Genomic DNA, 144179 nt, shown 5'->3' on the forward strand with positions numbered 1-144179 from the left:
CCAGGTGCCCGTGACGATTATTTTAGTCAAATTCCGTATAATTGTGGTGCTTTGCAATAAATATGTAAATATATATCTTTTGATAGGAAGAAAAAAAGAAAATGACTTCCTTATATTCGTTCACTTAGGTGTGTTATTTGGTAGTTCTCCAACATTAGTTTTTTTTCTTTAATTTCAAGCAGTAATTATTAGGATTTTTTTATACTCTCATTAGTTCGTGATATATTTTCCAAAACCTTGTCTGTAACAGTGATTTCCATCTACTAATTATCATTATGCTGCTCTTTATACTTACAGTTTGCTTTGCCACGTGTAAGAAACATTTATCTAGATCATTTTGATACACAATTAAGGGAAGAGCAAATTGAGCTTGATTGAAGACATATTGTAGGAATTGATTTTTAAGTCTCTCAGATCTTTGGGTCATTTTTTCCCCCTTCACTGTGATGGGTGTGGTTATAAAGACTTCTGCATTACAGGAGTAGAATTTAGTGATTCATCACTTACATGTAACACCCAGTGTTCATCACACATAGGCATTTTGTTTCCATATATATTTTCATTGTAACTTTTTTTTTTTTCATCTTCTCTCCCTGTTTAAAAAGAATTTTAGGATGTAAGCAGCTTGAATTCCACTACTGTTGCTAGGAGAGAAGAAGGCATACTGAGACACAACATTTCTCTTTTTTGGAATTTAAAGTTTGAGTACAAAAGCTGAATATGAAACAACATGTCTTCACTGTAATCTCTTTGGTAGGATGAAATTTATATCTTCAGTATGACTTCAGTATGTCACTGAGCAAACCCTGAGCCTTATTTCTATATTCCTTTAGCTGGAAAAAAAGTAAAAACCAAAACCCAAAAAACTTGTTAAGGGGAGAAAGATTTCTGAACTAGTTACTCTTTTTTTTTTTTTTAAAGATTTTATTTATTTGACAGAGAGAGACACAGCGAGAGAGGGAACACAAGCAAGGGGAGTGGCAGAGGGAGAAGCAGGCTTCCCGCGGAGCAGGGAGCCTGATGTGGGGCTCCTTCCCAGGACCCTGGGATCATGACCTGAGCCGAAGGCAGCCGCTTAACTGACTGAGCCACCCAGGTGCCCCTGAACCTAGTTAGTTACTCTTCTAAGTTATTCATTAGGATCTTACTGATGTTAACATTCTGCTAACATTTTGTGATGCTAACATTCTAAAGGCAAAAGATTTTGCTGAATCCAAAAGAAAAACTATTAAGACTTCAAAGATCTTTTTGTTTGGACTTTTAAAAATTGTGATTAATCGAATGAATAGAAATCGCCTATTTCTACTTAATTTCTTCGTGTATTCAGCCACTGCAGACTAAGAGTGTCTGTGGTTCGTGCATATGTGTCTAGATCTAGGAGTTTATGAAAATTATTACCTAAATGATTTAATATTTCTGTTGTTTTTGTTACTTTTATTTACTTCAAGTATATAATGTATTTGCATGTGGGCACACATATTTATGTAAATTTGCATTTTACTATATATTTGGAAAGACAAAAAATAAATCATAATTAAAAATACTAAGTATATGCAAATTATAAAGTCAATGTGTACTGGATGATGAGATGATTTTATTCAGGCTGTTGAAGTAGAACTTTAATGACGAATATCTCAAATAAAAGGAAGGAGGCTTGCAAGTTTATAGAGCTAGCTACAAGGGACTCATTCATGATTCTCAGAGGAGTTTTAGGAAGGAATGGATGATAGTGTTACCTATCTGATTTCCAGTCTTCATATTTATCTTTTGTAAATACATAAATGCCATCTTTATTGTGTGAAACACTGAATATATCTAAAATCAACTAGTTTTTATACAAATACTGCATTCTTTTCTCTTAAGCATAGGCTCCTAGAAATTTTTGTAATTTATTCTAAAGAATTATACAAATTTATATCCGATATGTAAAATATTAGTATAAAAACACAATGTCTTTTAAAGCCTTTTCAGTACTAATCAGATGAATGAAACACAAAGACATTAAAATAGTAAATGATGCACACTACTACAGTAAACATATTTTTTAGGCCATATAAGAAATGTGAAGGTCAAAAATCATTTCAAGCAGTAAGATCTACACATTCAGTTAATAGAGTGTGATGTTGAGCAGTATGAGAATCACTGCTTTTATAAGACAGAAAAGATTGAAAAATCAAAATGTCTACCCATAAGCCTTTATCAATTTATACATCTAACTCAGCATTAAGGAAATATTTAATAATTTTACATTCATATATATAGTATGGGATGGGTTTTTCTCTTTGCCTCTCTATTTCTGTACACCATTTCTGAATATATATTAGACGAATGACAATAGATGGTAGAAATTATTGGCTAATATATTTTAAAGGATGAAAGACTAGAAAATATAGATTTATGATGTATCTTGAAAATAGCAATTTACTAGACGATTGGAAATTTATGGGAACATTCATTGAAAAAAAATTCATTAAATTGCTTAACTACATTAAGTATTTAATAGGTGTAAGGCAGTGTGCACGAGTTTTCATTATAGGATTCCAATTTCTTGAACTCACTGCCATGAAGCCTGAGATGGCATGCAAAGGAATATTGATAAGTGCTGAAATAAAACATAAAATTAAGAGTCATTGGGTAAAGATAAAATATATCTGTGTATGGCTATTTAAAGGTTTTTATTAAAAGAGAAATTTTAAAGATGTTTATTTATATGCATGGAACTAAAAATATATAAATGCATTTATGTGATACAGTCTGAATACTAATAAATAACAAGTAAAACTTGAAAAATATATGAACTTGAAATAAATTATGCTTCTAAGCTCTAGGAAACATTATTACTTTATTTTTAATTTCTTCCCGATTTTGTACATTCTTACCTTGACAGTTACAAGCCCCATCCAACTAGAGTTAATTTCAGAATAATAAATACAATACTTTTTTACTTCAAGTTTTGGTAAATTTTAAGATCAAATTTACACATATGTTTACTTCAGTGAAATACTTTTGATTTTTCTCTCTAGATTTTTTTTGTTTATTCATTTAATTATTCAACTACCTTTAACTTAATGCCTACAATTTTTAAGCACTGTACTTAGAATGCAGTTATGAATGAAACCAGTATAGATGCCCTGGCAATATGAAGCTTCCAATCTCATAGGAAAGTTACATATTATACAAAAAAAAAAAAAAAAAGTAAAGGTGATTATTGTAAAGGATGCCTTTTGGTATTCTGTGGGAGTATTTAATAGAAGAATCCAAATTAGTCTTTGCCCTGAGGCAGGCACACTTATAAGGGAACAATAGGATTAGGTAATATCTTTTCAGGCACAGGAAAACTGGTCCAAGTTTGAATTAATCATGGCTATTAAAGGAACTGAATGAAGGTGGGTCAGTATAGCTAATGTATTGAATTTGTCAGCATTCTCCAGAGAAATAGTACCAATAGGATACACACGGTTTGGGTGGCAGTGAAGTCCCCCAGTCTGCCATCTGCATGCTAGAAAATAAGGAAAGCCAGTAGTAAAATTCAATCTGAGTCTGAAGGCCTGAGAGCCCATGGTGTATGTGCCAGAGTATGAAGGCCCAAGAATCAGGAGCTCTGATGTCCAAGGGCAGGAAAAGATGGCCATCCCTTTTCAAGAAGAAAAAGAAATTTCTCCTTTTTGTTCTCTACTGGCCCTCTAATGGATTGAATGAGGAGACATTCACTCAGTCTACCAAATCAAATGCTAATTGTTTCCAGAAACACCCTCACAGACACATCCATAAATACAGTTTTACCAGATACCTGAGTCTCCCTGACTTGGCCAGTCACCATGTTGGCACATAAAACTTCCCATCACAGCCAAGGAGATAGAACTGTAAAAGGAATCAAGAGAGGCAGCCAGAAAGTAAACCTGGCAAAGCATTGTTGGCTGGATTTTGGATCTGTTCAAATATCAACAGGAAGTCACTGAATTGTTTTATACATTAGAACCAGACTTATATTTGATAAAGGTGATCATAGCTGAAGGATAAATCATCAAGAACAAGAGTTGATGTGAAAGATCAATTAAGAGAATATGACAGTAATCCACAGGAAAAATGATGGTCACTACACAGTGAGGAACAATATAGTGGATGGGTTTCAGTGAGTTATATGGAATAGAAAATACTGGATTTGTAAAATTGATAGGAAAGGAGAGAAAGAATCAAGAATAATTCCAAGTTTGGGATTAAGGGAATTGGGTAAACCATGATATAATTTCCTGATTTAGGCAGCACAGAAAGAATACTATGTTTGGAGGGGAAAATGGTGTTAAATAGGAAATGCCTATGAGACATTAAAGGTGGATTTTTTCTTTAAAAGATTTTATTTATTTATTTGAGAGAGAGAACGAGAGAGAGAGAGAGCATGAGAGGGGAGAGGGTCAGAGAGAGAAGCAGACTCCCCGCCGAGCAGGAAGCCCGATGTGGGACTCGATCTTGGAACTCCAGAATCATGACCTGAGCCGAAGGCAGTCGCTTAACCAACTGAGCCACCCAGGCACCCTTAAAGGTGGATGTTAATGAGAGTTACATGTCCAGGCCCTGGATCGATATTAGCTGGAGATATAAATATGATGGCTTTGGGCGCGTGGGTGGCTCAGTTGGTTAAGCGACTGCCTTCGCCTCAGGTCATGATCCTGGAGTCCCTGGATCAAGTCCCGCATCGGGCTCCCTGCTCGGCAGGGAGTCTGCTTCTCCCTCTGACCCTCCCCCCTCTCATGTGCTCTCTCTCATTCTCTCTCAAATAAATAAATAAAATCTTTAAAAAATAAAAATAAATAAATAAATAAAAATTAAAAAAATAAATATGATGGCTTTTTCATATAGATTATAATTGAGTCAATGAGAGTAGATTCAGATTGAAAAGAAAAAAATAAATAAAAGAGCAAGTATAAATTCCAGAAAGCCTCTAATAAGGAATATATTGATAGGAGGAGCTGACAAAATACTAAGAAGGAATGGCTAAAGAAATAATAGGAAAAATTGAAATGGCATTTTATGGTATTACAAAATCCAAGAGAAAGAATATTTCTAGAGAGATGCAGGCCTAGTCCTATAGGGTGCTGGTGTGAGGGCACAGCAGATTACAATTAATGTATATCCACTGCCTTACTGATATGGAGTTGTTAATAGTATTTGAGGGAAATTGTGGAAGAGTTTTCCATGTAGCCTCTCTTGGTATGAGGTTAGGAAGAGCTTGCTGATGAGCATTTAGAAATAGCATGTGTAAGAAACTTACAGGACAGTTTCTTCTTTAAGCCCCATAGAGGAACTGTCTACTTAAATCTGGGAAGCAGTTATCAGATACTAATACCACATTCATTTTTCTTTCATTATATATATATATATATATATATATATATATATATATATATATGAAGTATAATATATATGGTATAGTATATATGATGGTAAAGATTTCTCTGATATTTTAGAATTGTCCTGTCTGTGCCTTCAAAAAGCATGTTTTTTTGCTTATTTTTCAGAGAGTTACTTAGTATATTTACCAGTACTGTTTTATATTCAGTTTGATAGAATCATATAAAGACATCCCTTTATAAAAAATTTTGAATGCTTTATTTTTTTAATAAGAGTTTTAGGTTTACAAAAAAATCAAGAGGAGGGTGCAGAGATTTCCCATATACTCCCTGCCCACACATGCATAGCCTCCCGCCTTATCAATATCACTCACTAGTATGGTACATTTATCACAATTGGTGAACCTACAGTGATACATCATTATCACCCTGAATTTAAAGTTTACCTAAAGGTTCACTCTTGTACATTCTATGAATTTGGACAATGTATGATGACATATATTCATCATTATCTTATCATATATAGTATTTTCAATGCCCTGAAAATCCCCTATGCTCTGCCTATTTATTTCTACCCCCACACTTCTGACAACCCATTGCTGATCTTTTTATTGCCTCCATAGTTGTGTGTTTTCCAGAATGTCGTATCATTAGAATCATAAAGTATGTAGCCTTCTCAGATTTGCTTCTTTCACTTAGTAATATGCATTTAAGATTTCTCCATGTCTTTTCATGGCTTGATAACTGATTTCTTTTAACTCTGAACAGTATTTTATTTTCTGCATGGTAACACAGTTCATTAATCCATTTATCTACTGAAGGGTATCTTGGCTGCTTCCACGTTTTGGCATTATGGATAAAGCTGCTTTACACATCAATTTTGATAAACATCAGTATGTTTTATAGGCATCAGGTTTTTGTGTAGACATAAGTTTCCAACTCCTTTGGATAAATACCAAGGAGCATTATTGCTGGATAACATGGTAAGAGTATGTTTAGTTTTGTCAAAACCATCAGATTGTTTTACAAAATGGATGTACCATTTTTCATTTCCACCAGCAGTATATGAGAATTCTTATTTCTTCTCATCCTTGCCAGCATTTGGCAGTCAATGTTCTGGATTTTAGCCATTCTAACAGGTGTGTAGTGGCATCTCATTGTTTTAATTTTCATTTCCCTGGTAACATGATGTTGAGCATCTTCTCTTATGCTTATTTGCCATCTTTGAATCTTCTTTGGCAAAATATCTCTTAAGATCTTTGTCCCAATTATTAATCAGGTTGTTGTTTTCCTGTTATTGAGTTTTAAGAAGTATTTGTATGTATTTTTTTAATAAATACAGAAATCAGATGACTTTTGCAAATATTTTCTCCCAGGTTGTAGCTTGTCTTTGAATTCTGTTGATGTTGTCTTTCACAGAGCAGAAGTTTTTAATTTTTTTTTATTCTTATGTTAATCACCATACATTACATCATTAGTTTTAGATGTAGTGTTCCATGATTCATTGTTTGTGCATAACACCCAGTGCTCCATGCAGAATGTGCCCTCCTCAATACCCACCACCAGGCTAACCCATCCTCCCAAGAAGTTTTTAATTTTAATGATGTCTAGCTTATCAATTATTTCTTTCATGGATCATGGTTTTGGTATTGTATCTAAAAAGGTTTTACCATATCCAAGGATATCTAGATTTTCTCTTATGGTATCTTCTAGGCGTTTTATAATTTCACATTATATATAGTAAGGTCTGTGATCCATTTTGAGTTAATTTTTGCAAATGGTATATGATCTGTGTCTAGATTCATGTTTTTTCATGCAGATGTCCAGTCATTCCAGTACCATTTATAGAAAAGACTATCTTTGCACTTTGTGTTGGCTTTGCTCCTTTGTCAAAGATCAGCTGACTATATTTATGTGGGCCTGTATCTGGGCTGCTATACTGTTCCATTTATCTATTTGTATATTTTTTTGCTAATACCACACTGTCTTGATTACTAGGGTTATAGTAAGTCTTGAAGTCCGGTAGCATCAGTCCTCCAACTTTGTTCTTCAGTATTGTGTTGGCTGTTAAGAATCTTTATCTCTCCACTTAAACTTTAGAATTAATTTGTCCATATCCATAAAGTAACTTGCTGGGATTTTTATTTAGATTGCATACAATCCATAGATCAAGTGGGGAAGAATTGACATCTTTACAATATTCAGTCTTCCTATCCATGGCCTGGAATATTTTTCCGTTTAATTCTTTTTTATTTTGTTCATCAGACTTTTGCAGTTTTCTTCATATAGTTCTTACGCATATTTTTAGACTTATATCTAAATATTTCATTTTTGGGGTGTGTTAGTGTAAATAGTATTGTGTTTTTCTTTTCAAATCCACTTGTTCATTGTTGATATATAGGAAATCAATTGATCTTGCTATAATCATTTATTAGTTCCTGAAGGTATTTTTGTTGATTCATTTGGATTTTCTGTGTAGACAATCATGTCATCTGAGAACAAAGACAGTGTTATGGCTTTTTTCCCACTCTGTATACATTTGTTTTCTTTTCTTTTTTATTGCATTAGCAAGGACTTCCAGTATGACATTGAAAAGCAGTGGTGAGAGGGGACATCCTTGCTTTGTACCAGATCTTAGTAGGAAAGCTTCAAGTTTTTTACCATTATGAATGATGTTAGCTGTAGGTTTTTTACAGATAGTTTTTATCAAGTTGAGAAAGGTTCCCCTCTATTACTAGTTATCTGAGTTTTTATTATAAATGGGTGATGGATTTTGTCAAATGTTTTTTCTGTGTTTATTGATATTATTGTGTGACTTTTTTTGTTCTTTGATGTGATGTATTACATTAATTGATTTTTGAATGTTGAGCCCATATCACATACCTAGAATAAATCCTACCTGATTGTATATAATTTTTAAATACTTTTTTGGATTCAATTCACTAATATTTTGTTGAGGATTTTTGCATATATGTTCATGAGATATATTGGTCTGTATTTTTCTTTTCTTGTAATTTGTCTGTTTTTGTATTGGGTAATAGTGACCTTGAAGAATGAGTTAGGAAGTATTCCCTTTACTTCTGTCCTCTGAAAGGGATGATTATAGAGGATTAGTAAAATTTCTTCCTACAGTGTTTGGTAGAATTAGCCAGTGAATCCAATTGTACAAAATTTTCACAGTATAATTTTCAGTTCCAGGTCAAAGGTAGAATGGGGAAAAAATCACTAAAATAAATTTCCAGTTCAGAGATTCAGTAGCTTTTGGATGTCAGGAATCTCTAATATTTATAAAAAGGAAAACACTGGCAATATGTATAAACAGTCATGTAAAGCAGTCATTGTATACCTTTTGTCTATCTCTAGCCATTTCTCAACTTTGAACACCTATTCTAGGAATAAACTAGTGAATGAATACATTCAACATCATCCTCTTTTTAACTGAATATTACATAAACTGTGAAGAAAGTGAACGTGCCCCCATTTAAATCACTCTACCAGAGTCTAGAAGCATAAAGCAGGTTAAGAAGGATGGTCAAAGTAGCTGAATAAACAAATTACTTAAACCACCCTTGGTATTTGCATTTCCCTGATATAAACTCTAGTCAGTAACCCGATGGGAATTGATTGATAGCCAGTATTAAATTGTGAATTACTCATCTGTAAATTGGGTATTCATTTCATCAGTAAATTTGTATACTAATTTATCTAAATTCACAATCACAAATGCCTATCTAGAATTCTTTCTTCTGTGTAAGAGACTGTAATTAGAAGTATAACATATGATCACATAATTCAAACATCTAAGAGTTATAACCATTTTTTTTATTTTCCTCATAACCATCTACTACAAATTTCTATAAATTTTCCTTCTTTAACATATCCACTGTCACTATTTTTTTCTTTAGTCCTTTTTTGATAGGCTTTCATCTTTCACCTGAATGATTGCAATCATTGCATTAAATACTCCTATTTCCAATATCATATTCACCAAGACACTCTAAAATATCAATTTATTATATTACTACTATAAATTGTTATGATGCCTCTTTTGTACAAAGTGCCAGAAGACAAATGGTTACTTTCTACTGTTCCATAAAGATCCTTAGTCTGCTTATAAAATTTATCCGTTCTTTGTACAAATAGGCATTTGGTTGGTTTCTAGGTCTGCTATTACAAACACTTTTAACATGAATAGCTTTAAATTTTTTTGGTGTGTGATTATGAACGTCTCTTGAATTTACATAAATATGAGATAAGTGGGTCAGAGACTGTACATATTCAACTTTTCAAGATAATGCTCAATTTTTCAAGATACTGCCTATTTTTTTCCCAATGTTTCTAGAAATTTCTACTTTCAAATATCAGTATATTACAATCTCCCATTGTCTTTTATTTGCCAGTTTTTGGTACTATGAAACTGTAAATTTCACCAACATAGTGAATGCAAAATTGTATTTATTATAATAATATTTTGCATTTCCTCTATGACAGTTAAGGTTGGACATTTAAAAATTTTTTTTTAAAGATTTTATTTATTTATTTGAGAGAGAGAGATCATGAGCAGGGGTGAGGGGAGGGCACAGAGGGAGAAGGAGAAGCAGACTCCCCACTGAGCAGGGAGCCCAAAACTGGGCTTGATCCTAGGACTCTGAGATCATGACCTGATCTGAAGGCAGACTTTTAACTGACTGAGCCACCCAGGTGCCTCTGTTTTTTAAATGGTAATTTCTACCTGTATTTAATTCATATTTTAAAATCTGGGTCTTGCTAGGGTTTCAAAATTCCTATGATTAAAGTAATTGTCATAGTTTAATCTCACACTGTTTGTTTAGATTCCAAAACAGTTAAACAAAATGAATTCATGTCTACTCTGTGTAATTAATTTCTAAACCATTAGGGATAAGACAAAAGTTATGTAATGTTTTTATGTTAGCATTTCATGATTTTTTCTTTATGGGTTTGTATACATATGCAGTGGTATATTTGACTATTAAAATTAGGATTTTAAAGGGCTTCCAAGGATATAATTATGCATTCAATGTGTTAAGTACCCTTGTTTATGTTAGTGGTTTTAGTAGCTTTGTTCTTTCAAGTTCAAGAATCATTTTTAAAAAGTCATTGAGGGGCGCCTGGGTGGCTCAGTTGGTTAAGCAACTGCCTTTGGCTCAGGTCATGATCCCAGGGTCCTGGGATCAGCCCCGAGTCTGGCTCCCTGCTCAGCAGGGAACCTGCTTCTCCCTCCCCCTCTGCCTGCTGCTGCCCCTGCTTGTGCTCTCTCTCTCTTTGTCAAATAAATAAATAAAAAATATTTGAAAAAATAAAAAGTCATTGATTTGCTAATCAGAACACAAAAGTGGAGGTTTTTCAGGAATAAATTTTAAAATAATTAAAATTATTTTACTCCACCCTACATAAGTGCTATGATTTCTAAAGAAATCAAGGAAATGGACCACAGGTTCAGTCATCACCCAAGTATCTGGAAAGATTACTGCTACTGATAAAATAGTCTAGCAAATACAGAGAAGAAGATCTAAAGGCTGTAGTCTAGACCTGCAACATGTTATCAAGAATATGCAGAATAAAAGGCACAGAAATGTGGGAATATTGAAAGAGTTACTACTTTTATGTTGTTCAAAGTGGTTTTCTCAACTAAGGCAACATTTTATATGCTGGTCATATATGATGCATATTTCCCTTATGAAGTCTGTGAAACACTGTCTAAACTTGAACAGATTTAGGGCACCTGAGTGGCTCAGTCGGTTAAGTGTCTGCCTTCAGCTCAGGTCATGATCCCAGGGTTCTGGGATCAAGTCCCGCATTCAGCTCCCTGCTCATAGGGGAGCCTGCTTCTCTCCTCTCTCTGCCCCAACCCCCACTCGTGCATGTGAGCGTGTGCGTGCCCTCTCTTTCAAAAATAAATAAATAAAAATACTTAAAAAAAACTTGAACAAATTTATGGATATACACTGCTTCAGTGTTTGTAATGCTATCAAATCTTACCATTTCCTTTAGTTATCTGCACCCACATTAAAAGGCAAAAATCACACTGATGTACACTGATGTGAAATTACATTGTAATACTGCATAATAAAATGCCTCCTTCTAGATTTTAAACTTCATGACATCAGAACTGGTGTCTGCTTGTTTACTATTCTGTTTTCAGTGTTTTTCTTAGTAACTGCCACATATTGAAAAACTTAACATGCATATGTTGAAAGAATAAAAACAAAAATTATACCTATAACAATATCAGATTACATTTGTATATGATAAGAATAAAAATGGAAACATTTTAAAAATAGAACATCTTTATCAAAAGCAACTATAGTGTAAATATTGTCTGATTTTCTTGTTTTATAGTGAACAAAATGGCTTTATTAATGGCATAAGTAATTGTGAAGGAAAATGTGAATAAATACATATTTGCCAGTGGGAAGAGAATATTCTTTAAATATCAACCATATCTGGAAATAATTGGTTTGATTTAGTTTTAAATTATTCATTTTGTAACGCAGGATGTAAGCATGCCTCAATAGGCATATCTCAGAGAGAAAGATGAATCTATTTTAGTTTACATCTGGGCTTTACTTTTGTTCTTCAAATTAAGTCCTTCCAAGAAAAACTAAATAAGAAAGTCTCTTAGGGTTAATGGAATAACCCAAAACACAAACTCAAAGCAATTGCATCTTCAAAGCTATTGTTTGCTGAAAACCTGTACTCGTTGCCATGGAAATTATCCTTATAAAATCCATATGCAGAGATAAAATAGTAAGAACAATTTAACTACAAATAGTGTAGAATAACATATAGAAGAAAATTGAAAATTGAATTATGACAAAAATTTAACCAAAGAAGATGTTTTTATGTTAATAATGTATTTTTTGTCAGTTTGCAGTGATCGTATTATTTTTGCACTAGAAAGAGTTCAAAAAAGTGAATTAAGTTTAGAATGATTTTGTAAATTCATTGATGTCTTCCAAAGTTAGAATCTTATAGGAGAAAATGTTCATCACATGATTTATATTTACAGTTTGTTCTAGAGAAATAGATGAAGTATTTTTGGTTAATAGTCAAGTTGATTTTCAGAAAGTAAAATATGTATGTAAATTTCAATAGAGTATAATTTATACTATTAGGAAATGCTGTATACCATAAATTATTTAATTTCACAGAATTTAACTTACCCCCTGACCCCCACCAAGAAAAAAAAAATAATGCTTTCAATAAAACCCAAGGCTAAAAGAATAAAAATAAAGTTTGCTAAAGGGAAACATAGGTTTACCCATACCAGTGATCCTTAAACTTTAGCATGCAAAGTAATGACATGGGGGTTGGTTAAAACACTGATTTCTGGTCTACATCCTCAGAGCTTCTAACCCTTTGGAGTGGGGTTCAGAAATTTGAATTTATAACGAGTTTCCAGGTGGTACTTCTACTGCTGGTCCAGGGGCCACACTTAGAGAATCACTGATCTAGATCCTTCCCTGAGGAATGTATACATATATGTCCCATCTTGCTTATGCATTCATTCATCTATGGACACTTGAGTTGCTTCCATGCTGTAGCTATTGTGAATAATGCTGCTGTGAACATGGGAGAATAAATATCTCTTCAATACCTGCCTTTTAATTCTTTTGGGTATATATACCAAAGTGGAATTGCTATGTCATATGGTAATTCTGTTTTGAATTTTTTGATAAATTGCCGTATTATTTTTCCACAATGGCTATACCATTTCACATTCCCACCAGCAGTGCACAAGGGTTTCAATTTATCCACCTCTTTGCCAATACTTCTTCTCTATTTTCTTGATAGGAATAATACTAATGGATGTGAGGTGGTATGTTACTTTAGTTTTGATTTTCATTTCCCTAATTATTAGTGTTGTTGAAAATCTTTTCATGTGGTCATTGACCATTTGTATACCTTCTTTGGAAACATGTCTCTTCAAGTCTTTTGATCATGTTTTAATTGGGTTGTTGTTGTTTTTGAGTTTTATGAGTTCCTTATATTCTGGATATTAATCCTTTATGAAATATAAGATTTGAAAGTATTTTCTCCCATTCTGTGGATTACCTTTTTACTCTGTGGATAGTGTCTTTTGATGCACAAATTTTTAAAATTTTTATGAAGCTCATTTTTGTTCATAGTGAAGTGCATTTAGTATCCTATCCAATAAATCATCATCAAATCCAGTGCCATGAGGCTTTTGTCCTATGTTTCTTCTAAAAGTTCAGGTCTTTATAGGTCTTGTATTTAGGTCTTTGACCCATTTTGAGTTAATTTTTTATTTGAGTTAATTTTTTATATGGTAATATAAAGTATTTCCTATTTCATAAAATACAGATAACTAAAATTCATGCCAAGTGAATTATTTTCTTTTAAGGATATATTCTTTAATTTTTTTTTTTCTGAATCTACACTATTCACATAAAAAATAGAGTCCAGTCAGTATTATCTCTTATTACCCCTGTGTGATAATGAAAATAGAGAAAGGGTTAAGAGGTATTTCTCCCTGTAATACTGTGTTAGAATTGCATGTAGGCTAGGAAGGGATTGTAAGTCATTTTAAAGTCTCCTTCAATATTGAGAGTCACCCATTTAGAATATTGACCTGATTGAAGGTCACTGTTAAAACAATGGTTATTGAGCCAGCAACTGCCAGAAATAATAGGATTTCAATAAATAAGTACATTAACTTAGGAGAGGAAAACTAATTTGGAGTACACAGATTTGTTTAAAAGAGTAGAGATGTTTAGGAGAAGAGCACTAGATATACAGACTGGACCAATGGGAGGGTGTCCAAATGGATTAAAACATTTAAAAGAACTAAAAATGTGCCCTATGTTTCATAGCTAGTTGTCACTACCATTTTGAAGAACATGTAAGTTTAATGGGTATTAAAGAATAAGGAATTTAATTGGTATTAAGAATAAGGAATAACCTTAGCAGATTTTATCTTACTCATGATGAGTAAAAATACATGCAGCAAATTGTCACATAAGGAAATAGAAGATTGTCAAATAATAAAAAAAGAAAGCTTAGGAAGAATTTGGTGAAGGGTCCAGAAAGACTGGTTTTTCTAAACTTTGTTCAAACTTCTGCTTAAAACATTTAATTGGTGGGCGCCTGGGTGGCTCAGTTGGTTAAGCGACTGCCTTCGGCTCAGGTCATGATCCTGGAGTCCCTGGATCGAGTCCCGCATCGGGCTCCCTGCTCGGCAGGGAGTCTGCTTCTCCCTCTGACCCTCCTCCCTCTCATGCTCTCTGTATCTCATTCTCTCTGTCTCAAATAAATAAATAAAATCTTAAAAAAAAAAAACATTTAATTGGTTCCCATTGCTCTTCAGGTAAAGATCAAGATTTTTTTTTAATTTAATTTAATTTTATTATGTTAGTCACAATATAGTACATCATTAATTTTTTTTTGTTTTGTTTTGGGTTTTTTTTCCATTTTTTTTATTCTTATGTTAATCCCCATACATTACATCATTAGTTTTAGATGAAGTGTTCCATGATTCATTGTTTGTGCATAACACCCAGTGCTCCATGCAGAATGTGCCCTCCTCAATACCCACCACCAGGCTAACCCATCCTCCCACCCCCCTCCCCTCTAGAACCCTCAGTTTGTTTTTCAGAGTCCATTGTCTCTCATGGTTCGTCTACCCCTCCGATTTCCCCCGCTTCATTCTTCCCCTCCCGCTACCTTCTTCTTCTTTTTTTTTTCTTAACATAAATTGCATTATTTGTTTCAGAGGTACAGATCTGAGATTCAACAGTCTTGCACAATTCACAGCGCTTACCAGAGCACATACCCTCCCCAGTGTCTATCACCCAGTCACCCCATCCTTCCCACCCCACCCCCCACTCCAGCAACCCTCAGTTTGTTTCCTGAGATTAAGGAATCAGTGAGGTCATATGATACATGTCTTTCTCTGTTTGACTTATTTCACTCAACATAATACCCTCCAGTTCCATCCACGTCGTTCATCATTAGTTTTTGATGTAGTGTTCCATGATTCATTGTTTTCTTATAGCGCCCAGTGCTCCATGCAGTTCATAGCAGCAATGTCCACAATAGCTAAACTGTGGAAAGAGCCAAAATGCCCTTCAACAGACGAATGGATACAGAAGATGTGGTCCATATATACAATGGAATATTACTCAGCCATCAGAAAGGATGAATACCCAACTTTTACATCAACATGGATGGGACTGGAGGAGATGATGCTAAGTGAAATAAGTCAAGTAGAGAAAGTCAATTATCATATGGTTTCACTTATTTGTTGAACATAAGGAATTGAATGGAGGACATTAGGAGAAGGAAGGCGGGACGCCTGGGTGGCTCAGTTGGTTAAGCGTCTGCCTTCGGCTCAGGTCATGATTCCAGGGTCCTGGGTTTAAGCCCTGCATCGGGCTCCCTGCTCATTGGAGAGCCTGCTTCTCCCCCCCCCCCCCCCCGCCTGCTACTCCCCTGCTTGTGTTCTCTCTCTCTTTCTGCCAAATAAATAAATAGAATCTTAAAAAAAATTTTAAAAAAAGAGAGAAGAAAGGGAAAAATGAAGAGGGGAAAATCGGAGGGGGAAACGAACCATGAGAGACTATGGAATCTGAGAAACAAACTGAAGATCCAGATTTTTAATACAGACCTATCCCCTACTTGGCTAGACTATCTACTTCTAGAATATTGTTTCTCATTAGTTTCACTTGTTTTCCAAGTTTTATTCATGTGATCTTTTTATTTTTTTACTGTTCCAAACCCATTCCTGCATAAGGCATTTGTACAAAGTATGTGAAAAGCAACCTCATATGAATATCTCCCTTAACTAACTTGGCTGATTTTCAGTTCCAGTGCCATTTCATCAAATAAAAGCCTTGCTTTATTTATCAGATTGCATTAATTTACATCATAGTATCTCACATTTGTCTGATTCTCCTCTTCAGCAGTTATCAGAGTAGGAAGTTATGTATTCATATGATTATTGAATTAATGCCTTCTTCCATTATACTTCAGGTTTTGTGAGAGTAGGAACTGTGTCTGATTTTCTCAGTGTATCTCCACCTCTTAATGTGCTAAATTGTACATGTTAGAGTTTTGTAAATAATTGCTGAGTCAACAAGTGAATCTCAAAAATATTTATGGTAAAAAAAAAAGATTTCATCTTCCTTATAGCCCCCTCATTTATTCTAATGCCCCTTTCCAATAATATTCACAAAAAGAGACATATTTTGTGGTTGCACTTTAGAATGTTACTCAAATTAAATCATAGATGAATGATATTCCTGTGAGTTGCACAACATGATGTAACTGAGTGAGCAGTGTGTAAACTACCAAGAATATTAAATGATAGTTTGTATTGACATAAAACGGTGTAAATGAAAGGAAAGCTGGGTTAATTACATATTTTCAGAGAATAGGAATTCTAACACACCAAAACAAATTCCACATAAGATATTAATATTTAACAGCTAACTCTTCTGTTTCTAATGCAATGTTTGGGGGGGGGGAAGAAAATGGATCTCCTAGACTAACTCATCATTAGGTTTGTAGTTTTTAAAACATGATGCAAATTATATAAAGCATCTGAAATACTTACATGATTATATTATGCTTCTTTGGATTAACTTAAAATCAGTTCTCTAGTTATTGGTACAAAAGCCAGTAAGAACTACTGAGAAGATTCAAATAGGAAACAGTCATTTGCCAAATCCTCTGATACCAAGAGTCACAAACATAATTATGTGCCTGGTTTTCATCTCTCATCTAACCCCCAGTGAACATTTACTTTGAAGGAACCAGTAATAAATGCAAAGAAAGGAGAGAATCCATAGGGTGAGAATAAAAGATCAACATCTGGCTCTAAGACTTCTCATATGCGTATATCCAAGCAATTACACAGACTGAGCAACTGAGAATTGAGTTTACAATCTCATTGCAAATTTTTAAAGAACTCCATACTTCAGTCCTTTCATTTTTGTGTGACTTAATCTATGTTCATGTTTGAACCTGTCCTCTGAATTCTTCAGAGCTGATTTATTTTTCTAATGTCATATGTGCCTCAGGCAGCATCCAGCTATCAGGTCTCTGCACACCTAGGAGCTAATTGGTGGAACTGCTTTCCATAAAATATTCATAACAGGAACTATTTTTAAAGTTAATTTCAAAACTATTTCTCTTTTCATTTTTATCTCAAATATTGCCACTGAAATTTTATGTGATATCTCTACTTACAGACAAACCCAAAGGTATTGCGAGTTATGAGCTTTCCGTAGAGAAAAGATGGTGTGACTTCACAGTCAGTGGCTCACTGTTCTGTATTGCAGCTTGGCTTTATTGAAAGTCGACAGGACCACTAATCACAGAAAACACTATAAGAACTTATACATTCATTTTCTTGAAAGCACTTTGATGTTTTCAAGTAAAATGTTTTATTTTCTGTAAGCCCTTTGCTCTTGAAAAAAGAAAAAGAAAACAATTTAATACTGTATACAAAAAAACTAACATTTATTTTTTCATTTTGTTTTATTTGTATTTCTAAGTAATTATATAATTTTATATTTCTAGAAAATTATTCCACAAATATAACATGGAATTTCAAGGACCCTGAATTCACTTACTAATAATTTCTTTCATTTGAGGAAGTATAGGAAGCTCATACCTACTTCCTAGTTCTGACAGAATTTACATAACATTTAAATGCTCAATTATTTCATCAACAGAATTAGAAAAATAATACTAACATCATAGTATGAATAGGATGATTAAATTGGGTAATATATTTAAAATTCCTTCAAAAATTAAATTTTTGATAAATACTACCAGTTCTATCTTTAGTTGTTGTTTGTTTTTAATGGATGTAATGATTTTGTGTGGGTCTGTACCAGAATGACTTTACTGCAAGAAAGAATCGTATTATGAAAGATCTGTTCAAATGTTAGTGTTCACTGCTATCTATAAAAGTAAAAATGATTAATGATACTTAATATACATGCATTCCATACATTTGGTGTCCTAAATATCACTGAAAGACTTCTGGGGTAGGAAAATTATAAAGCGTGCTGTCTTAATGAAAGTAGAATTCTATTTTCTTTCTTTTTTTTTTTTTTTAAGATTTTATTTATTTATTTGACAGAGAGAGACACAGTAAAAGAGGGAACACAAGCAGGGGGAGTGGGAGAGGGAGAAGCAGGCTTCCTGCTGAGCAGGGAGCCCAATGCAGGGCTCGATCCCAGGACCCTGGGATCATGACCTGAGCTGAAGGCAGACGCTTAACAACTGAGCCACCCAGGCACCCCTAGAATTCTATTTTCAAAGAAAGTAAGCAGGGAGAATAAATATTAAGTATGGTGAAAAATAACTTGTAAAGCTGAATATTAATATTGTTCCTAATAGGCAGCTATTTAAGTATTGAAAGTTGATGTTTTATAATAATAATATCAACTAATAATGTTTCCTGGATGCTTTCATGCTATTATTTCTTGCATCTTATATAAAGGAACATATGGACCATAAGTAGATTTACCGAATTATGCTGTCTCTGAAGAGATTATGGAACACAAATTAAATATACCAACTCTCCATAAAACTGATTCAACTGAACTAAAGATCCTTAACTTGTGGGATTATTGATAGACTAATAATTAGAATTACCAATTTGGCTTTAGATATATAAATTTCACAATTCGAATGGGCATGCTACTGATAATAATATTGTGTTTATATCCTGTCACTTTAACAATGTTGCAGTGTAGATGATTTCTTATATATGATGTTGATGCATGTTAAAATTTGAGATTTATTGCTTTAAATGTGCAATATATTTATGTATTTTATATTTACTCATTTAACTTTTTATAGATCTTAATTCTTCTTATACCTCCTTCAGTCCATGTGAAATCATTTTTATTCAGCCTGAAGAACTTCTTGTACTATTTTGGAAGTGTTGCTCTACTGGTGACTAATTCTTTTAGTTGTGTGTGTGTGTGTGTGTGTGTGTGTGCGTGTGTATGAGAGAGAGAGGGAGAGAGAGAGAGTGGGGGGAGAGAGAGAAGAAGAGAATGAATATCTTTACTTTGCCTTTAATTTAGAGTGATATTTTAGCTGGGTATAAAATTCTATTGAAGGTTTGATAAGAGGGTGGGTGATAAGAGGGTGAGGTTAAATCCAGTTCCTAAATTAAATCCTTTAGATGAGAAAGCAATCAGTGATAGCATGCTCAGTTTAGAAGTTTAAACAATTTCTGATTTGGATCATTTTATTCCTATAAATATGATTTTTAATCATTGAGACTATCTTAATCCAGTATGTTTTTCTAAATTAATATGGAGAAGAGTTTGAGGATATCCAAAATCTATAAAATAAAGACAACTGGAGTACTTACTAAACCAAGTGAAGGGAATAAAAATAAAACCAAGGAATTCAGAAATTCATTTCATTGATGGAAGAAAAACTGACTCTTCAAGAACTAGAATAACTAATATTCATTCATGTCATCATTGCAAAATATTGCAAAACAAAGTATTAAAGCACATTAAGTTTGCTAAAATAAAATCAAATTGACATTATATCCATTTGAAATGCAAAATAAAAGTATAGAGTAAAGCAAACTCTGAAGAAATTATAGGAGAAAAAAATTGACTATGACATTAGCATTCTATACCATGAAGTTATTATTTACTGCAAGAGCAACTGGAATTATAGCCATTCAGTTGACCAAATTGACATTACGTAATTATGATTTTGCCCTTACCTTGAGATTCTATTCTGTCCTCATACACTGACTGATTCTTGAAGCAGAATTTTTCACCTAGAATATCCCTTGTAACAACACATGGTGATGGACATGGAAATGCACTGCCCAGATCTTCATTTAAAGAACTTATTACCCCAGCTGTCAATAGACAGCCTTTAGCTTTGAGCTCCACCAGGATATATTTTGTCTGCAGAGACTCATATATAAAGGTTATGTTAACCTGAGCAGCTCACATCCAATGACTAATTGAGGTGGGAACACAAAGGCCTTGCTATTTGGCCCAATGTGGGACTTCTCCAATGAGCTATATACACTCCAGATCTCCTCTGTATGACTGATCAAGGCTTTGTTGAGCCTGCATCAGAGTTCAGCTTTTTCCTTTGCCCAACACTGTTTCTTCGCCATAAATATTCTGTATGCCAAATTCCCATTTTAGTATTTACTTCTGAAAATCATAACTTGTGGGACATAGGACCCACTGTGACATTAAAGAAACCAGAATACGAAAAGGAAGGGACCTTGTCACCATGCATGCTTGGTATTATAATTTTCCACATATTCTACTTACATGAAAAGGAAATGAGGCTGTATTTTATCTACTTTATCATTAAACTTGGTTATGAATTTCTTGAAGAACAAACAACCTATGTTGGTCTAGTATGACCATATAAAATGAAATACGCAACATTATTAGATACTGGTAATTGAAATATTCAACCTGTTATTCAGATGCGTAGTAAAGAAAGATATTTGAATACTAAATAAGTGAAAAGAGTAAGAAAAGCAGAATCTAAGTACATTTGCTTTTAATACACATTGAATCAAGAGATATAATTTTTTGTTTGAGGAAGAATAAAAACAAATTCTAGCACTGGTTATGAGAACTTACATTTTTAACTAACCCGTGGAAAGTGGCTAGAGCTTGAGGAACACAGCACTGGAGACGTCACTGACCTGGGACCTGGAGCAGTTCAGAAGTGGTGAATAATAGTTCTTCAAGTCTACAATAAAAAATGGCCTCCAATAAAACTACATTGCAAAAATGGGAAAGAAACAATGGAAAGAGTAAAAAATAGAAGAGGGAGAATTTGTAGTGGAAACAGTACTAGACTGACATGTAGTGAATGGGAAGGTGGAGTATTTCCTGAAGTGGAAGGGATTTACAGATGATGGCAATACTTGGGAACCTGGAGAAAATTTAGACTGTCCAGAGTTAATTGAAACATTTCTTTTCTTTCCTTTTTTTTTTTTAAGATTTATTTATTTGAGAGAGAGAGCATAGACAGGAGGGGCAGACGGAAAACGAGAAAGAATTTCAAGCAGACTCCATACTGAGCTTGGAGCCCATGGAGGGGCTCAATCTCACCACCCTGAGACCAGGACCTGAGCTAAAACCAAGAGTCAAATGTTCAGCCTACTACTGTACCACCCAGGCGACCCGAAGCATTTCCTAATTCTCAAAAAACTGGTAAAGAAAAATATGGTGCAAAAAGACAATCTTTATCTGATAGTGAATCTGATGATAGCAAATCAAAGAAGAAAAGATGCTGCTGATAAACCAAGAGGCTTTGTTAGAGGTCTTGATCCTAAATGAGTAATTGGCACCCCAGGTAACAGTGGAGAATTAATGTGTCTCATGAAAATGAAAAGATTCAGATCTTTTCTGAAGCAGATCTTTTCAGAGGCAGACTTGGTGCTGGCAAAAGAGGCAAATATGAAGTGTCCTCAAATTGTAATTGCCTTTTATGAAGAGAGACTAACTTGGCATTCTTGTACAGAAGTGAAGCTCAATAGTTGTTTGCATTGCTTTTCATATGTATTTATATTTATATATAAATATACATATTTATATATTGTAAATCTGGGTCTTACTTTTTTACTTATTAGTGTGAAGAAATATTCTAATGAAAATCATGTTTGGTATGTTCATTTTGAAGTAGTATTGGGGGAGTTTTGCGGTCTTTTGCATATATAACACTGGTTACTTTGAACAAATAAAAACTTTTAGTTGCTTCCCTTTATCAGAAAAGAATATTTGAGACCATGGTGTATTACTCTCCTGCATTGGAGAACACCTTTTCTAAATGTTTGGGGAAATCTTCATAGTTGTTACCCAATCAGAATTTGTGTTTAACTCCTATATGCCTAAGGACTATTTTGTGTTTTTTGTTTATTTGGATTTTTGTGTGTGTGTGTGTATACATAAAAATGCATACATCAATGGTTTTCTTTTCTATTCTTTTCTTTTCTTTTCTTTTCTTTTCTTTTCTTTTCTTTTCTTTCCTTTCCTTTTTATTTTTATTTTTTTAACATTCACCAAAACAAAAACTGCCTTTTATAACCATGGATAAATCCATGATTCTGGGATGCCATCATTTTCAGCAATTTAAGAAATAAATCACGTAAAGTTAAATTGAAATTTTTCCTGAAGCCTTAACTTTTCAAATTTTGTAGTTAATTGGACAATTTAAATTGGACAGTTTAAAAGCAACCATATCAGAATCCATATCCATATCTATAGTCATTTATTTTTTTTAAAGATTTTATTTTATTTTAGAGAGAGAATGAGAGTGCAAGCAGAGAGAGGGGCAGAGGAAGAGGGAGAGATTCACAAGCCAACTCTGTGCTGAGTGCCGAGCCCCATATGGGGCTCAGTGCCATGACCCTGAGATCATGACCTGAGCTGAAACTGAGTCAGATGCTTAACCGACTGAACCACCCAGGTGCCCCCCTATCTTCAGTCATTTAAATCCAAGTTTATTTGCAAGATCCCTGAAAGGAAAATTTTATCACTACCAACAACCTCCCCACCTAAATGAGAAAACTAGACAAGTCCTGGTGTGTTTTAATTAGGTAAGCAAAACTTAGTTAAGTCGACATTTAAAGGTTCCTTCTAGTGAACCATTCCTTTACAAGAAGTTGAAATCCCGGTGCTATATTGACTAAAAGGTCATGATCATGGGATACCTAAGACTTCATACAGGTGAACCTAATCATAATCAGATGGTTAGAGATGTTCACAATTTTGGACCTGCTGGAATAAATGGGTGAACAAACTTCTGTAATCTTTTGTATGTTTTTTCTTTACCTCAACTCATTCCTTACATGTAGGCTCAATCTTGTCAGTATTTGAGTTACTGGTTCAGCAGAAACCAGGAAAAACATTAACTTTGTAGTAATCAGAAAGTTATCCAACTGCATATTGTTTTCTTTATTGTAAATACTGGTGGTCAATAAGTTTTATTCCTTTAAAAAAAACAAAAATTAAAACAAAAATTACTAACCCATGGCGAATTACTGATGCTCTTCCTCAGCCCTCAAGATTATTATTCCCCATCTGTCTCCCTCTCAATAAGTAGTACCTATAATCATCCTAATTTAACTTATTCTAATTCTCTACGAAATGTTTATAAATACTTGATATTGTCTTATTTAGTTATTAATGCACTTGTTACAGAACATACACTCAGAACCTTTATATCATCTGCATCACTCTGTCTTCACATATTGGGGGAAAAAAAAAAAAGACATTCCTTAGCACCCAGTGCATCCTTCAGCACACTAAAGACAAAGAGATTCAAACATAGGCCAACAGAAAACTAAAGAGGAAGCACAAATGACAATACACATATTAAAAGATGCTCAATTTTATTGGTTATTAGGAAAATTACTTAATTATAAATATTAAGCCATGGAAACAGCAAGTACTAACAAAAGCATGCATCAGTGGGAATTGTTGTAGTCTGGTGATGTGAATATAAATTGACACATCTTGGGCACCTGGGTGGCTCAGTCGTTAAGCGTCTGCCTTCAGCTCAGGTCATGATCCCAGGGTCCTGGGATCGAGCCCCGCATCGGGCTCCCTGCTCGGCGGGAAGCCTGCTTCTCCCTCTCCCACTCCCCCTGCTTGTGTTCCCTCTCTCGCTGTGTCTCTCTCTGTCAAAATAAATAAATAAAATCTTTTAAAAAAAATAAATTGACACATCTCATTGGGAAGCAGTTGGCATTATCTTGTACATTGAGCCTGTGCTTATTCCATGATCCCAAGATCAACCTTTTTTGGCCTATAGACTAAATAAATCCTTGTATATTTGCTACAGGAGACATGTAAAATCATGCCATGGAAATAATATATTTAATTACAGTAGTGGAAGGAACTCAGATGCTCATCAGTCAACAAAACTATGGACACTTTATGAATATTCGTACCATTACCTAACAGCAATGAAAATAGATGACAATTATATGCATAAGCAAGGATAATTCTGACAAACATAACATAGAGTGAAAAAAATGAAAACCACAGAAGAATACACACTGTATTATTCAATTAATATACACTGTTCAAAAAAGTACTAAATTATACAAGGTATGTTTAGGGATATATCCATTTGTGATGAACTATAAATGAAATTTAGGAAGAGATAAAGAGAACATTAAGGACAGTGGTTATTTCAAGTATTAAAAAGCGATAATGCAATAGAGAGAGAGGCCACAGAGGGCCCTACATTTATTAGCTATGTATGCTTCTTAAGCTGGGTGGATTGTTCATAAGAAGACATTTTATAATTCTCTTAATATACATAATTTAAAAATAAAATCAGTTTATGTTCTATATACATACAGAGAGGTTTAATTCACACAAAAAGAAATACAAATGGCAACAAACATGTGAAAATATTAAAGATTGTGAATAAATATTCTTCCTTGAGGCATTTTGATTTATTTAGCGAAAAAAAAAATCTTAAAATAATTTATAAATTTGGGGTCCAAATTTTTGTATCTACACTGTAAGCTTGCAGAAATAAATATTTCTGAAACCATGCTTATGAGAAATGGAAAGCAACCTACGTTCATGTAATAAAATGTTATTCCAGGGGCGCCTGGGTGGCTCAGTCATTAAGCGTCTGCCTTCGGCTCAGGTCATGATCCCAGGGTCCTGGGATCGAGCCCTGCATCAGGCTCTCTGCTCGGCGGGAATCCTGCTTCTCCCTCTCCCACTCCCCCTGCTTGTGTTCCCTCTCTAGCTCTCTCTCTCTCCATCAAATAAATAAATAAAATCTTTAAAAAAAATTAAAAAAATAAAATGTTATTCCATCATTGATAGAAAATAGAATTCATCTTTATATTATATTATTAAAACTAAAAACTAGACTGCAGAGCAACCTCTAATAATGATACATATTTATAGTGAAACACTGAGACAAAACTCTGAACTTATTATTAGTAAACATTCTAATGAGGAAAAAAAAACAGAGATGACAGAATAGACAAAGATCAGAATAAAACATAGAGTTGAGAAAGAATTTAAGCTAATAAAAAAGAACAGTGCTGGGGCACCTGGGTGACTCAGTCGGTTAATCGTCTGCCTTCGGCTCAGGTCATGATCCCAGGGTCCTGGGATCGAGCCCCACGTCCGGCTCCCTGCTCAGCAGGGAGTCTGCTTCTCCCTCTGCCCCTCACCCCACTCATGTTCTCTCTCTCTCTCTTTCTCTCACTCTCTCTGTCTCTTTCTCAAATAAATAAACAAATGACATCTTAAAAAAAAAAAAAGTGCTGTTCTCAGAAAGCTTCATAATGTAGGTCATCTCTGCATATCCTCTTGGTGATTTTGTGGTGTCATCAGTCTTGACCTTTCAACTGGTTTTGGGTGCTGTGGGGCGATCACAACAGAATTAGTGAATACCTTATTTTCATCCTTATAAAGGAAGACTGGAATGCAGTTTACATTCATATGTCAAAGAGAAAGTATACTTACAGCCTTGATTATACCTGTCAACTCTCCATCCTACCACCACAATATTGACTGAAGGGAACTTTTTGGACATTACAAAGAGCATCATATTAATCTACTGTTTTGGTGACATCATATTAATCATACCAGAAAAACAAGATTGGCCAGTATACTGGAGGTTTTAGTAGGATACATACTATCCAGAAGTTATTGTATAACCCTATGTAATAACTGGAAATTTGGAGTCTTATGATCTGGAGCATTCTTGGATATCTAACCCAGGGTAAGGGGTATATTATTGCTTCTTGCAATTTCCACCACATAGAAGGAAATACAATGCTAGATGGGGCTTTTTGGGGTCTTGATTGTGTGTTTCACACTTAGTAATATGACTTTGATACCTTTAGCATGTGACACAGTAGGCAACTAGCTTTGAGTGAGCCAAGAATACCGTTAAACACTATGTACTGGAGTATCTTTCATGGGCAAAATTGCTCTTCGGAGCTTGTAGTGAGCTCCAACACAAATTTCACAACATAGAACCCTAGATTTCTAAAGAGAGGACAAGATATTTGTAACAGGAAATTGTAGATCATTTGAAAAAACATGTAGCGTCTGACCATGGGACTTCACGTGACCATATTTTTTTTTAATTTTATTTTATTATGTTATGTTAATCACCATACATTACATCACTGGTTTTAGATGTAGTGTTCCATGATTCATTGTTTGCGTATAACACCCAGTGCTCCATTCAATATGTGCCCTCTTTAATACCCATCACCAGGCTAACCCATCCCCCCAAACCCCTCCCCTCTGGAACCCTCAGTTTGTTTCTCAGAGTCCATAGTCTCTCATGGTTCGTTTCCCCCTCCGATTTACCCCCCTTCATTTTTCCTTTCCTACTATTTTTTTTTTAAACATATAATGTATTATTTGTTTCAGAGGTACAGGTCTGTGTTTCAACAGTCTTACACAATTCACAGTGCTCACCATAGCACATACGCTCTCCAGTGTCCATCACCCAGCCACCCCATCCCTCCCACCCCCCACCACTCAAGCAAACCTCAGGTTGTTTCCTGAGATTAAGAATTCCTCATATAGTGACCATATTCTTAATGAGTTAGGTTATGTTATACCTATGAGAGCATAAGGTTGAATAGTCCCAGAAGCAATACATCATGAGATATGAAGTATGAAGTGATATATCCAAAATAAACTGCATGAACAAGTGCCCAGATTTCTACATCATCCGTCAGTGCTTCACTTGTGCTTCTCCCTAAGTTTTTATGCATGGTTACATGAGGGGTAATTTAAGACCAACTTATGTAAGAGAAAAAGTGCCAAATTGGATTCACAGAAGGGTCAACTGTATATGTGGGTCCAAGCTGAAGACACACTTCTGTACTACAGCCCCACACCCCAAGGTCTTTGAAAGGAACATTCTTTCTATGACCAGCACTTCAAGAAATTCATCCAGTCATACACTGTATGAAAAAAGAAATGGCCCAAAGTACAACTCTTCTTAGTGCCAAATAGTTTGGCTAGTTAGCCACAGAGTTGGAAGAGAAAAAATGTGAAGTTTGGGGATAAGAAGATTTGAGGAAGAAGCATGGAGATGCAGATACATAAACATTTTGGACCCAAATTGTAAAAATCTTTATACTACATATTTGTGTCACCAAGAGAGAGTTCCCATTTTCTGTTTTCCTAAAATAACTTTAATATTATAAATATCCTTCTAAAGGCTGTTTCAACTGCATTCCATAAATTATATATTTATTTTATTTTCATTCATTTACATATATTTGTTTTTGACTTCCCTTGAGAAATCTCATTTGACACCAGGTATATTTAAAAGTGGGTGGTTTAATTTTCATATATTTGGGAATTTTCCAGCTATCTTTCTCTTACTGATTTCTACATTAATGCCATTATGGTCTGAGAAGATAGTTTGTAAGATTTCTATTCTTTTAAAATTTATGGTTTGTTTTATGGATCAAAATACTGTCTCTTTTAGAGAAATACACTTGTGCGCTTGAAAAGTGTATGTGCTCTGCTTTTGTTGGGTACAGTGTTCTATAAATGTTTATTAGATCTAGTTGGTTGATAGTCTTCTACATTTTTATTAATTTACTGTATATTGTTCTATGTATTATTGAGAGAGGTATGGATTTTTTTAGCTGTAATTGTGGATGTGTTTTAGTTTGTCAGTTTTTATCCTGTATATTTTGAAGCTTTATTGTTAGTAACATACACATTTCGGATGTTGTGTCTTAGAATTATTAACCCATTTATTTATATAATGAAATGGGATATTACATAATGTACTATTTTATTCTTAATACTGTGCCTGTTCAGAAGTCCTTTAGTCTGATGTTAATATAACTACTCCAGTTTTCTTGTGGTTGTTGATTGCTTGGTCTGGTTTAATCCATCTTTTTATTTAACCTGTGTCTTTATATTTAAAGTGGATTTACTGTACACAGCATACTCATGTATTGCTTTTACATTCTATTTGACTGGCTCTGTCCTTTCATTGGTGAATTTAGATCCTTTATATTTAAAGTGATTATAAATTTATATTAAAATCTACTCTTTGTACATATTTTTTATTCTATTTTTTGTTTGTTTCTTTTTTCTTCCTCTTCCGTCTTCTCTTAAGGATGTTTTATGATTTTTAAATCTTCTCTATTGAGTTCTTATTTTTATCTTTCTTAAGAAATGTTTTTAGTGATTGCAAGGGTTTAAAATAGACATCTTTAAGTTACCAAGGTCCAAATTCAAATAATATTGTCCCATTTTACGTAGAGAGTAGTAACTTTACATTATATTTCTAATTACTCCCCTCATTCTTCATTCTATTCTCATTGTCTCTAATTTTGGATAGACATATTTACAGTACATACACTGTTGTCATGTATATATGTAATACATTGCTCCTATGTTTGCTTTAAGCAGTTTCTTTTAGGGCAGTTAAAATAAGAAAATTTAACTTAATTTTACCTTTTAAGTTTATTTTCAGCACCATTCACTCCTTTTTTTTGTAGACCTGTTTCAGTCTGGTATCATATTCTCTCTACCAGAAGAGTTTTCTTTAACATTAATTGTTGTGGTAGGTCTGTGGGCATGGATTCTTTAGGTGTTTGAGAATTTCTTTATTTTTTCTTCATTTTTGTAATAAAATGTCACAGGGTATATTATTGTAAGTGGACTTTTTTTAAAAGAACTTTTAAGAGGTCATACCTTTGTTTTCTGGCTTGCATGACTTCTGCCAAAAATATCTGTAATAAGTTTTATCTTCATTTCTCTCTATTGTAACATTTTTTTTTACCTTAATGCCTTCATTTCTTTTTGTTTGTTTGTTTTTCTTTTTTTTTTGTTTTTAAGAATTTTCAACAGAACATGTCTCAGTCTAAGCCTATTGTTTGTTTGCTTCTTTGTGGTTATCCTTCTTGGTGTTTTTTTGAGCTTCTTGTGTCTGTTTTCATGTCTGACATTTATCTGGAGTTCAGCTGAGCTGGAGACAGAGCTGACTTTCCAGGTGTTAGAGTAACTGATTAAAGCAACAAGACAAAATGGAAATAGCAACTAAGCCTTTAATCACTAACTCTGATAGTATACCCTGTTCCCTTTTCCCCAGTGGAATAGTATGCCAGTTGAGGGTCAGGCGGATCAGCCCAGACACGGGGCTCTTCTCACTGTTGAGGGAGCTCTGAAAAAAAATGAATCCTGCAGTTCTCTGGACCCAGGCAGCAGCGGGAAGAATAGGGGAATGAGCCCCAAGTGGAAAAAAGTACTGAGTACTGAGTTGTAGTGGAGAGAAATACCAAGTTTCTTTGATAAGACCCTTAAGTAGAGGTGCCTTGGCTAGGAACATAGATAAACATAAAAGCATGGACAGCCAGAGAGGCTGAGTGAGTCCTGACTTAAGTAGTGCATTGGTTGTGCATCAAGTCTGGTGTGGGGAGAGCAGCTTTACCCTGTGAGAACTGCCAGGTAAAGTCTTTGTAAGGTCAGGCCTGAAAAGTCACATACATTTAGACAGAAGCTGGACTCAACATGAATTTTTGAAAATTTACAGCCATTATTTTTCCAAATATTTCTTCTCCCCCTTTACATCTATCTGTTCCTGAAGTTGCAATTATACATATGCTAGAACACTTGATAGAGTTCCACGGCTGTTTGATGTCCTGCTTTTTTTCCCTATCCTGACATTTTTATTTGTGTTTCACAGCTTGGGTGATTCCTATTGAGTAATCATTAATTTCACTGATTTTTTCTTGGCTGTGTTGATTATGCTGATGCACAGGTTGAAGGCTTTCTTTATTTCCATTATGTGTTTTTTAATTTCTACAATTTTCCTTTGATTCTCTAATTTCCATCTCTCTACTGAAATTACCCATGTGATCATGTATGTTATCCTCCTATTTCATTAGAGCTTTGAATTTATTAATCATGGTTATCTTAAATTCTTTTTTTTAATATTATTTATTTATATGACAGAGAGAAAGAAAGCGAGAGAGAGCACAAGTGGAGTGAGGGAGAGGGAGAAGCAGACTCCCCACTGAGCAAGGAGCCCAATGCAGGACTTGATCCCAGGACTCTGGGATCATGACCCGAGCCGAAGGCATATGCCCAACCGACTGAGCCACCCAGGCACCCCTCTTAAATTCTTTATTAGTCAAATCTAGCATTTATCTTACGTCTGAATCTGGTTATCATGATTACTCTTTCTCTTGAAAGTATTTTCGTTTTGTTTTGTTTTGTCCCTTTTTCATTTGTCTTTTGAGTGTCTTAAAATTTTTTTGTTGTTGAAAACCAGACATGTTATGTAAGAGCAGTCGACACTGGGGTAATGGATTTATGCCTCAGAATAGTCACAAGTTTCCTTCTGCTAGGCTTTTAATTCAGGAGATTTTATTAATTTTAATAACTCCAGTTTAGGAGTTGGGCTGCATGTGAGATTTATGCTTCCATGGTGTCCTTCAATGCAACATGATCTTCTGATCTACATAGACCTTGTATTTAGGGTGTTTGGTGGCTTGACAGAGCAAAATTTGCTTGATTTTGCATTTTAGTTTTCCCTTTCTGCTGTGACTCTGAGACAGTATTTTTATATGTTGTTCTGTCCTCTTAGCAGCATGCCGTTGTCATTGTAATTAACCACCTGGCTTGGTGGTGTTGTGGGGGGAAGTGGTGTCTGCTCTTCAGTATAAGATTCTTTTTTTTTTTTTTAAAGATTTTTTATTTATTTATTCATGAGAGACAGAGAGAGAGGCAGAGGGAGAAGCAGGCTCCCAAGGAGCAGAGAGCCCGATGCGGGACTCGATCCCAGGACCCTGGGATCATGACCCGAGCCGAAGGCAGACGCCTAACCATCTGAGCCACCCAGGCGCCCTCAGTATAAGATTCTTGTCTCAGGCATGCACCATGTCCCTGGCTACTGGGGATATGGCTTTCTTGGATCTCCTTTTCCTTCCCTGCCTGGAGTTTTGGGCTCAGTGTTTGATTTTACCTCTCCCCAGCAGGGAGTTTTATCCCTCCCTCTTCCTTGCTGTCCCTCAGCTGAAATAAGTGTTCACCAACTAAAGCCAGCAGCATTAGTGTTTCTTGCACATACTGTGTTTTATGTGCAGCTAGAGGGGAAGGATCAGTAGGAGTTACTTGTCCCTGCTGTATGGCTTCCATTCCTCACCCCCCGCCCCCCCGTCTGCACCATAGTCACCATAGTCAGCACAGCTCACAGCTCCCATTGATCTTTTTGGCGAACCGCAGGCAGGTTTTGTGGAGAAATAATGCAGACCGAGGGTATAAACTCTCCCCAACTTCTGCAGCCCCCAAGCGTTTCATAGTTTCAGCAGCTTCTTACTGGTGTGTGATTGCATCTAGTTGGGTAAGTTTTAGCAGCTTCTCCTCTCCTGTAGGCAGTGTCTCTCCTTAGATTTTGGGTCAGTTTACTGATTTCTGATGAGTTCAAAAAAGTCATGAATTTGAAGTTAGTTCAACATCCTTTTCATTGTAAGAGTGATCGTTCTTTCCAGCTTTTTACATTCTGGAGAGAAAACTAGAAGACAATGGTTAATTTTAGGTCAATAAATATTTATCTTGTTCCAGTGGGTGTATAGTATATTAGATATACTACAGAATGAATTTGAATTAAGGTACTGGAAGCATTCACTAAGATATTTAATAAATGGTCATCACTTTCTTTTGGGAAAGAGCAATTCTTGAAGTGTCATTTCCATGACCAAAAATAATTGACAATTAAATAATTGAGAATTTAGAAAACATCAGTGGTTTTCTGTCAACAATTAAATGGGTTATATCTGCATTCTGGGGCCGTTATGAAGTAATTTGTGATATGTTATTTGATTCAGGATGTGATCAATGTTAATTACTTAGAGATAGCAATGTAAATTTGATCAATAATATTCTAATTTTGAGATTTCCCTTCCTTTAATGGGTATAACTCTGATTGTCATTAGTAAATGAAACCTTGTTATATAAATTGCAGTATAATGATAATTAACTCAAAAAGGTTCAACTGTATTGAAAGATAATGATATTTTACTCAAAAAAGATTCGAATGCATTAACCCCAACATTCAAATAATATTAACCCATGTCAAGTGGAAATAGGTGTCAGAATTTCTTTCTAAAGCTCTGTACAGATCAGAGCATCATTCCATCTTGGAAGCTATCTTCCTTATTCTCAGTTATTTTAACATATTTTACCTAATTTCAAAGGACTCCTATAAAAATAATGAACACATATACTTCCATTCTCTTAATAATAAATATTCTGTATCACACATCTCAATTTACAGCACTGCTTTTGTGTTGAGTATAAATCTATAACTGATTTATTCTTTTGCAGAAGTTAAGCCTCTGTTAACTTCAACCTGAAATATTAAATAATGTGACTAGATAGGTGAATAATGCATCATTTCTGAGATCAAGGAACTAATTAATAGGAGAAACGGGGGATAAAATAGGATTCAGTGGATTAATGCCATAATGGAGGCATGGCCAATATAATTTAGATATGCCTAAAAGGGATTATTTAGCTCTGCCCTAAAATGGCCAGAGAAGGACAAGGTGGAGAGGTAAAAGAGTAAGATTGCATAATATCCACAGTTTTTATAGGAAATGTCAAATGATAAGGGAGGTCCTTGACTTAGGGGACATAAATTGATACTAGTGTTTGGGAAAATATAGACCACTGCTTTAAACAAATTGCAATCCAGTCACATGAAATGTTCAAGGAGGTGTTCCATGTGCAACACAACAAAACATTGCTAAGAAGTGAGTTATGTTCGGGGCGCCTGGGTGGCTCAGTTGGTTAAGCGACTGCCTTCGGCTCAGGTCATGATCCTGGAGTCCCGGGATCGAGTCCCGCATCGGGCTCCCTGCTCAGCAGGGAGTCTGCTTCTCCCTCTGACCCTCCCCCCCTCATGTGCTCTCTGTCTCTCTCATTCTCTCTGTCTCAAATAAATAAATAAAATCTTTAAAAATAAAAAAAAAGTGAGTTATGTTCTTAACATCAATAATGGGGTTAGTCATGGAATTGCTTTATTTTTCACAAATATATTCATCATGCTAAAATATATATATTGTTATGTAATTATTGAATGGTGAGAAGTACTTGGTTAATACTGCTGTGGATGCAGAATAATGAACCCAACAAAATTGTCTATGTCCTAATCTCCAGAAACTATGAATACATTAAGCTATGTGGCAAAGGAGAATTAAGGTAGCAGATTAAAGTGAGGTTCTAATAAAATGACTTTAAAATAAGGAGATTATCTTGGATTATCCAGGTAGGACCAATCAGTGTAAATGCAAGTGTGCTTAGGGAGAAAGAGTGAGAAGAATCAGAATAAGACAAGGAGTGTGATGATGGAGATAAGTTTAAAGCGATACAATTTTGCTGGCTTTAAAGGTGGAGGATGAGGTCATGAGCAGATCCTCCCCTAGAACCTCCAGAAAGGAACACAGCCCCACAGACACCTTGATTTTAGCACAGTGATATGCATCTCAGATTTCTGAACTACATAATTGTAAGATAATAAATTTGTATTGTTTTAAGCCACTGAGTTTGTGGTTATTAGTTTTTTAATACAAAATGTATACAACTAATTTTGAAAACTAATATGATCATTTAACACATTTAAGGAATAAACTAACATAATCCCATTTAATAACAGATTCTCCTGAGGGGAGATAATGTCATAGAAATATTCTCTTAGTATGGGAAGATCCCATGGGAATGGAAGGCAACAAAAGCAACATAACCAAGAGGGAAATTGGTTGACTAACACAATAGAATTATCTAATGCCCATACTCTTTGATAGTAGTTAATTAATCATGGAATTCTTGGGATGGATTTTAATAAATATCTCTTAACTTGATCTCCAAAAAACAAGTCATTCAGTTCTTGTACTTGGATTATTTCACACCTCAGAACCCAATGAAGTGAAGGCTAATGCTCTTAAGGAGATGCTCTGCAATATTTATTATGAATCTTTAATTTAGCTGTCCTCAAAGAGATCTGTGCCCAATTATTGGAGTAACTGTGCACTGGAAAAAGAAAACTACCCAGACCTTGTGGGAATTATTCAGCAGCAGCTCTGAGTTACAATTTCCTTATGAAAACAGTATTTTACATTGACTTGCCTTCATAGTGTCAATTTTAAGGATTAGGAGGTACAGTTTTAATTCACATCTGCTTGACTATATCTCCTACATCATCTGTTATTTTTTCCTATTTCCCAGCATATTGTTGGAATATATATCCTCAGAATTGAGAGAAACCACATTTTCCTCTTGAGTAAATGTTATTAGGGTAAGAAATATCAAATGGAACTTTCTGGAGTTCGATTACCAAAGTAATGAGTGAAAAGAAATGCCATATTCCTCAGGATATTTTAGATATTAACCTCATCATGAAAGCCTTAAAAAATATAGGAGTGATCTCACCTTAACCCTCTAGTTGGACACTGCTACAGACAGATGGGTTCAGTAGGAAAGCAATGGATTACCACGTACTGAACCAAATATAATTTCTTACTGAAATAAATAAATACATCTCTTAGCACTTTTTGTATACTTATTGTTATGCTGGGTGCTGCTCATCTCCATATAGGAAAAAAGAAACACAAAAATCAGCTCTGTCACTTGGCTCTAAAGTTTCAGAGGATCCAATCCAGTGCTTGGAATAACTATAGTAGATTTATGTAATTCCTGGAATTTGTGCCAGCCCCCCTTGGGAGATTTGCTGCCGTGGTGCCTAGGAGTTTTTAAGCATTGCAGTGCTTTCTTCAGGAAGTAAAATTCTATTTTGAGAAGAGGCTCCAGTTATGTTGCTTGACACTTACAGGGACTAAATGCCTGCCCATAAGACACTAGTTGACAATGAAACCTATGCTGCCCTTCATTAACTTATCCTTAGCCACGTATTAAACATGCTCATCAAAATGTTACTGTCTAATAGAAGTGATCTCTGTCAGTGCATGTTTAGCACATGCTGAAGGCCAGTGTTAAGTTGCATGTCATCCACCTTACTAGTACACTTCTGCTACTGCACTAACATCCTTCTCTCAAACTGCATGTATGGCCTCATGGATATGTCTTTATTATTAGTTCCCTGAGAAGAATGGACACAAATTCTTGATGCCTCTGAGTCGTTGGCTGTTGCTGGCCAGAATCAGAATGCTTGAGCATAATAGTGCCAGTAAGGGGAAACACGGAAAGACAGTAATTCATCCAGCATTCTGCCCCAAACAACTGCATTGAAATCTACGTCTAGAAATAGGTATGCAGAAAATTAGGGCTTGTGGGTTTGGGGAGAGGAGAACAGGTTTTCTAAGTCAATTCTAAAGTAATTTTCTTAGATGAAGGAGTTATAGCATTCTCAGACAAGACAGGAGGATCTGCTCTTATTTTCAAGGCATGGTCAGTGGGGCTTGTTTTTAATGCTGTATTTTTGAATCTATATTACAGGTTTTTGGTTCCCTTTCTTTTTTACTCTGTCCCTAAACTTTTATATAAGAGACCTGTAGAAAATGAAAATTTAGTGATACTTTAATTCAGTGATTAGCATAAAACAGCTTTGGGCTTGGCTGTCAACTACTTCAGCCCTGCAGACACTAGAAATAAAAATTATTTTACCACATGTTTAGAAATCCTTGTCTGTTAGTCCATGCTTTGAACAAAAAAATTGAGATTCGAACTTGCCACGTTATTTTAGAGGGCTGTTAAGAGTCTTAGAAACAGCCACTTGATCACATGACAAGATATATAATTGATCAAAGAAGAAAATAAAAAATTAACATGTTTCACAAAACACAAAATATGAATGCCAATAAGCACGGGAAAATACTTATTTTCATTAGGAATCAGGAAAATCCAAATTAAAACTACAAAAATATTTTAAAAGTCTGACAAGACTAAATGTTGGAAGAATAGGGAGTGTGGTACCCAGTCTCCAAGATGGCCCCCAAAAAGCCATCTTGGTATTTCTTGGTATTATTTCCCTTTTGTAATGTTCTCCAAATTGATCCAAGGCTGACCTATGTGACCAATTTAATATAGCAGAAGTAATTCATGTCTTTTGAGACTAGGTTTTAAAGATCATTAAAGTTTCCACTTTGCTGATTGTTCATTCTGGCCACCATGCCATTCCCAGGACGTTCAAAAGGCCCACATGGAACTGAGGCACCAGGCTAGCATCCAGCACCAGTTAACTTGCCATGTGACTAAACTGCTTTTGAAATGAATCTTCTCACCCCTGGCAATCTTATGAGATTCCAGTTCCAGATGACATTTGATTGTGACCTAATGAGAGGCTCTGAGCCCAACTGTCCAGCTACTTAATACTTGACCCATAGAAACTGTGGGAGTTAATAAATTACTATTGTGATTTTAATTCATCAAATTTCAGAGAAATTTATATGCAACAGGCAATAACTAATAGGTAGAGCAATGACAACTTCCATATATCTGCTTTGAAAGGGTAAATTGGTACAGGTACTTTGGGAAAAAACTGATGAGTATTATCTAATAAAACTGAAAATATGCATACCACATTGTTTAGCAAATCCACTTATTCTTATATATACACCAGTGTCATGTCACAAATACATTTATAGCAGCCTTGTTCATAATAGCAAAACTGGACATAACCCAAATGTCTAATAACAATAGACAAATTCATAAGTAAATCGGAGTATAATCATAGAATAATATATGGCAGTGAAAATAACAAAATGCAACTGAGATGAAATTTCCAGAGCTAAGAGAGATTCAAAATAGTGTAATACAATATGATTTGATTTTATATAAATTTCAGGAATAGGGAAAGTTGACCATATTGTTTGGGAAGGCATACATGAGTAGCAAAGATATAAAGGAAAGCAGAAATTGATTACGAAGGCATAATAATAGATACTCGACTATTCTTCAAGGAATTCTTAAAAGAAGAGGGAAGAGTTTTTCATTGAGAAGATGCATGGTGAGAGTGAGGGCTGCCTTTCTGGGGTCCTGACAGTGTTCTGGCTGCTAGCTTTGTTTACATGGTTACATAGGTGTTTGCTTTATAATTATTTATTAAACAAGACATATATGATGTATGTACTCTTCTGTATTTTATTTCACAATATAAGTGTATTTAATAAACACCGTGTAATACTCAGTATGTAGTAGATATTCTAAAAGTTACAAATATTAACCATTAATTTTTTATCAACACTATAAAAGTAAGTATTTTTATTAGCCCCATTTTACAGATTACGAAGTTCAGACACAGAGAACTTAGGTAAATGTTCAAAGTCATACCATTGGTAAGTAACAGAGTGAGAATTCAGACTCAGGCAATTTGGCTCCAGAGCTTTGTGCTTAGGAACTAACTGGCTTTGTTTCGTTGGTTGGTTGGTTGTCTTAAGTTTAATTGTTTCATTGGTTAGTTTTTGTTGATTCCTTTGATTTGGTTTAAATAGACAAGAGAGGAGAAGGATATTTTTCTCTTTGTGTGAGAACTTAACTGTGTCTTTTACTCCTTCTGTGTTTCTGTGGCATAATGAAGGGTTTGAACTAAATAAATAATTTCAAAACAAGCCCAGGTTGTGGGAAGACTGGTAGAAAGACAAAGAAAGATGTAAATGGATGGTGTACACAATTTGAAGAGCAGCGCCACTTTCATCTCTTTTGTATATGGTTCTTCTGTGTAAAATAATGCATATATAGAGTATGTTAAAGCTTTAATATATTAGAAAATGGAGGCATTCCTTAGAGTTCCTCCTAACTCTGACACATAGTGACGGAGATCTCCATTTTGCCATTGCCCAGAGATCGTCCCTAAACATTCATCCACATTGTTTTTATCTGGTAGCATCTTCAGGCTCTGATAACTCCTGATACAATTGGTAATTTAATCCCAATAAAGCACATCTAGACGCTGACCTTGTCCCTAATATTTAAGGGCATGTATTTTTAGAGGGAAAGATCCTCGTTTACCAGAGTGATCTTTGTGCTAAGATATGACAAGGCATAGAATGTCTATATATCTCAAGGAAAGTTTCAGAGCTTTTGAAAGCCACAAGAACTAATAGCAGATACGAGAATATAAATATAAATAGAGATGTCTTTATTTTGGAGAAACAGACTTTTTTGTTTAGAAATAACATTTTAATTCATGGACAGTTCAGGAGTAAGTAAAATTATGACTTGTTAGAACAACTCACAGCTGAATACTAACCAAGTGTGCTGAGTGATTCATGTTTCATATAAATTTAATTATAAAATAAATAAGAGAGAGAAACTGTGAATTGTGTAAGACTGTTGAATCACAGACCTGTACATCTGAAACAAATAATGCATTATATGTTAAAAAAAAGAAGATAGTAGGAAGGGAGAAATGAAGGGGGGGAAACCAGAGGGGGAGACGAACCATGAGAGACTGGACTCTGAGAAACAAACTGAGGGTTCTAGAGGGGAGGGGTGGGGGGATGAGTTAGCCTGGTGATGGGTATTAAAGAGGGCACATATTGAATGGAGCACTGGGTGTTATACGCAAACAATGAATCCTGGAAAACTACATCAAAAACTAATGATGTAATGTATGGTGATTAACATAACATAATAAAATAAAAAAAATAAGAAATATTCAATTTCTATCACTAAGAAACAACAAGTGAATGAAAGGGGATTCAAGTGGAAATCTCTGACAGCCTCAGGGGGGGAAAAAAAAAACCATTTCATGGTACAAATGGAAAAATGATATATGAATAAAGTCACTTTTGTGATTCAGAAATGTAGAGAGATATAGAATCAAGAGAAGTTCTGAGGATTCATAGTCATAAAAACAACAAAAAAATAACATTGCAACTTTCATAAACCTTTCTTATTGGCAAATTTAAACAGTTTTTTTTCTTCTGTTGAAATTGTTCTAATCCAACAAGAGACAAGACTGGGAGGCTCAAGGGAAGGAAAGTAGCAAATGAAAATTTTTATATGAGATAAGGAAATAAAGGACTGATTTAGTTCTTGTGACAGCATGTCTGTTTTCAGCATAAATGAGAGCTATTCGTATTTTAGTAGAGGCTATTCATATAGAAAAAAATTCCTAAGAACTCATATAGCAGAAAAGTGCCTTTCAATCTCTTTTTATTGTAAATAGATATACTGCAAAGTTTGTATTTGTGTAGCGACCCCCCGACCTTTCTAGCCAGACACAGAAATTTGTCAGGAGAACAAAAGTATGTTTCTAGTTGGCTTCAACAAAGCTGTGGGGAAACTTTATCCATAATATGCCTTTCTAATAAATATGCTGGACAAATGATTTTTAGAAGAAGGGAATTATTGACAGTTGCCTGCCCCACAGTTCATACAGATATGGGCATATCTTGTCTTCCATTGATATAATTGGAGATTATTTATGTCTATAAATTTATAAGCTCTAGATAGTAATGATGAATTACTTTTGGACTGGAGTATATATTATTTGAAATCAATAGCAGTTTTCTCAATGATAATAGACATTTCCATTAAATTCATTGACTTGCACTTTCTGAAATATTTCTTCAAGGAAGGGGTGACTGATAATATTGTTATTATGTAAGTCTGTGTGAAGTTATTGTGAATTTATAAAACTGGTGAGTCTATAAATCACTGTATAGTGGGGTTACTCTGGATAAATTAAATCTGCAAACTACTAAGAGAAAATAGATCTTCGTATTAGAATTCTTATAAATGGAGTGCAGTAGATTTCTGAGTTTCACAAATAAAAATAACTAAGAGGTTTATACCTTACACTTAATCAGTTGCTTTAAACATTTTAATGTATGTATAAAAGATATCATTGATTTTTCTATTTTGAATCAAGCAGCTTTTACTTTAACAGAATAAATCTCTGTCTTAGGTAAAAGAAGTACATGCATGGATACTAAATTCAAAGAATTGATTATAGAATTCATTAACTGATTTAAAATATTTATTTTACAGATGTTTATTTTGCACCTATTTAGTTTGGGCACTTGGCATAACATGGTAAACAGAGCATTTGAAAATATTAATCATTGCTCATACCACTATCTTTATATTCATTCTTCGGAGCTTTAAGAGTCTTAGATGTTTCCTTATGGGCCATAGACTGGGGAAATGAAATAGTATAGATTGTTGTGTACAACTTTATCATAAACCGTGGTAGATGAATATAATAAGTGTGTTTTTCAGGGGCGCCTGGGTGGCTTGGTCTGTTAAGTGTCTGACTCTTGATTTTGGCTCAGGTTATGATCTCAGGGTCGTGAGTTTGAGCCCTGCATAGGGCTCTACGCTTAGTGGGGATTCTGCTTGAAGATTCTCTCCCTCCCTTTCCCTCCGCACATCCCCACTGTGTATGCTCTCTCTCTCTCTCTCTCTAAAATAAATAAATAAATCTTTTTTAAAAATGTGTTTTTCAGGTGTAGAAAATCATCAGCTGATTAATGACAGTCTTAGGAAAGTAAAACAAATCTTTAATAATAATAATATATTAATTATTATTAAATACTAATATATTATTAATAATATTAGTATATTAACAACATTAATATGTTATTATTATTAAGCTTTGTATCTTTGAAGTCTGTGCTCTTCAGAGCACCAGTGTGATCCTCTCTTTCCACTGGAATCATAAGGGTGGTATGAAAGAAATCAGAGTTTATTCCAGGAGTCAAAACTTGAGAATTAATTTACCAGAAAAACCCTGAAAGCCTGTATAAAAGCACTGGTAGAATTTCTTTGTATTTTGTTGTTAGTTTTTTTACTTAACAAAAACACATCACTTGTTCATTCATTCATCTGTTTATGCAAAAGCATAATTGATAATTCACTATATACCCAGTATCTTACTAGGTACTAGGGTAATATCCTATGTCTAATACTCTTCATGCTACTACAAAGTTTATGAACTAGTGAGAGAAACCAACATTTCACACGTAATTATATAACTGCCGGTTGCTACAGGTGGTCATAAATTGAGTGATAAGGGAGGGCTTGTCCCCAGTAGTAATATTTACAGTCACAGTTGAAGGACACATAAGGTAGTAGGCAGGGAAAGAAGGAAGTCATGAAAGAGGGAAGAGTTCTAGACTGAAAAAGTATCTTAGGCAATTTTCCTGAGTGGGATAAAAATACCATGTATGAAGAATGGAAAAGTGACTCAGCTGTCTGGGAGGAGAGAGTGAAAGCAGTAAATATATGCATGGTCTTAGAGAAATATTAAGGATTTTTCTCTTTTCTCTAAATAACGAGAAGCCAACAAAGGCTTTGAAATAATAACTTGACATGTTCCAGTTTGCATTTAATAAGAACATTGGAATTCCTTTATTACAAATGGAGAGGAGGTAAAAATGAATCTAAAAGACAAGAATGATTTGTGCCACCCCCATCAACTCTGAATTCATCCCTACTCCTCTCCTCCTCGATCACCCCATACTAGCCACACTGATCTCCAGAGGTTTCTTCCAGCTTTCTTAGCATTCCCCAACTTAGGGCCTGTGCACTGGATTTTCTCCTTCCCTAAAATACTTAGAATATCCGCATGTCTTGATCCTTCAACTCTTTTTGGTTTGTTACCCTATCAGAGTGGCTTTTTCTTACCTCAAAATTAACACCGCCACACTCCATCAACCTGGTATTTACTTATCTTCATTAATCTGCTTTATCGTTCATTGTAGTACTTCTCACCATCATGCATGCTACTTACTTATCTTTTATTCTACAAAGTACTGAGCTTCATCAGGCAGGACCTTCATCAGCTCTATCCCATTGCTACACTCCTAGAACTAAGGGATTATACCTGGTAAATAGCAGGTGTTCAATAAATAATTTCTCAGTGAATGAATGAATGAATACTAGAGTCTCTTTTAGGCGCTGGGAAGCCAGTGATAAACAAGACAGTCATTACCATCAAGACCTTTTATATTTTATTACATGGAGACTTGATGCTCAAATAACTACATAGACATATATTAGGATATAACCAGATTTTCTCCACCACAGGCCCTTATTTCTGCACTGCTTAAATGATTAATTTCAATAGTCTAATTCAGTCATTTATATTTTTATATGCTTCAAATTCAGAAGGCACAATTGTGATGATTCTGGCTCTTGTAGTAAATGCTGTTGAGTGGTAAAAACATTCATGTAAACAATTTTAATAGTATATAATAAAGAGTAAAAGAAACATGTAGGGCGCCTGGGTGGCTCAGTCGTTAAGCGTCTGCCTTCGGCTCGGATCATGGTCCCGGGGTCCTGGGATCGAGTCCCACATCGGGCTCCCTGCTTGGCGGGAAGCCTGCTTCTCCCTCTCCCACTCCCCCACTTGTGTTCCTGCTCTCGCTGTTTCTCTCTCTGTCAAATAAATGAATAAAATCTTGAAAAAAAAAAAAAAAGAAACATGTAAAAAAAGAAAAAGAATTCCATGATAAAGAATGAAGGGGGGGAAATCGGAGGGGTAGACGAACCATGAGAGATGATGGACTCTGAAAAACAAACTGAGGGTTCTAGAGGGGAGGGGGGTGGGAGGATGGGTTAGCCTGGTGATGGGTATTGAGGAGGGCACATTCTGCATGGAGCACTGGGTGTTATGCACAAACAATGAATCATGGAACACTACATCTAAAACTAAATATGTAATGTATGGGGATTAACATAACAATAAAAAAAAAGAATTCCATGATAGAACAGGAGAGTAAAATAGTAATCTGTCTGAAGAGTTAGGGGAAAATTCCCAGAAAGTGCTATTAATAGTGATTCTTAACAGAGGAGTAAGATTTTACTGAGAGACACAGTGAGAAAGATGTTCCAGTAGAGGAAAGAAAATTGAACAAATGCAAAAATAAAAGTAGGAAGAATTCGGCCTCATAGATTTATAGAAATTTGCTGTATTTGTGAGTTACTTGTGCAAGTCTGAAAAGTTTAATTAGGTCTGATAATAAAGGCCTTTATAGTTAAAAAATAATTTGAACTTTTGCCTGTTTTCAAGTAAGGCATCACAGCAATATTGCCTTTACTCTGACAACATGAATAGATTTTCATTTTAAGAAGATAAATCTGTAAAAAATAATTAAAAAATAAAAAAATAAAATAAAATAAATTAAATTAAAAAATAAAATAAATAAATAAATAATAAAAAAAATAAAAAAATAAAAAAAAAAGAAGATAAATCTGGGGGTGCCTGGGTGGCTCAGTCAGTTAGGCGTCTGCCTTCGGCTCAGGTCATGGTCCCAGGGTCCTGGGATTGAGTCCAGCATCGGGCTCCCTGCTCCGCGGGAAGCCTGCTTCTCCCTCTCCCACTCCTCCTGCTTGTGTTCCCTCTCTCGCTGTGTCTCTCTCTGTCAAATAAATAAACCTTTAAAAAAAAGATAAATCTGGTGGCATATTAGATTTGGATTAATAGAGTTAAGAAACAAAGCCTGAAAGACGGTAAATCCTTAGATAGAAGATTATGAAATTTTATGTCTGATGTTGTAAGGGTGAAGAGAAAGATGTGACATAAAATACATTGAAGAAAAATGAAATAATATGGTGATGTGATGGGGATGGAGAAAGTCAAAGTCTAGTTTTCTCCTGAGTGACTAGGGAAATGGTGGCTATCTGGTAGATCTGAAAAATAAGGACAGAGGATCAGTTCAGCTAAAAGATGAGTTTTGGCTTAGGTAGATTAATTTTGTCATATCTGTAGGACTCTTAGGTGGCAAAACATCAAGAATACAAAACTTGAGGAAGGGTATAAAAGCAATATATGATTTAAAATCATTGGCATGTTTGTGATTTGCTAACATGATACAATATATGAATTCATCAAGGGAAAGGAAATTATTGAAAAAGAGAGGAAACCAATTTAGAACCCTGAGGAACATCAAAATCTGATGACTGAAAAGAGTGGTTTTTTACAGGTTTATTCATAATTGCCAAAACTTTGAAGCAAGATGTACTGCAGTAAGTGAATGGATGAACAAACTATGATACATCCTACAATGGAATATTACTGAAAGATAAAAAGCAGTGGATTAATTAAGTCATAAAAGAGACATGGAGGAAACTATAATGCATATTATAAGTGAAAGAAACCAGTCTGAAAGGGCTCAGTATTGTATGATTCCAACTCTGTGACATTCTGGGAAAGGCAAAACTGTGGAAACAGTGAAAGATTAGCCATTTCCAGAAGTTAGTGGGGAGGAATGGAGGAGTAAATGGAACCCAGGGATTTTTAGGGCAGTGAAACCCTTCTGCCTGATACTGTAATGGTAGATACAGATCATTATATGTTTGTCAAACTCTATAGAATATACAACCAAAAAATGACACTTAATGTAAACTATGGACTTTAATAATAATATATCAATATTAGCTTATTGTAAGTTTTAAGAAATACATTAATGCAAGATGTTAATAGTAGGGGAAACTGGGAGAGAGGGATGTTGTATGGGAACTTTGTACTTCCCACTCAGTTATTTTGTAAATCAAAAACTTCTCTAAAAAATAAAGCCTACTAATTAAAAACTAAACACATCAAATGTTGGCAAAGATATAGAACAACTTGGGAGGGAGGATAAAGAGAAGTAGAAAATGAAACATAAAAAAGCTGTGATCAAATGAATATTGGGAAAAGGAAAAAATCACATGGAAAACAAATGCTAATATCAAATAGGATAAAAACTGAAGAAGTGAACTTCATTTGCTACTAAGAGCTCATCAATAATCTTAAGAATGAATTCCACAGGGAGAGGATTAAAAACTAGAATTCTGATTAAAAACTAGAATTCATAGGAACTGAATTAGAACTAGTACCTAGAGATTTAATTTTTTGCTGCAGTTTCTTCTTTTAATTCAACTTCCTCATTGGAGATAGTGCAAACTTTCTAAAGCATAGCTTCTGCTTATCATCCATCAGTGAATATTCACTATCTATACAATGAAGCCCAATTTTTAGATGTATTAAGGTGCCTGCCTTAAATATATACTTCAATCTTTCTTCAAGAGCTTGCATAATATGGAAACTGTTTATTTTTAGGAAATGAGTGAGAAGAGATATATTTTAATTGAAGTTCTTCCTGTGGATATAGGTTCGGAATAGTACCATCTTTAAAATGTTGGACCAAGGGCACCTGGGTGGCTCAGTCGTTAAGCGTCTGCCTTCGGCTCGGGTCATGATCCCAGGGTCCTGGGATCGAGTCCCACATCGGGCTCCCTGCTCAGCAGGAAGCCTGCTTCTCCCTCTCCCACTCCCCCTGCTTGTGTTCCTGCTCTCGCTCTCTCTCTCTGTTAAAAAAAAAAAAATTTGGACCAATTCCAATGCCTTGAGAAATAAATGGATAAGAATACATACTGAAGTGGTAAGCAATGGCGGTGATATGTTTTGCTTGATCCTATCAGAGAAAGCAGGGCCTTGATATAAGTGTCATCAGACAATACATGAGTAGGTTTTTAAGTTTCCAAATAATTATTTTTGACCCTGGGTATTTGAGGATGGTTATTTCTGTAGTGTCTGGGTACAGAAACCTAAACCTGTCATGAACTGAGGAAGTGCCAAAGCAGATCAAGTATTTTCTTGGGTGTTCTGGAGCTTAAACTGCTGAAATGTTAAGATCTATAGGTGTTGAAAAATTGAATTGGGGTTAATTTTAAGTCTCTGAAAGTGGCTCTAATTCTATAATCTTGCACCACACAGAAAACAATCTGATGGTTAGAAGGCTTTTCTCTTTTATTTTTTTTTTTTAGAGATTTTATTTTATTTATTTGACAGAGAGAGAGACAGAGAGAGAGGGGACACAAGCAGGGGGAGTGGGAGAGGGAGAAGCAGGCTTCCTGCTGAGCAGAGAGCCCGGTGTGGGGCTCGATCCCAAGACCCCAGGATCATGACCTGAGCCAATAGCAGGCGCTTAAGGACTGAGCCACACAGGCGCCTCCGGCTTTTCTCTTTTAAAGTCAACTTAAGTGAATAGCCTAATAATTTTAAAAGAATTAGTGACTATCATTTATATAATTGAATGAGTATCAGTATTGCTTTTGAATTTAATTTTTTAAAGAAAATTTTTCCTCATTGATGATTATCTTAGTTGAACTTGAAACACTTAGATTTGAGGCTGTCAAATAATGTATACAACTGAGTAGTCATGCCTTATTTTAAATACAGTTCCCCTCAACAATTTTAAGGAGGCAAACAAAGAATGTGCAGTTTTGTTAATAATAGTTCAAGTTTTGTTTTAACTGTTTAGCTCATCTATATCAAACAGCTCTGAATTCTAAAATACAGAGCTGCATCCTTAACTTGGATACTATCTCAGCACATCTGGGAATATATATTTGATCTAAGGAAGTTGATAATATCCAGAAAAGTATCTTGTACCCAATGGTTACAGAGGTATACAAGTTTTACATTTTCCAAAATTAGATTGAACAGTATTCATCTTGTTACTTACTTACAAAATCAAGGCAATACATGCACCAGATAGGGACATCTCATCTTACCTTGAGCAAACAGACAGTCCTCAGAAATACTTATATTTGCTTGGTTATCACACTGGATTTTAGAGCAACTGAAGACTGATTATTAAAGACATAGATTTCACAGAACTTAAACCATGAGCAACTGAATTCATTATTGATATTCTTAGTTTCTTCATTTGATTTAATGTGCTTATAAACACATAATTGAACAAAACTGTTTCTATCTGTTTCCCTGCCCTTACCTCTACTCTGGCAGTAATGAGGCCAAAACAAAGTGACTATTAGAAATTCTGTACACAATATCCTTGTCTGTAAGGTAAGTTTTACAAGGCAGGAAAATCAATCCTTATCAACTAAATAATATTTCCTACAATTTGAATCTGTGAAAAATATTAACAATGTATAGTCACTGTCTATCCAACACTATGGGGGAGAAATTTTATTTACTTAGCATTGCCACAGTTTTTTGCCTCAGTCTTTCTTTTAGCTATTTGCTAGTACAAACTCCTTTTCATAATCAGTTTTCATTCAAATTTAGTTTGAAATTAAATATGCCATATTTTTATATAATGAAAAGTATGATTTTTAATTGGTGACAAAAGAAAGAGTGTAAATATTTAGAAATTAAAGTGACATTCTCCACTTTTTCCTTTTCATACAGTGACAGCACACGATCTTTGCTAGTAAAGCCTGAGTATTTATTTTGTGCCAGGTACTCTTTTAAGTGAGTTGCAGGTATTAGCTAATGCAATTCTCACAATTGTTCTAAGAAGTAAATGGCATCCTTTTCCCTACTGTTATACATATAGAAACTATGGCATAACTTAAAATCATAAAATTCCTAGAAGAAAACGTAGGTGGTAAGCTCCTTGACATAGGTCTTTAGAATGATTTTTTGGATTTGACACCAAAAGCAAAGGCAACAAAAGCAAAACTAAACAAGTGGGACTACATCAAACTAAAAAGCTTCTGCACAACAAAGGAAACCATCAACAGAATGAAAAGGCAATCTATGGAATGGGAGAAAATGTTTGTAAATCATATATCTGATAAAGGGCTAATATCCAAAAATATATAAAGAACTCCCACAACTTAATAGCAAAAATAATGATAATAAATAATAATCCAATGAAAAGTGAACGGAGGAACTGAATAGACATTTTCCTAAAGAAGACCATCCAGAAGATGGCCAGTAGGTAATAAAAAGATGCACAACACAACTAATCATCAGGAAAATACAAGTCAAAACCACAATGAGATATTAGCTCATACCTGTTAGAATGGCTTTCATCAAAAGACAGGAGATAACAGGTATTGGTGAGAATGTGGAGGAAAGAAAACCCTGTGCACTGTTGGTGGGAATGTAAAGTTGTGCAGCCAATTGGAAAACTGTGGAGGTTTCTCAAAAAATTAAAAATAGGATTGCCTTACACAGTTCACAGCGCTGTGAAAGACTATGAAATGGACTCTGAGAAACAAACTGAGGGTTCCAGAGGGGAGGGGAGTGGAGGGATGGCCTAGCCTGGTGATGGGTATTAAAGAGGGCATGTACTGAATGGTGCACTGGGTGTTATATGCAAACAATGAATCATGGAACACTACATCAAAAACTAATGATGTAATGTATGGTGATTAACATAACATAATAAAATAAAAAAAAATATAGGATTGCCATACATTTTAGCAATCTCACTTCTGGGTATATACCCAAAGGAAATGAAAACAGGATATCAAAGAGATATCTGCTCTTGCAGCGTTATTCACAATAGCCAGTATATGAAAACAATCTACGTGTCCATCAAGAGATGAATGGGTAAAGAAAATTATTCATTCCACCATGAGAAAGAAAGAAATCCCACTATTTGCAAAAACATAGATGGACCTTGAGGATATAAGCCAGACAGACAAAGACAAATACTGCATGGCATTATATATATAAGTGGAATCTAGAAAAAAAAAAAAATCATAGACACAGAGTAGAAAAATAGTTGCCAGGACCTGGGGAGTAGGGGAGATAGGAAGAGGTTGGTAAAAGGGTGAAAACTTTCTGCAATAAAATGAAAGAAGTCTGAGGATCTAATGTAAAACATAGTCACTACAGTGACTGTATTGTATAACTGAAATTTACCAAGAGAATAGAACTTAAATCTTCTTGCCAAAAAAAGAAAAAAAATGATAGATATGTTAATTAACTAGATGAGGGGAATGCTTTCACAATGTAAACCTATATCAAATCACCATGATGTATACTTTAAATATCTTACAATTTTATCTGTCAACTATACCCCAATAAAGGTGAAATAAAAAAAAATAAATTCTAGCACCGAGAAATTGGATAATTGAGTATGGTCTCTGAATTAGTAAGTGACAGAACAAGATATAAAAACAGATAAATATAGATACACAGTTCATTATATTTTTAACTACTATGTTATCCTAAAATTTAGCTTTCCTATAGATTAAATCAATTTCAATCATATGGAAGAGATCAGTTGTATGGGTTTAAATATGTATTTTGATAATGTGGCAAACAGATAGTAACACAAAAGTTTTATTACATGGCGCTGCTGATCTGAGTTGTGTTTTGATGAATAAAAGGAAAGATTCCCTTAGTTAAGTAGTGCCATTTGAGTAGTTGCAAACTGGAACTACCAAAACGTCAAAAGGCTTATTTGGGTCTGTGTGCTCAGCTAATACAACAACCCAGATGGATTCATAGAATGTAATGTATATTTATAGAATGTGATGTAAACACTCCTCTAGCATCCTCAGACATACTTGGGGAACTATGGAGCTCTGTGGCCTGCTGTATGGAATTCAGATATTTTTTTTTCAGTTCACATAAAAGTATTCAGATTTACTCCAATATTAAATAGATGATCTCCCAAAGTCTGGAAAATTTAAAAACATGTACAAAAAAAATTCAAGTAGTGATTATGTATAAAATGCCTAAATATGTTTGCTTAAGAGTTTATAAAAATAATTGAGGGCAACCCTTAAAACAATTAAAAGATAGGAAGGAGGAAAAGTAAAAGTAAAAAAAAAAAAATGATAGTTTTTTTTAATGACAAATTAAAGATGACTCAAAATTATGGAAGGTGAAAGATGAAAATCAGTGAAAAAACATTAATGACATAAAAATGAAACTTTTTAAAAGAAAAAGATCTAAAATTGATTAGAACAGTTTAAAATATACAAATGTGTGAAAATAAAGACAAAAGATAACATGAAATGCAGAGTCCAAATGAGAAGGAAATAATGAAAAATGAGGAACATGGATATTAAAAATAAAATCTAAAGCAGCACAAACAATAGATATATTCAGTCATTGTTACATATAGATAGAAGATAAAAATGTTTTAATGATATGTATTTTATGTACAAACAAAGCAATAACAAAAGTTCACTGAAATCTGGCTCATGGATGAGAACATAATTGATGTTGATAGATTTCAAAGCTTAGTGACACCAATAAAAAAGGCAGAAAATAGGAAACACCTTCCAATTGTATCCGTATTTCAGCTTTACTTGTAATTAAAAGGGGCAGAATTCTGGGTACAAACCACAGTGCATGATCATAAATTCTGATATGCTGCCTATTTGGAATGCAAATTCAACAGATTCGCTCACAACAGATGTGATATGTGTTGTTTTGACAGAACAGATGTAGAAAGGACCATGGATGTAAAAGTTTAAGGGTCCTCATAGATAGAGTTGAGGTAAGTGCAGGAGTCTCGTCAATCCAATGATTGATTAATGATTAATACATTTTTGAAAATCAGAAGTAATATTTGAATGGAATGAGGCAAGGTCACCCAGGGCTTGGACCTGACCAGTGTGTTAATCTTGTACTATAATGACATTGGCATCTAGGAACGATGTCTTAGAAAACTTTTTTATTGAATTTGCAAATGATATCAAGGCTGTAGAAGACAATTATTACATTAGAAAAGTGAAACTAATCTTATTTATAAAGACCTTGGAAATCTTTTGGTAAAAAGAGAAACTACTTGTAAGCAAAATTTAATAGAGGTAAATACAAAGTTATAAGTCTGGTGTTTTTAAAATAGTTGTACAAAGAAGACATAAAATGATGTAATTAAGGAGTTAATCCAAAAAAAAAATCTGCCTTCAATTGATTAAATGATATCTAACATCTTGTTTGGCTTTAAAAGTTATAAAATAGGGGCACCTGGGTCAGTCAGGTAAGCTTCTGCCTTCGGTTCAGGTCATGATCCCAGGGTCCTGGGATTGAGCCCTGCATTGGGCTCCCTGCTCAGTGGGGAGCCTGCTTGTCCCTCTCCTCCCTGCTCGTGCTCTCTCTTGCTATTTCTGTCTCTCTGTCTCTCAAATAAATAATCTTAAAATAAATTTAAAAAATAAAAATTGTAAAATAAAGTGACTAGTATTAAAACTAAAGAGATACTGTTAGAGTTAATTCATTTATTTATTATCTCAAATAATAATGCAGTTACATCCTGATTCATGCACTTTTGTTAATGGTTTGGCTGGATGGTCAGGGACTTGGTAGGAACATGACTAGAAAATTGTTGATAAGGAAATTTGAGAAAGGAATGTTAGTAGACCTCTATGTTTGGGCAAGAAACGAAGATAATTGTGTCCTATGTATATGTTCACCAAAGAGTGACTTCAAGAGGACAATTTTAATGATTAAGTCAATAGGATGACCACTTTTATGGAAATCAGTCAGCCTTGTTTCCTAACCACTCTCATCATCAGTCAGTAAGCTGACAAAGTGTCCATTGTGGCAGAGATGAAGGTCATGCATGGGGTTTAACTTCCACTCACCAGTCTCAGCCTGGATATAGCCACTGTGAGTACCTAGTCTGCCAGATCATCACTGAGTCCTCAATATGGCACCATTCTTTAGAGTGATCAGCCAGCTACCTGGTGACAGTTTGAGTATATTGAACTGCTTCTGTCAGGGAAGAAGCATAGTTTTGTTCTTACTGAGCTTGACATTTACTCTGTTTACAGATTAGCCTTCCTTTCACACAGTGCTTGAATTGGATATTATTTTTTTCTTGCCTTCAGACTCAAAACATTGGTTGTTTCTATGTCTTTAGCCTCCTGGCCTTTGGACTGGAACTATACCATAGCTGTCTTGGTTTTTCAGAGTGTCCATTGCAGGTTTGGGGATTTGTCCCCTTTCATAATCACATAAGCCAATTCTTTATAATTTCTCTCCCTCTCTCTCCCTAAACACACACACACACACACACACACACACACACACACACGTCCTTTTGGTTCTGTTTCTCTGGAGAATCCTGACTAATACAAGCATCTTCTCAGAACTCCACTTCTCTACATTATATGTGTTATTTTCCACAATAACTGTCATCATCCCTGGTTTATGCACAAAAAATTGTAGACAATTGGATGGATTTAGGATTGGAGCTTTCACAACAGGGCATGACAACAGGGCATGGGAACAGAGAAATGATGGAAGAATGTTAGGTAGAGGTGAAGAGAAGTACAGATGAGCTAATGAAAGTGATACCTCACCAGTACAATTGCATTCAGAGATAGAAAACACTCTCCTTGATTCTCTTTCACCTTGTTATCATCTACTCTCAGCCCTAACTTTCTTCTTTTTAATTTCTCTATAAAAGACATGTGCATTTACGTTCCATATGTTTTCACCATCTCTCATGTGCACAGTCTACTGGGACAATGCATTTAGGTCTTGCTTAAGAACTGTCAAATCCAATGAACAAAGTTCAGTCCTCTTCCTACCTGTATTCCAGACCACTCAAAAACACTTTATCTTCTCAGAAACTCTGACTTTACTTTTGGTGAACCACCTTTCTCAATTCTACTCTTAGTTTGAAATATAGTTTTTAAAAACCTGTGTATTATTTAAAGATATGTTACCTGAATGGTATTTTCTTTTGTTTCAGGTTTTAAATTTTAGTTAGTTAACATATAGTGTAATATTGGTTTCAGGAGTAGAATTTACTGATTCATCACTTAAATACAACATCCAGTTCTCATCACAAGTGCCTTCTTTAATACCCATTACCCACTTAGCCCACCTACCCACCAGCAACCCTCAGTTTCTTCTCTTTCAGTAAGAGCCTCTTATGATTTGCCTCCCTCTCTCTCTCTTTTTTTTTTCCTTTTCCCCTACGTTTATCTGTTTGGGTGGTACTGAATTCATCTTTATGAATTCATCTGGAGTCTCAGTCTATCTAATTTGGAATCGAAGTTCCTATTTCTAGAAATAACCTCAGAATATCTCTTACTTGTACCAACAAATATTCACTAGATCTGAGCGCAAGTAGTACTACAATTTTGAGACTTCTCACCCTGATGATTATAATAAAAAAATAATGTGAAATTCTGATTTACCATAGCCAAAACCATCACCTAGCCTAACTGAAGGTGTGTCAGACCTCCGCTTTTGCCCAATAAATTCTGGGATAGTTTAGCTACTTCTTTTAATATTGAAAAGAGAACAATACCTATTCTTGGCTATCATAGTCAAGTATTTGGATTCCTAACACTGTACTGAGTCCATTTGTAAATCCTGGTATTTTTTACCTGGTGCATACCTTTACCAAAGTAAGATGAAAAAAGATAAGTTAAATGGTTGCTCCCATACTGTAATTTAGAACTACCAACCCCTTTGGATCCTAAATCCTTTGCTATGTCTAAATATCATTAATAGGCTTGTTTTTTTTAGATGATGGCATATATTCTGAGAGTTGTATTGACCTTCCCTGAAATCTAAGTTCTTTGGTTGTTATGTGCTCCGCTCCCTGACAAGTATTTGACATTTCTGTAAATATCTGAATATATACCATTAGAGAGGATTATGCTAACATCAGTGGTGATCAGTGTTTATCTATAAGTACTTTCAGATAATGACATTTCTTTTTTTTTTTTTTTAAAGATTTTATTTATTTATTTGACAGAGAGAGACACAGTGAGAGAGGGAACACAAGCAGGGGGAGTGGGAGAGGGAGAAGCAGGCCCCCCGCGGAGCAGGGAGCCCGATGCGGGGCTCGATCCCAGGACTCCAGGACCATGACCTGAGCCAAAGGCAGACGCTTAACGACTGAGCCACCCAGGCGCCCCAGATAATGACATTTCTAATTGTATTCTCTCACAACTCCTTCCCTGCATGAAATCGTAAATAATAGAATTAGCAGAAAACATAATAGAGTTATTAGTTACTTATTTAATATCAATGCAATTTCCAGGAGAAAACATTTCAAAGGTCAACCAAAGGGAGGGGAAGATCCATAGATTTGTTTACATAGAATAGAAAAATTATGTTTAGGAAATAATTACACTCAAAGGCAACAAGGAATTGGAGTGAATATCTGGAAACTGCTGAGTAGATAATGGTGGAGATTTTTAATGTGTATTTCACATAAAAAATAGAAATAAAGAGAAAAATGAGGAGATGGTTTATATCACTGGTATGCAAAGATACAAAAATTAAGACAGTGATTTTACAGAAAGATAAAATTTCAGCAATGTAGAAAGATTTGTGTGTGAGTTGTGTGTGTATATTTTTGATTAATTTCCAGTGCCTAGAAGGAAATATACAATGCTGCTGGGAGTACAAACTGAAGTTACGTTTTAAGGGACAATTTAACATAATGTGTCAAACAGCTTTCAGTGAATTATTCTAAGAAAATGATTGAAAAACCTGTCCCCAAATTTATATATATATGTGTGTGTGTGTGTGTGTGTGTGTGTGTATAAAAATAAATATATATACATATATTATAGCAAGGTGTAGAGAAACTGAAAAGAATAAAATTTTCAAATATAAGGGGATTGATTAAATAAATTGTAATATGGAATAGACTTTGAAAGTGATTTTTTTTAAGATTTTATTTATTTATTTGACAGAGAGAGAGACAGCGAGAGAGGGAACACAAGCAGGGGGAGTGGGAGAGGGAGAAGCAGGCTTCCCGCGGAGCAGGGAGCCCAATGCGGGGCTTGATCCCAGGACCCTGGGATCATGACCTGAGCCGAAGGCAGACGCTTAATGACTGAGCCACCCAGGCGCCCCTGAAAGTGATTTTTAAAATATAGTTAAATGTATAAAATTTGGAAATGAATATTTTAAAGCAAGTTTCTAAACAGTTAAAATGAAGGCACAAGTTTGAGGGATCAAAAGCATTTTATATAAAAATACTGAAAGTTTAAACATCAAAATGTTAAAGGATACATTGGTACTAGGATTTCAAGATGCTTATATGCTTGTGTGTATGTGTGTGTGTATGTGTAGAAAGAAAGGTAGATGATGGATAGATAGATAGATGGAGGGTAGGTATGTGTAGTAATCCTAATAAATAATAAAAAGTTGATCACTTAAATAGGTTAACTTGAATATAAGTGTGCTTTGCTAGAAAATTCAGGTCAAAATTTTGGCCTACATTTTATAAACACCCAAGTAACTGCAAATGTAAACAAACAAACAAAACAGGAATACGTAAAGCTTTTAAAACTTTGAAGAATTCAGAGAAGAGTTTAAAATTACCTTTCTATACCTGTGAATTTGCATAGGTGTTAGAATTATGTACAGACATTCTCACAAACATTTCCCTATGATTATTAAAGAAGAGGTCATGTAAAATCTAATCATTTCATTTCTCACTTTCAGATTTCTTTCTGAGTTATTCTGATTGCATTAACATGCTCATATTAATAACTGGCCAATATTGTCTCTTGCCGAAGATTTATTTCTCGAGGATAGTGAAGACTTCCTCTTGCAATAATTTCAGCACCTGTGAATGTCCTAAGGAGAACATAAACTGGAAAATTTTTAAGATTGGCATAAAGGATAGAAAACAGATACCATGCAGAGGTTTTCACCTCAGGTATTCATCATTGGCTCAAAGCATGAGTCAGTTCAATTTTCCCTCTGTGCTCAGGAGTCACCACTGTGGAGAGAGCTCTGCCCCCCTTCCCACCCCATCCCTACTTTGGTCTCATTTGGTGTTCTAGGAACTGATTGAATACAGCAGCATATTATTCCAGCTTAAAGTGTAATGCCCTATCTCCCTTTAGAAAATTCAGTGCTCACCTCTTCTTACCCTGTTTCCATGAAAACAGGAAAGAATAAAACTGTGTTAGTTTGTGATTATGCCATGTTAAAATATGGAACTGACTTAGTGAAATGACCTGAGGAAATTAGTGGGCACTTCTTAAATACTGATCTTTAGAAGCTATGATGATTGGAAAAGTGCCTTCCTGAAAAGTCACTTAATTTTGTTTATGTTTCCTCTATGCAAGGTCAATCTTACGTGTAGGCACAAAAGACTGCTGCCTGTGGTGTGAAATAAGAAAGACCATGAAAAACAATTCTGCTCCCAATGTCTTTGGTTTGTAGACCTTCAGAAAAACTTACACAGTATGTATATTTGGGGTTAATATTGATTATTAGTAAAAGGCAAATATGCAAAGAATTATTAGCTTATTTAGCTTTATAAATTATAAGTGCCTAAATCCAAGTAAGCTAGTCAGGGGCCAATTAAAACCTAATGAAATGTAATTCCAAGGAAGTAAGATTATATATATATATATATGTGTGTGTATATATATATATATGTATATATATATAATAATGTATATATATGTGTATATATGTATATATATATGATAATATATATAATAACATAAGATTGTATAAATATACACATGCATATACATATATATGTGTATACATATTATATGCAGTAATTTATAATATAGTTAATAATAATAATTTAATATTAATAATATATATTTAAAATTGGGAAAGTGAAACAGAGAACACCTAGGACGAAATATTCCTAATGGTCTACAGTTTCTCTTACTCTTGTTTCTTCTCCTCTGACTCATTCTTCCACTTCCTTTTATTCTCATCTTTCTTCATTCTACTCTTTATAATGCTGCTTCATTCTTTAAGAATTCCCTGTAATCCTCAATTATTTTACCCTTAAATGATTCCTCCAAAAGTTTCCACAATCCTAGCCATTTTGAGGATACCATTTCTTTTCAAACTAAATGGAAGCCATTTGTTTTTCTTATAACTCATAACTTAAGGTCAGAAAATTTAATAAGAATCTTCCTTTTTTTTGGTCTAATGCTAGAGTACATAATGATCACCCAAGGGTTTTTTTTTTAACATTTATTTATTTTAATTTTTATTTTTTATTATGTTATGTTAATCACCATACAGTACATCATTAGTTTTTGATGTAGTATTCCATGATTCATTGTTTGCATATAATACCCAGTGCTCCATGCAGTACGTGCCCTCCTTAATACCCATCATGGGCCTAACCCATCCCCCAACCCCTCTCCCCTCTAAAACCCTCAGTTTGTTTCTTGGAGTCCATAGTCTCTCATGGTTTGTCTCCCCCTCTGATTCCCCCCCCCTTCATTTTTCCCTTCCTTCTCCTAATGTCCTCCATGCTAGAACCAAGGAAGCCATCTTAAGGGCAGTTAGTGGGAAGAGAGTCCTTACATACAGAGGAAGGAACATCAGAATAACATCAGACCTGTCCACAAAGACCTGGCAAGGCAGAAAGGGCTGGCAAGACATATTCAGGGTACTAAATGAGAAGACCACCCAAAGCTTTTGTTTAAAATTCATATTCGAGGATCCTGTTCAGAGAGTCTGATTTAGAAGACAGTGAGGTCAGGGATTCTGAGTTTTGACAGGTATCTTAAACGATTCTGATGCAAGGGGCTCTCAGATTCCACCGAGAAAAGCTGTCTGGAGAAGGAAGCCTGGGAGGCTGCAGTGCAATGTATTTTAGATTTCAGCAATTGTAGTAGCCTTTGGGATATAATAGAGAAAAGATAGTATCACTTTCACTTTCATAGAGTTTATAATTCATAGGAAAAATGGACATTAGAGAAATAATGACAATAAAATGTAATTAAAGTTATGAGGGAAAAATATAGGAATCTTTGAACACAGAGCCAAATAGTTTTAATAATCAAGGAAGAATGCTTTTAGGATAGGATATTAACTCACATTTTTTAAAGTGGAGTGGAGACTACCAATAGGCACTTTCATACTAGAAGAGGAAAGGGAGGAGTGAGTCTTAAAGGGAAATAACATATATGTATAACTGTATTTAAAATGTTCTGAAAATATTTATTGTAGCTAATGCATAGAGTGCAAAAGGGAAGGGACAAGAGTTAAGGCTAGAGATGTAAGCAAGACAGATCTTGCAGGGCCTTGTTTAACATGCTTAAGGGTTGATAACTTCATTTTAAGAGAAATAGGGAATGAATCAATCCTGAAAAAGGGGAGACCTGTTAGATTTGCATTATTGGAAGTCCACTTTCATTGCCTTGCGGGTAACAGTTTGAAAGTGAGTTAGCCTAATGATAAAAGAGTTCAACTGTGGTAATGTTCTGGAGGTAACTAATTGTAGCCCAGATGAAGATGGTGGGAGATGAATTTCAGAAATATTTGACATTGCATTAAAACTACTTAGTCATTTATTGAATGAAGGGGCATGGAAGGGGTAATTAGTTTGCTCTGTGACAGAATTTCCAGGGAAGTGGTAAATTATGATCCTTTGCTGATTGGGAACTATAATAATAATAATATAATCAGTGAGGACATTTTTAAAAGTTTGACTCTGAACAAATGGAGAGAGGGGAATCCTGGCCATACCTCTTATTTTTTTTCTTCCAAGTTTTTATTTAAATTACAGTTAGTTAACATACAGTGTAATATTAGTTTCATGTGTAGGATTTACTGATTCATCACTTACATTCAACACCCAGTGCTCATCACAAAGAGTGCCCTCCTTAATCCCCATCACCCATTTAACCCAACCCCCGCCCACCTCCTCTCCAGCAACCCTGTTTGTTCTCTATAATTAAGTTTGTTTTATGATTTGCCTCTCTCTTTCTTTTCCCCCCATGTTCAACATCTGTTTTGTTTCTTAAATTTCACATATGAGTGAAATCGTATGGTATTTGTCTTTCTCTGACTGACTTATTTCACTTAGCATCATACTCTGTAGCTCCATCCATGTCATTGCAAATGGCAAGATTTCATTCTTTTTTATGGCTGAGTAATATTCCTCTGTGTATATGTGTGTGTGTGTGTGTGTGTATCACATCTTCTTTATCCATTCATCAGTCAATGGCCATTTGGGCTCTTTGGATTATTTGGCTATTGTTGATAATGCTGTTATAAACATCGGGGTGCATGTATTTCTTCTGATCGGTATTTTTGTATCCTTTTGGTGAGTACTTAGTGGTGCAATTGCTGAATCATAGGGTAGTTCTATTTTTAACTTTTTGAGGAACCACCATACTGTTTTGCAGAGTGGCTGCACCAGTTTGCATTCCCACCAACAGTGTAAGAGGGTTCCCATTTCTCCACATCCTTGCCTACATCTGTTGTTTCCTGTCTTGTTAATTTTAGGCATTCTGACATTTAAACATAAGAATTATTAAATTATTTTAATATTGATTCAACAACTAAAATTGGAGAATGAGATGAAGATGAAATATGTATGTATATGTGTGTGTGTGTGAGTGTGCGTATATAAGTTTTGCATTCAGGTTCCTTGAATGGGTAAAGAGATAGGGACTCCAGAGTGTCGGTAAAGAAAGAGGCTCTATGGGCGCCTGGGTGGCTCAGTCGGTTAAGCGACTGCCTTCGGCTCAGGTCATGATCCTGGAGTCCCGGGATCGAGTCCTGCATCGGGCTCCCTGCTCGGCGGGGAGTCTGCTTCTCCCTCTGACCCTCCTCCCTCTCATGCTCTCTGTCTCTCATTCTCTCTGTCTCAAATAAATGAATAAAATCTTAAAAAAAAAAAAAAAGAAAGAAAGAAAGAGGCTCTAAACAGAGGGAGAATCAGGTCTCCTATTGTGTGTGTGTGTGCGCGTGTGTGTGTTTGTGTACTACATCTTCTTTATCCATTCACCAGTCAGTGGCCATTTGGGCTCTTTGGATTATTTGGCTATTGTTGATAATGCTGCTATAAACACTGGGGTGCATGTATTTCTTCTGATCAGTATTTTTGTATCCTTTTGGTAAGTACTTAGTAGAGGCACAAGGAGTATAGGAGGAAAGCATGTTGTAGATACAAACAAGCTACTTAAAGGTTAAAGGTATTCTGATGGTTTTGATTGCTTTCTGTAAGATAAAAGGTAGGGCCATCTTCTCAGGAGTGGTCATTATGGGTTGTAAGTTTGAAATGGTAGTGAATACTTGCAGTAGTAATTGTGGGGAATGGAAAAGAAAATTAATGAAGGGTACATAAATGGATGTCTAAGTGGTTTTAAGTGCTCACTTTTGATTAGTAACTTCCAGTGTGAAGGGATGAGAATATGTCGAGTAGCACATTTTCTCTAGTGACTTTACACTGAGTAGCTCCTAAACTGTCAGCCATTTCCCATAGAGGCTATAAGGCAAAAACAGGTGAGTAGAAAAAATCCTTAATATTCTTCCACATTAACCTTAATCTGGAAAGAAGTAGACTGAGAGAATGAATAGCCAACATGGAGAAAACTCAAACTAAAATTCTTGAGAATAAATATTCCAATTTATTATCACTTGCATTACTGGATTTAGCAGAGCAAGGAAAAAGCATCTTAGCTCACAATGGACTAGGGCTCAAAACAAATTGGGTAATTATCTGAAGGCTGAGGTCACCCTGGCACTAGAATAGAACATACCACCCACTTTGGGAATATACCCTGATATGAATACTAAGCAAAAGATCTGAAAAAAATAACGGAGCCTAGATTTTATGAAAAAGATTGACTACAACACCACCAGAAGTTTCTTCTTCCTCCTGACTAGTTAGCTCTAGCTGCTATAAAAGCAATGGGACTCAAAGCACAGATCTCAAAGCCCAGTAAGAGGACAGTAACAGCCCTCAGATGTGGTAGAAAAGGAGACATTAGGGTACTCACACTTGATCAAAGCAAATAGAGTGCTTGGACACAAACTTTCAAGTTAAATATAAGCAAAATGCCAAAACCAAGAATACTGTTAAGAGTAGCACAGAATGTCAAATAGGCAAATATATGCTACAATGAAAAAAGAAGAGAGTAGAAAAGGAAATTAAGAATCTGATAAGGAATAACACCTAATTCTAAAAGAAAAACAAATCCAAGAGCATTTCATACTTTAAAGAATTTAATAAACACAATGATTCTAAAAAATAAGAGCACAGAATAAGCTAATAACATAATAAAATAAGATTTTTAGAGCCAGATTACAGAGACAAAAGAATCAAAATGTAATTACAATGAAGGTAGAAGAAAAAGATTTTAAAATTACAGAAATTAAGGAAAACTAGTCACTGATAAAGAGAACAGATAAAAGTTAACATTGTTCCAGATGGAGAAAATGTAAGTGAAATAAAAACTATATTCAAATATGTAGTCCAGACTTCTGGTAAATATGGCTGTCTAGACTATGACTTAGATTGTAAAATAAATCTAGGCGTATCTGTGTATAAGAGATATACTAGAAAATTAATGACACTGAGTGCCAGAGGAGTGAAATGCACATTTTTAAGTGTTATGTTTATATGCTATTACTTATACGTATTTTTATGTATTTATATTTTTATTTATACTTAAGTTTCATTTTAAAGCATGTATTGGAAGCATCCAGAAATGCTAAAAATCAGAAATCACCAAGTAGCTAGGCATGATAGCCAAGAGAGGAGTGCAGCAACATCAGTTAAATAAGTGATATTTGCTCCCTTCCAACATTTTCTACCCAATATTCTGGAGAAGAAGAGGACACAGGCTACAGAAGTAGGGAAGAAAGTATACATTACTTTCACTTGGGTTTAGTGGGTATCATGGGAGGTAGACTAGCTTAAACCATCATTTCCTCATTCTCAGGGAAAATACTGTGTCTCCGAAGAAACTAAGCACAGGCAGGTTAAAATCAAATTTTACAAAATTTTAGCTTTCTGGGAAAATCACCTGCCTTGTTCAGATTTGATGGGCCAACTAAGATAACTGTCAAAATCCCTTTATCTTGTCTCCTCACTCCAGGAAGGTGTTTTAAAGCCAAAATAGCAAACAGAAAGACTGTATTCTAGAATCAAGTACTATACCTCTAGTTCAACTCTAATGTGACCATTTCTTACTAACCTGGGAACTCTATCCTATGCTTGTTCCCTAGTGCTTGATTTTAACTCCCAGATCTGACTTGATATTTCTCTTTCCTCTGAAACTGTTTTTGACCTCTTTCGTCTGGATTCCAATTCTAGTTGATATATTTTGAATTTCGTCACCACCTCTCCCACCCCATCTTAGTTTCACAAATGGTGACAAAGCTCTCCAGTCTACTTACACTAACACATGGTTTCTCTACCTTTCCAATGTGTAGACCCCAACCTGGACCCACCTAGAAAATCTCTGAATTTGGCTTATGTCTTAAGTTATACTGAGTACCCAAAACTTCTAACGTGGTGATTCAAGGTGGCATCTTTGGCCCTGGGCTCACACACAACTTGTCATTCTATCAACCCAAATATCCATTTCATTCATAGCAAGAATGAAAGGGAGAATTTTCTCTTCTCTGTAGAGAAGATACTTCAGTTATCTGCTTAACTGGCAGTAAGTTTTTATCTACCTTTATTCTATATGCCAGCATTTCCAAGAGGCCTCTTGAATGTTTAGCAGGTATATTCTGGTTTATAAGTGTATTTGGTCCCTCTCAGCTGTCTTTGGTTATACACACATCTATACATATTTAATTAACAATTATAGTTCCTGAAATTTTTTTCTTAATCTATGCTTATTTTAGTACTGGTTTGAAATGTGAGTTTTATGTTAGAAGCCTTACTAAGATCCAACTTTCAAAAGCCCTTCTTGGCTACTGTAAAACCACCAACAACTTCATATCAATACTGATTTATTATAATATTGAGTATCCTCAATGCTGAATTGATTTATTTTTTAAAAATGATGCAACATCCATCCACAGTAAAATGGATAAATAGAGTAAAATATGGAAATCATGGTAATTCACTCAATTGAATACTATGCAGCAGTGAGAATTTAAAGTCTACAATTACAGGCAATAAATATGGTGACTCTCACAAACAATGCTGAGCAAGAGAAAACACACAACATATTGTACAATGCTTTTTAACAATTCAGTTTTTAACACACAAAAAAGCAGACAAAACTAATCCATTCTTTTAAAAGTTAGTATAATTAGGTTATTCCAAGGATGATGGAGGGTGGGGGGGAGGCGGTATTAAAAGAGGGCATGAGCAGGGCTTCTGGGTTGCAAGTAATGTCCTGTACTTGATCAGGATGCTGAATACAAGGGCATATTTCGTTTTCAAAACCATATGTATTTAGTTTGCAGTTATGATTTATGTAATTTTTCTTTATGTATATTATTAAGTAAAAGCCTTTAAGTGAGGACAATGGATATTCTTATTGAATGAAATAAAATTTCAATGTTTATCTATTGAGGAAAAAATTATATAGCTTCTTCAAGTCTCAACCTATAAACAAGTTGAATGCAATTAATGAGTTTATCATAGAATTCCATTCCCCCTATTTTGGTCTGTGACACAATAACAGCCAATATAGATTAGATCCATAGATCAACTGTCTTTTGTTAAGCTATTATCAGATAGATCAACCTGTGAGCAGTAGTCCCTTGCTTAATAAGTTTCATAAGCTACTCATACTCCTGTCCTACAATCCTTACATATAATACAGCCAAAATATTTAAATGTGCAGTTGTATGCAGTATTTACAGAACAGTTGTAAAATATATATAACAAAATTTAAGTTTAAATAAATTACACATGTACTCAGAAAATATTAAATTTAAATGGTTTGTCCCTAAAGCACCTTCTTTATTTACTTTGAAATAATTTTTCTCAAGACTTATTCTTAGAAATAGTCAAGAGTATAAAATACATGAGATGGGTTACTTAGTTGACCTCTTAGCTTTTTTCTTCTTTTTAACTGTAAACTTGAAGCATTTTAAAGTATTTTTATTACTTTGAAACCCAGTTAAAGCAGCAAGAAATCTATGGCATACCTCTTGTAACCCTGTACTTCCTGGCCAACCTTTGCAATAGTTATGAGAATTGAAATCAAGTTGGCTTTTTTAGCTGTGCTGTTAGAGCTGCTCAGTGTTACTGATGTTTTCTTCATAATTGGTACTACTTTTTCTAGAAATCATCAGAAAAAGATGATTTCAGCTTTGTGTATCCAGGCTAGCTGGGTTGTAATTATGGGAATTTATTTATGATTCCCTACCCTCCACTAAGAAAATATTTGAGATGGTCTCTTTCAGCATCCACATCTTTGCAACGACTTGGGCAAGCACTTGTGTGAGTTGCTTGTATGAAAAAAATAAAAAAAGAAAAAAGAAAGGAAAACAAAAAGAAAAGGAAAAAAAAAGTATATCTTGGAATACATGCCTCGTTCATTATAATTTAATTACTTTAAATTACTTTGTCCTGGAGACACATTTGAATGGTAGAAGTAGCTTTAAAAAAACCAGAAAGCTAAAAAGCAAGAAAATAAGCACTAAAGGCTGATGCCCTGGTCCCAGTATTTCTTATTTTCTCATTTAATTTATGATGATGTCCAAACATTCTTTTTAAAATACCCGACATGATTTAATATGAAGTCAAGACGAGAAACCACAAAGGCAGGGGCTTGCAATCTTTGTTCCAAAAGGTACAAGTACACCTTATAGTAGATTTAGGAAGGACTGTGAGATGAAATTAGGATACCAAGATTCAGAAGGTAAATCCTAGAGCAGGTGAATTGAGACTGTTCTACCACTATTTAAAATTGATGAGCTCTGTACTTTTTCTGTTGAGAAATTATGCTTTAAAAAAAGGTTGAGTTTTTAAAAACATGTTGAAATCATGCAGTTCAGTTATTGTGCCTGATTCTCTAGAGCTGTGGTTAGATCAGTAGTTGCCATATTTAATTTGAGATCCACATATATATACATATGCACATAAATATTTAAGTCTTGATAGGAATTGAGTGGTTCAGCAAACAGCTGTCTTGCCGTATTTTCTGTGACTGACATAAATATCCACAAAGAAACTGTTCCTCCTCCACCCCAAAATATTTTTTCAAAGTCCACATGGACTACTGAAATATATTTCTTTTCTTATATTAAATTCATATTGTGAGTGTTTTGAATAAAATTATTACTTGAAATCAGGGAACAAAAGTCACAGGAATGTAAGCAGAGGAATGAAAAGATCAATAAAGAGCATAGTATTTTGGAGCTATTTTATGATGGCTCATTCGGGCTTTTTGAGGAAGAAAGACACCATGGGTAGTAGATTACATTTGCTCTGCTGGGGTTTTTGAGGGTTGAATTGAGCTGTGAATATTTTTTACCATACTTTAAAAAATAAAAACTGTGTACAAATTTGGGCAAAGAAACCCTGAGAGGAAAGATAAATGGAAACAGAAATTGTTAACCTCATCTAAAGTCAAATGTTAAAATAAAAAGGCCACAAAGTTTGCTCATACATAACACAAAGCAATGTTTCTCAATGCAGGTTGAAAAGCAGCTGAGAAGTTTTAAGGTGTAAGGTTGCCCTGGCTCCATTCAAAGGGATTCTGATGTAATTGACTTTAGGAATAGTCTGGCAATCTGTGGCTTGTTTGTTTTGCTTTTCTGATTGATTGATTAAAGCTCCCTAGGCAATTTTAGCTTGCAGAGAGGCTAAGGACTACCAGAGGATTGTTGGATGCAATGATAGTCCTCCCCGGAAATGATACGTAATGACCAACCACATACAGATATTTAAAGGCAAGAAATAAAAGACTGCTCAAGCAATAGGACACAATGGGGAACCCAAAATGAGGGCATCTCTGTCCCTTGGAAGGAGCTGGCTAGAGGCATGAAGAATGTTCTCTGTTAATAGGGGAAAAAAGTGCTAAAGTTGAATGTTAATGTTAGATTATCTCTTGGCAGTTGATGATGTGAATCCCTTTGGCATTGCGGATAAGAAACAGGTTCCATTTTACTGTTCTTTTATATATAGTAGTCCTAGTTTGTGCTTTTAGTAGTCCTAGTCTGCGATTGCTAATATTTAACTTTTATTTTTAAATTTTGTTTTATATATATAGTCATATATATATGTTATATATATATATATACATACTTACTGCATAAACTTACATGCACTGTTCATATGGTTTAACATATTAACATACTTTCATGGATGTCTTTGTGTCAGAACTGAAGTATTGGCATCTATAATCCATCCTTCACTTGAATAGTAGATGCCATTTGTTGACAACTTACTACATGCCAAATCCTGTGCTATATCTGTAGATACATTATGTTACTTAATCCTAAGAATCTCTGAGTTAAAAAATAGTATTTCTATTTTGCATGTGAGAACCCAAGGCTTAGAAAGTTAGGTCTATTGCTTGGGGACTTAAAATCCTGGAATTTAACACAGTGTCTCTGGTTCCAAAATCTGGGCTGTTCAACTCAAATAATTTTTATTTGGTTTTACTTATTTTATTGTTGTTGCTGTAGATCCTCATTTTAATAAAATTATTAAATTGTGTTTCTTATTTTTTATATATTTTTAAGTTACTAATACTCTTAGTCTCAAAAAATACTCTTAGTCTCTTAGTGCTAATATTTAGCTTTTATTTTCAGATTTTAGGTTTATTCTTATACTCATTAAATTTTACATCTTTTATTCATTCTATATTGAATATTAGATTCATCATATGTATCAAATTTTATTAAAATTCAATTATGAACTTTCTATACATTATACTATTTTTTATTTTCTCTTATAAAAGTTCTGTATTACTGTATTCTTTCTCTTTTTATTCTTCCCTTTTATTTTTTATTACCCAAGTTTTTATTTTTTCTGATGACAGGCAAAAAGCATATCTGAAAGCATCTTAGGATGGAAAGCCTAAATTACAGCTAGGCATTCTAGGAGATTCTATTCTTTATTCTTCCATGTATTGAATGCTACTATAAGAAAATATCAGTGAACAAACAGAAAAGACAATCCTCTTTCAGATGGAGGAACCAGTACATGATATAATATGTTAGAAAGTTGCATATTTACATATTTTATAGAAACAGTAGAGACATATTAGGGAAATTTTAACTAGGGTAGCAGCATAGACCTATTGAAAAGGGTGCATTTGGGCAAGGATATCTATAAGTGATATTAAGGACGCAGGTGTGCTAGGAGCAGAGAAAGTGAGGAGGGGAGCTGTGAAATATAATGTAAAAGAGGTCATGGAGAATTAGATCTACAACTTGCTTAATAGGCCTGCCTTATAGGCCATTATAAAAAAATGTTAACTTTCACACTAAATTAATTATGTGTTGATTAGAAGAAAGTGATATCTGGCTTGGAATTTTAAAATAAGTCTAGCTGCTGTGCTCATCTAGAGACTGACTGATGTAAGGGCAGAAGCAGGGAGATAATTTATAAAACTACAGATCCAAGTGGTTGGAATCTGCTTATTTTTAATACAGGATCAAAAGAATTTTCTAATGGATTGAACAGGTATATGGGAATAAGATAAGAGTTAAGTATACGATAAAGTTTTTCACCTATTTTCATCCCCCTGCCCAAACTGTCCTTTATATTTCCTTTTTACAGACTATTTCCCATGAAGGCATAGGGTTCTTTTTGAGTACCTTGAGTCAATTGTGATTTTAGTGTATACACACACACACACACACACACACACACACACACACATGATGCCCTATATACACACATATACACTATATACATATACACTATAAACATAATATACATAAATACTTATATATACTAAGTAAATAAATATATGTTTGCATATATTTATTGAAATAAATATTTAGTATATGTATTTAGTATATATACTAAATAAATATATATGAATAGAGAGTTTGAAATTTAGTATAACCAGGACTAGTTTATTTCTCTAATTTACTTCGCTATAACCTTTACAATTACATTCAACACACCTCTCCTTCTTAATAAAGAGATATATTATTTAACTGTTTCATGTTGTACTTCTTGCCAGGCCCATAGAACTCTTGATTAAATGATTTGATTTCTTAACATCCTACAATGACCAATCATTGTAGGAAAAGGAGCACATTTTTAAAATAACATAGCTGGAAATATTACAGATATGATAAAAACTATAAATATAGAGACTCAAGAAGGCCAAATATCAAGCAAAGAAAAATACTAAGAAAAGGTCATGACCCAAAATCTGTGATAAAGAGATACTTAAAAGCATCCAAAGACAAAAACACAAAGAAACAAAGAGATGATAACAAATTTTTCACTGGAAGCTATGCAAGCAAAAGGAGAGGAGAAAAACCTCTTTAAAGTATTGAGGAGAAAAAACTATCATTATAGAATTTTATACTGAGAAAAATATCTTTCAAAAAGGAGTCAAAACAATGACTTTTTAAAAAGTCATTCAGAAGTTGGAGCAATACATCATGATCAGATCCATACTCTAAGATGTTAAAGAAATTCTCTCAGAAACATGCAAAATGCTTATATATATATTTTTTCTTACTATTTAAATATCTTCGGGGCGCCTGGGTGGCTCAGTCGTTAAGCATCTGCCTTCGGCTCAGGTCATGATCCCAGCGTCCTGGGATCGAGCCCCACATCGGGCTCCCTGCTCCATGGGAAGCCTGCTTCTCCCTCTCCCACTCCCCCTGCTTGTGTTCCCTCTCTCACTGTGTCTCTCTCTGTCAAATAAATAAATAAAACCTTTTATAAATAAATAAATAAATATCTTCAAAAGATAATCAATTATTTAAACTCGAATAATAACAATATATTGTATGCAATGTATGACATGACCACAAAGATTAGGTGGGGAGATATGGAAGTGTACCAATATAAGGTTATTAAAGTATGAGTTACTAAACTATAGTGTTATAATATCTCTTGAAGGTAGATTGTATGATAAAGAGGTATAGTATAAATCATAAAGCAATCACTACCATAACAACACAAAAAGTTATAGTTGGTAAGCCAGCAAAGGAATAAAACAGAATTGCAACTGACTGTTGAATAACACAGGTTTGAACTGTGTAGGTCCACTTATATCTGGAATTTTTTTTTGATAAATACAGTACATTACTGTAAGTGTATTTTCTCTTCATTATGATTTTCTTAACATTTTATTTTCTCTAGCTATTTTAAGAATACAGTATATAATATGTATACAAAATATATGTTAATAAACATATTTGTTATTGGTAAGGATTCCAATCAACAGTAGGCTATTAGTAATTAAGCTTTTAGGGAGTCAAAAGTTATACACAGATTTTCATCTATGTTTGGAGTTAGCCCCCCTAACCCCTACATTGTTCAAGGGTTAACTGCATACAACTTATTCAGTTAATCCTCTAAAAAAGGAAGGAAGTAAAAGGAAAAAGAAAACAAAGAGCGAGGATAAGCAGAAAACAGACAGTAAGATGATAGATTTATCCCTAATCTCATCAATAATCACATTAAATATAAATTGCCTTAATACTCCTTTTAAAAGACAGAGATTGTTCTATTGGATATTCTTATGCAAAGTATGAAATAAAATAAACTTTGTTCTATGCCTCCAACCATATAAAAATTTTTAATTCAAAATGAAGCATGGAACTTAATGAAAATCTAAACTTCTAGACTTCTAAAACTTTTGAAGAGACATAAGAGTGACCTTTGTGACCACAGATTGAATTAGACAAATAACAAATTAAAATATTGGACTTCATCAAAATTAACAACTTCTTTTCCTGTACAGATGATGTTAAGGGAATGAAACATAAGCCACAGACTGTAAAACAAAGCAAAAAGGAAAACAAAAAAACAAAGTGCAATCATATATCTAGTAAAAAACTTATATCCAGAGTATATAAAGAACCCTCAAAACTCAATAATAAAAAAATAATAATCCAACTAAAAATTGGTAAATTATTTGAAGATATTTCACTAAAGAAGATATTAAGATGACAAGCACTTGAAAAGAGGCTCAACAGCACTAGTTATTAGGGAAATACAAATTAAAACCACAGTGAGATATTACAACATACTTATTTGAATGAATAAATTTAAAAGAATAACTATAACACTGCTATGGGTATATGTAATGTAAATATACTTAAATGATGCTATCCAAACCAAAAAGTACATACTGTATACTTCCATGTACATAAAATTCTAGGAAATGCAAACTGTTGTATAGTGGTAGAAAAAGGGATTGTTTCTGGGGACTGGGGTGGTAGGGATGGAGATGTGAAGGGGGGATAGTTACACAGGGCATGAGGCAACATGGAGAATGATGTACATGTTCAGCATGTTGGTATCATGGGTGTGTACAGATGCCATAACATCAAATGGTACACTTTAAATGTGTGCAGTTTATTACATGTCAATTATCCCACAACAATGCTGATTAGAAAAAAAATTAAAAACCATATGAAGTGAGTCACATAATTTTACTTATTTATTCAAGTAAAGACATTCTTCTGCCTCCCCTCTCAATGAGGCAAAATGATTTTTTATTATTTTAAGATTTTATTTATTTGACAGAGAGAGAGAGGGAACACAAGCAGGGGGAGTGGGAGAGGGAGAAGCAGACCTCCCGCTGAGCGGGGAGCCGGATGCGGGGTTCGATCCCAGGACCCCGGGATCCTGACCCGAGCCGAAGGCAGACGCTTAACGACTGAGCCACCCAGGCGCCCCGAGGCAAAATGATTTAAAGAAATATTGTACTTTTCTGATTTTTACTAAGGACATGTTTCCAATTGGATTTTGACATAATTCCCCATTCTGTGCCATTGCATGTCATAAAGGTTTATATTTCTGTTAATTTTAATTATGTACTTAACCTTTTTCTTTTTTAATTTAGGCACTATTAAAACATGCATATTGATTCAGTCATTCTCAAGGAAGTCATATTTGTTACCATCAGACATTAAATATTATTTCATGACATCTAATTGTTAATTTTGAATAAATTGGTATGTCCTAGTGTATCTACATGTGGTGATATTAGCAAAGGATTAAGATATTAAATATTAAAATCTGGAAGGGTTAAGGTTCCTAAATGTCTTTATGATAAAACTCACAAATTATTAGGTCCTCTTGTCAACTACTGTTACTCATTTTCATTTTGAAGCCTAGTCTAGTGATTTTTGGGGGTGGGGTGGGGGTAAGGTTTTAAAATGTAATCATGCAATCTAAAACAACATATGCTAGCATCTACCTAAGGAACTCATTTGCTGAGCTCTGCCATTTGAACAGCAGGGAGCTAAGTTCCCTGAAGTGTCTCTAAGCATTTCAGGCTCAATGAGTCAAGACTAAATAAAACTCAGCTACTGTGAAAACAAACACCCGCCAGATAAACCTACTAATGGGTGGTTAACTCTTAGCAATCCTGCCCCATCTCCATGATACTAGCAGATTGTCACATTTAAATCTCAATTGTAGCAAGCTGGAGTAGGATGTTGAACCTCAAAGAATAGGATTTCCCTTGATCATTTCCTGTTTTTGTGTGAGAAGAGAGGGTAAGGGAATCCAATCAGAATACCAATGGAATGAATGATGGAAAGTTGCTGAAAGAGGAAATCATATTCTGATAAATCTACAATTCTTCTCAAAAATACACAGGGGAACCAGGGCTGTCATTTTACCTCAACACTAGACTACAATTCAAAGTAATAAATTACTTTCACTAAATATTAATTGAACCATGACACTTTATTATAGTTCTGTTTCGACACATGAGAATAAAATGCAAAGTAGGAATTCATGGAACATTAAAAAAAAAAAAAAAAGATTCATTCTTTAACCAAGATCGAGTGCTGTGTGGGAAATGAGAAGGTTTTCCCACTAGATGATTTTATATCCAAGGAACAGGAAGATCCACTAACTTCCCCTTTCTAGGTGGAAGTCAGTGAAAGGCAGTCTTTATATACACACCCTTTGTGTATGGACGGGAAGAGAGAAGAAAATAAGAGGAGAGAGAGAGCAGAGGGTGTGGCTAAATGGAAGAGGGCATGTTTCAGTCTTCAGTTGTCCCCAAATTCTTTTATGTCCTCAAGTTATGTGTTGCAGGTTACTAAGATTCTTTGGCCCTGAATCACAGAAGTTACATGGCAGTACGTCTGTCTGTTTGCCAGACTGTCACAGCATGGGATAAAGAAATGGGGCAAAGGAATGACAGCAAGACCCTGCCAGATAGTGTCAGAAAGAAAGCGCAGCTGAATATCCCAGGGGTATTCTCAACATAGAGGAATTTCTGTCAAACATGAGCTACACCAGATTATCTGTAGATTTTTAACAAATAATTGGAGGTCCTCCCCAAGACAAAAGACAGCAAGATAAATCAGTGAGGTTAATCAACAAAGAAGGAGCACAGCCCAGATGCACATTGACCCTTTACTTACATAACGTTTGCCTGTGGTTTCCTTTGACCCAGGGTAAAGGAGACAGGGGAGCACCTTTAAGAGGCGAGATAATGCTCATGTGAAGATGGAATTTTAATTGACTAAGTTGTGAACTAGATACCGATTTTTAATGCCTGAGGTTTTTAATAAAAAAAATAGAAAAAATAGGAAAAAAAGGCACGGAATTCAACTATTGGTATCAGTATGGGATAGAACAAACTCAAAAATATTGAGTAGTAGAAAACAAACTTTTTTTTTCCATTCTAGGGAAAATACAGTTTTCAGAAATTTTACATCCTAAATATCCCCCTTATTTGTTCATTGTTTGTATTCTCAGAATAGTTGCATTGGTACAGACTTCTTAAACTGTCCTGTCAGATCACAAATGCTTATCCTTTAATCTCAGTTCTCTCTAATCTTCTGTTCACTTGGGGTTTGGAATTTATTTTATGGGAAATGAAGACCTATAAGTGAAATATTTTTATTTTTTGCCTTCTTTTATAAAAGCTCACGATTTGGTTTTCATTCTTTTATATAATGAATGCCATTAAGAAATTTACTGAAAATGGGCGCCTGGGTGGCTCAGTTGGTTAAGCGACTGCCTTCGGCTCAGGTCATGATCCTGGAGTCCCGGGATCGAGTCCCAGGTCGGGCTCCCTGCTCATCAGGGAGTCTGCCTCTCTCTCTGACCCTCCCCCCTCTCATGCTCTCTCTCTCTATCTCATTCTCTCTCTCAATAAATAAATAAAATCTTAAAAAAAAAAAAGAAATTTACTGAAAATAAAAGTACAGATGGAAAATTATCAGATATATTTACCTGTATTTTATGTTGAATGCAACTGAAATTGTCTGTTTGTAGAAAAAGCACTAATTGTATCCACCTCTGATTTGAAGTTCTTTGAAAATTTGAGACACCAGGATAAAGTTTACATCAATATGCAGAATGTTTTTGCCAAGTAAAGTCCAATTCCTCATTTATTTAATTTAGTTATACGAAAAAAGAACTGTTCATAGAGGTATACAACTATAAATTATCATACATATTTATGCTGTGTGTTTATTCCTTTATTCTTTGATTTGATTTATTTAACTTGTAATTTTGAAATAGTTTCAAATCTATTAAAAAGTTGCAAGATTAGTACAAAGAATTCCCATATGTCCTTTACCCAGCTCCCCCAAGTGTTAACATCTGATTTAACAAGAGTGCAGTGATAAAAACCAGGAAGATAGCACTGATATGAAACTATTAAGTAATTCACAGATCATATGCAGATTTTTTCATTTGTCTCCCTAATGTCTTTTTACTGTGTCTAAAGGCTCTTAATTGTCATATCTTCTTAGTTTCTTGTATACTGGAGCATTTCTCTGGATCTGGAAGGGTTCTTTTTATGACCTTGACACTTCTAAATAGCATTGGCCAATTACTTCCCTCTGTTTTTATTTGTCTGATGTTCCCACATGATTAAATTAAGTTTATACATTTTGATGCTATTTATTTTAAAGCATTTTACAATGCATTCTTTCTATGGTTTTATAACTGATCTACATTTAAGCTGTAGGGGAGGATAAACTCATTCCCTCTACCTTCCTAGGTTCCCTGTCTAGGCCTTATGAATTAAACTGACAAAAAACAGATTAACAAAAGAAAAAGAAACACAAGTTTATTAACACATACAATGTGCTTGTATGTGGGAGAAACTCGTATACTCAAAAGGGTAGTTAGAACTTGGGACTTATATAACATCTTAAGAAAGAACAATACTTTTATAGGGCAGTGACAAGACAAAGGAAAAGGATTTTGGGCTGCTAGGGTAGCAAATATATGAGGATAACAGCTAGAGTCAGTAAGTTTGTGTAGACTTTCTGGATGCCATCTAATTTCTGGGGATAAGGTCGTCAAAACTTCTTGGTACTGAAATTGGAGGAAGGGGCTAAACATCCACAAGGGGAATTAATTTATTTTCTGCTTTCAGTCAGACATGGATGGACAGAGCTAATTATACTGGAGCTCTTTTCTCAGTTGTCTTCAAATCAAAATAACCCTTACGCCAGAGTGGTATATTTTGGAGTGCATGCTCTGAATCCCTTCAAAGCTAACCTAAAACAGTAATAATTTATTCTATTTTGCTATTTCATTTAAACATGCTTGAGTAAAAAATATATATATAGCTACCATAAAGACAGTAATTTTAGAGACATGTTAATTGGAAAAAAAAAATAATTGTCCACTTGAGAGAAATGGTCTGTAGTACTCACATTTAGATATATTGAAAATAATCTTAATGGCTGGAATTTTAATGGCATTCCATGTATTTTTGTTTGCTTGTTTTTAGTGTCGATGTGTTTTTTAAATCAAGTTTTCCAGTCTATGGAAAATAAAAGCTGTATTTCTGTTGTCTCTACTTTATCAGTATTTCTGAATTGCACTTTATTTTTTACTATTGTAGATTTGAGGCAGAACCTCAATGTTATTATAAAACAAAGGAATGTCCCCCTAATCTGATTGTCCAATTGACCGATTTTTCTTGACCTTACACACTAAAACAGAAGATTTGTGAAACCAATTTATTGTAATTTGTGAAGAATTTTAAATGAATTTTAAACTAATGAAATACATTTCCAGAAAAGGAGAAATAGTTCAGTTTTTCAAAATACATTTGCCTTATTATTATGAATATTTTTGTCCAGTGAAAGGGGACGTACCAGAAGTGGGAAAAGAAGAAGCCTTAAAGCCCCATTTTTCCTCTATAAAGTCTTGGCTAGAAAAAAAAGGAGCCACCACACTTCATAGGTAGGGGTGAGCAAAGAAGACTTTGAATTGGGAGCCTGTAACCACCAGAAACACAGAACGCAGTACAATCATTTCCAAGGCAGGCAGAGCAGTAGTGGGACAACATCGTGTCTTCAGGGGGCTGTGGCAGCAAACACAGCACATGTTCCAGATTCAAGACCTATGGTGGTGGCACTTCAGTCTCTGTGGGCAGAGGTGGTGTGCCCCCACGGGACCCCGATTATTACTCCCCTCTTTTCTCCTACACTATTGTCCGTGCTGTAGCTTTCTCTGCATTTCTGCATTGCTATATGTTTCTTTTAATGCTTAAATAAGTCAGATTTCTAGGGTGTTCAACCATGAATGCTGGCTAATACCCCATTACATGATCCTTCCCTTTTCACTTGTCTTTTGATGTGTTTTATACACTGCTTCATTTGCATGGTGGTGTATATTGTCTTGATCTTTGTCTGTAGAGTTGTACGTTTTCAATATTAATAGAGATTCAATTTAACATACCACTACACATCATATCTATACACATATATTCTCAAATAAAAGTTTTAAACATACACATCAAAACTTCCCATCTAATTAAGTGTTACAATTTAAAGAATTTGCCTTGGAAGATCAATACTAACCTCCAGAGACCTGTCAGTCAGAGTATTTTGCAAAGATTTCTTTAAAATCATATAGAAATTAGTCTCTTCATTTTATCATTGTGCCAATCTTCCCTGCCTTTATAAACAAGGGTATTCCTTAGATTAATCATTTTTTATGTTCATCAAGTCGGGTTGCAGGACTTTCATATTTATCAAAATTAAATCCATTTTTATTTTTTATTTATTTATTTATTTTTTAAAGATTTTATTTATTTGCGAGAGAGAGAATGAGAGACAGAGAGCATGAGAGGGTGGAGGGTCAGAGGGAGAAGCAGACTCCCTGCTGAGCAGGGAGCCCGATGCGGGACTCGATCCAGGGACTCCAGGATCATGACCTGAGCTGAAGGCAGTCGCTTAACCAACTGAGCCACCCAGGCGCCCTAAATCCATTTTTAAAGGATGAATGTTGGATTTTGTCAAATTATTTTTTTTTAGGTCTATTGATAATATGCTGTCATTGTGAATATAGAAAATTCTCTGTATCCTTTGGTAACCAGGCTTTTGGGAAATCCTTTGCCATATGGATTCCCTTACCTGGTTTGGCTGATTGCATTTTCTCTCTCTTGGAATGCTCCCTTTTTGAAGGTTTTGAAGGTTCCTTCTTGGAACCCATGCATTATTGCTCTAAGGCATCTGAAGCAACCATGTGACAAGGTCTTTGACTGGGAGTCAATCCTCTGGCCAAGGGCAGTAGTTAAATCCACCCTTGAGCCTAGGGATGGCTACAGTTCTAGTGTCCCAGCCAAGGCTACTTGGAACAGAATTGCCCAATAAACCCACTTATTACAGTAAGTCATCATTCTATACTTTAACTGGGATTCCTTAATAGGAATGGGATGCAGTTGAAACAAGTCCTAAGCAAAATTTTATTGTTGAAAATCAGTAGGAAAAATATAACCATTCAAAGAAATTGCATTTTTATTTGCAGCTTTCATCTTTACTTTCATGGTTATCTCATGCATTGCAGTGTCTTTTTTAATATACTTTTCTGTATACATACATTTTCTCTAGTGGCACTTTAGTTTTTCTAAAAGTAGTGTCTTCTTTTATGACTAACATCAATTATCAAAGACTTTTCCAGGATCTTTTTTGTGTGTGATTTTAACATTTTTGGGTGACAAAACACACATGCGTGTGTGCACGCGCGTGCGCACACACATTACAAACCAAGCCAATATCTTAAAAACTTGAATGAATATATTACTTATTCTTTTAACTTAAAAAAGAAGCACTGTATTCCATTATGACAAAGAAAAATGGCCCTTTCATCCATGTCTTTATAATGTTTTTCTTCTTTATCTAACCACAGACAACTGAATATGACTTAACAGTGAATGCAGAGACCATTAATTTACTTAAGAAATTATCACTCTACCAATTGCAATGACAGGCTGTTGAAACATACCCTTAAAGTTTTAAATATTAGATTTACTGTTCAATGTGAACATTGATTCTTTCTGGTTTTTCACTTTACGTCTTTTAGTTTCATATCGACCCTTACCTCAGGAAGAAAAAAAACAAAAACAAAAAATCTGGCTCCTCCAGTATTGCTGAGTAATTTCATTCATGGCTTTATCATCTATTATACTGCTCATTCTTTGAAAGTCCTTGACTCTTTAAAACTGTATTTTATTTTCTTCCACTATGAAAATCATTTACAGATGATCTAGAGCAAATTTTTAGTTTTGTTTTTTTTTTTAAAGTACTTTATTTTTTTCCCCACCAATGACCAGGTAAATTTTTATCACTTATTCCTCTCCTTGTAGTATTTGCAATCTTACATCAAAGCATGTTTCCAGCTGTGCTGAGTGACACTTTATCTAAATCTGAGTAAGACTTATTCTCTGCCCTTATTTATTATTCTTACCTGACCTTTTCCATTTTAGTTTGTAGTCGCATTATTACCACCATGCTGACAGCTCCAATTTGTTTCTTTAGCTCTCATTTTCCCAACAACATTCCATTAGTTCTTCAGATTGCCTAGTGTTTCCACCAAATCATCCTAGTATATTTACTGAATAGTCTTCTCTACAGATAAGGGTGCTTGACTGTAAATATCAGAGTTGTCAAAACAAAACAATAAATAGTTCTAATTTAACAACAGAAATACTAATATCAGATTTAAGTAATGTCATGACACAAATGTACCTTTACCTACTCAGATATTCCAACAAATTAAATTGTAGGCTATTGAAACTTTTGAGAGAAGTTCTTTCAGTAATTTGAAGGCATTTGCTAACTAAAAATTTCAATTTTTATTATCAAAGAATAGAGTTTGTGTCTTCCATACCATATCAGTAAATCACACATATTTAAGTGTGTTGAACATTTTCTGAATTTTTCATATCTTGAAAGTTGTGTTAATTTATGATGCATTTATTTGTCATTATTTTTAAAAGATTTTATTTATTTATTTATTTATTTATTTATTTATTTATTTATTTGAGAGAGAGGGGGGGCACAGGCAGGGGAAGGGCAGAAGGAGAGGGAGAAGCAGGCTCCCTGTTGATCAGGGACCCTGATGTCTGGCTCCATCCCAGGACCCTGGGATCATGACCTGAGCTAAAGGCAGATGCTTAACTGACTGAGTCACCCAGCTGACCCATATTGGTCATTTATGCCACGTAGGATTTTTGGACAAAAACCAAGCTTATGTTGAATCAAACAAAACTCATGTAAGATATTGCCAAGTAATTTTGTAAGTCAGGAAATTAAGTTTCTGAATGTTGAAATAGTAGTCCCAATATTGCACACATACCACCATCACTTAGTTTTTATGTATTTCACGATATCATGCTTTATTCCATACAAACAATATTTTTGTATAAATAATTCATCAAATGAGATAGATCAATATTTTAAAAGAAAATTTCTTTGTACCATTCAGTCTTTCAATCATTCTAATATTTATGCCAAAGAATTTGATATATTTTCAGAGAAAGCCATTTTTTGATGGATGTTTCTTGAAGCATTTTCACTATCAATTTGCCTTGATATTTTAAGTACAGGTACCATAATAATCAAAGATTATATATAGAAAGACTTTTATAGCATGCTTACTTTTTTTTAAAGATTTTATTTATTAGAGAGAGAGACCTCACATGTGCATGAGCATGAGCAGGGGGGAAGGGGAGGGAGAGGGAGAGAAGCAGAACCCCGCTGGGCAGGGAGCTTCACAAGGGTGTAGATCCTGGACCCTGAGATCATGACCTGAGCTGAAGGCAGACACTTAACTGACTGAGCCAACCAGGTGCCCCTACATGCTTACTTTTTTCTAAAAATATTTACCTACTGCCTAACATATATAGTTATTACTATTTGATTATAGCAATCAGAATCACCATATTTCTTGTTATAAAATTTAAGAATTACTGAACATATAGCAGGTATAAATTTTACTATAATTTATGTCTTATACGCACATACATATTATACACTTCATATAGTTATTCTTCACATATAACGTATATATTACATAATTTATATGTAAATACATAACATACACACACATATATGAATAGATAAATAGAAGTGATGAGAATTGATAATCTTGTTTGTTTTTAAGGTAGAGCATTCAGTTTGTCATCATTAAGTGAAGTGACAACTGTAAATTTCTCAAACGTGGCCTTTGTCTTGTTTTTAAAACATTCCCTTTTACTCCTAGTTTGCACATATTTTTGATCAGGAGTGGGTGTTGGATTTTGTCAAATTATTTTTTTAGGTCTATTAAGTTGATTATATACCAGACCCTTAAGTATTTCATATTTTAAGGCTATTTAAGTGGTATTATTTTTCTTAACTTTCAATTTCCAAATGCTTGTTGCTAGTAACTAGAAATAAAAATAATTTTTATAAATTAACTTTGTATCCTGCAACATCTCTAAACATAATTATTATTTGTAGTAGCTTTTTTGTACATTCCATTGGCTTTTCTACATAGACAATCATATGTGTACATAAATACAGTTTATTTTTTTATTTATTTTTTTTTCAATGTTTTATTTATTTATTCATGAGAGTCAGAGAGAGAGAGAGAGAGAGGCAGAGGCAGAGGGAGAAGCAGGCTCCTCGCCTAGCAGGGAGCCTGATGTTGGGACTCGATCCCAGGACCCCAGGATCATGACGTGAGCCGAAGGCAGACGCTTACCCATCTGAGCCACCCAGGCGCCCCATAAATACAGTTTAATATCTTTCTTTCAAACTCTATGCCTGTTATTTTCCTTTCCTTGCCTTATCACATTGGCCAGAATACCAGTGCAATGACAAACAGAAGTGGTAAGAACAAGCATCTTTCTTGTAATGTGATCTTAGGAGAAAAGCATTTTATCATTCACCATTTTGTATGATCTTAACTCAAAGATGTCCTTTATCCTATAATGGAAGTCCCTTCAGACTCTACTGTGCTGAGATCTTTTACCAGGAATGAATGTTGGATTTAAGTTATCTGTCATTATATTTAAAATGTAATTCTTGTAGGTTGCTTTCAAATCTGTATCTGTCTCTATATGTAAAATGTATTTGTTATAGGTTGCATTTTGTAAAATGCTTTTCTATTTATTTTGAGAGGATCATATATTTTTTCTTGTTAGGTTTTCAGTTTGGTGAATTGCATTTATTGGTTTTTGAATATTAAGCAAATATCCCATTCATTTGAGAAACCCCAGTTGGTCCTAGTTTTTTTCTGTTTTAGTTTTTAGTATATACATTGTTGGATTCAATATGTTAAAAATTGTTTGGAATTTTTGCATCAGTCTTATGAAGGGCATTGGTCTGTGTTTACTTCTCTTGCAGTGGTTTTGTCTGTGTAGGATATCTAGGTAATACTATCATTTTAGAGTAACTTGAAAAGCCTCCCCCCTTTACACATCTCTGGAAAAGTTTGCATGAATTTCATATTATTTCTTCCTTAAATGCTTGTCGTTGTCAACTAGCGTTGACATCTGTACCTGGAACTTCCCTTATATTAAGGGCACTAAAGATTTAGTTAAAATTTCAGTTTATATCATAAAATTCCATATGTATTATAATACATATGAGGCTATCCAGGATATATATTTTTTTTTCTTAGTAAGTTTAGGTAGTTGAGTCCTTCATAAAAATTTTCCATTTCATCTAAGTGGTAGAATATATAGCCTTAAAGTTTGTCACAACATTCCCTTATTATCCTTCTAATGAATCTAAAATCTGTAATGTTCCTTATTCCTTATACTGGTAATCTGTGTTTTGTTTCTCTCTTCTTGGTCTATATGGCTATCACATTTTATTGATCTTCAGTGAGCTTTTGGTTTTATTGAATTTCCCTATTGTATTTTATTTGTTTTATGTTTAATTTATTTCTACTTCTTTCTTATATTTATTTTGTATTTCATAAGCTCATCTCCTAGTTTCCTAAAATGGAAGATATGGCTGTTGATCTTGAGTCCTTTGCTAATATTGAGTATTCTTTGCTAGTATTACATTTGCTAATTACCACTTTAGTCACATTTTACAAGATTTGACATGTGTTTCATTTTTATGCAGTCCAAATAATTTCTAATTTCTTTTTTGATTTGTTATTTGACCCATGGATTATATAAAAGCATTTATTATTTTTTAAATATTTCTAATTTAATTTTATGTGACCAAAGAACAGCCTTTATATCACTCGGATCCTTTAAAACTTACTGTGTTTTATGGTCCAGAATGTGATCTGCTTTGGTAAATATTCCATGTGTTCTGGAAAACAAAAAGGATATTCTTGAGTTGTGGAGTAAACATTTATTCTATAAATTTCAATTACTTCAAGTTGATTGATAGTATCATACAAATTTTCAATGCCATTACTAATTTTCTGTCTACTTGTTTTGTCAATTCCTGAGAGGATAATTGAAATCTCCAGCTATACTGTGGTTTTGTCTACTTCTGGTTACAAATCTGTCTTTGTTTTATGCTTTTTGAAAATCTCTTATTTAGAAAGTAGAGTTTAAGGTTATTATGTCCTTTGATAAACTGACTCTATTATTAGGAAATGATCTGTATCTCTATCAATATTCTTTGCTTTGAAATCATTTTATCCAGGGTCAATATGGCAACACCAGCTTTGTTTTACTTAGATAGCAAGACGTTTTTTTTTTTAAGATTTTATTTATTTATGAGAGAGAAAGAGAGAACACAAGCAGAGGGAGTGGCAGGCAGAGAGAGAAACAGACTCTCCGCTGAGCAAGGAGGCCAATGCAGGACTCCATCCCAGGACCCTGGGATCATGACCTGAGCCAACGACAGACGCTTAACCAACTCAGCCACCCAGGCATCTCTTTTTTTTTTTTTTTACAAAACTTTAAATTTACCATTCTTTATATTTAAGATGTATTTATTATAAATTGCATTATTTGTGTCTTGCTTTTTTATTCAATCTTGCAACCTCTTCCTTTAAATTTAAACTATATTGTGATTATTGATATGGCTGATTGTAAATCTGTTATACGTAAATCTGTTATACTGCTCTTTGTTTTTATTTGTCCCGTTTGTGTTCTTATTTTATCTTTTTTCAAGCCCTCTTTTCAATTAATTGTGTATTTTTATGATTTCATTTTATCTACTTTGGAAATTTATTTGCTATTAATCTTCGATTATTATTTTAGTGATTGCTTTAGGATGTATGGCGTATATCTTTTAACTTCCTTCAAGTGATATATCGCCTTAAGTACAGTCAGGGACTCTCGCAATATGATACTTTCATTTTTCCCCTCCCAAACTCTGTGCTATTGTTTCCTGTAGTTTTCTTTTACAAATGTTATAAATCCCACACTACATTATAGTTTTTGTTTGTACAGCCAATGATTTTTAAGATATTTAAATAACAAGAAATTTGTATCCTATTCTTTCTCCCTGAAGAAATGTCTTAACACTACTTGTACTGTGGATCTTCTAGCAATGAATTCTTTCAGCTTTTATATGTCTAGGAAAGTTTTGCTTTGCATTACTTTAGAAACATATTCTGTGGTTATAGAATTCTAGGCAGACAGATTTTTCTTCTAGTACCTTCAATAACTTGCTCCACTATCTTCTTACTTGCATCTTCTCTAATGAGAAATCTCCTGTCATCTTCATCCTTGTTTCTCTGTAATATTTATATTTGAATACTTGGAAGATTTTATTTTTAATCCAACTGTATGAGCTTCTGGAAAAGGCAAAATTGTGGAGACTGTTAAAAAGATAGGTCATCGCCAGCGGTTACTGGGGAGGGAGAAATAAACAGACTGAGCACAGAGGATTTCTAGACCAGTGAAAATACTCTGTATGATGGTATAATTTTGAATACATGCCATTATAAATTTGTCCAAACTCCTACAATGTGCAATGCCAAGAGTGAACTCTAATATAAACTATGGACTTTGGGTGATGGTAATGTGTCAGTGGGGCTCATCCATTGTAACAAGTAACCACTCTGGTGGAAGATGTTGATAATGGAGACTCTGCGTGTATGAGGACAGAGGGTATATGGGAAATCTCTGTACTTTCCTCAGTTTTGCAGTGAGCCTAAAACTACTCTAAAAAGAAAAAGTAACGTCTTAAAATACAAGAAAAAAATCTCAAAAAAAGAATTAAAGAATGTCCTATAGTTGGAATCATACAGTATGCAGTCTTTTCAGATTGGCTTCTTTCACTTGCTAATAGGCATTTGTTTCCTCCAAGTCTTTTCAAGGCTTGATAACTCAGTTCCTTTTAGGTCTGAATAACATTCCATTGTCTAGAGGTACCAGAGATTATTTATCCATTCGTCTAATGAAGGGCATCTTTGTTATTTCCAAGTTTTGGCAATTTTGAATATAGCTGCTATAAACATCCATATGCAAGTTTTATGTGGACATAAATTTTCAACTCCTTTGGGTAAATACCAAGGAGCATTATTACTGGATTATATGGTAGCAGTATGTTTAGTTTGTTAAGAAGCCTTCAAATTATCTTCCAAAGTCTGGACCATTTTACATTCTTACCAGCAATGAATTAGAGTTCCTATTGCGTCACTTCCTTGTCAGTATTGTTCCACATTTTGGCCATTCAAATGAGCGTGTAATGGTATTTTATTCTTGTTTTAATTTGCATTTCCCTGATGATGTATGATGTGGAACATCTTTTCATATGCTTATTTGCCATCTGTATATTTTATTTAGTGAGGTATCTGTTAAGGTCTTTCACCCAACTTTTAATCAGGTTGTTTTCTTATTGTTGAAAAAGATTTTTTTTTAATTATTTAAAGGTTAAGTTATTTTAAAATTAAGAAAATTGTCTGCTTCAAAATCACTGTAAACTGACAAATTGACAATGGATTAATATCCAAAATACACAAAAAGTTTCTATAAATCAAAATTTAAAAAGACAGTAAAAAATAAAATGAGCTAAACATGTGAGCAGTCATTTCACAAAGTAGAAAATATGAATGTAAAGTATGGTAAAATAAAAAAAAATGTTTAGCTTTGTTAGTAACCAGGAAAATAAAATTTAGAATAAACTGATTAAAGATTAAATTAAGATTAGAAGGAGATATAATTTTAATTCCATTAAATGGGCAAAAATTAATACATTCATTATACCAAATGTTGGTGAAAATATGGATTTCCATAAATTTTGTACATTGTTGATAGAAATATAAATTGGTGTACACACTTAGGTAAATAATCTGGCTTCATAAATAACAGTGTCACCATTAGGTTTATGATTAGGAGAAATTCTTGCTCATGTGCTCTACAGAACATACATAATAATGTTCATAAAATTGTTTATAATAGCAAAAAATATAAGCATAAAATATAAAAGATTTTGGTATCCATCTGAAGTATTCTTTGCAGTGAATTGGTTTGGAATTTTGATAAGAGAATTTGCATGCTGGCACATAGATCTTAAGTTATGGGTTAAATGCAAAGTGTATGATCTCAGCCAAGTACTTTAGTAGATAACACAATGGGAGCTGTTTCATTAGGTCTTCCTAAATCTTTAGTGTCTCACATTAAATAACTATGGATCAGTAACATATGTTATTATTTTGTCTGTATCAAATGTGATAATATATTTTTTTAAGATTTTATTTATTTATTTGACAGAGAGAGCAAGACAGAGAGAGAGGGAACACAAGCAGGGGGAGTGGGAGAGGGAGAAGCAGGCTTCCCGCTGAGCAGGGAACCCTATGTGGGGCTCAATCCCAGGACCCTGGGATCACGACCTGAGCCAAAGGCAGACGCCTAACGACTGAGCCACCCAGGCGCCCCTCAAATGTAATAATATTTTAAATAGACAAGATAATATCTGGATGAACTAAAAAATTTTTTAGGCATCAGAAAAAAAAAATACAGATTCAATCAGTGGAGACCCATTTTACATGACCTCTATGTAAAATATCCAGTTTACATTAATCTGCTCTTTTCACCATCCCTGACTAGGAATATACAAATAAAGATTTTCAGTTTGAAAACATATATACAATTTGAAAACAATATTCAGTGCCTAATAATTATTAAGCAGAAATTAGAAATAATTATTGTTTTCATATAGAATTAACAATGTATTTCATGAAATTAGCTTAAACATACATATTTTATTTTCTTTCTCCCCTAATTTCCTCTTTCATTTTTTTCCTTCGAACATTTAATTGTTGTCTTACTCTATATCAGATATTATGAAAATAGAAGAGTTGTGAGTTGTAAATTAAAATTTTTACTATCCAATCATTTCAGAATTTTGATTATTATTATTATACTTATTTAAATCAAATTAAGAAACAGTGGAATAGTTTTTATGTCTGTTTTGGACAGATTCTGTAAGACAGTGTACTCTAATTAAAATCACATTTATTGGGCGCCTGGGTGGCTCAGTTGGTTAAGCGACTGCCTTCGGCTCAGGTCATGATCCTGGAGTCCCGGGATCGAGTCCCGCATCGGGCTCCCTGCTCAGCAGGGAGTCTGCTTCTCCCTCTGACCCTCCTCCCTCTCATGCTCTCTGTATCTCATTCTCTCTGTCTCAAATAAATAAATAAAATCTTCAAAAAAAATAAAAAAATAAAAAATAAATAAATAAATAAAATCACATTTATTAAAGCACTCATGAGAAAATGACTGTCTTATAAGGTGGAAGATGAATGAGTTTGGGTTTGGTCTTGCTTCAGCTTCTTTCCCCTTATCCATCTCCTTCAGCCAGTGACAAAGAAAGCTTTCAGTAGTAGATTATCAATGTCAGGTGCCCTAGAAGAATTGTGTGCTAAGGGATTTGAAAGAAGTAAAATATATCGGTGTGCCAAGCAAATAATTGACCTAGGAAATATAAACTAGTAGTTGTGGTAGAAAGAAAAGTGAGTTATTGAAAAAAAATGAAAAAAAATTCTAGTTACATTGACTGCTTGGTGGGGAGCAGCAACTTCCTTTTCTAACAAATGCACACTATAAGCAAATATTATGTAAGAGTGAAAGTAACCTCTGAATTTTTTATTATTTTTTCTCTTGTATGCTATTTAATGTATCCTATTCAAGAAATGTCCCAAGAAAACTTGGGAGAAGTTCTTTTTGTTTGTTTGTTTTTAGGTGAGTTAACTGAAGATAGATTAGGCAGCTTTGATACATATAAAAACGTCTTTCCAAATATTGAAAACAAGTTAAAGATGCAGAATAACTGAAATGTATTTCTTGTTTAAATACTAATTAAGAAAGATGATTTATTCTAGGAGAATTTTAAGGGCACATTATTTAGTAAACAGAACAGGAGACGATTGTTTTATTTATCCATGCTTTTTCTTTTGTTTAGTCCACCAATAATATAGCAAAAGTTTGCTGAGGATACCAAGCAAGTGGCACAGAATGATAGGCTTTAAAAAAAAACAAAACCAAAAACTCATCAGATAAAGTAAATATAACAAAGGCAATTTCTGAATGAATAAAATTAATAATAATTTCTTCTGCTTCTTTGTGTATTTACACAGGACCTAAAATTTGAGTTTGAATTTATAATTCACATCTTAACCTATTTAAAGAATTCTTTAAGCTGTTTCAGTTTTCTGTAGTACCAGATATATTCTTCATTACCTCATTTTTATTAGTTACCATGTTTTTAATCTGAAAGTAATATCTTTTGTTTTTGAATAACAAACTAATAATGAATTAATTCTTTTTTTCTTTCGTTCTTTTATTCATTTAAAGATATTTTTCTACATATAATATATACCAGGCTATATTCAAGAACATGCTGAGGGTATAGCTCTCACTTAGAAGTATATGTATACTAAAAGAACAAAAAATACTATACAAATAAATAACCATATACATAAATAAGAAATATTTAGATATAGTAAGTAGCAAAGAGGGAAAAATGATATAATTTGAATGATAATGGCTGGACGGGAGGTCAACAATAGTTATAACAGCTAGATGTACCAGGTGGAAGGTGATGACAGTGAATCAGCATGGGGATGTCTGGCAGAACCCTGAAGGCCAGCACTGTCCAGTGGGACTTTTGGCAATGACGAAGATGTTCAATATATGCACTGTCTAATATGGAACCCGTTAGTCACATGTGTCAATTGGATTAGAAATATGACTATTTGAGAATTAAATTTTAATTATCTTTAATTAATTTAAATTCAAATTGCCACATGTGACTGGTGTCTACTCTATTGGAACAGCACAGCTGTACGTCACAGAAACTAACTCTTCAAGTGAGAATTTATGTCAAGATAGGAACAATTACTATGGCTTCTGTCACTAGGAGAATGTTAGTAACGGGATTAAACAATGGTTGAAATAGAGAGAGTCTTTCAATCATTGTGTGTAGAAGTGTGGGTAATATTTGTTTCTCTTCAATTTGTAAACAAAACAGAAGCTCTTTCCTGTCAGAAATTTTCTTGATAATGCAGCATATAAAATTATCAATGTTATGTGTGTTTGCATTTGTCTGTGTATATGAGATTATATATATGTATGCCATGTATATGTATCACTTAGTATATCCACATCATTTATTTTTGATAAAAATTTTTTAAGATAGAATTTATAAGAATTTTAGAATTTTTGTTTGTAAAAGGCACAAAACTATAGCAGTGATACAAATAATGGATATGTCTTTATGTGAAATAATGGTGTGTGCATAGAACTATCAAAAATAAAAAAAGAATATTCAGATAACCATGCTAGAGGTAGAAATGAATTGTCTTTCTATTACCTCTATAGAAGTATTACAAATTTCTTGTCATAAGAAGTAATCAAAGTGGGGGTACCTGGGTGGCTCAGTTGTTAAGCGTCTGCCTTCGGCTCAGGTCATGATCCCAGGGTCCTGGGATTGAGCCCTGCAGCGGGCTCCCTGCTCAGCGGGGAGCCTGGGTCTCCCTCTCCTGCCCCTACCCCCACTCATGCTCTCTCGGTCTCTCTCTAGATAAATAAATAAAATCCTTAAAAAAATAAAAATAATGTTATTTTTCTATACTTCGTGATGACCATTGTGTTTGTTAGCTTTTTAAAATTTATAATTTGCAATTTTTATCTCATTCTATATAATTTCATATTTAATTTTGCATTTATACTTTTGTATTTTTTCCTGAATAGGGATCTCCCAATTTATATATATGCTTCAGTTCCCATGAAACCTGCATCCAGCCATGAAAGAAAAAAAAAAGATATTTTAATTAGGACTGAAGAAAGAGTCTGTATAATAGTCTTGGCTGCAAGGAAAGACTCCCAGAAAAAGCTTCAGCAATGACCAAAATGAAATATAGTTGCTACATTTGCTACAATGGGGTGTGTACATAATCAGAAAGCTTCTATTGTAACTGTCACCTTTAAGAACACCCTGTCATGGCTATAATCTAGGGATCAGGAGGCTGCAGCTCCCATCCCTGCCACCGACCCTCTAGCCCCTGATGCTTGGGCCCTGACCCTGGAAGACTGCTGCAGAAAACTCCTGTCCCCAGGATCAGGCTGGATAGAAAGCGGCTGAAACAGCATGAGGATGACCTCTGCCTCTTCTGATTTCTAAATAACCCATCTTATTGCCAGAACCTAATTCCTATGTGGAATAGTTTGCAAGACAGACTGGGAAGTGGCATTTTTAGCTTTCCAGGCTCCATGAAACAGAAAGATACGCTAGAAATTCATACTGATGATCAGTCTCATATTCACCTACTTCTGGAACATATCCTTCAACAAAAATACTTCAGTGTCTCCTTTTAAAAAAGAATTGCAATTCTTTGACATCATGGCTTCCTCTTACCATAATCCTATTACCCGAGTGTATTTTACAGAGAAGAGCTTGTGAAATAAATTTCTAGATTTTCTCATTGTATTTCCACATGTTCCTCCCTTAATTTAAAATGTTTTTGCAAAAAGCTAATCAACTTTCATGTTACAAATTTAGTGTCAAACTGTTCTGATGTTACTCAACGTCTTCATAACATTTCATATAAATTATGCCCTTCTCTAAAGTGATCTTACTTTTCTCTATGATATCACATTTCCTTAGTTTTTTTCCTACTGTACTTTTATCCTTGGTGTGCATATGTGCACACACACACACACATACACACTCACACATTCTGCTTTTGTGTGTGTGTGTGTGGTGAATGTTTTTCATTGAGTATATTTTTTCTCATTTCTTAGATTTGTTTTCTGTTGAATATTTTCATTTAATTAATGCTCACCATTTCTCTTTTTTTAAGATTTCATTTATTTGTATGAAAGAGAGAGAGCATGAGCTGACGGGGAGTGCAGAGGGAGAGGGAGAAACAGACTCCCCACTGAGCAGGGAGCCCAATGCGGACTCCATCCCAGGACCCCGATCATGACCTGAGCCAAAGGCAGATGCTTAGCCGACTAAGCCACCCAAGCACCCCGAATGTTCATCATTTCTGAGGGAGGCCTATTAGTATGCTTGGGCTGCCATGAAAAAATACCAGACTTGATGGCTTAAACAACAGAAATGTATTAACAGTTTTGGATCAAGAAGTCCAAGATCAAGGTGCCAGAAAATTCGGTTTCTAGTGAGGCCGGTATTCCTGGATTGCCTCATGTTTATGTCCTCACATTGCTTTTCAGGCTGCGTGCATAGAGAGAGAGGAGGAGAGAGAGAGATCTGGTCTCCTCTCATAAGGACACAGTCCTATGGGATTAGGGTCCTACCTTTATGACCTCACTTAAACCTTATCTCCTTATAGTCCTTATTTTCGAATATATTCACATTGTGGGTTAGGGCTTCAACAGATGAATTTTTGGGGGATACAGTTCAGTCCATAACCACTATATTTGTTCAATATCAATTTTATGGGAAGAGATAATGTAGATTTCCACATGCATTGCTTTAGTTCTTGCCAAAGGAAAAATGTTGAGTATTTATATTTCTTTTATTTTTATTTTCTATAGTGAAAGTTTATTAGATGTGAAGATTAGGCAGTGTTATACCTGTGGAAAACTATGTTTTTGTAATTAGTAAGTGTTTGCCGCCCCACTGCCCTAACATTTCTCTACCTTGCAGGAGTGCCTTCAAAGACCAGGGTGACATACAATGCTTTCCCTTTCTTTAAGATGCTCATACTAAATTTACCTTGAAGTGCGCTGGCATTCTGCATTCCTAAATTCATTCAGAGGGCTGAACTATCTACCTCTCTACTACATCAAAATTTTTCCTGTACGCTTTAGCCATCTCAGGATGCTCTGTGTTTGATAAGTAATTCCAATAACCTGTGACAAATGAGAAATGATATAATAACAAGGAAAATGGGGGTGTGTACTACCATCTTAGAGATTTCCTTTTCCATATTTGTTGTATAATCAAATAGCATAACTATCTTTTATTGGAGATTTCAGTGGCAATAACCTGCGTTACTCTATATTTTATGCATGCTGAATGGAAACCAGGATTGAATGAGTATGTCTTAGACCCTGTGTGTCCATCTGTTAGACATTGAAGTTCTTCTGAAAGTGATCATGTAATTGAGAGTTTGCCTTATTTTCACAAATTGTCTGACAGGTTCCCTTACCTACAGCCTCTGCCTTTAAGATAATTAGCTTGTTTGTGATTCTGCTGGGAGACTATCAACTCACTTATGAGTTATTTTCTTCATATACATAAGTGCTAAACTTTTTGATCTTCATCGGGAGCAAAAGAAAAAGAAAAAGAAACAATACATCAAAGAGACTCTAACCTATGGATCTCATGATATACGGTTTATTTTTATATTTTTTTAAAATCAATTAAAATTTTCCAGTCTCTTTTATTCCTTCTGTCATTTCAGTGTGTATTTCCAAAAGGAGGAGAAGTAAATATATGTACTTGAATTGCCATTTTGAACCAAGATCATAAACATCATGCACAATGACTGCATAGGGTATATTTTGAGAGTTGATTTATGGGATTAAAATGTATACCAAGTCTGACAAATTTTAGCAAAAAATGATGCCTAACTAATTATAAGGTTGAAGTACAAATCAAAGACAACTACAGCAAAAATGTACCCTGAATCAATCACAGGCCTCAAATGAAGGGAAAGTGTCCATAACAAGGGAAGACATTCCTAAATTATACATAAAGTTCATTATTGTTGTGTTGATTTTACACTGTGAGCCTCCTTTAGTGTACTGTTCACAGGTATATTTTGCAATTTAGCAATCCTAGATAGAATCTTCTGTATGTTATGGATGTCATGGTATGGCACTTTTGACAGTGGGTCTGGGAAAGATTTACCTTGTAATCAAGAGAGAGAAATGTGACATATGCATTGACATCAATGTCCTGAGAATCCTGAGCAGCTTATATTTTTTACTGCTTTTTTGTCCATGTGGGCCATGTAGTAAATAAAGCAGGACTGACATACTTTTACATATCTCCTGACAATCTCGAGGAGACCTCATAAAAGAGGAAATCTATTGGGCGCCTGGGTGGCTCAGTCGTTAAGCGTCTGCCTTCGGCTCAGGTCATGATCCCGGAGTCCTGGGATCGAGTCCCACATCGGGCTCCCTGCTCGGTGGGAAGCCTGCTTCTCCCTCTCCCACTCCCCCTGCTTGTGTTCCTGCTCTCGCTATCTCTCTCTCTGTCAAAAAAAAAAAAAAAAAGAGGAAATCTATTACAAGAGTTTTCCTCCTCCTCATTTGAATTACATTCCATTAGTAATATTTTACCTCAAATAAGAAACTCTATTATATTTTCTTAACAAAATGGTCTTCACTTCATCGAAGAATGTGTTTTTTCATACTGAAAAATAAGGTAATTTTTCTTTCCTCAACCCAGGAGAGATTATAATGTTTACTTTCTTGAAACCACACAAACTATTGAAAGGATTTCTCTATCCATATCAGATACAGAAGCAATGTGGACCTCCTTAAAAGAAAAGAACATTCAGAGGTGTCTTTTGTTTTTGCCAGATAGGCATATAATTTAAATTTGGGAGGTATTAAAATTATAGTGTTTTTATTTTAAAGGGTAATTATATATTTCTGAGATGAAATGATCCAATTTTTACTTTTTATTAGTGTCACTAGAGGGCTAATACTAGTGGCTGCAATTAGTGACTAAGTCTTATCAGTTATAATTTTAGGATCACTTCCTAATTCTCTACTTTCTACTTAATTATGTTATCTTTGCATGCCTAAATGATTATTTTGCAGTTTTTATAAAGGCACTGTGTAATTCCTGTACAGGCTAAATTCTTTTCTAGCATAGCTTCCATTCTTCCTCAAGACCCATTCCTGTTCCATCTTTCAATTCATTTTTCATACTTCTGAAATGTCAATATTCCTAAAATGAACCTTCTATCATATCATGACCCTGCTCAGAAATGTTATTTCCTATTGCCTACAGGATAAATTACCCTCTTAACGTGACATTCAAGGCTTTCAAAAATGAAGACTAAATTATCTTTTCAGAGCCCCTAAACGAAAATATATACTATACACTTAGGCTAAAATGTTTCAACCATTTTATCTAAACACACTTTTTAGTCTTCCTTTAGCACACCACAGTCACCTCCACTCCCCTCTCAACCAGTGCAAATCTGAACCATATTTCAGGAGCCAACTCAGATTGCTCTCCTGTCACATGGTAAAGTGTTCTTTGCCTTCTCTGATAGTCTGAAGTAATTAATTTCCATAAATTTTGAACCAAGTGATAGTATACTGAATGGTGCTATCTGTTCCATTGCTATTTTAAATAATCTTCAAAATTTCTTATTTTTAAATTATTTTACATATATAAGTCTCATCCCTCCAACACCTGTAGTAAATACTTTATAGGTGCTCTGTCTGCAATACCTTCTGAGACATTGTGACTAACAAACTATTTTACTACAGAGAATCAAATTCATACAGCCATACTATAATGCACAAAAATGAGGCACCTATATGATTATAGACTTTGTAGTAATTACAGAATGAATGTTTATCCAGTTTATAAGATATTTTCAATAGAATTCTATCACTTTGTCAAATAATCAGGCTTAAGGTTATTACTGGCTCAGATTCAACCTCTGATTGTCAAAAGACTAGTTTTCTCTTCCTAATTTAGGCCGATTATATTTCTTGGTGAAGCTAGATTATTCCTTTCCAATAACAAATATTAGAATATTTCTTCCAATGAGGAATTAGAATCTTTCATTCCTTCCAGGTCCTATACTGCCTCAAGTAGCTTGGAATCAAGTAAGCCAAACTCTGCAATATTTTGTTTTCTACTTCCTCACTTTACAGAATGCAAGCCATAGCTCAGGAGAAGACAGACAGACTTTGGCCATAGCTAAAATTCATCCTTAATCAGGCACCTGTATTAACCACAGCCATTTAGCTACCTACCTAGCTCCTAATTATCTAGAAGTAAAGCCCTTGCAAGCATACACTATTATTGATTTTCTTATTATTAATACTTTTGTCATAAATGATTACCTTGATTAGCGGGGCTGCATCATGTAAAGGATTTTTTGTTTTGTTTTGTTTTTAATGCTTGAACCAGAAGCAGTTCTTACCCTTTCCCTAGCATATACCTAAAAATTTTAGAGGAAGCTGGAATTTACCCCCGAACCCTGGAGTTGAATTACTTTAAATAGTCTACTCAGCTGCTCTTACCAGCTTCTCTATTTCATGGGTAAAAGAGACAAAGACATCAGTTAGAGATAAAGAGTGTAGGGATAGGTAAGTCCTACTGAAACTTAGGGTTTTAGCTGCCCACCTAGACATGGTGAAAACTCTATCCTCAAGCACCAGGACACAAATAATGGCCATAAACTTGTCATTTTACCAGTTTCATGCATTTTAATAAAATTATTCAGATATTATTGAATATCCACTACATACCACACCTAAGATTGATTTTTTTGAGGACAGAGAAGTAAATAACACGGAAGTTAATTCCTTATTCTAAGTATAGGTAGAACTTATAAAACAACATTTATCATAGAATTTCTAATGTTAACTACTATTACTGTGAATAAAATACTGTGATAATGAGAAATATGAAAGTCCAGATAAATGGATGAGTTAATCTTCTTGTGGTAGAGGAATATTTGCTATCATCATCATCATTAAATAATAATAATATTAATAATAGGTTATATCGATGAATAAGAATTACAGGAAATCAAATTGAGGAATTCTTTTAGTACATAGCACTGGGAAACAATGAAAAATAAACTCTAGAAAGAAAAGAAAGAGAAAATGGTATAATATAAAAACAAATAATATTTTAAAATTCCCTAATACAAGAAATATTTAAATGGCTTAATGCCGTGATAACAATAAACAAAAATTCATGTAATCATCTTGACACCTAGTGATTGAATTTTAGAGCACCAAGAGTGTAAAAAATATACTTTAAAAATTCTCTATCCAAAGGGGAAAAAAAATGAGAAGACTGAGAATTCAATTCATTTCTATTCACTTGACATTTGACTCAGAATTTTAAACAACCAATTTTATTCCAGAATTTGACATTCAGTCAGAACCATCTTTCAGTTTTCCAATCACGAATGGATGCAAAAACCATTAGTTTTACAATGGAAGGATCAGGCTGATAACACTAAACGTATAAATCCATCTTAGTTTTTTACTAAATGCATGTTATCAGACATGTTTTTTATGATGTGATGCAACAGGAGGTACACAACTCATTTTAAACGAAGTGAAAGAAAAAGAGAACAGCATGTTAAATTACACTAAGAAGAATGTAAATTTTCCAAAGGACAAATGATCTACTTTCTTCAGCATATAAATAGAACAAAAAAGGAAGGAGGATTATTAGACAATGGAATGAATTAAGCAACAAAAAACCAAAGGTAATATTTTAGATCATGTTTGTATTTTAATTCTGAAAATCACATGTCAAAGGACATTTCTAAGACAAGTTGGAAAATTTGAATATTAACTGCATAAAACAAGATATTAAGTAGTCATCTTAATTTTATTAGATGTGAAAATGGCCAGGTGATTATATATATTTTAACATATTCTTATCAATTAGAGTAGTATAATGATAGCTGACATAACATGATGTGCAGGATTTACATTACATTACTCTGGGCAATTAAAAAGTATAAATTTGTGTGGAGGTTGTGGTGGGGTCAGCAAGAAATTAGTGAATGAAAAAGATTACTAAGATAAAAATTATCCAAGTTGGGTAATGAGTGCTTGGATGTTCATCATATTATATCTTCCTGTATGTTTTGAAAGTTCATTAATATATGTTACATATATCTTTTATAGATCATATATATGATATATAGATAGACATAGATATGTATTTCAAATAAAAGAGCAAAAACAATCTTCAGCAACTCTAGCTTTTCAAACATTCAGGAGTTTGTTGAAATTTTACCACCCATGGAACTCCTCTGAAATATAATTGAACAGAATTAGGCTTTGTAGTTTAAAAAGTGGAACAATGTGACTTGGATAAAATAAAGGAAAAAAATGCCCTTCACCATTTTAAAATTTCGGTAGAGATGACAATTAGGGTCAGAGAAATACTGAATTAAAATGGGAATGTGATGATCAAAGAAATAAATAGAAGTATAATTCACAACTTTCAAATGAATAGAAGTCTCCCCACCATCTCCCCTCACATCTTCTCCCCCATTATAATTTTTTAATTAAATTTTAATTTTTTTCTCTCATATTAATTTTAATTTTCAAGCTTTAAATAATCTTCACCCTTCTCACTTCTTCCCTCTCTTGCTCTCTCATTTCTTATCATCACCAGATAGGTACAAAATAGGTATCATAAACCCAATTTATAGAGGAAAAAAAAAAACAATAAACCAGTGACCCTATAATTTGATCCAAATCACATGGCATTATTATTATTATTTTTTTTTACAGTGCACTTTGCCTCACAGTCTTCCTCTCCTTCCTCTTATGATTTTCTTTGGGGAAGTGGTTCTGCAATAGTAATATAAAGACAGTCATTTTTCAGGATGAACAGATATTCAGTGCTTTTCATTTGACATATTAGTTCAACTTGGCAAATTGTGGCACATCATAAAGGCTGACTAAGTTCTTTGAAATCATGGGGAGCTTTTCTGTACACAAGCTAATCCAACAGCTTCCTCCTTGCCAGTACTGAAATTCTCTGCAAAAGTACTTCTTTAAATGTAATATGCAACTACATTCTAGAATAAAAAATTACATCACAGGGACGCCTGGTTGGCTCAGTCGTTAAGCATATGCCTTCGGCTTAGGTCATGATCCCAGGGTCCTGGGATTGAGCCCCGCATCCGGCTCTTTGTTCAGCGGGAAGCCTGCTTCTCCCTCTCCCACTCCCCCTGCTTGTGTTCCCTCTATCGCTGTGTCTCTCTCTGTCAAATAAATAAATAAAATCTTTAAAAAAAATTACATCACACATTTCCTTCATATTTATTCCTTTGTCAAGGTATACACTTAGGAAATCATGAGGCTGAGCATGAGTCTTAAGCATAATTTGGTTCAAGTTCTGTGTCTTTTAAAAAAAAATTAAATAATCATTCCCTTTTCTGTTCTTGATTTCTCCTTTAATACTTTAATTAGTTTAAATGCCATTTGTTCATCATATGTATTTTAATATATACAAAGCCTGCCTTTCTCTTTAATATAGAACAAATTAGAAATATGATAAACCATCCCCTAAGAAAAGCTCTCAGTTTATTTGAAACCTTCTACAGCTAACATTATCCAAAATTTAAAAATGATTATTCATATATTGAAGTCTCATTTTTTAATAATTATAGCTAATACTTATTAGAAACTTAGGCCAGGCACTTTGCAAAACATTTTACATATATTAATCTAACTTGAGCTTCATACTAATCCTAGTGATTATTATCCTTTTTTAAAAAATGAGGAAATTGAACAGACAAGTTAACTGACTTGCTTGAGCCTACCTAGTCATAAGGTGGTAGAGGCAAGCTTTGAATTCAGGCAGTCAGAATCAGATTATACTACATTTTAAGACTTATGTTATCTTATTAAAATAAATCAGGAGACCACTTAGTAAATATCATCATTCTCTCTCTGATGCTGGGATGACTATTCTTAAGTTAATTCATATATGATTTTTGGAGATATTTTTACCGTAATAAATAGAATCATGCATGTGCATTTAAAAATTAAATTAAAAGATATTTCTGAGATTAATGCTCTTTGGAATAATCTTGTTATGCTTTAGTTAAAAATTCTAATTATAAGACCAAAATGTCTAATATTATAGTGAATAAGAAAATTTAAAAAAAAACAAGTACTTTGAAAATTTAAACATATGGAATGAACATTATAGAAATTTTTGCACCAAGACAAGAAGAAAATTGATTCCATAATGCTCCACAGAATCTAAACAAATTATTTCAGCTTGTTTCTGTTCATATTGCTTAACATGAAACTTAACATGAAATTATCTTTTTTCAAGATTTCAATTTAGAATTTAGTCATAAAGCATAAGAAAACATTATTCAATTGCAGTGCAGTTTAATAAGATTTTTTTTCTGAAGATAAATTATTTTTTCTTGATGTCAAATATCTAAGATGCTAGCAAACTGAGTATTATAAAATGGAGTCAGGGGGAGTTACATCCTTAGTTAACTAGAAATAAACCCTTACCCTAAAAATACATATCTGTAACTATCTATTTATTACTTGCAAAAATGTGTCAAGAAAGGAAGTAACACATAATTATGAAATCAAAATCTACTTTAATATGTGAAATTTAAACATTAATTTGACATTTTAAAATGAACTTACAATTCCAAAATAAAAAGGTGAAAATTTGAAAGGTCAAAAGATTGCACTTGCCATTTACTAATTAGAAAAACCAATATTGACCATTTTCTAGGAAGACAATGGGCACATAATATAATATTAGTGTTCCCCTTGCTTTTACAGTAATCAATAGATGATTAAGTTTGCATAGTTTCAAAATTTAGGAGGGATATTAAGTTTCATAACACTTAAAATCAGGAAATTATGCAAGCTGTGTTTCTCTCATTTCAGAGTCATTTTTAATATTGGAAGTTAATTAAATTTGCTGTTCCAAACCATTAAGTATAAGATCAATAATATTCTTGGAAGTCTATGTCTTTTGGTTCCCAGAGCATAATTTTGATAGAATATGGAAATAAAAGATAATAACCTTTGTCAGAAGCAGAGAGCATATATATTTGTCACTGGCATCTATATATTTGTACTTCAAAACTTTACCAAAAGAGGGCAAACCAAGTCTATAGACTATTGAAATTAATCTCTACTGAATTACTGTCACCTCATCAAAGAAACAACTCTTTGTTTGGAGGTAGTGCATAATACTTAATTGCCACAATGACTATAGTGAGGAATAAAATGGATTATGAGTCTTCTCTAACTTTTTATGCTAGATCTCTATGAAATATCTGCAAATAAATATACAAAATTATTTGGCTTCATAATATCAAATATATTGAGTTTGAAAATATTCATAAACTTACACATGTTGAATGAATATTTACATTTTACTAATTTAAAATGAGATTGAGTATCAGTTTGAGCACTAAATTGGGAAAAATACTGGTTTTGGTCTTTCTAAATGCATGGTCATATGGCTTGTTTGCTCCTTGTTTTTGTTTACTGTTTACTGTTCCTTAAATCTAGTAAAATATTTTAAGAGAAGATACATTATTATATTTTCATTTTACATTCCCTGAAGATAAAGTAAATGGATATGCATAATTTATTTTATTTTAGTATCCCTTTTTTGCATTATGGCTGTATGTGACCGTAATAAATTAACCACATAACGAATTAATGAATATCAACTTTTTTGTCCAGATACATAAATGAAGTCAAATTCTTTGACAGATTTTGGGAATGAGAATCAAGGCAATAACTTTTAAATAAAATAGCAACTAGGAATTTAGGATTGAGAATGGCATCTTTGGAAAAAACAGCATTTAGTTTATCAAACTGTGAAGAATTCCTTAACCTGACCTATTCCATTAGGAACCTGAATTCAAAGGAGAATATTTTTAAAAATAGTTTTATCTAGATAGAATCCATATACTATGCAATGCATATGTTTAAAGCGTGCAATTCAATGGTTATTAGTACATTCACAGATATATGCAAAAATTACCCACAGTTTTAGAATACTTTGGTCACCTCCAAAAGAAATCTATTACCACTTACCTATTATGCTTTTAAGCAGCACCTTAAAGCAACCACTAATCTACTTTATATCTCTATAGATTTCCCTCTTCTCGACTTTCATATGAATAAAACCATATAGTATGCCGCTTTGTGATTAATTTCTTTCACTTAGCATACTGTTTTCAAGGTTTATGATTCATATATCATCATGTATCAGTACTTCATTCTTTTTTATAGGTGGGTAATATACAATTGTACGAATAGACCACATTTTGTGAATCCATTGCTGTGTTGATGGACATTTCAGTTGTTTCCAGATTTGGGCTATTATAAATAATGCAGTGGTAAACATACATGTACAGATTTTTGTGTTGATGTATGTATTCATTTCTCATTTACTCATTTCAAGAACTGCCATACTGTTTTTCACATTGGCTGCACCATTTTACTTTCCCACCGGCAGTGTATGAGGGTTCTAATATCTCCACATCCTCACTGACAGTTTTGTTATCCAACTTTCTGATTTTAGCCATTTTAGTTTGTATTAAGTGGTGTCTCATGTCTTTGAGTTGCATTTCCTTGATGATTAATGACATTGAGCATATTTTCAATTTTTCATTAGCTATTTGTGTATCTTTCTTGGAGATATCCCTATTCAGAAACTTGGCTCACTTTTTAATTGGGTTAGTTATCTCTCTATTATTGAGTTATAAGTGTTCCTTATAGGTCCTAGATACAGTTTCTTTGGCAGATATATGACTTGCAAATGTTTTATCCCATTTTGTGAGTTGGCTTTTCACTTCATAAAAATTTTCACAAAAAATTTAATTTTGATGAAATCTAATTTATTTTTATTGGTGCTTATGCTTTTGGTGTGTTGCTTATGCTTTTGGTGTCACATCTAAGAACTCATTTCAAGTTTATGGTTGTGGGGATTTATTTCATCTTTTCTTCTAAGAGTTTTAGACTTGTAGTTCTTACATTTTGTTTTATTAATTCATTTTGAAGTAATTTTTGTATATGGAATAACATAAAGGTCCAACTTTATTTTGCAAGTGACTATCCAGTTGTCCCAGCACCATTTCTTGAAAAAAAAATTATTCTGTCTTCCATTGAATTCTTCTGGCACTCTTTTTGAAAATTAGTTGTAAATACATATGTGTGCGTGTGTGTGTGTGTTTCTAGACTCTAATTTCTAGCTATTCATCTATATGCCTATTCTTTTGCCAGTGTTAACAATGATTTCATTTACAGTAAGTATTCTAGTAAAATTTGTACAAAATGGCTTTGTAATAAGTTTTGAAACTGACAAGTGTGAGGCCTCCTACTTGTTCTTTCTTGAAGATTGTTTTGGCTATTTAGGGTCCCTTGCAATTCCATATAAATTTAGAACCAGCTTGCCAATTTCAACAAAGAAGACAACTCTATGAAATGGTGTTAAATCTGTAGATCGGTGTGGGGAATATTGCTTGCTTAACAATTTTAAGTCTTCCAATTCTTGAACATAGAATATGTTTCCATTTATTTAAATATTTAAAAATTTGTTTCGACAGTGTTATGGTTTTCAGGGCATAAGTTTTGCACTTATTTGGTTAGATTTACTCATAAGTATTTTACTCTTTTGATGCTATTGCAAATTGAATTGTTTTCTTAATTTATTTTTGGATTATTCTTTGTGAGTCTATAGAAATATAATTGATTTGTGAATTGATCTTTTATCTTGCAGTCTTGCTGAAATTATTAGTTCTAATTTTTTTTTAGTGGATCACAAGGACTTTCTATAAAAAGGATTATGTCATCTATGAAGAGAGATAGTTTACTTCTTTTCCAACCTGGGTGTCTTTTATTTACTTTTCTTGCCTAATTACCTAGGCTAGAACTTCCAGTCAATATTAAATAGAAGGAGCAAGGGCAAACATTCTTGTCTTTCTCTTGATGTTAGGGGGAAACTAGTCTCTCACCATTCAATATGATGTTAGCTGTGGGGTTTTTTGGTAAATACTCTTTATCAGATTGAAAAACTTCCTTCTATTCCCAGTTTGTTGAGCATATTTTTCTTGAATGGATGCTGGATATTTTCCGATGCTTCTTCTGGATCACGTGGAATAATGATGCAATTTTTGGCTTTTTACCTGTTGATATAAAGTATTGTATTAATACATAAATCCCACTTGGTATAAAAGTTTACTTGGTGTAAAATGCTTTTTATATATTGTTAGAGTTGATTTGTTAGTATTTTGTTGAAAATTTTGAAAGAGTCAGTGTTTTTACCTTTTAAAGAAATTCCTGGTCATCTACTGACAAAGCAGAAGTGTTAATTATCTCTTTCTTTGAGAATATTAAAATAATCTATCTAATCTCCCTGCCTACCCTTTTCTGCATTTGTTTTCTTATAGAAAAATTAAGACCAGATTTATAGATTATTTCAAATTTTAAAGGAACAAATTTTGTTCATGTTACCTAAAATCTCCCAAAATATAGTCGAAGAAGGATAATTTCCCAAATGATCTGTGAAATTATCGGTATTCTAAAGCGCACACCTGTCAAATATAGTTCCTCTAAAATCAGATCTAGCCTCATTCATGAGTAAAAGGCTAACAGAATCCAGATAAGATAATATTTTGAATACTGAATCATATTGAAAGTGAGCCAGTAGAGTATATTCTAGATAGGAATGTATGGTTGAGTATCATCTTTGGCCTCTAAGGGGAGCTCAGACACCTTTCCAACCTCACCCAATCTGTAAGCACCAGGAGCAAGAGTGCAATAAAGGGACTAATCAAAGATAAGACCCTATTTTTTTTTTATGATGGTACTAGGACAAAACCAAAACCAAATAAAAACACATAGGATACTTTTGAAAAATACAGCTTCTCAAGCCCTGCCTGTGGAGATACCAATTCCTTAAGTCTGGCAAAAGGACAAGTTATGTGCATTTTTAATAAGGAACCTAGGAAATTTTAATGAAGATTCACTGTGTTAGATAAGTTTGTTAGTAAGATGAAGACAGATAAAGATGAAGAAAGATAAAATCCCTAAAAAGTGTCCTTTTCTCTCTTTTTCTCTCTTTCTCTGGCAGTGTGGTAGAACTTATTAATAAACAGAAAAGAAATGGTGGGGAGTATTATATAGAAGATAAATGGTACCACCTATATTTACATCGAGCAACATCTGAATGAAGCTTTCACAGACCCAACTTCATAAAAAGAAAGAAAAAAGAGAGAGGTTACTAAAAATGATTGAAATGCTCTGACTTGAGAAGTCAAGGTTCTTCAATAGCAGAGCGAACATTATGGTCAGTAGGCTAGAAACCTTCGGAGTTTGGTCCTGGAAAAAAATATTACTTGAGGTTAGAAAAGATGATTTCAGAAATTCTGGGAACAATGATATCAGCTTAGAGACAGATTTTTTATCTTTCAGTCAAAAGCTGCAAAAGACTATGTTAGGTCTACATATGGTAGGGGAGAAAAAATACATCAAAGTTTTGAAAATTCAACTTGACCTGCTGGAAAGGAAAGAAGAACAGCAGAGAGAAATAAAAATAAAATATTCAGGGAAATAGGGTCAGGGCCACCTACAGCAGAGAAAGAATTGCTTGAAAGAAATGTTTCTGCTGTCATCTGTGTTCTAAAGGTTATTCAATGCCAGAATTAAACAAATTAAGATAAAAGACAAAGTTTTATGGTGGATAATATGGAAAATAATTATATAATTCCCAATTACCTCCCAGGCCCCAAGACTTAGAAAGTAAGGGAAATAGGATTTTTGTTTTGGGAATCTATTAAGAGTTTCTCTATCAGGAATACATAGTAACAATTCACCTGCTGGATCCTAAGCAATTTTGGAACAAACACGGTGGTATACAGGATATTTGGGGTAGAGAAACAGAGAAAAGTAGGAGGCTGAGAAAGTAGGAAATGAACAGGACATGAATTGATGGTCTTTAAGCATATTGACATTCAATCCAGCATAAAGTCCAGATGAGACAAACAAAACAAACAAAAATACTGGTGATTGTTAAGTACACCACTATAGATTTCTAAATTTTATAGGAGAGGAGTTTGGCAGAATAGGGGAACTCCATTCAGATTCCCCTACAAGGGAAGATTCACTGTCCAGTTATGAGAAATACCATACCTGACAAGCCTCCAGCACTTAGCTTCTTCCAATTCACCTCAGCATTCAAGCCAAGGTCACATTCTTCTCATAGTGGCTCTTAACTAATGACTGAGCAAGATGGTAATGCTCAGGCTTAGCCATTTCTGCCTAAGTTGGGACTCCTCTATCTGACCATGTTTGTTCGAGTCTCAGCATTATGATCTGATTACTCTTCTTAATGTTGCAGTGTCTCTTTTTATTTCACAGGTATTGCTCCACACTAAACCTATTGCACTGTTAACTCCATCTCAGCATCTGCCTCCTGGTGAACCCAACCCAGGACAAGAGATAGCAGATGGAACTAGAATTAAGGTTTGTTGTTGTTTTTGTTTTAATTAAAAGTGTTTTGTGTTTTGTTTTGTTTGCACACTTACTCGACCACTCCAGAAAATAAGAAATGCTGTACTAGTTAAATAAATTAGGTAAAATAAGGTTCTTATTTCTAAGGCTGCCACTGGAGCTGTGGTGGCCCAGGTCTTAGAGTGATAGCCCAGCCAAAGACTGGAGTATGGATACCCAGAGCTGTTATCCAAGAATCATATAAAGAAACCAGAGCTACTTTCCTAGTTTTTTGACAAACAGAAAGCTGGTGAACAGACAGTAGTGTCTGATGTAGAAAAGTGACAACTTTCCTTAAGCAACAGCACGTGGCAGCCACAGGAATATGGCATTCATCTTATGTCCACCTTCCAAATCTGTAGCAACTCTTTAATTAGATTAACCTAAGTAAAAATATCCAGACTTATCTTGAAAGAGCTCTGTGGATATAATCCTTCCAATTTCTGCTATATTGAGAGAGGGGTAACAGTGAGAGAGGTAAAGTGAGTGAGAATGGGAAGGGATGTTAGTTCACAATAGATGATATGCAGCAAATCTAACACCCCTAGCCCCTCCCATTAAATGCTGGTTATAGCGGGCCAATATTTTTATGGAAGCCAAGGATTTCCTGCAAATGTCCAGAATGCCCTCTAGTTAGTGATACTACCGCTGTTGAACACCACTGATTTCCAGTGTAATCTGCTATGGTAGTCATGTCTGTGTATGAGATTTGCTTGAGTTTTCTTAGTATTATATACATGAGGCTGGTGATATATTTTGCCTTCTTGATACTCGAGACAGCAAAACTGGGGCACATGAAAGTCTTGGATTTGGGAGAAATGAAACTTCCAATGTGCTAAAGAAAGTAAATCATATTATGACTCATGTTTCACCTGGTGAAAACAAAATTGGGACCACAAATAGGAATCTCAGTGGTTCCTGGCTCACAATGAGCAAAATAAGGATAACCTTGAGGAGAACAAAATCATTGTGATTATTTTAAGAACTTTACACATTCTCCTAAGAAAAATGAAAGGAAGAAAGAGTATTCAGTCTGCTAAGATTTCATTGGTGGAATAAAGGGAAGTCTTGATTGTCCAAAAAGGTTCATATTGTTATGTCAAAGCATGTTGTCTTATTTAGTCTTTGAATATTAACTAAAACTTGAAAATTTTAGCTGTTGTACATTAAAGAAATGAGATTTTCTTTCTTTTCCTTCTTCTTATGATATTTGCAACAACTGATGTTGGTTGAGTTGCCAAAATCCCATGGAGAGGAACTGTCACATGAGAAACTGGTGCAGATGGGAAAAGTGAAAGTGAGTAAAGAGACAGCCTACCCCACACATATTGCCAAGAGTAGTTGCCAGGAGACACACTACATTTTTTGTGTGTATTTTTAAAGGTGAATTAACATTGTTCTAGCAATAAATATGCAGAAGAAAGAGTTTTTAAATCAACTGGCTTTGAGTTTTGGCAATTTGAAATTTGGCAATTTTGGCAACATGTTTTTTTACTGTAGTAATGTAAGGTCTTTTTTTTTTCCATATCTGATGACTACTCCTCTGCAAATGGCTCTTTGGCTAGCTCTCTAATTTCAGAATCATTTGATGTAAATATTCACTTTAATAATTTGCTTTTAAAACTCCCAATATGTTTAATATTTAATATTTACATAGTTTATTTTAGGAATTTGTATTGACATGTCTTCAAATTTAAAGGAAGGCCTATTATGAGGCTGTCCTCTAACCCGGTCCATTTATAGGAAAATAAGTAGAAACCAAAAAAAAAAAAAAAGATTAAATGTCTTGCCAAAGGACATAGAGCTCAGTCGTGACAGAACAAGACTAGAATGTAAGTCTGTATTCTCCATTTGTGTTGTAAAGTACATTTCATCCATTTGTCCAAATATTAAGACTCAGAATCTTTCTGCTTGTGTCACTAGCTTATTAATTCTGGAAGATTTTTCCAGTGAGGATAGATTTATTACCTTTTTCTTTCAGAATGTTTTTTATTCTGTGCATTTTATTTTATTTTATCTTATTTACTTATTTTTTTATCTTATTTTTAATTTTCAACTGAAGCATAGTTGACGCTCAGTGTTATATTAATTTCAAGTATACAACATAGTGATTCAACAAGTCTGTATGTTATGCTATGCTTACCACAAGTGTAGCTACCATCTGTCACCATATAACATTATTACAATACCACTGACTACATTCTCTATGCTGTAACTTTTATCCTCATGACTTATTGATTCCATAGCTGGATATAGGACTCTTTGATCAGCATGTATAAAGGATAACGTTATATATATTTACAAATACTAACTTTTTTATAAACATAAAAATATAAAATTCTTCTGAAGTCCTATCCCTTTATATAAAAGGTGATAATATTTGTTGACATCATTAATGCTTACTTAAAACCCTATTGCTAAAAATGCAATTTCTGAAAACTGGATGCAACAGCCTTTGCAGCTGCCATAATTGATCAAGTCTATTACTTGCAGTCATTGAATCTAATTCCCAGTACTAGCCCAGATATACTGCAGCTGATAGGAGTCAAGGTGACATACCTGAAACTTTCTTGCAAAGGAACCTGAGAAAGTGCAAACACGACCTATATTCTGAAATATGGATTTACACAACAGGGAATTTCTGAAACACTGAATGTAGGTCTGTCTTTACCGTGGAAATGGTAGTTTGAAACAGAGATGGTGGTTTATCTTTTACTAGTGAGGGGATGGAGAAGCCATGTGGGTATTAGTGGTCTGACAAAGGCTGACTTGTAGAGAAAGTTCTGGAGAGGGAACAAAATGCACAATGGGCTCTTCTGAGGGGCCATTGAAAACCTGTCACTCAGACCTCATGATAAGTTCAGAAATGGAGTGGAGTCTTCTGAAGAACAGAATATCTTGGAGGTTAAAAACAAAACCGTACATATTATTGGTATACCTCAGTTACAGTGTTAGTATAAGAAGTCAGACCAATGTGAAAAGCATATTACAGATTCAACAATCTGTTGATCTGCATGATAGTAATAGGAATGACAGACAGAGAGAAATGGGACACTAGATAAAGATGCAATTTTTGTGATCCTTCTTCCATTGTTTGAGAGATATCCAAAAGAGATAGAAAAGGGAAAGCCAAAGAGGAAGCCAAAGTGGGGACGCCCCCACTACTCCATCCAGTCATAGGAAAAGAAACCATACAGAAAAGCCCAAGGATCATTTCTCCCAATAGATAGCTATACATACCCCACATGCTAATATAGATTCCTAAGAAAATGGAGCCTACATCTGAATTTGATCTCAAAATTGAACTTTGGGGAGGACAGCAGTGAATAGGAAAGGAGAAATAGATGTGTTATCTTGATAAATCTTAAGTGAAAAATGCATATGTAAGATGTGCATAAACTAAGGTAATTTAATGAGGATCTCTCAGGAAGAGTACAAGTTCCATTGCCTTTCCTTATAGTTACTGCTCAATGCACATTTTAAATAATTATGCTCAAAGTGGTGTGTTACAAAGAGGTGTGTTTTTATATTTTTAAGATGCCTGAAAAAAATTAACTAATTTATATTTCTTGTGTCTAATAAAATTATAATATTTGATCAAAACAAAGTAAATACCTATTAAAATATGACATTTGCTCAACATGTAGTAACTACTAAAAAATCTTACCTGATTGCAGAATGGACATTTGTAATGCAATTAAAACTGATTAGCTAAAGAATAATTTTGGAAGCAGGTATGAATTTGAAATTGGGTAGAAATTTGAATCAATGAAGGCATACTTTAGAGATAATTAACTATGAACAAAATCTGAAAATTGAATATAGACAAATCTAAGAAAGTTATCTTTGGAAATAAAAACATAGTTTGCAAAAGGGAAAAAATAGGAAAGAAAATATATGTTAATATAATTTTAGACCTTATACTTGAGCCAGAAATAAAGTAAGTAAGCACAATGTTAGAAGCTTTTCTTCTCTAATTTTCATAGGTAGTCTTGTACAATTGGTCACCAAGGAGAAGTGAAAACCATACAGATACCTCTTTACTCAAAAGACTAAAAATAACTTCAATAATCTAATCAAAATATCCCCTTAATATTCATAATAAAGGTATTCAGTGAGCTTTTAATTCTATTATAGCAAAATTTATGTAGGATAAAAAAACAAGGAGGTCACATCATTTAGAAGAGACAGTGACATCATTCACAAAGGAAAAAACAGGAGGTCAAAAGTATACCAGGAAAATGGATTGTAATGGGCTTAGAAAATTCAGGTAAGAAAAGAGTGTTTATATTTAGTAAAAACACTATTGGAGTGCAAAATAATACAGATGACGCCTTTTATGTTTTCATTTTGTGAAACTTGATAAAAATGGAGCACTGAGGAAAACAAAAGAAGACATCTAATAAGAAATGATCTGAAGCAAATTTTTGAAGGTGAAAATGGATGGTTCTCTGGTTAATTACTATTAACCAAAGAAAGGACAAACAAATATATTGAAAAAAAGAATATGGAGTATATAGTCAATTCACAGGCAATAATATGAACTGCCAACAAAAATAAGAAAATATTTATCAACTTAAAATTTATCAAGGTCATACAAATTAAACCAACGTTAAAATGTAATTACTTGAGAGGCAAGATATTTGGTGAAAGAAATATATCTAATTAGAGCCTTTTGGGAGGACGATTTATCAGCATTATCAGAATATAAAGAGCACATATATACTCTTAAATACAGAAATTCTGATAAATATCCCTTTTCCTATTGTAGTCATTTAATAATTACTGATGTTTTATCCAGAAAGTTTTATTTCTATTTATATATCAAAAGATGAAAATTAAGGGATCTCTCCCTGGATTAAAACCTCACTGGATTAAAAAAACACTATTTCACTGTTAAAAAACCACCTTTTATAAAGGGCAGTATATTCTCAGCTGTTAATCATTTTCAGTTTAATATGGTTTTGTTTTCACTGCCTATGGGTTACTTGCCCTAGTGTCATCTTCATATATTTTTACACAACGGTATTTCAGAATAATTAAATCAAAAAATAAATTCAGTGGCACACAGATGTTCGATGGGTTTACATTTTAAAAATTAAACAAAAATGAATTTTAACATTGAAATTTAAAATAATGAATGATTACCAAATAAATACAAGTTAAAAGCTAAAATGTTACATGCAATGGTTAGAACATAACCCTTAACTAACATTTGACATTATAATAAAATTGAAAAAAAAATATTAAATCCTATTTAAAAAATTAAGGAGTTGTAAACCGGCATTCTGGGGCTTGGATATATAATTGCTTGGCATTGCCTTTATGTTATGGGAAATTTGAGGAAAACTGAAATGGGAGAGTCATATGATTTAGCAGAAACGTTTTTTGACATGCTCTTGTTTGTTGCTTTCCACAGATTTAAGACAACAGTTGTGTTCAGTTAACTAAGTTAAACTGAGGTGAGTTAATATATTGACTGTATGTCAAAAATGTAAAATTAAAAAAATCATTTTTGAATGTCAAATGGTCTTTTATTTCTCCACCTTGAGATTTATGTCTCTGTTCTTTCTCTATATTTCATGTCTGCTTGTTCTTTCAGCCCCCTTGGAGTGGAACCAGACACCGCAGTCTACAGTGTGAATATGCCTGCTGTATTCCTGTTTGATCTTCTTCCCTTTATGTGTCAGCTTCTTTGTGGACTGCCTACTTGTCAAATCATTTTTCTTCTTCAAAACTTTGTACATAATTTTTAAATAAGCTATGCAGATCTCAGGGCATTTGATGAATTTTTCACAAGTTAATCACACTTACATAGCATAAAGACTGTGGCTTATGTGTTTAACACTGTAAGGACAAACAGATATTTACTCAACTGCCACCAATTAGATGCAAAATACTCAAATTATAGGTTAAGGGAAGCTGTGCTTCCCTTTGAATTAGTAAAATAAGTAGATTTAAGAAGCTAGCTTAACAAAATGCAGCTAACATTTGTAAGCATCGGAATGGAAGGTGTATTTTAAGAGTGTTTAGCTAAAAAAGCAAAAAGCAAATCAATACATATTATTTAGTGGATTATTGCACTAAGATATAAAAATCTTGGTTCTCATGTTACCTGATAGTTAGGTAGTCATGATTCTTTTTCACCTAGGAGAAAATGCATGCCTTATCCTTACTTAAGTCTCTTCTTATTAAAGGGAAGCTATTCTATAGTCAGAGATGTTTTATAAACCTGGAACTTGTCACATGGGAAAAAAAAAAAACATATCTTTTAGCTCTGTGCCTCATACAACCTGAGGCATGAAATAATAATCAGGAAATGCAATACCTGTTATGTCATGGAGCTTAAGTCATTCACCTCAAAGTCTCTGTAAGTTCTAATGAAAATATACTAATGTATTGGAAGAAATCCTTTTTTAAAAATGTACTCGGAGATTATTGGTAATGTTACTCTTGAGAAATTATATGGAGGATGACAAGGCCATCCTAGTATTAAAAAAAAATCTACAAGGTGGACCAAAAAAATCCATCTTAACCAAGCCTAGTAAAGGTCAGGTAAAAGAGAATTTAAGTAAACTGTACACTTTTATAAGCTGTTGTTAAGGTCAACTCAAGTTAATATTTTTTTAGTCCTAGAGAGGTAATAGAAAGGGCAGGCATGTTTGGGAAAGTTTAAGAAAAATATTTTTATCGTGAACCGGGATATTTTACTTTTATTCTCAGATATATTTAACATTGAGAGTCCATGCCTACTTTTCCAGAAATTTTAGGTTATTAAAATTATACCAAACCAACAAGAATAATGAGTAATGGACTTGCAAATTAACTTCTCTAAGAGATTTGTAACCACAAGCCAATACTCATGAGGAAGGGCTGTCAACGTTACTGAAGATCTAAGTGAGGTGTATGAAGATGCTGAGGGAAGATACACGCAACTGCAGTTCTTGGAACCAATTAGCACAAGGTCATTGTTTAAAGTGATGACACTTCATGAAGAGCAAAGCCGAAAGTCAATAGTTTCGTGTTTGCAACAATGGGAGTAGCATCTGGGGCTGGTGGTGACAGTGGACTCTGAATTCCATGAAAGAAAAGAAGAGCTGGTCTTTAACAGATGATAGCAGGCTTTCCAGGAGGTTGCCGTTCAGAGAGGAAGCCTAGAAAATGGTATTAAATTATGGGCAGACCCAAAATTGCCAATGGCTGTCATTTAGAGGTAAGTAAATATTAAAACAACTGCTTGTACCCACACACAGAGTCCACAGTCCCCTAAATACACACATACACCAGAAATATATGAAACTTCATGGACAATTGGTAGAAATTCTTTTTAGCTCCAGAGGTTGCTGTCTCCACTCTTGGAAATAAATAGTCAAGGGTTATTTCTCCTTTTTAATCTATATCCCCTTCTTACATGATCTTATCCAGTCATATACTTTTTAACACCATCTGTATTCAGTGCATTCCAGTTTGTATTTCTAGACCTTATCTCTCCGAACTAGATTTTTATATCAAATGTATGGTTCACTCTTGGAAGTCTGAAATGTATCTCACATTTATATTTGTAAAACCAAGCTCTTAATTCCCCCACTGTAAAACTTTGTTCTCAACACCCTTTCTCATAACAGTACATAGCAACTGTTTTTTTCCTGTTAAACTGGAACAAAAACTTTGGACCCATCCTTAACTTCTCTCTTTTCCTCACCTTCATTTCATCATAAAAGCCCGGAAGCTCTACCTTAATATAGTATCTAGAATTCAGTTTCTTCTCACTACTTATAGCATAACCGCCTCAGCCCAGGCAGCTTTCATAACTAACATGAAATTTTGCAATGTTAATGTTTACATATTTCATTTTGCTTCTGAAAGTATTTTCCTCCACTGATCCTGAAAGGCTTTTGGAAATATAAATATAAATTAAATCATGCCACTCCTATTAAAACTTTCTGATGACTTTCCTTCTAATTAATAATAAAATTTATAGTTCTTACATTGGTTTATGAGTCCCTATATAGTCTTTCTCATTGTTAACTATATGCCTTCATCTTCCAGTATACAACCATTTGCTAACAATAACTTCAGCTAAAGTTGTTTCCGTACTATTCTCAAACTGTTATGCATGTTCCATTAATGTACTTTTTTCATGTAAGTTTTGTCTTTTCCTGTAATGTTTTTCTCAGATAAGCACAGGGACTTATATTCTTTTGAAAATAACCATGAGTACTCTCCAAATAACTTAGAAGATAGGTTTTTTCCTAAAAAAATTTCTTTTTTTTTTTTTTTTTTAGGATTATTTATTTGAGAGTGAGAGCACAAGGGGGTGAGAGGGAGGGGGAGAGAGAGAGAGAGAGTCTTAAGCAGACACCATGCCCAGTGCAGAGCCCACACCGGGCTCAATCTCACAACCCTGAGATCATGACCCTGAGCTGAAACGAAGACTTGGATGCTTAACCGACTGTGCTACTCAGGTGGTCCTTCTAAAAACATTTCCTGAAATATCAACAACACCCTTCGTCCTCTAATTCTTCACTATGCTTTTCTTTTATAGAACCAACACCATTTCACATATACAATATTAAATTACTTATATTTTATTGTCTTTTTCCTCCAACTAAAGTGTAAGGTCCATGAAAGTATTTTTGTTTGTTTGTTTTTGGAATTATGGTATCTCTAGTTTTTATAATAATATATAGTTAAGTGTCTTCCCCTCTCCCTTTTTCTCAATCTTTCTTTCCATATATATGTAAATATGTTATATATGCTATTTGAGTGAATTTAATTGCCTTAGTACCTTATTAATTACATAGTAATAAGAAATTTTTAAAAAGAGACAAACTTTAAAAAATTACAGAGGAGAAAAGAAAATAATAACCAAACTTATGAACTTGTGAAATCCTCTCCAGAAAGAAGCTACAGAACAGATTAAAACCATAATTGTATGTGTGCCCATCAAATGAAAGAATCATTCAGAAATAGTCACTGAAGCACATATGTTGAGACCAAAGATAATCATGAAATACAGATTTCAGAGCTCAGAAAAGAAAATAGACAACAAGGGGCAGTGATCATGAGAGACAGAAAACAAATATGGCAAGTCCTACAATTGCAAACCTTACTGCTTTGAGAGAGTTTTCAGGCCACAGAACAAGGGGAACCAATGGGAACTGAGGAGATGGAGCTGAATCCGGAGAATGGGAAAAGGCTAGATAGAGTACCCAGGACACAGTATGGTGGGAGGAGGGGGGAAGAGAATTGCAGAGAGAGAACTCGAAAAGATCTACAGATGGTCCTCCTCAGGTGTTCAGCAGAATAATCATCAGTTTCCTGTGAGGAAAACATCTTAGAATGAGGAAAGAATCACTGTAAAGGATTAGGGGAAGTACACAGTAATTATAGATGATGCAGATATTATACTGCCTACAAGAATAAAAAATGTGTGTGTATACAAAATATTGTGTGTGTGTATATATAGACAATATATTTATTGTGTGTGTCTCCGTGTATATGTATATGATGCTGGTTTCATGTATACATTTGACAAAACTTTAGAAAATTGTACAGTTTTAATTCATGCAATCAGTTATACCTTAATAAAGCTGTTTTAAAAATCTAGAGTTGTGGGGCACCTGGGTGGCTCAGTCAGTTAAATCATCTGCCTTCGGCTCAGGTCATGATCCCAGGGTCCTGGGATTGAGCCCCGCATCGGGCTCCCTGCTCAGTGTGGAGCCTGCTTCACCCTCTCCACTCCCCCTGCTTGTGCTCTATCTCTGTATCCTGCTCTCTCTCTTTCTCTGTCAAATAAATAAATAAATAAAATTTAAAAAAAATAAAAATCTAGAGTTGTAAGTTTAATACCAAAGGAAATATGTTAGAAGCATTTACAGTTCCAAATGTAATATCCAATCATGAATATCTATGCACAAATATATAATCACAATTATAAAGCATAAGCTACAGGCAATTAACAGAGCAATGTAAGTCAAAAGAATAATTTAGGGGCACCTGGGTGGCTCAGTTGGTTAAGCATCTGCCTTCAGCTCAGGTCCTGATCCCAGGGTCCTGGGAATGAGCCCTGCGTCAGGCTCCCTGCTCAGCGGGGAGCCTGCTTCTCCCTCTCCCACTTCCCCTGCTTGTGCTCTCTCGCTCTCTCTGTCAAATAAATAAGTAAAATCTTAAAAAAAAAAGAATAATTTAATTTGAGTCTCTCACCCAGTGGAAATGTACACCAACATATGTAAAAATACTGAATGACTAAATCACACAATTCATAAGATAAATATAATTTTAGATATATCAGACTCTATATTCAGAAATCAAAAAATCATTCTCAAAATTGACTATATACTCAGCCATAAAGAATACCTTCAAAAATTCTGAAAACTCTAAATTGTATAGAAGACATTCTTTGACCTACTTTTAATTAAATTTGTAAATTAATAGAAGTATAAAAGAAAGAATGCAGTATCAGATATTAAAAAATGGTTAAATGTCTTAAGGAGAAGATTAAATCTAAATACTATTTTATTTACAAGCAGTAAAAGCCTACATTATAGAACCCATGGGATACAGTTAAGACAAAGCCCAGAGTAAAAGATATACTACTAAACAGTAATGCTATAAAACGGACAATACTATAAGTGCAACCCCCAACTTAAGTTAGTAATTGAAGTAGAAAACAAACCTAATTGGCAAAAAGCAATTAATGAAATAAAGTAGAATATGGTGGAACATATAAATCTAAGAGCTATTACTTTGAAAATAAAGAGAAAAATTCATCAAGGCAGCCTTAACTGAATGAGAACAAATAGACACAAAATAGAAATAGCAAGATAAAATACCCACACGAGTATTGAAATTAAAAGAATCATGAGAACACTTTTCACACTGTACATAAATAAATGTAAATAGTAGTAAGATGTAGCTAATTATTAGGAACTTATAAATTACAAACATAGAACAGTAGAAGAGGACAATAGAAGAAATAAAATCAACATAAAAATGTAAAGTTGTTACAGAACTACTCTTTTTATGCCCCAAGCCAGTAATGTGCTATTTCCCAACATTCATGCAGGAGAAATCTGTCAAGCTTGTAAAGAATTAATAATGCAAATGAAAGTCAAATCCTCCCAGGACATAGAAAAAGAAAGTAAGATCCTAAATAATTTTTATGGAACAATCATAAGGTTGATACCAAAATTATATATATTTTTGATAATAACATTGAATAACAATGTTTTCCAGTGTGTTTCCAACTAAGATTGTTGGCATTGTTTAATATTGTCAGAGGAATATAAAAGTGACCATTTAATGCTCTGCCTGTTTCCTGAAAAGGAATATTTATATGCTTTTATATGCACACATACATACACACACATATATTTATGTATACATATATCTTTGTTTCTGTGTGTGTAAAATTATATACATATACATAATCTTTAAAACTAAGAAACAGTAGTAACAAAACAAAATTGTAAAATTTAAAAAATAAAATTAAATGTAAAATTTTTTTAAAAAGTAACAAAAACAAAATTGCCTGGCATGAAAGTACCTTGATAATTTTTTGTAGAATGAATGAGTAAATGAAAATCCCCAAATAAACACATAAATATTAAGGAATGTAGTTTTTGATAAATATTGCAAATCAGGGTAGAAAAGGTATATTACTTAATAAATACATAGAGAAAGTACAGTAGCAATCTGGAAAACATAAAAATAAACAGCATTCTCACCCTCTCCAAAAGAAGATCCATACCTCAGGCTTTAAATCAAAGTAAATGCCTAATAATTCAAAGATTTAAGCAGAAATAATATAGCCACAATAACATAAGAAAATATGAAATGATTCTTTCATAATCACAGATTATTGAAAGCCTTTCTTAATATGACTCAAAGCCTCAAGAGCACAAAAAGACCAATGATTGTGAAAAAATAAATGTTAAATTTTGGAGTGTATCATGAGAAACATACAAATGATAAACTGGAAATATATACAAAAGGATAATTATTTGATAAACTAATCACCTTTATATGTAAATAGAACCTATTATATATAAATATATAATTAGATATAACATTTATTTATAATATATATTATATAAATATATTTATTTGTAATACATATAAAAAACCTAAAAAATGAGCTAAGACATGAAAAAAGTTGATTAAGTGAAGTGTAATAGTTATTAAACATATTAAAGTATGTGTAACTATGTTCAATATAAGAGAAATGCAACAACGAAACCATAATTACCTGTTTTTATTAATCAAATTATGAAGATCAAAAAGTTGGATAAATTTTTTGTATTGACAAGGGTATGTATGTGGGCAAGGGTAAATTGCTGTAACTTTGAGAAAAGTTTGACAAGCTTATTAAAATTTAGAGTGTACGGGATGCCTGGGTGGCTCAGTCGGTTAAGCATCTGCCTTCAGCTCAGGTCATGACCCCAGGGTCCTGGGATCAAGTCCCGTATCGGGCTTCCTGCTCAACAGGGAGTCTGCTTCTCCCTCTCCCCCTGCTAGTGCTTTCTCTCTCACTATCTCACTCACTTTCTCAAATAAATAAATAAAACCTTTCAAAAAAAATTTAGAGTGTACACTTTGACCCAGTAACTCTACTCCTAGGACTCTATTATATAAGATTTATTCACAAAATTACAAATACATATGTGTATGTATGCACATATCATATTTACACTTATATACACATACCCGTATAGATGGGTATGTGTTTTACATTGTACTTACATAAGGTATCACTGAGCTATAAATAAGAAACTAATTATTTTGTTTGTGAGAGGAACTGCATGGCTAGAGGACCAAGAATCTTTGTTTTTGCTGCGCGTGTGTCCTTGTCTGCTTTTTGAATTCTGTACCATGCATGATCAGTTAAAGTACTGTATATTATATACATACATGTATATGCATATGTATGTGTATGTATATGTCCCTGGGTATATTTATTCTAAAATTCCATATTTCTATATATTTAACAAAACTTGCACTGTATACCCATAATGTACCCAAAACTTGCAATGATGGAGCAGTGATAAAATTTTTAAAGGCCAAGTATCTTTAAATACTTTTACAATTAATTTGCTAAATTGGTCTAAATATATAATGTATACTAACGATTATCATAATATTGTTCTAGGACATAAAAGATGATATTTACTCCAAATAAGAGGAACTTAGTATATTATTTTCAAGAATATTTCAGTTTTTTCAAGTACTTATTTCACTTCAACTGTATAAAGCAAAAGGAGACTGATTCTAGGTTTATTGATATGGCTTAACATATTTCCTCTTCTGTTCAATTTGAGCAGCAACATACATAAAGTAGTATTGGATTTTAACCACAATTTTTTTCTTTAATATATTTTTTTAAAGATTGTATTTATTTATTTGACAGAGAGAGAGAGGTCACAAGTAAGCAGAGTGGTAGGCAGAGGGAGAGGGAGAAGCAGACTCCCTGTTGAGCAGAGAGCTGGATGCGGTCTTGAACCCAGGACCCTGGGATCCTGACCTGAGCCGAAGGCCCACGCCTAACCAACTGAGCCCCCCAGGTGCCCTGATTTTAACCACAATTTTAAATAAATATCTATGAGCCCACACTGATATAAATGATTGAATAATTAAATACATGAAGAAGCAATAAATCTACCATTGAAAAGAATTCCGAATAATTTATGTAGAAGTCCTCCATCAAGGAGGGGAAGCAGAACTCCTAGTTAAGTTTTGGCTATATATAGTGACTACGTTTCAAAGAATATAAAATGGAAAAGGGTGAAAAGAGTAACCTTACAGTGGAAAAACCTGAAAACCACATTATCTCAGCAAGGTGATCAGATTATGTAATATGGATTATTAGTTGACCTAATTAATAACAATTAAGATGTTATAAATCTCCTGAAGTAGTTGATGATAACTCTGTTTGGCCCTGGGAACTTTCCTACAATGTGTTCCCACTATATCCTCCTTTTTCATTTTTATTTAATTTTGGTGGTGTTTCTATTCTGTGAGAATTTAGACAGAATACTATCTACTCTATAAAATGAAATAATTTGGCAGGAAAGAATATAGGAAATATTCCTGAGTCTCCCAGAAAATAACACTGATCAAACTTAAACTTCGAGGAAGTAAAATATATATTGTGATTATCCATGGGAAAACTCAAGAATTATAGGCTTAAATGTAGGGAAAAGGAATTATTTTGACTGACTCATACATAATAATTTAATTCTCATGTAATATTCTGAACAGAAGAGGAAATATGTTAAGCACAGGAGACAGCTTTGGGAACATTAAGATCTCTTTTGGGACTATGGCCACTGGGGACTCTTTCGTTTGGCTTCTGTGCTTCCTTGACTTATGACATAATCATCAGTGAAGTATTTTCTTACTTGTTTGATTTTCTGTTTGTATGAGCATGTCCTTACTTTCTTTAATTTTTTTAATTTAAATTAATTTTAATTTAAATTCAATTAGCCAACATATAGTACGTCATTAGTTTTTGATGTAGTGTTCAATGATTCACTAGTTGATGTCCTTACTTTCCAACACTAAAAGAGCTCCAGGATCATCTTGTTTATTTCCAGGCCCAATCCTAGAATCAGCCATTTCTCCAAGGAGCACTGGTTCCTTTCATTGCAGAATCACATTAGGAACCAAGCCTGGGCACTAGGTGTGCTTATTGATATGAAATATCTTTGTTTTTAAGCCCTTTCAGCTGCAGAGCAAGGGATACATGTGTGTTTACTAACAGTGTTTATACTAACAAAATACTTCTATATGCAGCTATCTGTATCTATATTAAGGTAAACCTGAGTGCCTACTAATGTCTCGAACTCTAATGCTTTACTATCATTCAAGACTTCTGCACACGCGTGTCAGTAAATTTCCACTCCAACAGTAAGAAGAGCCATTCATTTACATAATAGGTCAATTCCAGCATCTTTTACAACAGCACCAAGATTCTTAACCTTTTTGCCCACTGATCATAACTTTTTCAAGTAGAGCACAATACTTAATGTGCAGCTAATTTTGCCTTAAGTCACAGATTTCACCCATTTCCAAAGTTACTTAGGTTAGCACCTTCCCTCTCCCCTTTTGATGAGGTGGTTTCATACACTTGTAATATATAGTTGACCCTTGAGCAACACGGGTTTGAGTTGCCCAGGTCCACTTATATGCAGAATTCTTTCAATAAATACATTAAAATACTGTAAATGTATTTTCTCTTATGGTTTTCTTAATACCTCTTTTTTTTCTCTAGCTTATATTTATTGTAAAAATATAACATATGTAAGGTGTAAAATATGTGTAATCAACTATGTTATCAGTAAGTCTTCTGGTGAACAGTAGACTACTAGTAAAGTTTTGGGGAGTCAAGTTAGATGAAGATTTCTGACTGCCCGGGGGATTGGCACCCCAATCCTTGATGTTTTTTAAGGGCCCCCTGTAGTTAGATTGCCATCACTTTCTACATGCCTTCCTGGAATACGTCTGCCTCCTAAAATGGCTTGTTAAAATTTGAAGACAATTAGAATTATTTTTTGTTCCGTAAAATTCTGTGGGTTTTGACAAATGCATAGTGTCATGTATCTACCATTACAGTATCATAAGGAATAGTTTCATAGCCCTAAAAAGTCCCCTGTGCTTCACCTGTTCAACCCTCACATACCCAGCTGTCAACCACTGATCATTTTTACTATCTTCATGGTTTTCCTTTCCTAGAATGTCGTATAATTCGAATCATACAGTGTGTAGCCTTTTTAAACTTGCTTCTTTCACACAGTATCTCTTAAAGGTTCATCAATACCTTTTCATTGCTTGATAGATCATTTCTTTTTTACTGCTGAATATTCCTTTGTATGGATGTACCACAGTTTGTTTGTCCATTCATCTACTAATGGACAAATTGCATGCTTCCTTTTTTGCAATTATGAATAAAGTTGCTATAAACATCAGGTGCAGGTTTCTGTGTGGAAACAAATTTTCAGATCAGTTGAGTACTACCTGAGAATGCAATTGATGTGTAACATGAGAAAACTATGTTTAGCTTTTTTTTTTAAAGATTTATTTATTTATTTATTCATGAGAGACAGAGAGAGAGAGAGGCAGAGGGAGAAGCAGGCTCCCAAGGAACAGGGAACCCGATGTGGGACTCGATCCCAGGACCCTGGGATCATGACCTGAGCCGAAGGCAGACGCTTAACCATCTGAGTCACCCAGGCGCCCCTATGTTTAACTTTTTAAGAAACTGCTGAACTGTCTTCCAAAGTGGCAGTATCATTTGTATTCCTTCCAGAAATTAATTAGAATTTCAGTTGTCTGCATCTTCACAATCCTTTGGTATTGTTAACTTTTTTGTTTGTTTGTTTGTTTGTTTTAAGCAATTCAAATTGGTATATGGTGCTACCTTGTTTTAATTTACACTTCCATAATAACAAATGATGTTAAGACTCTTAATATGCTTATTTTTCTTCTGTATATCTTATTTGGTAAGGTATCTGGTCAGATCTTTTGCTTATTTCCAAAAAAAATTTTTTTAATTGTTGAGTTTCAAGAGATACTTGTATGTTTTGGATTAAAGTCTTTTATCAGATATGTGTTTTATAAATACTTTCTCCTTGTTTGTGGTTTACCTTTTCATTCTCGTAATAGTATCTTTATGCAGAGCAGAAGATTTTTCACTTTAGTAACTCCAACTTCTCAGTGTTTTCTTTCATGAATTATGCTCTCAGTGTTGTATTTAAAAAGTCATCACGAAACCCAAGGTCATCCAGATTTTCTTCTTTGTTTTCTTCTAGAAGTTTTATAGCTTTGAGTTTTACAGTTCTGTGATCCATTTTGAGGTTACTTTCACAGCGTGTCTAGATATAAATATAGATATATAGATATATTTTTCATCTGGAAGTCAAATTGTTCCAGCATTATTTGTTGAAAAGAATGTCTTTGTTTGAGTGAATTACCTTTGCTCCTTTTTCAAAGATCAGTTGACAGTATTTGTGTGGGTCTATTTATGGGCTCTCTTTCATTCTTTGATCTATGTGTTTATTCTTTTAACAATACCTCACTCTCTTGTTTATGATAGCTTAATAATGAGTCTTGAAGTCAGATACTACTCCAACTTTGTTCTTCTTTAGTACTGTATTGGGTATTATAGGTCTTTTACTCTAACATTATTTTGTCAATAGTTTTCCTTTCTAGTAATGCCTTTATATAGTTTTGGTATTAGGAAAATACTGACCTTATAAAAAGAATTATGAGGTGTTCTTATGCTTCTGTTTCCTGATAAAGATTATGGAAAATTGGTATTTCTCCCTTATGCTTCCTTCCTTTCATTCCTTCCCGATGCTTTCTTTTTTGGAAGGTTTTTATTCAGTGTTGTTAATATAGACAGACCTAGTGAGATTATTTCTCCTTATTTGATTTTTATAAGTTTACATCTTTCAGGTAATTTGTATATTTTATCTAAGTTATCAAATTTGTGGACATAAAGTTATTCGTAGTATCCCTTTGCCCTAGTTGATTTGGGCTGCTATGGCAAAGTACCATAGACTAGGTGACTTAAAAACATTTATTTCTCCTGGAAGCTGGGAAGAACAAAATGAAAGTGCTTGCAGATATTGGTGCCTGATGAGAACCCTCTTCTAGGTTGTTGACAGCTACCTTCATGCTGCACCTGATGGAGAGAGGAAAAGAGCAAGCTCTCTTATCTCCTCTTATAAGGGCACTAATCCTGTCATGAAGACCCCAACCTCATGATCTCATCTAAGCTAACTACTTCCCAAAGGCCCCACCTTTTATTATCATCACACTGGGGGTTAGAGCTTCAATTAATGAATTTTTTGTGGGGGGACCCTTGCAGTCCTAATACCCTTTGTTAAGCTTTTAATGTTCAGAGGGTTATTTATAGGTATTTTGTGTCTTTTTTTTTTCCTTTTAATTTGGTTAGTCTGGCTAGAGATTTAATCTTCCAATGAATCCATCTTCTGTTTATTTTCTGTTATTTTCCTGGTTTCCAGTTAAGAGATTTCTTATCTAGATTTTATATATTTTTTCTCTTTGCTTTGAACTTAAATATCTCCTGTTTCTCTAGTTTTCTGAGATAGAAGCTTAGATTATTTAAGTGCTTTCTTCTTTTCTAAAATATGCATTTAGCACTATAACTTTCCTTCCAATCACTGTTTTCACTGCACACCACAAATTTAGATGTCTTATTTTCATTTTCATTTATTTCAAAAATTGTTTTAATTTTCCTGAGACCTTTTTTTATAGTTAAACCTTTGTTTATTTCACAGTGTTTTGTTTAATGTCCAAACATTTGGTGATTTTTCTGCTTTCTCCTGTTGATAATTATTTTAATTCCATTATGGTCTGAAAATATATTTTATGTTATTTGTATTTCATTTTATGACCCAGAATTGTATTCTATTGATGAATTTTCCATTTGAACTTAAGAAGAATATGTATTCTGCTTTTTTGGATGAAGTGTTCTATAAATGTCAGTTAGATCAAACAGATTAAAAATCTGTTCAGAGGCGCCAGGGTGGCTCAGTCAGGTAAGTATCAGACCCTTGATTTTGGCTCAGGTCATGATCTCAGGGTCTTGGAATAGAGCCGCACGTTGGGTTCTGCGCTCAGTGGGGAGTCTGCTTATTGCTCTCCCTCTCCCCTCCCCCGCTCATGCTCTCTCATTCTCTCTCTCTAATAAATAAATAAAATCTTAAAAAAAAAAAAGTCTGTTCATGTCAGTTCCATTGCTGCTGATTTCTATCCTCTTGATGGACGAGTTACCAACAGAAGGGCTTTGGAGTGTTCAACTACAATAGTGGATTTGTGTATTTCTCCTTCAGTTCTGTCAGCCTGTCAGCCTCACATATTTTGACTGTCTGTTGTTATGTGTATAGGTGTGTGTTAAGTATTATTATGCTTTCTAGGAGAATTTACCCCTTTATCACTAGGCACTGCCTGTTTTTATGACTGATAATTTTCCCTGTTCTGAAGTCTGTTGTCTTTTTTCTTACTACTATTAGCATGGTATTTCTTTCTCCGTATCTTTACTTTTAATCTGTATGTGTCTTTTATGTTTAAAATGTGTTTCTTTTAGAGAACATATAGCTGTGTTTGTTTTATCAACTCTGACAGTATTTTTTCATTGGTATATTTAGACTTTCACACTTAAAGTGATTGTTAATATAGATAAACATCTACTGTTGTATTTTTTTTTCCTATTCATTGCACTTACTCTTTTTTGTTTTCTTTTCCTCTTTTTGCAATCTTTGTTTTTTTTTCTTTCTTTTTTTTTTGGAGAGAGGGCAAGAGAGAGCATGAGCAGGGGGGAGGAGGGGCAGAGGGAGAGTGAGAATCTTAAGCAGACTCCATGCCCAGTGTGGATCCTGACTCAGGGTCCAACCTCTTGACCCTGAGATCATGACCTGAGCCCAAATCAAGAGTCAGATACTTAACCGACTGAACCACACAGGAGCCCCTGCAATATCTGTTTGTTGTTTGTTTGTTTTAAAGATTTTATTTATTTGAGAGAAAAAGGGAGAACACAAGCAGGGGGAGGGACAGAGGGAGAGGGAGAAGCAGACTCCCTGTTGAACTGGGAGCCTGATGCGGGGCTCGATCCCATGACCCTGAGATCATGACCTGAGCTGAAGGCAGACACTTAACTGACTGAGCCACCCAGGTGCCCCAACAATCTCTGGTTTTGATTGAACATTTTGTATGATTTAATTTTTTCTCTTCTCTTAGCATATTAATCACTCTTCTTAAAAAAAAAAAAGAAAAAAGTTCAGTGGTTGTCCCAGAGCTTGCAATATACATTTATAATCTAAGGCCACTTTGAAAAAAACACCTTACCACTTAATGGGTAGTACAGATATTTTATGACAGATTATTCCCAGTTCTTTTATCTTGTCCCTCAGAATATTGCCTTCATTTATCTACATGCTATAAACATCCAATATATTTTTACTATTATGTTAAAAACAAAGTTTACTTTTAGGTCAATAAATGTAAAAACTGAAAGGTTTTATTTTACATTTATTCCTTCCATGACACATTTCTTTTGTGAATTGAGTTTCTGACCTATGTTTTCCTTCTCCTTGAAGAACTTCCTTTTAACATTTCTTGAAAGTTGGATCCGATGGCAGTGAATTCCCTCACTTTCTGTCTGTTTAAAGAAAGTTTTATCGGGCGCCTGGGTGGCTCAGTTGGTTGAGCGACTGCCTTCAGCTCAGGTCATGATCCTGGAGTCCCAGGATCGAGTCCCACATCGGGCTCCCTGCTCAGCAGGGAGTCTTCTTCTCCTTCTGACCCTCCCCCCCTCTCATGTGCTCTCTCTCTCATTCTGTCTCTCAAATAAATAAATAAAATCTTAAAAAAAAAAAAGAAAGTTTTATCACTTTTAAACGATAAATTCATGCATATGGAATTCTAGGTTGGTTGACTTTTCCTTTCAACACTATATTTCTTCTTGTTTGCGTGGCTTCTGATGAGAAGTCCTTTGTGATTATTATCCCTGTTCCTCAATAAGTAAGGTGTTTTCCCCCTGATCTGATTTCTTCAAAATTTTCTCTTTGTCTTTGGTTTTCTGCAGTTTGAATGTGATATGCCTTGGTATTTATTATTTGATATTTATGCTGCTCAGTGTTATTTGAGCTATCTTTATTTGTGGTTTGATGCCTGTCATTAAATGTGGAAAATTTTAGGCCATCATTAATTCAAACATTCCTTCTGCTGTGTGCCTTCTTTTCTTCCAATTATAATTATGCATGTTAATTACACATTAGGAATCTGTCCCACAGTTTTCAGATGTTCTTTTTTTTTTTTTTTTCATTTTTGTCTTTTGTATTTCAGTTTGTGTGTTTATCGACATATCTTCAAGCATACTTATTCTTTCCTTGGCTATATGCAGTCTTTTGATGAGCCCACCAAAAGCATTCTTAAAGTCTGTTATAGTATTTTGATTTGTTGTGACTTTTTTTGGCTAGTTCTTCAAACTTCATATCTCTGCCAATATTACCCATCTCGTTATGTGTTTTGTCTTTTTCTATTAGAACGCTTAACATATTTATTCTAGTCATTTTATATTTCCTGTATGATCATTCTGATCATCTGTGCCATATCTGAGTCTGGTTCTGATGCTTCTTTGTCATTCCAAATTGTGTTTTCTCTTGCCATTTAGCATGCCTGTTATTTCTTAGTGAAATTCAGATATTATGTATTAGAAAAATAGGTATTGAGGCAGAAAACATTTAGTATGAAGTTTTTTGCTTGCACAGCTAGTATTTGGACTGTCCTTAATGTTGTAGTTACTGGTGCCAGGAACTTCAAATTCCTGTAGTGTCTTTGTTTTTGTCTCCCCTGTTATCTTTGGGTTTCCTTAAGAATTACTCCTTAAATGCAGTCTGTATTTTACAGTAATTTCAGCTGTAATCTGTACTTACCACTCCAGCATCTTGTGTGGTTACGTAAGGGGAGAAGTGTCCTATAATCTTATCTTTCAGTGGGCCTGTTTTCCTGGGCTGTGACCCTCACAAGTGTTTCTTAGGATTTTTCCTTATGGAAGATAGGAAGAGAGGAGTGGAGTTGGGTAAAAGCCCTTCCTCCTTTGTGGGATAAGGCTCTGATAGTCTTTTTCCCTGGTGAATGACTCTTTGTTATTCAGAATGAAACCATTTTCAAAATGGTTATTTGTCCCCTCAACATGCCAGAACATGATGGGATTTTTCTTGGCTTTTCACTGTGAGAACGTGGTGAAGTTCTGGAAGCTAAAATTCACAGAAGTGTGGAGCCTCCTAAGACTGACTGCCAGGAGTTTCTTAGTCTCATGCTCATTCACATTCAGCCTTCAAAAATTTGTCAAAATTGCTATTTAAATGTTTCTACTAGTTAATGGTTCCACTGTTTTCTGTTCCAAATAATCAAACCTCAGCTGCAGTTCTTTGTATTTGCTAGTCTTTACAGATTTTAGGGTGTTTTCTCTGTAAGGTCAGTTCTCTGATGGGTCCAAGGGAAAACATTGATTTCCTATTGTCAGCTGTTTTCTTGTTGTAAGGATGGGATTTACAACTTCCAAGACCTCTTAATGTCAGAGCTAAGACTGGAAGTCAATAATTATTAATAAATAAAATATATTAATAATAGCAATGATTTTAAATGTTTTTCTGTATTCCTTTCACTGCTTTCTACCATTGATTCCTTCCAACAAAACTCTAAGGCAGATAGTATTATATTTCTTTTCTGCCATACTAGGCTTCAAGGTTATTATTACTTTCATAAAATAAAAAACCTTTCCATCCAGAAAAATTCCCGAAGAAAGTATCTTTTAAAATGTTGTCATTAATTTTTAGTTTTATTGATTTCATTTTATTAATTTAAGATTGCTATCTATATTGTTTCTGCTTTATAGGATTTATTAGTGCTTTTTTTATCTAATAATGTATGTACGATTCATTTTGTGAATGTTCCATGTGTTCTAAAAAAACATATTTTCTAACATCAAGATACAATATAGTTATATGTATATTTACCTTATTGATTATGTTATTGAGATCTTTTACCTCTTGTTTAATGTTTTTTCACTTGATTTATATTGGCCAAAAAAAAAAAAACAAAAACAAAAACTTAAATCTCCTATTATTGGTGTGTTTCTCTCTACTTTATATCTCTTTAATATAAACTGTGCGGAAGTGAATGGTGGCTTTTATCATTATAGTATGTTTATGGTGCATTTAGTGCTTTTTTTTCTGAATTATAGTTTGTCTGATATAAGGTTTCTATCTTGTAATTTCTTAATTTTTCTGTTTTCCTGTTGTACCTTCCCCATCCTTTATGTTTAGGCTTTGAGAGTCATTGTTTTATATATGTCTACATGAAATTGCATAAATTTGGATGCTGCTGCTTTGTGAGATAAACTGGAATCCTTTTTGTTTTTCAAAATAAGTGAGTTAGGCACATTCACATATATTGTTATGTCTGATATTTGGTTTCAAGTTCTCATTATTTAATAATACGATAATATAACTACAATAAGTATTATATTTTGTTGTATCTACACTTCTATGTGTTCTGTTCACTTTTTTCCTTTTTTTAAATCATAAAAGATTTGTACTTTTGTTGACTTTGTTCCCTTTATAATAATATTTATTAAGATACCCTTAAGTCTTCTTTCTTTTTGTTTAACCATCTGTTGTTTGAGTTGTCAGATGAGGATAACATTCTTCGAGTATCAACTGCTATTGATGTGACAATTCACATTCTTCCTCCAAAATTTTGTTTGTATTATTTCTTGTTGTTGTCAGGTTTTTTGTTTTTTTTGTTTTTTTAGGACTTAACCATATTACTCTTACAACCTTGTTCCTACCTTTCATTTATTCTTAGCTCTACAGATCTACAATTAGGTATGTTCAATGCTGCCATGAGCCATTTTCTGAAGTTTCCCAGTTATCACTTGGTGGGATGTAACTCATCTTTTAGTAGATTCCTCAAGAAGAGTTCATTTGCAGTATTATTCCCTGAGGTATTCCATATATAAGAATGATTTTACACCCTTGATATTTAAGAGACAATTGGATGGATATGACAGACTTTGCTCACACTTGCTTTTGTTGAGCTTCTTAGAAATGGTATTCTACAATCTTTATTGCATGTTGTTTTTGTGGTGAATGGATTTTTTTTTTTGTAAGTGTCTTGTTCTTAATTCCTGGAGACTGGAGTTGTTTTTTTTTTTCATTTTTAAAGCCCAAGAGCTTTATCACAATATTTCTCGAGTTAAATGTTCTAGGTCAATAATTCCATGATGTATAGTGAACTTCTCACTACAATTGGGTCTATTTATTTCCTGGGAAATGTTATTGAATTATTTTTAATATTAATTTATTCTTTTTTTTTTTAAAGATTTTATTTATTTATTTGAGAGAGAGAGAATGAGAAAGAGCACATGAGAGAGGGGAGGGTCAGAGGAGAAGCAGACTCCCTGCCGAGCAGGAAGCCCAATGCGGGACTCGATCCAGGGACTCCAGGATCATGACCTGAGCCGAAGGCAGTCACTTAACCAACTGAGCCACCCAGGTGCCCAATATTAATTTATTCTTATTTGTGTGTGTGTGAGTGTGCTTTACATGGGCTCCAATTATATACATAGGCTCTTTTTTTTCTATAAAGATCACTTTTTCTCTGAATTTTATTTCATGCAATTCCTTAATCACACATACTAAATTTAACTTTAAATGCCTCTCCTTTTGGTAACATGTTAATCAATCTTTATTCCTCAGATGATTTCACCTTTTTGTCAATAACTTTTCTGAATTTGTTCAACTCATTTGACATACTCTTTTTAAAATATGTTTCCTAGGTTTGGAATTTATGATTCAGGATTTTGTTGTTCCTTTTAAAAATTTATGTAAATGTTGGTTTAATGTTAACTCAAATTAGAGTGTATGTTTTTACTGGTTTTCTGCTTTATGTGGTTTTGGAAGGACCATATTTATTAGTTGAACTATTTCAGTTATTATTTTATATGTTCTTTCATATGTTAACATTGTGAGAATATAATTTGCAATATTTTTGTTATTTTATAAATGTTATTCCTCTAAATAAACAGTTATAATTATATGTAGAGGAAAGTGAAAGTTTTGAAATATTGATTAGATTTACTAGTTCATCGTATCTCTCCTTTTGATATAATAAACTGCTGGGGTTTTTTTTTCAGTCAGTGATCATCATTTTTTGGTAGAGAAGAATCAGTAATATCATGATTTTCTTTTATTTCTGATATACCCTTAATTTTTCTTTTATTATTTATTTATTTATTTATTTTTACATTTAAGTTGTTCCCATATCTTGGCTACTATGAATAGTGCTGCACTGAACGTGGTAATGCAGAGATCTCTTCAAGATCCTTATTTCATTTCCTTTGGATGTATACCCAGAAGTGAGATTGCTGGGTCATATGGTATTTCTGTTAGTTTTTTGAGGGATTCCATAGGGCTATACCAATTTACATTCCCACCAGTAGCGTACAAGGGTTCCCTTTTCTCCACACCTTTCCTAACACTTATTACCTCTTGTCTTTTTTTTCTTTTTTCTTTTTTTTAAGTTTTTACTTAAATTCTAGTTAGCACACAGTGTAATATTAGTTTTAGGTGTACAATATAGTGATTCAGTACTTCCATACAGCACCTGGTGGCTCATCACAAAAAGCACACTCCTTAATCCCCATCACCTATTTTACCCATTCCCCCCCCACCTCCCTTCTGGTAACCAACAGTTTGTTTTCTATAGTTAAGAGTCGTTTCTTGGATTGTCTCTCTCTCTCTTTTTCCTATTTGCTCATTTGTTTTGTTTCTTAAATTCCACATATGAGTGAAATTTTGTGGTAATTGTCTTTTTCTGATTGACTTTATTTCGCTTAGCATAATACTCTCTAGTTTCTTCTATGTTGCAGCAAATGGCAAGATTTCATTCTTTGTTATGGCTGAGTAATAGTCCGATATATATATGTATATACATATATGTATATATTCATACACACACACACACACACACACACCAGTTCTTCTTTATTCATTCATCAGTTGGTGGAAACTTGGGCTGTTTCCATAATTTGGCTATTGTAGATAATGTTGCTATAAATATCAGGGTGCATGTATCCCTTTAAATTAGCATGTTTGTATTCTTTGGGTAAATATCTAATAATGCATTACTGGATTGTAGGATAGTTCTATTTTTAACTTTTTGAGGAAGCTCCATACTGTTTTCCAGAGTGGCTGCACTAGTTTGCATTCCCAACAGTGCAAAAAGGGTTCCTCTTTCTCCACATCCTTGCCAACACCTGTTGTTTCTTGTGTTGTTGATTTTTGCCATTCTGACAGGTGTGAAGCAATACCTCATTAAAGTTTTGATTTGTATTTCCCTGTTGATGAGTGATGTTGAGCATCTTTTCATGTGTCTGTTGGCTATCTGAGTGTCTTCTTTGGAAAAATGTATGTTTATGTCTTCTGCCCATTTTTTAACTGGATTATTCATTTTTTGGGTGTTAAGTTTTATAAGTTCTTTATATATTTTGGATAGTAACCCTTTATCAGATATGTCATTTGCAAATATCTTCTCCCATTCTGTAGTTGTCTTTTAGTTTTGTTAATTGTTTCCTTCGCTGTGCAGAAGCTTTTTATTTTGATGAAGTCCCAATAGTTTATTTTTGCTTTTGTTTCCCTTTTCTCAGGAGACATAATCTAGAAAATAGTTGCTATGGCAGATGTTGAAGAAGTTACTGCCTGTGTTCTCTAGGATTTTTATGGTTTCAAGTCTCACATTTAGGCTTTAATCCATTCTGAATTTATTTTTGTGTATGGTATAAGAAAGTGGTCCAGTTTCATTCTTTTGCATGTTGCTGTCCAGTTTTCTAGCACCATTTATTGAAGAGACTGCCTTCTTGGATTGGATATTCTTCCCTGCTTTATTGAAGATTAATTGACCATATAGTTGTGTGTTCATTTCTGGGTTTTCTGTTATGTTCTATTGATCTGTGTGTCTATTTTTGTGCAATTACCATACTATTTTTATCACTACTGCTTTGTAATATAACTTGAAGTCCAGAATTGTGATGCCTCCAGCTTTGCTTTTCTTTTTCAGAGTTACTTTGGCTATTCAGGGTCTTTTGTGGTTCAATACAGATTTGGAAAGACCACAAATATATAGAGGCTAAACAACAATCTGTTAAACAGTGAATGGGTCAATCAGGAAATCAAAGAAAAAAAAAATACATGGAAACAAATGAAAATGAAAACACATGGTCCAAAATCTTTGGGATGCAGCAGAAGCAGTCCTATACCTCAAAAAGCAAGAAAAATCTCAAATTAATAACCTAACCTTACACCTAAGGGAGTGAGAAAAAGAACAATAAATGAATCCTAGAGCCAGCAGAAGGAAGGAAATAATAACAATTAGAGCATAAATAAATGATATGGAAGCTAAAAAAACAATAGAAAGATCAAAGAATCCAGGAGCTGTTTTTTTGAAAACATTAATTAAATTGATAAATCTCTAGCCAGACTTGTCAAAAAGAAAAGCAAAAAGACCCAAATAAATAAAATTACAATGAGAGAGGAAAAATAACAACCACAACAAATACCACAGAAATACAATTATAAGAGAATATTATGAAAAACTATATGCCAACTAATTGGACAACATAGAAGAAATGGATAAATTTATAGAAACATATAAACTGCCAAAACTGAAACAGGAAGAAATAGGAAACTTGAGAAGACCAATAACCAACAAAGAAATTTAATCAGTAATCAAAAAACTCCTCACAAACAAAAGCCCAGGACCAGATGGCTTCATAGGTGAATTCTACCAAATATTTAAAGGAGAGTTAATACCTATTCTTCTCAAACTATTACAATAAATAGAAAAGGAAAGAAAACTTCCAAATCCATTCTATGAGGCCACATTACCCTGATAACAAAACCAGGTAAAGACTCCACTAAAAAAGAAAACTACAGGTCAATGTCCCTAATGAACATGGACGCAAAAATTCTCAATAAAATTCTAGCAAACTGAATCCAACAATGCATTAAAAAAAAAAAAATCATTCACCATGACTAAGTGGTCTTTATTCCTGGGCTACAAGGGTGCTTCAGAATTTACCAATTAATCAATGTGATATACCACATTAATAAATAAGAACCATATGATATTTTCAATAGATAAAGAAAAAACATTTGACAAAGTACAACATCCATTCATGATAAAGCCCTCAACAAAGTAGGGATAGAGGGAACATACTTCAACATAATAAAGGCCATTTAGGAAAAACCCACACAAGCAAATATCATCCTTACTGGGGAAAAACAGCTTTTCCTCTATGGTCAGGAACAAGACAGGAACGTCCACTCTCACCACTGTTATTTAACATAGTACTAAAAATCCTAAGCACAGCAATCAGACAAGAAAAAGAAATAAAAGGCATCCAAATTGGCAAGGAAGAAGTCACACTTTCATTATTTAAGATGACATGATAATTCTATCTAGAAAATCCAGAAGACTCCACCAAAAAATTGCTAGAACTGATACACAAATTCAGTAAAGTTGAAGGATACAAAATCAATGTACACAAATCTGTTGTGTTTCTATACACCAATAATGAAGCAAGAGAAAGAGAAATTAAGGAATTAATCCCATTTACAATTGCACCCAAAACAATAATATACCTAGGAATAAGCCTAACCAAAGAGGCAGAAGAACTGTACTTGAAAACTATAAAATATTGATGAAAGAAATTGAAGATGACACAAAGAAATGGAAAAACATCCCATGCTTATGGGTTGGAAGAACAAATGTTAAAATATATATATGCTACCCAAAACAATCTAAACATTTAAGGCAGTCCCTATCAAAATACCAACAACATTTTTCCCTGAACCTTAATTTTTCACTTGAAAATTCCTAGTTCTTTTCACCACTGGATCTCTAAATTATTCCTACATCTTCTTCCTTAGAATCTTCCCAAGATCAATGTCTTGAGCCCTGCCTACTTTTAAGTGTCTTCCTTTTTTAATTTTCATTGTCAGTGGTCTGATGTTCCAATTATCAATATTTTCTCATTAAGAGTAGGCCTTTCTTTTTATGAAAGTGACATTATCTGTGTTCTCTCATCATTAGGATCCTGACACCCTATCTAAATCTCCACAGTCTCTGACTCTCCACATTTCATGGGTTTCAAAGGTAGGTCTCTTTGAATTTAATATTCATTTTCTGACTAGTTAATTTGGCATTTTTAGTATCCTTTGCTATTATTTTTGTACAACAGCCTCAATGGTCTGAAATATATTTTATAGAATTTATATATTTTATATAATCAATCTTAGTAATTTTAGTATTAAAATTGAATATCTTGCTTGAACTTTAAAAAATACATGATTATTTACAAAAGTTAGCATTTCAGCAACTAATTCAGGTCTTTTAATGATATGATTTCTTTGAATATTATATAACTGAATATTAAATGCTTGATATTTAATTAAAATATATTTTAATGATATGATTTGAATGGTTATATATTCATTGATGGTTATCATGTTTATTACTATAAAATGGCAATAGTTAATTCATTTAATGATTTTTCCACTTAATTCAGTTTTGCCTGATATTAACGCTAGTGTTCATGATTTTATTTTTGCCTTCACTAGAACATTAATACATTTAACACATAATGCAATAACCATGAGTTAAAGTTGATAATAACTCCTAACATAGAATGATGGCTATAACAGAAAAGGTTTTGCCATTATGAAGCTTAAGTTTCATGGAAAATTTCTCTATCCATTTACCTTAATGCATGTTTTTTATTTAAAAATTTCCTACTATAAATGGTATACAGATGGCTCAACTGGTATGTTTTAACACAATATGGAAGTATTTACCTTAAATAAAGAAATCTAGCCCAGTTAATGGTTTTAAAATATTTTATAGCTAATTCTTATTTAGGTTTGCAGAGTATTATTTTCCTGGTTTGCCGTTTCCTCCTGAATTTTTGTTCTTATTTAAAAAATGTTTTCTTCACTCCAAATGCATTGATTACTAATTTAAGTTGCAAACAACACAAATGGACCCTTGCTAATTTAAGAAGAAAATAAATTCATTAGAAAGATTACTGGTGATAGAAAGAATTGAAGGAAAACACGATGCGCCAGGATTGGAAACAGGAAGGAACTTAGGGTGAGCAGGCATCAAGAAAACTAAGCAAAAGTGATATCATAGGGAGATTCTGTTTGGAATGATCCTGTTGGCTCCATCATCAACAGGAATGTAACACTACTTTTTGAGTGATAAGTAATTTCTCAACTCACCTCATAGCTTTCACCTACTTCCTCAAAGTTTAAAGTCTTGAACAAGTGCATGATTTTAGCAGAGTCTAAATCATGCATTAAGGATTGGACTACTAAGACAATGGAGACCTAACTGGTACTTTGGGTTTTGTGGTTGAGGGAGGTTCCTGAGTCTCTCTTAGACTCACAGTTAAGAATTTCCACAAAATAGGGGTATTTCGATTGCAATTACCCAAAGATTGATAAATGTCCATTATACTGAAAAAAAATGATAGGACTACTAATTTTTAAAAATTTATGTGGCATAGGAAATACAATATATGGTAGGTCAACATTTCAGTATGGGAAACATTTTTTTTCTACTATAATCAAAATTTTATTTGGAATAATACAAAGGATCTTTGGAAAATAGAAAAAGGAGAGGGGAATGCAACATTAATGATGATATATTATTTTAGAGCTTGGTTATGTAACTAGGGATAATTTGTACTCTCTTCTGACTCATTCATGATTCTGCTGTTAATGGATACTACTAAAGCTATTATATGTATCAATTTAATACAGGGAATTCAATTCTTTAAAAAAACATTGTTGAGTGGTTGGAAGCATAGACTCTATGATAGGTCCCCAGAATGACACACTCAGAACAAAATTTACTCCAGTCAGGAAGCTAAGGAATCAGAAAGGTACCATCCCAAATATGATCTCTAATAGTATACCTTCCTCTTCACAATCTGAGTTTAGGAAGCTGCTGCATCTGTTTACATCAGTTTGCTTCCTATTACACATGTATTATGTGATCAATAAGTGGTTGCTAATTGTTGGTGATACTGATTATATTAATTCTATATCGAAATAAATGCTAATTTTCTAAATGTTTCACATTAGATTGTCTTAATAAGTGGATGCCATCCTGGACAGATGAATAGTTGAGATTACGTTCACTTCATCTGTATGTTTAAAGTATTAAATACATGACTGATTTTGGTCAATCCTTGCAGAGAAATGGTTCTAATGACTCAATTAAGCAATATTTAGGATATGCATTGTTTTGTATTATAATGGGTCTATTTGTGGGTATCATGTTTGATTTTGAGACACTTAAAAGATTAAGTCTATAAATAACAAACATTTCTAGAGAAAAAAAAGCATACCCAGTATTTAAAATTTTGTCCTCCACTGATTGAATTATCATATGATTTCACTCATATGTGGAATTTAAGAAACAAAGCAGAGGATCATAGGGGAAGGGAGGGAAAAATAAAATAAGATGAAATCAGAGAGGGAGACAAACCATAAGGGACTCTTAACTATAGGAAACAAACTGAGGATTGCTGGAAGGGAGAGGAGTGGGGGATGGGGTCATTGGGTGATAGGCATTAAGGAAAGCACGTGATGTAATGAGCACTGGGTGTTATGTGTAACTGATGAATCACTAAATTCTACCTCTGAAACTAATAATACACTATACGTTAATTGAATTTAAATAAAATTAAATTAATTTTTAAAGAAAAAAATTTTTTAAGTAAAACAAAACAAACTGAGGGTTGCTGGAGTGGGGGGTGGGGTGGGAGGGAGGGGGTGACTGGGTAATAGACACTGGGGAGGGTATGTGCTCTGGTAAGTGCTGTGAATTGTGCAAGACTGTTGAATCTCAGATCTGTTCCTCTGAAACAAATAATGCAATATATGTTAAGGAAAAAAAAGAAGAAGAAGAAGAAGGTAGCAGGAGGGGAAGAATGAAGGGGGGAAATCGGAGGGGTAGACGAACCATGAGAGATGATGGACTCTGAAAAACAAACTGAGGGTTCTAGAGGGGAGGGGGGTGGGAGGATGGGTTAGCCTGGTGATGGGTATTGAGGAGGGCACATTCTGCATGGAGCACTGGGTGTTATGCACAAACAATGAATCATGGAACACTACATCTAAAACTAATGATGTAATGTATGGGGATTAACATAAGAATAAAAAAATTTAAAAAAAAAATTTTCCCTCCAACCATTGCCATAAACTCCTGGGAGCACTGGTTCTTCATTATGATCAAAACTTCTATTTCAGACTGTAGAATGTTAAAAAATGTTGGAGTAATTCCAGCAATGAAATACCAATTAAATAAGTAGTTTGTTAAGGAGTGCACTGCAACTTGGCAATGTTTTTGTCATAATTTTGCAGTCAGCCATGATCTATCTAGTAAGGTGCCTACTGGCCCAGGACAAATATGACAGCAAAACTCTCAGGAGATTACAGAATAGGAAAACATTAAAGCAAGATTTCAGCTGGTGTAACTTCTCATCAAGAATCATTTGATAAGCCAGGAGCCTGAGAAAAGTACAAATCTTGTCATCTCCTTGTGAACTCACACTGGGGTTATGAAGCTGACAAGGGGAAGGGCAAATGAGACCGGAGTATGTCATGCCTTAAGGGAAGAAAGCATTGGAGTTACATGGCCTGGAGTGGTTCTCCAGTCTAAAAAGGAAACCTTTCTTTGCAAAACTACTGTCTAGTTATATTTTATTTTCATCCCCCAGTGATTTCCAGAGTTGTTATGTGAGTTATATGACTTAAAACAGAGCGTATAGCTGAGAGATTGCAAGTACTGACTCAATGTGAATTTGGCATCATCAGTCATTATTCATTTTTTAAACATATAAACTGTTGGCTAGGCTCTTGAACTACTTACTATAGGAAATCTCCCAGGTGGAAATTTTAGAGGATGCCAGTCATTCTAGACGAAATTCTGAAGGAAATTTTTCTTACTAGAAGACACCAAAATTTGTATTCACTAGATCATGATAGGACAATATGGAAAACAATTTCCAGGGAATATTTTAGAAACCCTTCATGATATAAGGAACATAAAAAGGAATGAGTATCTGTAAAAGTCAAACTACATAGGTCACACATCTCATGTTTATTCCAATTAATTTGAACTTAATGATCCAAAGACAAAAAATTTTAAGTGTTCTAAAACTAATATAAATGATAGAGGAAAATGTAATGACAATATGTAACAATAAGAACAAATACTATTCTTTTTACTAAAAACAAATTTTTTGGCCTGAGGTTCTTACAAAATATATATACACTCTGAATTACTATTTTTAAAATTGGATCTATTGTACGATACTCATAGCCACTATTATGAAATTGAATCTAAAGATACATGGAGGAAGTAAACATGGGAATAAGATACTTTCTACCTGGAATGTTTGCTAAGCAAAAGGATCAGTGTTGTGGATTACAGAGGCCTATCGGTAACAGCTGTATATAGAGCCACTGTGGAGCATGTTAAAAATAACATGGGAATTCTCCTGGAGAACATTTATTTTTAAAAAAATCTCATTAATGAGGGCGCTGGGGTGGCTCAGTTGTTAAGCATCTGCCTTTGGCTCAGGTCATGATCCCAGGGTCCTGGGATCGAGCCCCACATCGGGCTCTCTGCTCAGTGGGAAGCCTGCTTCTCCCTCTCCCACTCCCCCTACTTGTATTCCCTCTCTCACTGGATCTCTGTCTCTGTCAAATAAATAAATAAAATCTTTTTTAAAAATCCCATTAATGATTCTACTATGCTTCAGTTTAGGGAACTAATGGGAAGCATATAGAATCTGGGGTTAGATATAAATCTAATTCATGATGATTACATATTAATTTTACATCTTTGAATCACAATTTCTATCCCATATAAACTTGCATTGAAGATTCTCCAAACCGATACATGCAAATTCCTTCACTGTGATTTCCTTTCTCATTCAAAGTAGAAAATCTACTCAATATTGTTTTTTAGTTCATGTCACAAAATTTATACAAGAGTGGTATGATTGCTGAGTAATTACAATAGTTCTGTAGTTCTGAATTGTATTAAATAAAGCATATTTGCTCCCAAAGAATTCATCTTATGACTGACATTTTGTAAAAAAAAACCAAAAACAAAAACAAAAAAAACCCACCTTGCTTATTTTTCCCCCTAAGGTATATACGCGCGTGCGCACGCACGGACACACACACACACGCGTCTTTGTTCCTGACCTGGAACTTCAAAAACCATAAATATCCCGAGTGGTAGGAGTGTATTTGTTATCCTAAGGAGGTGATTCCTGGTGGAGCCCCTGGCTTCAGGATAGGAGATGGTCTCTGGAAAAACTAACCACATGACTTGGGGGTTGAACCACCTTCTCAAAGCTCTAGGGAGGGGAGAATGAGTTCATCACTTGGCCAATGATCTAATCAACCATGCCTATGTAATGAAACCATGAGAAAAACTCAGAACCACAAGGGTTAGAATACTCCTGGCTGGTGCACATAATTATGTGCTGGGAGGGTGGCTCACCCTGACTCCATAGGAAAGAAGCTCCTGCACTTCTCCCCAGCCCCCCAAAACTTTAACCAATTTGGCTTTTCTGAGTTGTATCCTTTATAATGAAACATTATGGTTCTGTGAATCTTTCTAACAGATTACCAAAACTTAACAGGGGTCATGGGAACCTCTGAATTTGTAGCTCAGTCCGGAGGAGGGGTGGGTAACCTGAGGATCCCACTTATGTCTTGTGTCTGAAGTAAGGGAAGTCTTTTTGGGAACTGTGGAATCTGATGCCGTGGGCAGATGGTGTCAGGATTTAAGGACTTTTAATTCTCTGAATTGGATGCTAACTCTGGGTAGTTAGTTCAGAAGTGAATGGAATTGTAAAACATCCAGTTATTGTCAGAAAATTGGTATTGGAACAAAACACCCATGTTATGTAGCTCCTCTGTATTTTTTTGGTCATATAATAACCTGCTATACTAACTTCATTGAATTTTATGTTCTTCATTGAGAGCTTTAACTTTCCCTCCTTGCTCACATTCTTTGTCATCACGTCAATTTCCTCTCCTCACCTTTGTATGGCTCCTCTGTATGAGTGCATGATCGTCCATTGGCCCTTATTCTCGGTTTTTTAATGTTCTCATTGCTACATCTACCTTAACTATTTATTCCTATGTAAACTTCTTACCATTTTTATCATTAAAAACTACACCACCATCTATATCAGGTATTTAAATGTCTGGCACTGTCACTAAAATCCTATAAATCCTTCATTGTACTTGGTCAAGTGCCTAACATATAACTATCCTTTACTTTCATGAAAAGCGCCAATTCAGTGAGAGTCTCACCTCTGCATTCATCATTCTTTCACTTCTCTTTATTATTACCTAGCTGACAGTTGTGCACCAACATTAAAATATTTTCTTGTAAATATACACACTCATCCAGCTCTGGTCTCATCCCAACATACTCTCATAATAAACCCCAGCCACGGATAAATAAATTTCCAGCAATTTTTCCACTCTGAATCTAAACATTGGTGGAAAAAAATCATTCAAGTGGATGTGTCAGTTCATGACAGAAATTTATGATTATAAATTACAAATTCATGATTGCCAATTTCTTTTGGGCTCTAATATAATTGCATATCACCACCTATGCCCACTCTTCTGTATGCTGACTATCCCCCATGTTGTACACTATCCTCTAATGGTCTTTCTCTTTCCTTCCCAAACACAACTAATAACAGCTGAATAAAATCGATTCATGATGTACTGAGTTAATAGAGGCCTTACCATTCAAAAATGAACACACCTATTTTATATTTGCACCATCTTCTCCTTTTGGTTACAAAAAAAAAAGGTTTGTCCTTTTAGCAAAAGTCAGACACTCCACCTGTATTTTAAATCACATGCCCTCTTGCCTTCTTAGGGAAATTTCTCCATTGTTTATCCCCATACTCTCCTGAGTGTTCAGTCATTAAATTTTTTAGGGTCATTGTAATTAGCAGCCAGATTTGAACAGGTAACTCCCATTTTAAAAGCAAACAAAACAGCAAGGACAACAAAAGCAACATTCATCTGAATTTCATTGAACTGTTTGCTGTATTTTCAAAATACTCATTGCATCAATTTTTTACTTTTCCTTCAGGCTTATCAAGGTGTCTACAACACACTGACTCCACATCTCAGGGACAGTCAACTTCTCAAACAACTGCAGCCTTCCCTGCCATTAAACAAATACGTATTTTAATTTTAATCTTATTAAACTTCTTAATGATGTTTAAATTAATTGGAAAAATGTATTGTTTTGAAACATTCTATTTCTTGGCTTTCATTGTATTGCATTATATCTCAATAACAATTTTTATTTCACCAACAAATTTTTCAGTTTCTTTCTGTTCTACTCATCCATGGCCATTTTCTCCTGTGATCTCAGTTTTCTCTATTTCAATAGCATATGTTCCTACAGAGGTACCTATATGTTAATGACTCCCAGGGATATATCTCATAGATCTTGCTTTTGAGCTCCAGACAAATATCCAATCACTACTTTGAATCTTCCCTAGGTATTTGGAAGCATCCACACTTAATATGTCTCAAATAGAAATTATAATTTGCTTAGGTCACTGAAGCTGTGTATGATCCAGTTTTCCCCAAATTGGTGACACATTCCATCTACCAGGGTGCTCAAGCCAGAAAACTGAAAGTTATCTTGAATATTTTTCTCTTCCAACTCCTACATCAAATCCATCAATACAATCTGTCATTTCTACCTCCTAAATATATCTAATCCGTCCATTTCTCAGGATCTCTGCACCATGATAGCCACTCTCTTTTTTTCTCTCCAAACTCTAGCTGCACTGGGCTTCTTTCATTTTCATGCACTAATCAAGCAGTATAATAATTCTATGAGGGTGTTTTGGGGACAACTAAATCAAATTGATTCCATCAAAAGTCTCATAGTTTGAGGTAAAATCAGGTGAATTTATTTCTCCTAGGTGGAGAAATACATGCAGAGAAAAATGTACAGTTTATTCACAAAAATTATCCTACTAATCTATAGCTATATCAGAGAAAAAATATCTAGAGGAGTGATTGATTTAAATTTTTTAAAGAGATATAGCTTTGAAAAATTTTCAAATATAATGGATAAAACACTGTCTCATAAATGTAGTTCAAAAACTCTAGCATGAGCATCTCTTTATAAAATTCTAGTTATTGAAAAGATAAACCAACTGAGCTTTTCTGTAAGTATGAGACAGGCCTATTTGCCTATTAATTATTACCACACCCTTCAAATTTCTTAAAAATATATACATGTATATAACATTTTTTCTTCTCTATAACATTTTTAATGGCAAGTGCTCAAATGGTTTTCTTCAAGTGGTCAGTGTTGTTGCGAATCTTAATTTATAGGTTTTTTTTTTCTGATTAAAAAATAAAACCAAAAACTTCTCTATTAGACTTTAATAAAAGTGCTTTCACTGTTCATAGATCTGACTCAGGGTGCTGAACATAGAAAATATTCAATCTATGAAAGGTCTAAAATAGCCAAAAAAGTGGCTCGCATTCCTCTTGTCTAGTACTTTATTGCAATAAGGATTGCATTTAACTCCACAGGATTCTGCCCTAGGCCCCCTTCTTATGTTATGGATGTACTCTAGTTGCCATCTTTCCACTTCACTATCTTCTACTCTCACTGATAACTCTCTGATGACTCCCTAATAATTCTTGCTGGTAAATCCCAAGTTCGTCTCTGAAGTCCATATTTCTCTTCTGATTTCTGGATCTACACATCTAATTTCCTATCAGACATCTCTATTTTAATGCACTAATACCACTTTAAACATTCCTACCTTCACTACCTCTCATGAACAGACTAGTTTTTATTCCTGTGATAGAGAGTTCAGTGAATGCACTACAATCTGTTCTGTGTTTTGTTAGATGCTATATTTATCAATTTGGCATCCATTCATTACAAGACCAATTATATGAACTATATTTTCTTTACTTTTTGCGGGGGGGTGGTCAGAGATCCATTTACAGTGTGTATGTGAGGCCTGGACTTTTTTTAACAATAAATTTATTTAAAATCAGTTAACATATAGTGTATTATTAGTTTCAGAGGTAGAGTTTAGTGATTCCTCAGTTGCATATAACATCCAGTGCTCATTACATCAAGTGCCCTCCTTAATGCCCATCACCCAGTTACTCCATCACCCCACCGACCTCCCCTTCAGCAACCCTCAGTTTGTTTCCTATAGTTAAGAGTCTCTTATGGTTATCTCCCTCTTTGATTTCCTTTTATTTTATTTTTCCCTCCCTTCCCCTATGCTCATCTGTTCTGTTTCTTAAATTCCACATATGAGTGAAATCATATAATTGTCTTTCTCTGATTGACTTATTTCACTAAGTAAAATACCCACCAATTCCATCCATCGCAAATGGTAAGATTTCATTTTTTTTGATGGCTGAGTAATATTCCAGATATAGATATCACATCTTCTTTATCCATTCATCTGTCGATGGACATCTGGGCTCCTTCCATATCTTGACTATTGTGGACATTGCTGCTATAAACATTGGGGTGCATATGCCTTTTCGGATCGCTATGTTTGTATCCTTTGGATAAATACCTAATAGTGCAATTGCTGGATCCTAGGGTAGTTCTATTTTTAACTTTTTGAGGAACCTCTATACTGTTTTCCACAGTGGCTGTACCAGTTTGCATTCCCACCAACAGTGTAAGAGGGTTCCCCTTTTTCAGATCCTTGCCAACATCTATTTTTTCTGAGTTGTTAATTTTAGCCATTCTGACAGGTGTGAGGCAGTATCTCATTATAGTTTTGATTTGTATTTCCCTGATGCCGAGTGATGTTGAACATTTTTTCATGTGTCTACTGGAGGCCCAGATTCTTTACTGTATTCCTGATACTATAGCATTTGAGTACCTTACAGACCAGGGATGCGATTGCCCCTCCCAGAGCTAGCTAATTCCTAAAGATAATAACAGTTTATCCATAAACACATTTTTGATATACAAACCAGCAAACCCTGAGTCATCCCAATCATGTCCTTATCTAATTCTCACACACCAAACCAATATTTCCCTTGCCCTAAATCATCCCAGGGACAGGTACCAGGCAGTTGGAGACCATTCCTTTAGCCCAAACCCTGCTGGGATTATTCAAACTAGCCAGTCCTACATTGTTCACTCTGCCTAGCATTACATTTCTGTGGAGACCTTAACAAAGGCTCTAGCCCAGTCTTTCTCTTTCCTTCTGCCCTGAAAATCTGGTTCTTTCCCATGTGGCTGGGCATGGTGTGGTGAGCCCTCTCCTCTCAGGAAATGTAATAAAAATCTTCTTTCCATGGCATAAACCTCTTCTTGTTGTCACATAGCCACCTCCATAAATTAAAATCCTGTGGGTACAAATGAGACAGCACCTATCAAATTATCCAATGTAGAAAAATTCTTCATATTCTTTTTTGTCTTCTCGACTGCCACTTTCTCCATGCTCCCTGCAACTACCTTATCTCAGGCTGCCATCATCTCTTGAAAGAATTATAACAAGAACAACGTGTTGATATTTTTGCCATGATCCCTTTCCAGTCCATCCTTCAAACTGAAGGCGGAGTGGTATCATTAGAACCAAAAATATCACAATGTGGTTAATTTTTTCAGTAACTCCCCATATCCCCAAAGATAAAGTTCAAACTCATAAACATAGCCAACAAAAGCCTCTATTACCTGGATTTTTTTTTACATCTCCAACCTCATCATTGGGCAGACACCCAAATTTACTCTCACAATTATACTAGGAATAATACAATGTTCTGGAAGCACTGTGTTCTTTTCACTTTCAAGCCTTTTATGTATGCTTATCCTCTGCCTGGAATAATCTCCCTGCACTCATCTGGCCAACTTTTGGTGTTCCTGACACCTCAGAAGGCTTTTCGGACTCCATAAAATGTTGGTTGGTTCTATAATTCCTTGTAACTATCTCTGTCTTAGCACTTAGGTTTCTTTGTTGAAATGACCTCTCTTTTCTGTATTCTCTATTAAGCAATTAAGTGACTTGTGGTCAAGCATTGTGTCTTAACATTGAACACTAGTGACTAGCTAACACAGTGCCTGGCATATATTTAACATTCCAAAAATGGGCCAAAGAATTAATTAATTTAATATTCACTTCTTGAATTTGAACAATCTTGTATTTAAACACTTTCCTATAGAAACATATTGTTCCCTTTTATAAAAAGTGCTATCATGTATCTAAGAATATATCAGCCCGTTTTTGTTTGTTTTGTTACATGCGGGTGGAGTTGGGTTGGTTGTGGTAAATAATGATGATTTTTTTTCCCCTTCATTATTTGCTAATAGCCAATATAATCCCAGTACAAATTGCATTTTCTAAGTATTCTTTCTGCTTGAGGGATTTGTGAAAGTATTTAGTATCTTAGTTCTGATTATACATAACAAATGTTACATTTGTTTACATATTTCCCTCTTAACTGATCTGTCATACTTCTTAATCCTTGATTTCTATTTACTTCTCTTGTTTCCCAATTTTTGAGAGAGAAGGCTCAGATTCTGTTTAATTAATTCAAGAGGCTCATTTACATTGTATTTGCAGACAGTTGACTTTTTTTTTAAGATTTTATTTATTTATTTAATTGACAGGGAGAGAGAGAGACAGTGTGAGAGGGAACACAAGCAGGGGGAGTGGGAGAGGAAGAAGCAGGCTTCCAGCTGAGCAGAGAGCCCGATGAGG

At 34.1% G+C, this 144179-nt stretch overlaps 1 pseudogene; it reads left to right on the top strand.

Moving 5' to 3' along the window:
* The first annotated feature begins 21113 nt into the window (after positions 1–21113).
* LOC110580619 lies at positions 21114–106035 on the top strand (annotated as a pseudogene).
* Positions 106036–144179: the final 38144 nt, after the last annotated feature.

Source organism: Neomonachus schauinslandi, chromosome 4 (assembly GCF_002201575.2).
Source record: "Neomonachus schauinslandi chromosome 4, ASM220157v2, whole genome shotgun sequence".
In the NCBI taxonomy this organism is placed as follows: Eukaryota; Metazoa; Chordata; class Mammalia; order Carnivora; family Phocidae; genus Neomonachus; species Neomonachus schauinslandi.